Source organism: Molossus molossus, unplaced genomic scaffold (assembly GCF_014108415.1).
Source record: "Molossus molossus isolate mMolMol1 unplaced genomic scaffold, mMolMol1.p scaffold_m16_p_8, whole genome shotgun sequence".
NCBI classification, from domain to species: domain Eukaryota; kingdom Metazoa; phylum Chordata; class Mammalia; order Chiroptera; family Molossidae; genus Molossus; species Molossus molossus.
The window spans coordinates 95,538,314-95,645,667 of NW_023425402.1; the positions used below are offsets into that span (position 1 = coordinate 95,538,314).

General features: G+C 41.6%; 1 protein-coding gene across 2 annotated transcripts; it reads right to left on the minus strand.

Annotated features, from left to right (window-relative positions):
- Positions 1-20,609: 20,609 nt before the first annotated feature.
- Positions 20,610-90,932, minus strand: EPM2A (EPM2A glucan phosphatase, laforin). 2 transcript variants are annotated; one of them, XM_036249363.1, is made up of 6 exons: positions 90,624-90,932; positions 65,404-65,578; positions 34,517-34,758; positions 28,701-28,951; positions 28,282-28,479; positions 20,610-20,628 (listed from the first exon to the last, which is right to left on the minus strand). In XM_036249363.1, exons 1-6 carry the CDS (start codon positions 90,922-90,924, stop codon positions 20,620-20,622), a joined length of 1,176 nt encoding a protein of 391 aa, XP_036105256.1. In that variant the 5' UTR covers positions 90,925-90,932; the 3' UTR covers positions 20,610-20,619. The 2 variants fall into 2 exon arrangements, with proteins under 2 accessions (XP_036105256.1, XP_036105257.1); XM_036249364.1 differs by lacking the exons at positions 20,610-20,628; positions 28,282-28,479; positions 34,517-34,758 and having other exon boundaries at positions 28,697-28,951; positions 90,624-90,924.
- Positions 90,933-107,354: the final 16,422 nt, after the last annotated feature.

The window sequence follows — 107,354 nt, forward strand, 5'->3', positions numbered from 1 at the left end:
AACCTAATGCTGGCCCCAATTGAAAGGAAATTCACTTGACTCAATGCCAAGGGCTCCCTTCCCTGAGTTGATGCAGTGTTCAGGTCTGGGGAGGCCACTGCTCACCTACCTGTCCACATTAGGTATTTTGAGATATGAGTTTCTAGTTTGTATGATATTTTCAGGACCAAGCACTTTGAAGGTCCACTTAGGGCTTGACAGTTTTGGAAAAGGCTGAGTTCTGGTGCCTAGGATGCTGTCTTCTTTGGCACACCCCATGGGTCTCCCTGCGAGTTTGCCTCCAGTCCTGGCACAGTGCCTGGAACTGCTGCCCAGTCTCCATTCTCCCGCCAGCCTCACAGCTCGCTGACCTGCCCATTGCACAGGACACTCCGCACCTCCAGTTTCCTCCAGAGACTGTCCTTTCTCTCTCCTACTTCTCCAGAGCACTAATATAATCAACTCAATGGACTAACTTTTTGCAAAATGCAAGAAAAGCTGTTGACTTCAGGATTCTCTGATTTCCTCCCTTGACAAAATTCTTGAGGGTGTGAGTACTGGGAATCATGGTTAAACTTTGAAGTTATTTAGCAGGGTTCATGGAAGAAATAGTTCTAAATATGGAACTTCATGGATGCATCAGTCTTGAAGAAATAGAGAAGAGGCAGGGCTTGGCAAGTAAGTGGAATTGCAATGAGTAAGAAGATGGACAGGGACTAGTCATATCCTAGTTAGGAAGCGTGGAGACCAGTGAGTTGGGAGCTCAGAGCAGGGAGAGACGTGTTTGGAGATGCAGTGATCAGTTAGTGGAAGGCATTGAATGCCAACTTACTGCTATTTTTAATTATTTGAAGTGAACAAGAAGCATTAAAGACTTTTTTAAGTAGTAAAACATGGAAAATGTGATGAGATAGAGAATTATGGGCAACGCTATCTTAGGAAGAGTGTTAGAGGGGAACTCTCTGAGGAGGTACGTCTTGGGATTGCACCACAGAGGATGAGATCAAACCCACCACACAAAGTTAGCTTCATGTGGAGACTGATGCAGTTACACCAGCACTACGAGTGTATGGAAAGTGTATTACTCACGCAATGGAGGTTTGAAGGAGAGCGAGGCAGATAACAAGACCAGCTCACATGGCTTGAGCAAAGAGAGGAGCATGTGGCTGTTGTCCTGTGGGTAGGAGGCAGGGGTGGAATGCAGTTTCTATGCATGGGTTGGGGCAGGTGTGGTTTGAACTTCCCATCTGTCCCCGTGTCAAGGGAGTGAGTGTATCAGCTTTCTGACTGGCTTGCCCAGAGGACCAGAGCTTGAAGCTACGCATGGTTGAGCATCATAAATGGAGTCAGCTCTATTACAAGGTGATCTTTCCGCTGAGACCAGAGGATGGGAGAGCCACAGGAAGAGCTGAAGGAAGAACACCCCAAATAGAGGGAATGCATGAGAAAGCCCCAGGTTGTGAAAGGTCTTAAACATCTGAGGAACAGAAAGAGGCCAGTGGGCTTCGAACACGGTGAATAAAGGAAGATAAGGTTAGAGAGGCCAAGAGAGGCCAGGCCATGCAGACCTTACTAAGCATGGCCATGAGTTGGGAATTGACAGCAAAAGCAATGAGAAATCATTCACGGATGGTAGCAGAGAGAAATGAAATCAGCATTTACCACAAGCTTGACAAAACATATCTGGATATGATGAAATAGAAAAAAATGACAAATCAATGGAACAACTCTAACATTAAGTTATTCACTTAGATATTGTGTACCCAAATAAATCTAACCCTCTTAGACCAAGGGGTTTAGCCTAAGGTTTAGGACAGATTTTGAATTCCTGCAATAAATTCCCGGCCCTGCCTACTCTTCAAGATGCTCAGCACAATACTCTCTCGGTGCTGAATAAATAATTTAGCATGAGTACAGAAAATAATTTTTTAATGAGTGACATAGAAAAGTAACAAATTCTGAACCATTCGTTCTTCAATGTTCATGAAAAGATGTATAGCAAGTTTCAGTACTGCTTCGTCTGTGTTTCCCCCTCCGTGGTTACCTTCCTTAGCCCCCATCTATCAAGTGCCCCTTGAAGAAGAATGACCGGGAGTCAACAGGACGTTCCTGAAGCTGAAAGATTATGAGCTCGCACCTGCTAGAAGACACCATGTACCATCGCTTCTTTAATAGGAAATCCTGCAACAAAACTCACATCTCTTCGTTTTAGCCGATACAGTTAGCCTTTGGTGATCGATTTGTTTTCAAAAGCAATTGTTGTTCAAAACACTATTCCTTTAATATAATGTAATATTTTCCTGTTCATTTCATTTCCCATTTGGATAAAACATTTGTGACCAAAATGATTTCTTTTAGAACATTCAGAATGATTGCATTACATATTCCTTATTATCACAACATTGATTTTGTATGTGTGACTCTGGCAAGGTGACAGTAAGTCACTGAACATCAGCATTACGTTCACCCATTTTTACCTGGAAATGGGCAGGTCAACCTCAGGTAAAGGATAAAACCGTGATGCTGTGTGTCCCCTGGGAATCTTGTACATTTTGCACTTGAAGGCAATTAGTCTGTTTGAAAAACACACTTGTGTCTTTGACTTAAAAACTTTATTTTTTTCTGATTATGTCTCATTTTACATCTTAATTCCATCCTTCATACCATATTCTTTTAGAATTCCTGTTCTATAAAAAGAAAACCAGATCAGTGACACATTATTATCAGTTTATGCTCAACTCACTTCTGTTTTTATAACCAAGAATTTTTTTAGCTATGTTTCAAAATTGTTAATAACTAAGAAATATCTTGACAAACTGACATGTCTTAGGTGACATTTTATATTTAGACTTAACAAATGAATTTAAGACCTAAGGTGTCCCATGGTTAATACTTAGAGCAAGCAGGTAACTTGGAATGTGAGTTTGGAGGTGCCAAGATGTCTCGTCTTCCCGGCTCAGGGCCACCACCTAGCGGTCAGGGTGTGAACTGGGGTGTGGTAGAGGGCACAGGGGGGCAGGAGTGGCATGCCCCTCCTTGGACTGTGCAGCCTGGGCAGCTCATTGTCCTCCCTCTGCGCTCGGCCATGGCAGTCCACTGGGGTGACGCTCAGAAGGACAGTGAACCTGCAAATACATTCTCTGAATAGTGTGCACAGTGAGTCATTAGCAACCCCCAGATGAAACCAGTTTATTAGATGAGAACCAACCCCACCAAAAGGGTAGTTAAGAAATGGGACACTGAACAGGGGTGCTGAGGAACAGAAGGCATTTAAAGGGCTTGATGAAGCCTATGCCCTGCTCAAGGCACAGTGTGTTAGTGAGAAATCGTAGTGAACGAGGGGCAGCTCGAGGAAGGAGGAAATCAGCCTGAGAAGGACACGAGGATCCTGGAGAACTTGTGTGTGTGTGTGCGTGTGTGTATACATAACTATAACTAATGTTTTATATATATATATGTATATATATATATGTTACTACTCATATGTAGTATATAAACTAATAACTAATGTTCTAACATTACTATTTATATATAACACATAAAACGTAATGCAGATACATACATATATACACATGCACATATACACACATATGTATATACATGCATACTTACAGGGTGTGTGTGCATGTGTGTGTATTTGTGTGTGCATGTGTGTGTATTTGTGTGTGTATACTTAAGGGTTGAGGGTGGGAGGTCTTGTAGTGGACAGTGAAGTAACCAAGCCACATCAGAGCCAGGGTTTACCCTCACGTGGGAAGGTGACCCCGCTAATCAGTAGCCCTTTCAGTTTGCCTGGCGCTTATCTCGGTGTTTCTGCAGAGAGTGGGGTGATGCCACCACTGCTACTGCGACATAGCCTGGGGCAGCTTGCCTTGTCCTCTGGCAGTGGCAAGGTGACCTAAGGGAGGCTCCCCGGCGAAGACAGCATTAGAATCCCTCAGTGGGTGTTCATAGAACTCAGGCTCGGCTCCCTTCCGTGCTGGTCTGCACGGCGATTTCCCTGCTGTCCTCCAGCTTCCCGTCCGCCTCAGTCTCATCTTCCAGCTTTGGTCCTCCAGCAGGTCCGACTCATGGATCCCCCCAACCCCCATCATGGCAGCCTCGCTGGCCACCCTTCTCAGTGGAATGCCCATTTCATGGTCCCATTTTTTTTTTAGCTTACCTGCTATTTGGCTCTGCCCCCAAAGTGTCACAATCCTAACACATGGCACTAACAACTGGTGCTCATGACAACATGACTTTATGTGACACAGCAGGACCCGAGGCAGCTGTGAGCTCCTCTTGAGCTCAGATGAGGTGGCTATTTGTGAGGCATTGCAGAGGAAATGATTACATAAGGAAAACTGAACTTTAGATTGTTGGAAAACTGTGATCTTAACACACGCACCTGCTCCACCCCCCTCACAGCTCCAAGCCTCTTCCCAGCAGGGTGGCTGCCAGAGTCCAGGCAGGCAGCACAAGACTGTATCTGCTCTGTGAGCTTGACACCAGCCCAGGGACCCAGGAGAACACTGCCGCACTCCGCATCGCCCTAAAGGATGGGGGGCTGTCAATCTTGAGTGTTCCTGGGAGGTTTGTCCATCTCCCTGGCTCTGAGGAGCTCTGGAAGAGTTCACTAGGTGAGCTCAATCCGCGGCTCACGAGGCAGAGCGCAGCAGGAAGCCTCACACCAGGAAACAGAACCCAGGAAGGGACACACTGTGGGTCACTGACCCCTCAAGTGTTTTATGAGCCCCAACACTGATGTGCTTCAGAAGAAAAGGAATATCCAAATATCTTCTGTAAGTCAATGTCTGCGTCAGTGAATATATTTCCACATCAGAATGAAAACTCTTTGAGACCAAGAACAATGAATGAATGAATGAATGAATGTCATAGTAACACCATAACCTGAGGCCATTTTATTCTTAGGTGGATGAATTTTACCAAAAATTACCTGCATAATACATCTCTAAAGAACGTTATTAGTGGAATAATACAAAGGCTGTGTTTAGAAATTAGGATACGAATGTTAGTCCTAAATCTGCCATTAACTCTGCGACATTAGGCAAACCACTTCATATCTTTGTCTGCTGGTTTTCAAACTCCTGAAATTGGAGAATTCGGACCAGAAGAACTCTAAGCTTCTTCTGGCACTAACACTGCATCCTATTCCCTTCTAAAGAACTGTTTGGGTTTAAAATAAAAACACTAACCACCCCTCTGGACAGTTCCTGGATTGGTGGTGGTTGGCTGGCTGATTCGGGTATGTTTGCAGCTCCCAGCCTGATCTCTCGCCCACTCAATACCCCCAGCACCTGTTCAGGTAAGAACAGGAGTCTCAACTGCCCCTGAACATTAAACCCTTCCCTAGACATTCGCCAGTGAAGGTTATCGAGGGTGAAGGCAAAGAACACGCTAAAGGTCCAGCAGCCACCTTTCCACATGCTAGTTAATCTTTTGTTTTCCACTGGGGTCCAAAGAAACTACTGAAATTTTCCTCGTTTAAACGATGAGCTTCTCGGAGGTGTTTTAGATCAGCTGCGTTAGGCTGTTGCCTGGCAACAATCCTGAAGGCAAGAGTAGCCTCAGGCCTGAAGAAATCTTATATGAGGGATGTGCCTGGTGCCCGTGTCAGTCATTCTGGTTTAGTGGTCCTATCAAAGAACAGTGAACATGCAATAAACCGAGCCCGGGGTCTTTTCTTCTGCGGGAATCACGGAACAGCGAGTGACTTTGGCGAAGGTGAAGGCTCGGTTCACAGGCATCCTCTCAGCGAGTCTCCCAGTCCTCGGGGCGCAGGTGAGGCAGGACAGTCCTCATAACAGCACCCCTTGCACGCATGCTCTTCTTCAACACTGTGGAGGCAGACGGAGCTCACCGTCTCCTTGGAAGAGTCGATATATTTTTTTCCTGGACATTCTGTTTTTAAACGTTCTCTTAGAACACTCTTCCTTAAGAACTGGAATCATTTCTAGATCACTTTCAAACACTAGTCCTCCCTCTACCATATCTTTTACTCCGTTTTAAATGTGTCAATCAATACTAGCTACTGCAACAGCCCAGCCGCAGTTTTGGGTGACTGAAAACAACGAAGGTTTGGGTTTTGGTCGGGTGGAGGCCAGTGCCGGTTGGGGAGCCAGCTCTGTCTGGGAGCCGCACTCTCTGGAAGAAGGAAACTTGGCGGCAGCAGACTGGCTCTGACCACCCTGGTCTGTGAGAGCCACCAACAGATCTGCCCCTGGCTCAGGGCTCAGAACTGGCCACAGGGTCCTGGCCTAGCAGCAGCGGCGCTCAGGGGCTGCTCTGGGTCTGCCTCGCCCTGTTTCCGAACCAAGCACACCGCCTGGACGGATGAGGCAGGCGCCGGGATGTGCCCCATCGTACTGGTCCCGAACCCTGAAGCCAGATCATGCCAAGCGACAGCGGGTTTCTCTGATCCTGCCAAGTCTGACACCTGGCCCTCCTCTCTCTCCGCAGTGCCCAGAATAGGAGACTTTCCCCAGGACAGCGTGTTTACAGGGCCGGGGCCTGCCGACCAGCCATTCACCCTCGCTGCTGACCAGAAGCATTTCACAGGCTCAGAGACCGAGAATTTGACAGCATGAAGGAAGGATGCCACATAATGTCATTTTATGTTAATTAAGATCATGTTAATTAAATCTGTTACCATAGCTCTGTAATCAATGTACTTGTTCCGCATTTCAAATATGCCAAAGGACTGAGAGCCAGAGGGCCCTAGGGCAGGAACAGAAGACCCCTCCCATGGGCTGGCGTATCGTGTCCTCTCGCTCCCAAACGAGAAACTGAGTCACAGAGACTCGGCGACTTTTCTGTTTCCAGGACCTGTGAATGGCAAAGCCAGGATAAGAGCCCAGGACCTGGGACTCGGATCCAGTGCAGAGTGTTCCGTGAAGGGCCTGCCCAGAACTAGAGTCCAGTCTCCTCCACGCTTCCTCTTTCCAGGGTCAGCGCTCCAGCCGACTCCGCGGGTAGAGCAAGGGAGATGCCAGGCCCCCTCCGACAATGGCAAATACCAGGCAGGGGCAAACGCGTGTTTAAATCATGCAGAAGCCAGTGGTCCGACGAGGACAGTAAGAGGCCTCTGATGGAATAACGACTTCCCAGTGCGGGGTCGGAGCTGGCGCACAGACTCAGAGGAGTTTGCGCTGGGAAGGTCGCCCAGCCGGCAGTGGAATGGAAGCGGGTGGAGGCAGCCACAGGGTGGAGTCTTCACAACCAAATGCTCTCTGAGCTGCTGAGCTGCTGTTCAGGAAATGCACCCCCTTTCAAAAGCTTCACGCTTTGAGAAAGAAAGGCCGAATGGCTCAGCCACACGGTCTCTGTCCTGAGTCCTGCAAGCTTGGTGCAGTCCACATTTTTTGTAATACTTGCCAGGACAGGTAGTTCCAAAAACCTTCGTCAAGCGGCTGTGAATTTTGCAAACATGTTCTCCTTTCCACTGGCACTAGAAGCATTCCCTGAGAGCTTCTGGGAACTCTGTGACAATGTGGGATGCAGTTACACATGGAATAACTCCGGGGACCTCCTAACCCCCAGCATGCTCTGCGGCGGCAGAATCGGGCATCCGATTTCGGAAAGCACCTGATGAAGCCAGAGAATGCACACGACCTCCGTGGCAAGGGCAGACGCATGAGTGGAAACACGTGGATTGACTTGCATCTGTGACTTGCCCACGGCTCTTCAATCGAATAGAGCTGCTTGATCATTCTGGAAAGCACACTAGTCTCATTCGCCCCAATTTGCACGTATCTATTCAAATGCATCATATGAAAGCCCGAATTACTTATGTAGTCCTTGTCCTTTTATGCACAATAATAATTACTGACACTTAACTGAATTTTGCACATACACAGCCAGATGTTAATCATCTTATTTGAGCTTCCTATGGTGCTTGTCACCTAGATTGGACAGATAGTATAATCCCCATATTTTAAAAGGAGGATATGTGAGATTCAGAGAAGTTAAGTACTTTGCCCAGGGTCACACAGCTATCAGGAAGTAATACTATTGTTCTTAGCAAGGACCGACCTCCTGCTTCTTCCCCGAAGGCGATACGGCCGGTGTGGTCTCTCTGTCCCAATGTTTACCAATAGACTCATTTTTTAAAATACTTCCAGGAGCACAGATTGTGTCCAGAGCTCCTGATACCTTGAAACAGCCCAAGGGCATCTGAAAATAGGATGATTGAAGATACAGGCTCTGAGACTAGAATCCATGAGTACTTGGGGGCTGCTTCACCACACACTTACAAAACAGTGAATGTGGACTAATTTTCCTTAGGAAAGGCTTATGACTTTCAAAACTTCAAAATGTTACAAACCACTAACTCAACAGTAGTAGGAATATCCTAAAATAGTATTTCTCAATGTCTATGAGCCTTCTTCTTTCGTGAACATAAAAATCCAATGCCTTTCTTTAAAGCTATTTAAAAATCAAAAAATTAAGACTCACACAAAATATAGTAAGTGGGACAGGTTTGCTGTGTTTAACTACACACATCATCCCACCTTCCAAAGATTCTAATATACTCCTACTTTACCCCCCCCACTTACCCCCCCCCCCAACTCCTCTCCTGGAGGGCGGCCTCCCTAGGATGAGTAAAACGACTGTTCTGGACCTCAGAAGCCACGCTAGATAGGGAAGGGAAATCGTGGGTTTCTGGGGAATGCTGATAATCATGGATTTCTGGGGAATGCTAATAATCATGGATTTCTGGAGAATGCTGATAATCATGGATTTCTGGGAAATGCTGATAATCATGGATTTCTGGGGAATGCTGATAATCATGGATTTCTGGGGAATGCTGATAATCATGGATTTCTGGAGAATGCTGATAATCATGGATTTCTGGGGAATGCTACCCTCTTCTGTTCTGTGCTTCCTTCACTCTTTGTTGCCCAGTAAATGAATAACTAAGTATTAATTAATTAATTGATTGATTAGTAGGGAAGAGACTAAGGGTCAGATTTGAGGGGCAAGAAATATCCTCATCAAGACACAGCAGCAAGTTACCCTAAAATACATAATATCCAAAAGTATAAATGTGGTTGTTTAAAAGCCAATGAACAGAAATAAATAGCAATTCTTTTTATTTTTATTTATTTAGGCGGGGGGAGAGGGAGAGAGAGAACATCGATTGGCTGTCTCCTGCATGCCCCCCACCGGGGACCAGGCCCACAACCTGGCATGTGCCCTGACCAGGAATCAGACTGGCGACCTCTTAGTGCAGGGTCGATGCTCAGCCACTGAGCCACACTGGTCAGGCAGCAATTCTTTTCTAAAAACAACTTTATTGAGTTATAATTGACATCTAATAAACTGCACATATGTAAAGTGTACAATTTGATAACTTTTTAAATAAGTTTTGATATGTGTAAACTCCATAAAACCATCACAATCAAAATGGTGAATGTATCCATCATCCCCCAAAGTTTCCTCATTCCCTTTTATAATTTCTCCCTCCCACTCCTTATCTGCTTTTTATTTGAATTTTTAGAGTTTTATGTAAAAGACTCAGTCATACATTATGTGCTTTTTAAAGCTGGCTTCATTTGCTAAGCATTATTATTTTGAGTTGTTACATATGTGTATATCAATAGTTCAATTTTCCTATTGTGAGTAGTATTCCATTTTATGGATATCCCACAGTTTGTGTATTCATTTACCTGTTGATAATATTTGGATAGTTTCAGGTTTTGAGCTGCTATAAACGTAGCTGCTATGAATGTTTATATAAAAGTTTTCATATGGCTCTCCTTTCTCTTGGGTAAATACCTGGGGGTGGACTGGCTGGATCATATGCTGGGTGTGTTTTAACATTGAACCTAATAGTGTCCTTCTACTTAAAGTGCCATTCTTGAAGGTATCATATAACTGGTTCTGACCATCATTGCCTTTTAATGGGATATTTAGACCATTTACATTTATTGAGATTGGTCACATGGTTAAGTCTAGGATCTTGTTATTTGTTTGTGTGTGTGTGTGTGTTTTGGGTTGTTTTACTTGCCACGTTTGTTTCCCTTGTGTCTCTTTTCCTCTGTCTTTTGGGTTAATTGAATTGTATTTTTGATAAAACTTTATTGGTTTATTATCTATAACTCTCTGCATTGATATTTTAGTGGTTGCTTTAGGTTTATAATAGATATATTTAACTAACAACAGTATTCAAATTATATTATACTACTTTGCATGTAACATAATAACCTTTCTATACTATACTTTGATTTTTCTCTTCTTGGTCGTTAGGCTTAGTACTTTCACATAATCATAAACCCCAGAATACATTGTTATTATTTTTGTTTCAAGAGTCAACAATGTTTTTTAAATATTTCAATAAAAAGAACAAGTTCTTCTAAATTTAACCATGTAGTTATTTTCAATACTCTATTCTTTTGGCTAGATCCATATTTCCATCTGGTATCATCAGTCTTCTGTCTAAAAGACTATCTTATATACTGCATGTAGTACAAGTTAGCTCTGTGACTATGATATATGTACCTGTAAGAATTTTTCAGTTTTGTTTTGGCGTACAAATAAGTTACCTGAAAACAGTTTGATCCTTTTGGAACTTGTGTTTAAAATATATTAAGCAGGATCAAAGCAGCCTGTAGTCTAAGGCTAATTTTGCCTCACTACTGATGCAAAGCCCTTCTATGTACTTACTCAGTTTTGTATTAATTATTAGGTTTTCTAATCTGGTTGGTAGGAACAGGCAAAAATCCCACTCCATGTGAATGTTGGGAGCTTTCACATTTATTACTTTTCTTTGTCTAACTCACCTCCCCAGTACCCTTTCCTACAAACTCTAGCTGCTTCGGTCAACCCACACCCTAGTTCCAGGTCCTCGTCCAGGGAGTGCGCTGCACTTCGCTAAACTCCTTCCGGCCAGGCGGTCTGGGACCCTTCTGTGGCGGTCCCTGGGCTCAAGTGACTTATTTCTCATCATGAAGTGTTACTGTTCTTAATTGCCTGGTATATAGTGTCTTGAAACCCATTTTTTCATATATTTTGTTTTGCTTGTTTAATGTGGAATGGTAAATCTTTTTCCTGTGATACCATCTTCACAATCTTCTTTTTTAATTTTATGGTGTTTTTTTAATCACAGAAGTCTTTTTCTCTCTACTGTTTTTCAGCGCTACACTCTGGCGCTGGGAAGGGGACTTCCCTCAGGGAGGTCCGGCACAGTGAGGGAACAGCTTGCCCTCGGGAAAGGGGGCAGGTGGGTGGACTAGCAGGGTGCTGTCAAATACCAAAATATCTTTTCAGAACTGTTTATGCTTTGAAATTATATTACTAATTCTCTGTGTCACTGAGTCTAAAGCCCAGGCATCTTTTTTTTTTTTAAGTAGCCTTAATGTAAAAGAGAACAGTGAATGCTACTCTATTTGAAGGTAAAGTGATATGGTAAATTATATACAAGACACACAGTCAAAGAAGCATTCGTTTATTTAGATGTTTATATAATGTGGAGACAATCACAGCCTCCCCTTAAATGATCTTACCTATTTATTTAATAGTACTTTCTAGCCTTCCTCACAACCCTACCTGAACCTCCAAACAGAAAATTTTAGAAAGTAAGATAATAAGAATCGTTCTAGATATATCCCCAACCCAAATAAATGCTTTCTGCTTACTTTGCTTAAATAAAACCTCCAAATGAACTCTGGTGGTCCTTACTGCCAATCTCTAGAGAGAGCAATCCCTAACCAGTCCTTACCCCTGTACTGTGGCTCCAGCCTTGCTAGAACATGACCAAAACTTTTTAATTGCCAATTCCAATGAGTATTGTTGTTGTTTTTTCCATTTTCTTTGATATATGATCTCTTTCATGTATTTGAAATTTGTATCTTCCTGAAATGTTCTGAATCCAATCCCTTCTCTGCTGGTTCACTCCCATCATGTCTTACCTAGCATAGGACAACATCCATGTACCTGGAACGCAAGCATATGTCATTAGTAATAAGTTAGCAGACCACAGAAAAAGCCAAATCAGGGATGCCCCGCTTGAAAGAAGCATTCCCATAACACGTTGTTCTTACGATTAATGAGAAAAGTGAACCAACCCTACGTTTCCTTTGTATGCATTTTATTCAATAAAAAACTGCACTGCACATGGCTCGGAATACATGAATGACTAATATGCTTCAGAGTGTCATGCTCATGCGGGGAGCGAGGAGTGACGGCCTGATGTGTCCTCTCACACACACACTTTATAATTTACAACAGAGGACAGAATGTTGAGAAACAAGTTGCACAAGAGTGAAAAACATTCTCTGCCCAGACCGCTGTGTTCATTCTCCTGCTGTGATCTATTAGTAAACAGCTGTTCCTTGGCTTCTGTAGATAAGAATTCTCTCAGTGCAGCAAGTTGGGAAGAGCAGGGACTCTTTTTTTTCCAAACAGGTGAAGCCAGGGCCAGAACATAATTTATATAACCTTGCAATGTATTAGACACACTGAGCACCCAATTCATACATTCTAATCGTCATCACCAAGTATCATTCTCACTTAATCCAACTCTTACATCATTCCTACGAGGAGAAGAAAATGCACGAATTTTGGTTAAAGAAACTTTTGATGAGGTATAAAACAACAAAATATCTAAAACTTTAAAGGTTATGCCATTTTTCTTAGACAAATCCATTCTAGTTATAAAATTTAATTTTGCAAGAGATTTAAAAATAAAAATTTAATGTTGATGAAATCTCATAAATAAAACTTCAGAATTAACAAACAAAAAAAAAAAGGTTATACATGCACAGATCAGATACATTTTGTTTGGAAACCCACTTAAAGATTTAGCCATCATTTACTCTATTGCAAAAAGTATTAAAAGTATGCTTATCACCCTGTCTGGTGTGGCTATGTGGTTAGAGCATCGATCCACACATCAAAGTGTCTCGGGTTCAATTCCCGGTCAAGGGCATATACCTGGGTTGCAGGTTTATCCCCAGCCCTGGTTGGGGTTGTGTGGGAGGAAACCAGTTGATGTGTGTCTCTCTCACCTCAATGTTTTTCTCTCTCTCTCTCCTCTTCCTCTCTCCCCTCCCTCCTTCTCTTCCAGTCTCTCTAATGGAAAAATAATAATCAGTGGGAAAAATATCCTCTAAGGAGGATTTAAAAAAGAAAAAGTATGTTTATCAATTGCTGACAGTGAACACCAAAAGCCTCAGGATAAGTTTCTCTTGAACTGTAGTAAATCACACAGACAACCGAATACCTTGATAATGTGTCTCCATTGCCAAATGCAGGATTTAAGAGGCAGGCTTCGAGACTACTACTGACATGTTTGTCATCTGGGGGAAAAACTTATCTGACAGTCTAACATTCTTTAATATAGGAAAAAAAACTAATAAAAACCATGAATTCTGTAGAAAATAAATTAGTTTTACTTTATAGGCCTATTTATGCTTTACTTAACAAGAATGAACAAATCACGTATTTCATGAATTAATTCCTTAGAGAATAGAATTAAAATTCCTCATGTGGAACATGCTTAACTTGGGGAATTGAGCTATTTTTTGAGAAATGTTTTATAGTCTATAGACACACTTGCAGCCGTGGAAGGAAACAGACAGGTAAAGACTTAAGATGACGTGCATTGTGACAAATGGGTCGATTCCACCGTGACACAGAAACCACGCCATTAACTGAACAGGGAAATTGCACTCTAGGAAATTATTCATTATTAGAAGGTGGTTAAGGACTGAAGAGACGAGGAGCAGATGTAAAGTTACTGCTTCAGGCTGAGGAAGAGCAGAAATCAGGGAACTATTAACTGGGAGAGACTCTCCTCAACCATGGCCAAGATCGCAACCTCTTCAGAAAGGGAGTGTCTACGACAGGGACAAAATCTGCCAGCCACAAAGAAACCAGCCAGAGAGGAAGAGACAGCAGAGACACAGCCAGGTTTCCGATGTGGGCAGTGTGCAGCTGGCTTACAGAAGCAGCCCCCACCAGCCCACCACCGTGGGAGGGGATGCGGCAGAGCTACTTGGAAGTGGCTGTTGGCGAGGAAAGTGTGGTCCAGGGTGCAACTGCACAGAGCTTCATTGTTTCATTTTTCATTTACAAATGTGCTTACTTCCACAAAATAACAGTTGCGTTGTTTACCGAATCCAGCTTTTACTGGAGAAACCGGAAGCTGAGCACCTTTGCTGGGGAGGGTAGGTAGGGTGTCGGGGGTGGGAGAGGAGAGTATCTGAAGGGGCAACAGGACAGGGTGACTTTGTACAAAATGTGCTTAATGGGGCTTTGTCTAGGGGCATAGTGTGCCGTGTGTGACTGTCATCCTTTCCAGTGCCTCTCTAAAGCTTAAGTAGGGACTGTAAAAATAAGAAAAAGAAAACGATGATGATGAATGTTAAGTGCAGTTGGAGTTCATGTGAAACCAGTGAAGGGTCTGAGTTTCATGTACTGACTGATGTTAGTCCAACGAGAATCAGTTTGAATGAATGAGAGGACCACTACTATCTGGGTTATTTAAGCAGTTCAAAATTTCAAAGCAATTTAAAATTTAGAAGTAAGACAAGCAAAATAAAACTTAAAAAATAATAATCCCGACTTCCAGTTTCAGTCCTGACATGCAAATAGCTTGAAAATTGTCACTGCATGGCCCGGCCTGTGGCTCAGTGGATTGAGCATCATCCCATGGACTGAGGTCCGGTTGGATTCCTGGTCAGGGCACCTGCCCAGGTTGTGGGCTTGGTCTCCAGTAGGGGGTGTGCAGGAGGCAGCCGATTGATGTTTCTCTCTCACATCAATGTTTCTCTCTCTCTCTCTCCCTTCCTTTCTCTCTAAAAAAATCAATAAAAACATATTTAAAACAAGAAAGAAAATTGTCACTGCCACTCTTTAAAAAAAAGAAAGAAAAGCTGAACAAACTAAGAAATCAATGATCTCTCTCAGAGAACTGGGGTCATAGGGCAAACTGGAACGCTGAAACAGAGACAGAAGCGTACGAAATACCGCAGCCACTGTCTGCTACCCAGAGCTGACCTTGCCACACACAGCAGGAGGTGACAGTGGAATTCCGACAAACTGCTGGAGTCTCGATGTGGGCTGGAATGCAAATGAGAAAGTTCTGGGGGCCACCGTCCTGAGGTACCCCTCACACATTTGTGGGTTTAGGAGTCTCATACCATTCTCACGGTGAAGAGCACAGAAAGACCCCTCCTGGTTCTGGTGGGAGGAAGGGAGAGTAAGCATTGAAATATGCCCAGAATGTTCTCCATAACAAAGGGGAAGGCTTTCCCGGAGCCTTAGACCCTCTAGCCCTCCTGTTCCACCTGTGGAAGGAAACAAACTGTGAACACTTGTCAAGTTCACAGCCCAAGGACACAGGCCCACTGAAAGACTCAGATTTAATCACAAGATTAGAGAATATTTCTCCTTACCCACACCTAAATATCATGTCAACAGGACTCCAACACAAGAACAGTGGATCACAGTCCTGTACCACAGAATGACGTGTTAGTCAACAATGGACCACATATGCCACGTAGTCTCCTAAGGTCATAACGAAGCTGAAAGGTCCCTGCTGCCTGGTGACACAGTGGCCCTCCTAGCACTCTGTTGCGGTGCTGGTGTAAACGAACCCACCGTGCAGGCAAAGCTAGACCAGCTCTGGTGGTGGGCTTCCTGCTAGCTCTGGGGGGTTGAAACAGCTGAAGATGTGTTGTTCATTATTCACTGTGAAAGTCAGTGGTGTCTGTGAGTGCAGATGTGAGAGCTGTGAGGAATTTTTGGAAACTCTGGATAAGCTGATGGTGGAGGAAAATCAGTTGCCAGGGCAAATATTCAACACGGAGGACACTTCCCTGGTCAGGAAACGGACGCCTAAAAAGACGTTCATCCATAAGGAGGCTTGTCAATGCCAGTTGTCAAGGCTTTTAATGACAGGACTGTGTGTTGCTTGGGGACGATGTTGAAAGCTACAAATTGAACCTATATGTGATCTGGCACAGTGAGAACCCAAGCTCTTCAAGAATATCAATAAGCACACACTGCCAGTGTCCCACAGGAGCAAAAGTGCATGAACCAGACGACTAGGCTGCTGGGGCCGTATGCAGGGTGCTGGAAGGGACATGCAGGGTGCTGGAAGGGACATGCAGGGTGCTGGAAGGGACATGCCGGGTGCTGGAAGGGACATGCCGGGTGCTGGAAGGGACATGCAGGGTGCTGGAAGGGACATGCAGGGTGCTGGAAGGGACATGCCCGGGAGGGGCTGAGCCAAAGCTCCCGCCACTTCAGGACAGAGCTGCCTCTGCTCTCGCGTCTTCGTTCTTGGAAGGCAGCAGCATGAAGAAGTAGGCTCCTTCGAAAATTTAGGGCACCAGGGACATTCAGTGACATGAGTCCAGAGACAGGGTGATAGCCGTCTTCACACGGGCACCCACACCCCATGTCGGCAGGGCTCTCTGTGGTGTCTGCACTTGGCCGTGGAGACAACCACATCTCTGCAACTGAGGCGTCAATTCTGGCCGTGACCCCCCAAGCCCGTGACACTGCCACATACCCCTTAATGAATTCCTTTTCTGCACAAACAGAACTGTGTAGAAGAGAATGTTATTTATAGTTTTTTGTGTGTGTTTTTTTCAAAAAATTAACTTGACTGTCAAAGCCAGTGAGGCTGACCGCTTTGACTTGTGGGTTGTCCCAGTGGCTGGACGAGAGGAGATTCTTTCCGGAACCCCCAGTCTAGCCAGGTTCCTTTGTCATGTGCTTTTGAGACCTGCAGTCAAAGCACTTTTTTTCATTTTTCATATAACTGTTATGTGATTAATTCATTGACTTGAGTCCGTCAAAAGACTAAAAATCCTGAGATCAGGGACACTATGTCTATTTTAGTTCACCAATACTTATCACCTGATATTTAGTAGGTGCCAAATAAATGTTAGTTGATGAAAATAAAAGCACTTACCAAATGAATCAAGTCCTGCTCTTTACTTTTTTATCCTGCACTTACCTTTATTAACATATCTAACACATTCTATTTACATTTTCTATTTATACATTTGCACACTCAATTAGATTATGAGCTCCTAGAATGTCAACATTATTTCTCAGTTATTTAAAAATCCACAGAAGGTATTCAATAAATGTTTGTTGAACTGATCTGGGCCCTGAACTGGGAATTAGTATTTCTTCCATGTATGTTAGGTGGCTTACTTAGCTTCTCTGTGATCTAAATTTTTTTATCTGTGAAGAAGTTATTCTAGAAATGATCTCTTCCTGTTAAAAAGCTAAAATTTATATAATTCTAAATGCAAAATACATTGTCATATTTAAAACCACTAACAACATCTATTAAGCAATTTAAATTTAAAAAGGGGGGGGGGCCTTCAGGGTAAATTTGAGGATGTGGGAAGAAATTTTATTAAAATATATAGGATGGAAAATTTCTCAATTATTTGATTTTTACCCAAAAGAATTATAAATAATAAAATGTTTATTCACAGAAGCTAAACTGGATAACCACAGAGTTTATGCTCTTTTGGGGCCATGAAAAAAAAAAAATCCCTAAAATGTGTGTGTATTTCTTAAAACTTATCATTGTAGGATATAAAGTAGTTTGTACTTCTTGGGAACTTGAGAAATGTTATTATACCTGCTGAATACTGTATACAAAGATTTGAAAATTTCCTTTAGGAATTTACTGTCAGACCCAAAAAAGTATATTAGACATTTGGGCACATTGGACCATTTAGGATACTCCCTTTCAACAAATTTCACCCTTGGTAAAGAATAAAATACATGTATATTTGCATAATTCAGCTTTAGCTTTCACCCTGCTCTTACAGATTTAAATTTAATATTGAATCTACAAAGTGCAACTATTGGGAAATCTAACTCACACACAGAAAAATATCTGGAAATACTCTATTCAACATGAAATAATATTTTCCCCATGCAGAAAAAATTCCCTATTTAATTTTATTGCAAAGTAAATAATCCATAAACATTAATTTACTGAAAAAGTACAGTATTTAGTGTCATTTGCTCCACAGCCTGAGAATAATTTTTATAAATCAAACAGTTCATCAAGATGTCCCAAAGAAACATAATGAACAACTTACTTTCTTTTGGAAAAATAGAAGAAAGCATATTGCCTCCAACACCTTTCAACCTCTGCTTCCGACTGGCCACTGAAGACCTGCACAGAGGCATGTAAAAGGTCGCCGCAAGAGGTCAGTGTGACCAACGCCAGCGAGAACCACGGGCCTCTACAGGTCACCTAGACCATCAGTGGAGGACATGTCGCTGCTTGAGAGTCACTCTTTGAAGATCGTTGCAGTGTGTAAGCAGGTCCCTTTTTGGTGTCTAATTTGGGGGGGGAGCAGTAAATATACCAAACTTTTACTATTCGATCTTGTTGCCTCTAGAAACTTAGAATACATTGCCCACATGAAACCCAGTCGCAAGCAGGAAGGAAGATCAGATCGTTTGGGGAAAGGAGAAGAGACGCTTACTCCTGGGCGGAGCAGGCCAGGGGACCAGAGAGAGGCTCCCTTGACTTTCATGCTTGGGCCTATTGGCATCGCCGTGGTGGGGAGAGGGAAGGAAGGGATGGGGAGGGATAATCGGTGCTTAAAGGAAGAAGAAGACAGCAAAAATGAAACGAACAATTATGCCAGAGACAACTTATATGTTTTACGGATTAAAGTTGATCAAAATACAAAATAAAAAGTACCGAGGACAGGCTGTAACCTGGGGTGGGGGGAGGGAAGTGGGACAGATGTGAGGGATAAAATAAAACAAAGGGAGCTAGTTTAGCAATCAAGTGGGTGGACAGAATGAAGATGCAGACGGGGTGAAAATGACTCTAGTTTGTGGCTTTTAATGGGAGAGAGAGGACGACACAGCCGCTCTGATTGACAAGGCAGTGCAGGGCTATGCAGGGACGCATCCCACTGTTCTTGCACCGTCGGAGGATGTGGGATCTCCACCGCAACTTGTCCTACGTTTAAGGTGATATGACTCAAGAGGGTGGGCAGGTCCAAGGAAAACTACATTGCTTGCCAAAGTGCTTACTCTCATGTGGGGTCAACACTTACCATCTGAACCCTTGGCTGCTCCTTTCCTGTCCTTAACCTCTGTCCCTACGTTGCCTGGTGGTCGGGCACTCAGCCAACTGTTTTGGGGTGCGTGGGGAAGCCAGGACACAGGATTCAAAAACAGTTTTATATACACATGCACTGAAGCATGCAGCCACAGACATAAACTGTCCAAAGCGAGAAGTATCAGAATGACATGTAAGACACTGTTTCATGAACACCCTTTTCAAGTTGTTTTTTCTTTCGCAAAATGACTTCTGTTTTCTGCACGCAACTCATATGAAAAATCTCTATTACCTCTTGCATTTATTTCACAGTATCATCTCATACACAGCTCAAGATCTTGGTAAATGAAAGCAAATGTTCGTTATTACCTCTTTAGTTGGTCATCTGTCTTCTCCAGCGGTACTAAATATGAAAACAACATAATCAACCCATTTTGTTTTTAACAGCAGACTACAGAAGTGCTTCCTGGAGGACCCATTTAAGTGGGATGTCCTCATGGAGAAGCGTGCCCAGCCTGCAGAGACAGACACGAGTGCACCTCGAGAAAACGGCACTGCTCTCAGAATGAGCCTCTACTGCCAGCTCCTGTCATGAGCTAAGTAACTCCACTTCAGGGTAGACAGCAAATATCTAATTAACACCAATATCTAATTGCTTAACTGAACAGGCAGCAAATAATGCCAAAGGGAAGAAATTAAACCGCAGTGAAAATAGGCAGGAAAATACTCAGGAGATTATTTGAGAAATGTGATCATATTCCTAAGTATCCTTGTCTGTAATGTGCTTGGCTAAGACATCCTCACTTCAAAGAGTTCTTGTCCTGTGAAACAGTAAAAGGAAATTCTTCCGATGAGAGAGAGGGGGTGGTATTCATCCGGAAGACTGGGTAACTAATCGGATCCTGGTATGTCTATTATTCCTGCCTTAGGAGTGCTCTGAATCCATTAATCTGGTCTGACTCTATGCTTAGATTAAAGCTAAAATAAAATAAGGATAAATAAATGAGCAGGTCTTCACCAGTGAATGTACTTAATCAAATATGGCTCATTGAATTGTCAGCCAATAATCTAGACCTGGGTCCGGAAATGATCCAATTTAAATTTCTTCTCCTGACATCAGATTCCATTTTTGTCAGCAACGCTTTAAAGTGAAATCTTCATGGAGAATTCTGAATAAAAATCTTACGTGGAAAGTAGACGGAGAAGATAACGTCCCAATCAGGAGAGTTACATGGACACTACATGGTTTCAGAGGCTACTTCCTGCGGCCAAGACGGCCTGCTCTCTCTGGCGGGCTGTGACCTCCTTCTCCTTCGACGTCCTGCTCACTGGAGAGCAAGCCTCAGCTCACCCATTTGGCCTCAGATAAGGCGATCCAGAATTCCCCACACGATGTGAGGGCCCCTGAGAGCTACGGAGGTCTACACTTGCTGATTCAGGCTGTGCATCTCTTACCGTCTTTTCCAACGATCACTTGGAATTGGCAAGGGCCGGCTGAGCGCTCAGCTTCTCTGAGATTGGGCACCGTGACGTGTCTGTGCTTGCCTCCAGCATCCTTTGGCTATCGCGGTTAGTGCTCATTTGTACTTTCAATGTTCAAAGGAAAGAAGAAATGGAAAGTTACCATAAACCAATAATTAACAGCGTAGATTATTGGTTATGAAAACTTTGGAAGGGATCTCAAAAATCATAAGATCAAATCTTACATCCAGTTATGAATCTTCTTTAAAATATTTTTGGAGGAGTTTTTTCAATCTGTTTTAAAATCAGGTTGAAAAAAATAATAATAAAGCCCACTACCTCAGACAGAAATCTGTTTTACCATTTTCCATCTCTATTGAGAAAGGTCTTTCTTAAAGGAAGATGGATGCTCCCACCCTTTAACCCAAACCATGTGCAATTATTTATATATCAATCCTTCAAATAGTTAAAATATACCATTTCTCCCCATAGCCTTCTTTTCTTCAAGCAGATCTCCCTGCACTTTTTTCTATATATTTTATAACGACATCCACCCAACAAGGCCACTGTGAGTACTAAATCAGTTAACGTCCCATACAACATCTGGACGATAGTAAACATTTGCACAGTTGTTCAAAAGATCAAATTACTAGTACGGAAAGCTCTCTGGGTCTTATTTTCTCCATCTATACTTTGGAAAAAATTAGAAATTCTCTTTGGAAAATTGTCTAATCTATAAATGTCAATATCCTACTCAAACTTGTTGACAGAAATAAATATAGTCCTTCAATAGACTAGTGGTCAGAGAAAAGTTCTGCACTGTACTCTTTGGGGTCACTACTTGGACATTCCCTGTTTGTCCGTACATTTTTGTGTGCAGTAAATGGCCCATCATTTTGCTAGCCTTTTTCGCAGCTAGAACAAGTGGCTGGCTCCCTGGAATACCCTACATTGTTTTCACTTGAACTATTACTAAGCCCAGCTTCTCCTTTTTTCTTATTTTATATTATTTTTTTGAAGAATACCTTATTGATAACATTTCAGTTATGAGTTGTGGAAACTACTAATCAAAATGTACATTTCCTTTATCCTCTATTTCTGTCATAAAAAATTATGTATCATAGGTCAAAAAGTTCTTCTCTTTTATTCAAAAGAAAATAGACCACAGAGGGGTAAAATATATTCTGTACTAACAGCAAATATTTTTGCAAAAATGATTCTTAGAGGAATAATAGTGGCTAATGCTTCAATTTAAAGTAGGACTTTGCTTGTAGACACTTTAAAATCACTTTGCAAAAGAGAATTGTTTTATATCAATTGTTTTGCATCATGCAAACCCAGTACTATTTAAATACAAAAATAAAAAACTTTCTTTAAAGGACTCCAATTACTGTTTGCCAGTGATATATACAAGGCTCTTTTATCATTGGTTTACATAGGCAATGATCCAATATCTTTCAAAGAGTATAACCTCCATTTTCCAATCATCAGCTGAATTTATTAAAATAACTAGCTTAGAATACTAAAAATACTCAAAACTTTTATGTGTACAGAAATATGAATCTTTTAAAGTACTGAGTTAATTTATTTTTATATTTAAAGAAAACAACATACTATAAATAGAAAAAAAATATTAAAACTTGGTGTTAACTTCAAAAGGAAATACTTCTAGCCCAGTTGGTGTGTCTCAGTGGATTGAGCATCATCCCATGGACTGAGAGGTTCTGGCTGGATTCCCAGTCAGGGCACATGCCGGGGTTGCAAGCTAGATCCCCATTAGGGGTGTGTAAGAGGCAGCCGATAGATGTTTCTCTCTCTCTCTCTCCCTTTCTCTCTCTAAAAAAAATCAATAAAAACATATTTGAAATAGGGGGAATACTGCCAATGTAATAACAATACTATCAGGTCTGCAGTTTTCTCTGGAACAGAGAATTCCACTATTCACACATCTGAAATGTAACAGGTGAGTGGGTTTGCCTAATCTTTTAGTTGTGAGTTTTATTTATGACTGTCTGAGGCCTGCAGCTGTTGATATGCTCAACAAAATATATGAGAAAAAACAGGTGGTCACATCTGATTATTGATTCCATTGATTATAAATTATGAAGACTAGGCAAATTGTTGGACTGATTGGAGAAAAGAAAAACATATTCCTCCATCTGTGAAGTTTTAGATGTACAGGAAATTTATGATGGTGCTTAATCATGAGGATGCATCTATCAATCTATTCAACACAGGCATGGAGACATTCTTCTGTAGGTTTCAGACAATCCTCTTATGTTTCTATGAGGTGAATGGCGATACTATCTTTTTTTAAAAAAAAAACTTTTTTCTTTATTGATTTTAGAGAGGAAAGGAGAAGAAGAGATAGAAATATCGATGAGAGAGAACATCAATCAGCCACCTCCTGCATGCCCCTCACTGGGAATCAGGCCCACAACCTGGGCATGTGCGCTGACCGGGAATCGAACAGGCGACCTCTTGGTTCATGAGTCGATGCTCAACCACTGAGCCACACCGGCCAGGCAAAGGTGAAACTATCTTTAGTATCCAAAAGATAGACTTTTACCCCGAAATACATATGATATTTCATGACATTTCACCTTTTTGTGACATTTACACCAATAGCATTCATAATGTAAGCCTCTATACTGTGCAAAAGCTTCAACAGGGCAACTATTTTGTACTTATTTTATAACTCTCTTTCTCCAAAAGGAATTAAATATGACATTTTATGATGGATTAAGCAATATAGCAAAATTAAAATAAAATTTAAAATAACTATAAAAGATGAGGCCACAGGGTAAAAATGAGTAAAAATAAAAGGCAGACTAAGAAGTAAAGTCAGTTCAAGGAATTCGTACCACATAATTCTAATTGTTACTCAGAAGAGTAAAACAATTGTTTATAAGCTTCACAGTTAAAGTATTTTTTATTGTTCTCCAAAATAACAACGGTGCTTAATTCCTTAACCAGAAAGTAATTTCCTCCATGAGACCACTCACTGGGAGAACACTGTGCAATGTAATATAATGAACATTATTCTTAGTTCACCTAGCAATGCATTTATAAGGCTGCTCTTTTTTGAAGGCCATCGTATTAGCCTAAGACGGCAAACCAAAGGGGGGTTGAATAAATGCAATTTTCAGCAAGAGATTGGGTTGAAAATGAAATATAACATTTTATAGGACATGGCTTCCTGATGTTGGTACATGAGATCTGTTATGATTTAATATTACATGCATAAAGTCGTTGATAGTACTTTCATTAAATAAAGTACTCTGGTCATTAACGTACATGAATAAAAAGTTCTCGTGCAATGTTTTCTTCACATGTCTCTTAGATTAAAATATACATTAGATCTGACGACAAGATCCAAAGAATGATTTGGCTTGAGTAATATCCGAGAATGTGCAAGAGCCCACGTTGCTAAGTACCATCACAGTCCTGTGTAAAAATGCTGTTGTGCTGGGTGTAAAGTGCTTCAAAAGCAGCAAGGGTGGAGTCCTATGAAAATGTCTGGGGGGAGCAACCTTGAGGATGCTCAGAGATTTTCAGGGAGGGTGGTTTTGCAGACCCGAAAGATGAGTCAATGCTGGCCAGACGCAGATAGGAGGAAAGAGGATTCCAGGCAGGGGAGAGAGTACGTGCATAAAGCAGAGGGCAAAAAAAACCCAGAAACAATGATTCAAAAGAATGTATGCACCCCTATGTTCACTGCAGCGCCATTTACAATAGCCAAGATTTGGAAGCAGCCCAAGTGCCCATCGATAGATGAGTGGATAAAAAAAAGCTGTGGTAAATACCTGGTCGGTGTGGCTCAGTGGATTGAGCATCCTCCCATGGACTGAGAGGTCCCAGTTCAATTCCTGGTCAGGGCACATACCCCGTTTGCAGGCTTGATCCCCATTGGGGGACGTGCAGGAGGCAGCCGATCCATGTTTCTCTTTCATATCAATGTTTCTATCTCTCTCCTCCCTCCTTTAAAAAAATCAATAAAATCATATTTTTTTAAAAAGCTGTGGTACATATACACAATGAAATACTATTCAGCCGGGGTGGGTAGGGGGGAGGAAATCTTACCCTTTGCAGCAGTATGGATGGACCTGGAGAGCATTATGCTAAATGAAATAAGCCAGTCAGAGAAAGGAAATACCATATGATTTAACTCTTATGTGGAATCAAATGAACAAAATTGACTAACAAACAAAATAAAACCATTCTCATAGAGAACACACTGAAGGCTGCCCTAGCAAATTAATACAAGTAATGTGCCCAGAGTTTATAAGGGTGGACCATTAAGAGTTTATTCTGTCAAACAAGAAGCTAAACTTATTTGCCTTAAAATAAGTTCATGTTTCTTCTATGCCTCTCGTTTTCTTATCTGTAAACAGCCCATGGATCGTGTATGCCATCATTAGTTATTAGCTGTTCCTGGCGGTCACACATTGAACTATATGTTGGACTCTGGAGGCAGGCACTCTAAGTACGTCAGCAAACAAAATAGATACAAACTTTTACCTTCATGAAGTTTACATTGTAGTGAGAAAATGCAGACAATAGAACAAATAAGCAAACGAGGTAACATATTGGCCAGTAATAAGTTCCATGAAAAGAAATAAAGCAAAACATGAGAAATGGAAGGGCTGAGGTCGGGTATGGCAATTCTTGGTGTGTGGTCCAGAAAGGCACCGGGGAAGGAGGCATGGAGTGGGCCATGGGCACCCCTGGAAGACAGCCTGCCTCGTGCCAGTGCCCTGAAGCAGGAGCCTGCGATGCTCGGACAGCAGGAAGACCTGTGTGGCTAGAGCGGGGTGAGGCAGAGAGCAGCAGGAGATGAGGTCAGGTTGTGCAGGTCCTTGAAGGGCTCTGGCTTTGCTCTGAGTGACATGGCAGGTCACCGAAGGCTTTCAGCTCAGGACCGACAGGATCCACACATTTTTATCAGGTCACTCTGGCCGGTGTGTGAGAGTAGATTTGATGTGGGAGGGGGAGGGAGAGGACGGACAGAAACTGGGAGACCAGTTAGGAGGCGATTTCCAAAGTTCAGTCTGGAGACCACTCAGCAGGCTCTGCCCAAGGGTTGTGGGTGGAGGAGGTGAAACACGGGCTGTGCATATTTGGACAGGAGAGGTGACAGGTTTCCCAGATGGATTACACGTGAATTCTGAAAGAAGGAAAGGAGTTCAGACGACTCTGAGCTTTGCAACCTGAGCACCGGGAAGCACGTGTCCATAACCTGAATCGGGAAAGACTTTGGGAGAACTGGGTCAGGGACGGAAAGAACATTCAGTGTTATGGTTGTCCCAACTCTTCCCTTATTATCTTGCCATTGTTACTGTTTTAATGAGAAGTAATTCCTCATTCCTCGCCTCTTTGTTCTTAGTCCCACCTCCTACCAGATTTCCTGATTCCCCTAACAGGTAGAGTCACTCACAGCACACCCTCCAGTCAGTCAGTGCCCTACCTGTCCGTTTCCGACTGCGCTGAATGTTCAGCACGGCCTTCTTCCTGGGACCGTAACCTTGACTCTCTCTGCCCTCTGATACAGTCAACATTCCTTCTCGGTCCTTCCCATTGTATCTTTCTAAAAGAAAACACCTGCTTCACCTTCTTTCAGATATTTCATTTTTCTTTGCAGTTTCTCATTTCAGCCCTCTTCTTCCACTTATTTCAATTTCCATTAATCCCCCCACCAGTTCTTTTCCACTAACTACACTGTCCGCTCTCATTCCGTGAATTCTCCAATGACTCTGCAACACCAAAATACATCTCCTGACCCACCTTCCTAGCGAATCCCTTTCCTCTGACCCTCTGTTGAAATCCTTTGCTGTACAAGAGTCATTTGATGTCTCTGGGTCTTAGTTTATTCCTTTGAAAAATAAAGGAATAAACTAGATAACCAATAAGAAAACAGTTTGTTCTTCTGAATTGCAGACAAAATTAATAACATTTGTTTTTAAAAATCCTATACACAGAGATCATTTTTAATGCTTTTATTTAGCATAAAAATTGCAGGTGATTTTAAAATACGTTGGATAGCCCATTCATTGAAGGCAAGACAGGTTATCCCAAAACATCCTTTAATAGCCCTAAAATAATTTTGCCTATCAGAGCAAAACAAATCCACTCAAAAAGGCTTTTTTCTATAATGGAAATTACATCACTTGATTTCTTATACATTAAGGTAATTTACACACACACACACATATATAATTAGTTAGAAATATTTTGTTTTTAAGACTAAACTTTATACAACACATTCTGACTATAAAGGGATTACTTTAATAAAAATAGTTTTCTCTAGCTCTTTTTAGCAAGGGAGCTGGGCTTCACATTATTCAATCTTGGCTTATGAATCTAACTTTGTAAAACTGGAGGAGAAATGTGTCTTGTCTAGCCTCCTCTGCCCAAATCAAATGCCACCTCCCCTGAGTCCCACAGTTATAAGACATCTTTCCCTCCCCTGAACTCCACCGGGACTCACTTTGCATTCTTCCTAGTCCTCATACTTCCTAAATCAGACTCATATCTGTCAATAAATATTTATGAAAGGAAAGAAGGAGCGGAAAAGAAAATAAGCATTGTAGTTTAATAGGGAAAGTATGGGCTTTGAGTCAGACAAACCTAGCTTTGTATCTCATTTCATCTATTTATTCTCCGTTACCCTACACAGTTCATTTAGCCTCTCTAGGCCTTACTTTCCTTGTCTATATAGTGGAGATAACGAAACCTCTCTCACAGGGCACTGCGAAGGTTAAAAGCGATAAGAGCATAAAGTATCTAGCACAGAAGAGGCACCATGTGAGAGTCACTCCCCTGTCCCTGCTCTGGCGTGGCGTTCGTTCAATCCTGCATCAACGTCACTGAACACGGGCTGTTCCCAGGCTGTGAGCTCTGAAGGCAAAGTCTTGTTCATCTTTGTGTTTCCTGCAGAATCTAGGGTAAGGTAGTGAGTTGCACATTCTGGAGGGACAGTAACTGTGTATTGTATTCAGCTGAGTGTGAACTGGGATCCTTCCTAAACTGTGGAACAATGACCTATGGATTTGGGCTTTGGGGGCTTTTTCGGTAATACAGCGTGGGGCAAAAGTAGGTTTACAGTTGTTCATATGGAAAATAATGCCATAATGAATAAATAATAATACAAGAATAAATTGTTTTGCGTACCCACAACTGTACACCTGCCTTGCACCCTGGGCAGCTCCTCTTGTGAGCTAGCTCAGGCCATTTTGGCCTTGAGACAGCCCACCATGTTTTAAAATAGGTTGCACAAAATATAAGTGCTCTCCTAAATTCTTTGGCAACTGATCAGAATGCTGTTTTATTTCTCACGGTAGAGACTGCTGCAGAAACACTGACTTTTCTCTGAGAAAGAGAAGCAGATGTACCAAGTTTGCGGACACAACAAGTTCTATTGAAAAAGCACTAACTCTTGAACTCCAGCTCGTCCCTGGGTAGCCAAGGAACCTTGGAGAAGCATCGATGTTCAGTGAGCCTCCATCTAAACAAACAGTGAGAACACAAGTCTGCGTTGGGTGTTACACACAGCGTGGGTAGGTACGGAAGGCGACGGCTTGGCACAGGCTTCGAAGCAGAATGCAAAAGCAAGGTCTAGAAAGCCATCGATTCGGTCGCGCTGGGCTCTTCGTCACAGTCCAGGCTTTTACCCCCCTTACGTCCTTCTTTGGCAACTGACCAGCTCTCGTTGTATAATTCCGGTAGAAAATGTGTGTGTGTGTGCGTGCACACACACAGGTGATGACACCTGCGCCCACCTGTCTTCTGCGAGCCACGTCACAAGGCAGCAAGGAGCTGTAGGGTGACTTCACACACAGCGAACGCGGCGTCTGAGGGGCGAGGGCTGGTCCGCTGGCCGGGGCGGGGACTGCACCTGCTCTCGTCCTGTCTGACGGCGGAACAGCACTGCACGCCCAGCTCCCCGTGGCTTTTTCTCTCGTGTCCGGCACAGCTTCCTTTGTAAAATATTTCAGAGGCGATACAGCTCGACCAACGCGTAACAGAAGTCGGCTGCAGACTACGGGAGGTGGGTTGGGGGCCAAGCCAGCCACCTGTCTTTCCAGGTGCAACCTTTGTTTCTAGGTCATTGTTCTACCAACACTCCAGGCTTCCCAAGGAAACTGGGGGCGAGGGGAGGCAGAGGGGCCACCTACACACTGCATATGGAAGAACGCACCTTCCCAAATTTCTGGAAAAAATCTTCTTGCGCCCGGGCCAGGGCGTCTTCGTCAATGTACACGGCCGGCCTTTTGGCCACGAGGAAGTACTGCACCTTCCTCAGCTTCCAGCCCAGCACGTAGTGCAGCCAGCCGCACACGGCCGCCGTGGACCGGCCGACGCCCGCGTTGCAGTGCACGTACACGGTGTGCCCGTTCTCCAGCAGCGCGTGCAGGAGGCACACCGCCTGGGGCAGCATCTGCACCCGGCCTAGATGGAGAGAGCACAGCACAGAGCGTGAATGACGACACCCACCACCCAGCACCCAGAGGGGTGGCCACGCCACGGGGGCAGGGACCACACAGCGGGCTTCGTTCCTTTGTTGTGCTTTTAATATTTCATTGGTTTTCAGAGAGAGAGGAAGGGAGGGAGAGAGAAACATCAATGTGAGAACTGAGATGGGCTGCCTCCTCCACGCCCCCCACCAGCATCCAGCTGCAGCCCAGGCATGTGCCCTGACCGGAATCGAACCAGCCACCTTTCAGATGACACCCAACCACCCGAGCCACACCAGCCAGGGCCACGCCTTGTTTTGACGGAAAAGATGAGACAGTATCAAATCCTGCTAACATGGTAATAAAGCAGAAAGGGGCCCTCAGAGGCAGTGGGGCAGCTCTGAACTGTCACTTGATTTGGAGCTTCTGCGCCCGAGCCATCTCCCTTCAAGGAGACGTTCATCATTGCCCGTCGTCAGAAGAGTGGACTTTCACATCTACCTATTTGTACAGACGGGGCGGAGGTTTAGGGGATTTCAAGGAACCTGACAGGTCCTGTCAGCTCAGTTTCCTTTCATCCAGAAGGATCTTCCAGGTACAGGTAACACGAATTAGTCAATCCTGATTAGAGACGTCAATCTTATTCATTCAACATGTGTTAGTTTCCCTTTGTCCAATGGAATGACTAACGTTAACCGATACACGTGGGATATTCAACAAATCGTTCCTTTATTCTCTCATGTTGCAGTGTATGTTAAAACTAGTTCAGTTTTTCCATTATTGGGCAATTATAATTACAGTTATTGAGCTGGGTGACTACTTTTTCGAGTACGGGACGATTCCAGCCCCTTCTCACCGCAGCGGGAAGGGGTGTGCGGGCTCTGCTGAGCCTGCTCTCGAGAACCCCTAAACCCATCAAACCCCTGGAGCCTGGAGTTCCTTCCACTGACAGGTTCTCAGTCAAAGACCGTCAGTGGACTGGGAGAAGGGGTGGAGGATGGACAGTGCGAATTACTTCAAAAAGGGATGAAAGAGGGAAACTGCAGAGTCCTAGGTCACAACTTCCTGCCTGTAATTGGACCTTCTCCAGCTCCTCTCGGTCCTCAACCACACAGAGACATGCGGGGTGTCCTCCGAAGCCGCAGCGACCACCCCGCAGCCCACTGCAGGCCAGGGAGGCAGAAGCCCCTCCCTCAGACGTTTCACTGTAGGTTTCTCCCGGATGAGCCACTCACATAAGTTTGGACTTCTGTCTTTCACTGTGTTGTCACAATACAAGGGCCCCGAAGCAGCCAACACAGCACATGCCATCGGACGTCAGCACCTGAGAGGGACAGATGCTACCAGAGACTTCGGCGTGGCCTGAGGGCCCTCAGGTACCACTCCACCCAGGGCTCCACCTCAGCCTCGGAGCCACCTCGCTGGGAGCCAGCAGCAGGAAATCTACAGGAAACCAGGACAGTCTTCTAGTTCTGCTGCTGGTGCTCTGCTAATCCCTCTCACTACCAGGGTGCAAAAAGCAATTTCAAGGTTTTTTTTTTACCTGGGATTCCTTTAGGCAAGGCACATTTGGGGGTCCCTGGGCCCCACCTTTCTTAGTGTTGCCTGCCTGGTCCCCAAGGGCTACTGAACTGGAGACACGCCAGCTCCTACATGTTGTGTGATTGCTCAGAATCCACACTGAGCCATAACTGTGATGGATGTACACCGGGGTGCTTGGTTTCGCACGCTCTGCGGTGAGACTGGGTGGCCTGCCGCACCGTCAGTCATGTGTGGCACTCTCCCAGGGCAGGGAGCATCACTGGAGGTGTAACAAGGGGAGAACACGGCTCGTCCCAGGGCGATGCCTCCCTGTGTGTCCCCAGGAGAGTATCACGGGCAGTTGATCCACTGTTTGAGCTGGGGGCCAGGGGAAGCCACACCCCAGGTGCGTCTGAGCGACCCGCTGACAGGGTGAGGCTGGCTCAAGTTCAGGGCTTCTGTTCTGCTGGGGGTGTCAGAGTCTTACTCTGAGTTGTGCTACTGGGAAGGGGATTCCTGGTGATGGATCTGGAAGCTGGCTTCCTCCTGCTCCTCCCTGATCCACCTCTGCAGGTTCCCTGCTTACCACGGCCTCTCCAGCTGTCCTGTGCATAGCCAGGAAATGAACAGAAATATGTTTAATGTGGGTTTTTATTAAATGCCAAGTATGCAAACAATGGTCATTTGCAGGAGGAGCTGCTACAGTCAGAGTCCCAGCCCCCCCCCCCCCCGCCCCCCCCGTGCTCAGCCGCTGTAGCATCAGCTCAGGGATCACGTGACCAGTCAGGACTCCTCCCTTGACCTTCTCTCTGGCCAGAGGTTCCCGGAGGAAGGCCCTGCACCAAATGGACCAAATGATGCAATACCTCCCCTTTTCCGTTTAGTCTGCCAAAGATGCTTCAAGATGCATACAAACAGTTGAGAAGTTGAAACTGTGGACAACAGATATGTGTTTTGAAGCTGAGAACAGATATGTGTTACTTTGAGGGTCTATGATCTCAGACACATGGAGGCTCCGGAAGGCCCCCAGTTTAAACACAGGTTTCACACACCAGAGGTCTTCTCCTAAAGTCACTCGGCCATCCCACTTAAGAACTGGCAAACACATATTTAAATAACGTAATGAATGAACAAATAATGAAAAGGAGCACAGAGAAGCAGCAGGTCCAGGATGCCCACCCATTTCAGCCAGGCCTCAGCGGAGACCTTTTCTCTGATCTCCGGGGCTGCAATCACCCCTCGGGGCTGCAATCACCCCACCTGAGGCAGCTCCTCCTGCCTTCCGACCAGCCTGAGCTGTTCTGAGCTCGGAGCAGCAATAGCCCCTTACAAGCACCTCTCAGCAGTGATGGGCTTGGTAGTACTGCTATCCTGTTACATCTGAAAAACTGGGGCACAGAGGTTTTCTGAAGGTTATTCCCTTATGGCCACTTACACCCAGCCAGCCAGACGCCAAAGCCTCTGGTCTGACCCCTGTCCTACTGTCCTCCCCTCACCTGCCTGGTCAATGGTCTGCTGGCCTCCATGCGTTCAACCTGAATTCTCCATCAGTCCCTGTTCACCTGCCTGGTCATGCTCTGCCCTCGCCCCTGAGTGAGAGTCACATCTGGCCCGGGGTCAAGCACCTCCGCCACCAAGCATGTCACTCTACTTGGAAACCATTCTAGGGGGCTGAGCTAATACGTGACCCACCGAGGAATAAAAAAAGAACCAGGGCTCACCCAACAAATCCAGTGTCAACCAGAGTCCCCAATTTTTATGTTTCATGAACTTCAGCTCCATATAGAACTTAATTTGATGAAAAGTTTTTATTCTTTAAAACAATTATGCCTTGAGGCAAGACAGAAATGCAGACTTTTACATATAAAATAATCCGAATCTTAAATGTTGACAAAGTTAAAAATGTGAGCCCCTGTGCAGGTCCCACAAGATACTCCACCATCTGCAATTCTTCCTTCTGAACTTTCAATATGCCTTGGCTCTCAGGAGATGCTCATAAGGGATTCGGTAAGTACACGAATTAAAACAAAATAAAACAAAACCCAATAATACCAACTTGATCTGAGACACTATTAGACCCACAAAGGGGTCCAGGCTGGCCAGCAGGACCACCTGAGATTCATGAACAGCCCATGTGGCCAAGGGCCAGGCGATCTGTGATTCTTGAAGTCTTCTGTCCCCACCCACTTCTTAACTATTGACTCTGGGGAGACTCAGCTACCTCCCTGACAACTCATGACTTTGCCTCATTCCAGCGAAAGATGCGAAGGACAGACTGAAAGTGTGGTCGTCTGTAGGACGTGCGTGAAGAGCTCGTGTGAGCATGTACGGTGTCTGGAGCAATGTGCTGAGCCAGACTGCACTGAAATCCAGGCATGTCCCTGTTATTTACTTGATCCAGGTTACTTGAGTTTTTTTGTATATCAGTCTCCTTCTCTGCAACATGAAGACAACTACACCAGTCCAGACTCTTGTTGGGAGATATAAATGAGTTCATGTATGCATCTGCTTAGAAGAGTGACTAATAGATAATGGACTTTGTGGGGAAGAGGGCTGATGACGGAAATGTTTCCTGCCTAGGCATCCCGACCTTTCTTCTTTCCCCCAGAACAGTGTCGACAGAACGCCATAGGACTGTGCCATTGTTGCAGCCCTCTGCTGCCCCCTGCTGACATCTAGTCCATACTACTAGTGCAACTTGATTCTCTTGGCTTCAAATAGCTCCATTCCTTTTCCACAAGAACCCTGTTCTACCACCAGACTGAAATATAGATCACTCCTCTAAAATCTCACACCTCTGTGCCTTGGCCTATGCTTTCTTCCACCTGACGTGCCCTTCCTCTCTGCACAGGGACCTGTCAGGCCCACCTCCACGCCAAGACTCTCATGCCTGCCTGTCCTTCGTAGAAAGTGCTCCCCCCAACCCGTAACTCTCCTAGAGCACATCACTCAGCCTTTGTGTGCTGCAGTTAGGTTTGAACTTGTCTTATTGCCCCTTACCAATGGATCAAACTGCGCCTTATCGGTCTGTCTCTCCAGCAGTGCCCAGGCTGCATCACAGTTCTCTCTTCTCAAAGGCAGGCTCGGCCAGTACTCCCGGGTAAATGCGACCTCATTGTCACTGCCCTCCCCTGCTCTGCACCGCCTTTCTCCTCTGTCTCTCTGTAACGTTGCAGTAACCTCCTAACCGGCATCCAAACCCCTCTGAGCCCACCGCAACCATCCTCCACAGTGCTGTCGAGGTGCACTCCCAGAGGGAAGACAAGGGGATTCTTGACAGCTCCCAGCACTTTCAACTGCTTCTCGCCACTTTAGGGTAAAGTCTGAAGTCCGTATTGTGCCCAAATCCTACAGGACTCACTTCCCTGATCCTCTGGTCTGCAGCCACACAGGCCTATTTCCCGTTCCTACAACCCTCTGCGCTCTCTGCAACGGGGGTTCCCCAAAGCTGCTCCCCTGCCTGGGAGCCTCGCCCCAAACCCCACCCTCTCTTCGGATCTGAGTTCAAACTCTGCTTCCCCAGAGCACTCTCCTTGACCCCCTTCCTAGGCCTGACTGTGCGTGCTCTCGTAGCAATGTCTACGTATCTTTCTAACAACTCATCACAGTCTTTAATTTCTATTTGTAGTCATTTAATTCATGTTTGTCTTGCCTACAGGATTACAAGCTCCATGAGGACAGAAGTTGTCCTGCCTCTTTTCACTATTATATTCCCAGCCACTGGCAAAATGCCACACATATGGTAGACACCCAATAAATACATATTTCATGAATAACCAAATCAAAGGACCCATGCTAAAGAGAATTTTAGCTGAGTTGTCAAATGATACATATTAAATATATTAAATCCAAACCCTTTTCTTTATTCCATTTCTATCATTCATATTTAAATCAACCCGTTATAGACAGGAAGGTAGGTAGGCAGACAGGTAAATAGATAGATAGATGATAGATGATAGATAGATAGACAGGCAGGCAGACAAGCAAGGGCTCCTCTGAAACACATCTTACCAGGGGCTAGGATGATTCTGATGCTTACCTTCGGTGCTCATGTCTGGTGTTGGCATCCAGATGTAGACCAAGCCTTCTTCCTTGTATAGCTTAATCATAGTGTCTGGAGTCATGGGCTCCGGGTAGCGGTTACAGCCTGAGGAATTCTGTACAATATCCCATTCGGTCTGGAAATTCATGACGGCTGTCACCCCCAATTCATGCTTCAGTTTGATGGTTACGTGTTCCACCTGGCGAGGGCAGCTACCCAGCCAGATATTCGGTAGGATTCTAATGAGAACATAAGGAGTCAACTATTACTCTTACTGTTTTATGCCATTTTATTCACCGCAGCACACAGGTGTAGAATATATCCCAACCCTCCTTATTTTTACTTTTTCTGTGTGGTCTAGTCATGTAGAATGACTAAGACTGTATAAAGCATTTGTGTCTTAAATCGCATCCTAGAGGCAGATGGAAGTTTAGGTGTTTGAAGGGAGTCATGGTTAACCATTTACAGTCCACCCAGAATGGGTGGTGGGAGCTAAGAGCTCCTTTGTCCCTCTTCCAGGTTTATTGTAGATGGCTCACTGAAGACAAGTCAAGAAAATCTGCACTCTAATTTCAGAGTAAAAGAGAAGGGATCTCATGTACCACTGGGCATGAAATGACTATCTCTTTTTCTCTCCTTTTACTTGTTCTTTCTTTAAAGAATACTAAGTAATGGTGATAATAAAGGCAGCTGTTAACAATGACAACACTGGCAAATGCACAATAAATGCGAGTGGACTTTATGTCTAGTTACTGTAATTTACTTATTTTTGTCATTTATTTTGTATTGCAATGGCTATTCAGAAAATTTTTCACTGCTTCATGTACCCTTCATTTAAATGCTGCAGAGACTAGCCCGGCCAGCGTGGCTCAGTGGTTGAGTGTTGACCCATGCACCAAGAAGTCGCTGGTTCGATTCCTGGTCAGGGCACATGCCCAGGTTGTGGGCCAAATCCCCAGTTGGGGGGCATGCAGGAGGCAGCTAGTCGATGTTCTCTCTCATAAGTGTTTCTATCTTTCTTTCCCTCTCCCTTCCTCTCTCTCTAAAATCAATAAAGAAAAAAATTAAAAATAAAAAAATAAACGCTTATATTTTATATAAAATTCAGGTTTTTTCTTTCTTTCTTTTGGCTGTTGTTGTCACTGTTGATGTTAACGTAACTAGCCAACCGACTAATCCTCAGATGTAGCTATTCTCATTCCATCCTCAGTGAAATATCTTAACAACTCGGAGCATTGTCTTTCCAAAGGTGCATCCTACTTACTCCAGGAGAGAATAAACCAATTTTTGTTATTGCTTGGGTTCAAGTCTAATGGGTTACTAAGAATTTCCTTGTGGATTATTGTGAAAAATAAAGGAAATACAATTTAAAATAAAAAGTGAGAAACCCAGAAAAGACTTGGTGGTACTATGTAAAGAGGCACAGGACCCAAAGGCTTTTTCACTTTAAATCCTGACCCTAAGAATTTTCAGATAACCCACTGGGCCCAGTGGACTGAGAAAAAGACCATTAACAGGGACACTTTTACAGTGTCTCGGAGCTGTACTTGACCAGGACATTGCCCTCTGAGAATTCAGTCTTAGTGGGAATGGACACTTCATAACCCCCAGGTCATTGCCCCTTCCCTCTGGCTGTTGGGTGAGAATAGAAATCTACCTCTAGAATATACCCTAAGAAGCCTGAAACACCAATCAGAAAGAATATATGTACCCCTGTGTTTGTAGCAGCACTATTTACAATAGCTAAGATCTGGAAACAGCCTAAATGTCCATCAGTAGATGAATGGATAAAAAAGCTGTGGTACATATACACAATGGAGTACTATGCAGCTGTAAGAAAGAAAGATCTCTTATCCTTTGAGATGACATGGAGGGACCTGGAAAGTATTATCCTAAGTGAAACAAGCCAAACAGAGAAAGAGTATCATATGATCTCACTTATTTGTGGAACATAATGAACATAACAGTCTGAGGAATGGGGTAGTCCCAGAGACGTGGAAGTGGGGTACAGACTGACAATCCTCAGAAGAGGAGGTGGTGGTGGAACGATAAACCACAGAACGTATATGCCTGTGTCATGAACAACGGACATGGATAACAAAGCTGGGGACAGGGCGGGGAGGGTTGGGGAGGGGGGAATCAGTGGGGGGGAAAGGAGAAACATCTGTAACAAAAATAAATAAAATAATTAAATATTTAAAAAATAAATAAATAAAGCACAAAGCTGACCAGCTCAAAAAAAAAATTCTCTTTAAAAAGCCAAAAATAAAAAATAAAAAAAGAAGAAGAAGAAGAAAGAAATCTACCTCTATCTGTATGTTCCATCCTCCCTTCCATAATACCTTAAAAACTCCTCCATCAATAGCTTGCCGGCTGCCTGGTAGCTAGTAGTGCTGGCTGCCGTATTATACCTTGGGCTTTCACTGAGCACACTGAAGTCCCCTAGGCTGGAGGAGGATGAAGTGGATGCCTTAGTTATAGAACCAAGAAATAGAGCCTTTTGATCAACACTGGATTTTTGCTGGCAAAATCTTGAAGTAGACAGGTAAAATATTAAAACGTATATCATGACAGGCAAGCTGAATTCCAAACATTACCTGGAGTTCACTTGACTACTGTATCCTTTGAGTGGGTAGCACTTAGTATTTAGCTAGTACACAAATGCCAAAGTAAAGTGGTTAGTGTGCACAATTTGCATAAAGACCAAAGAATAATTCATACAGGTAAGCAAAGGGGAAATCGGGACATTTGAGCCTCCAAAACAAGAAATCGGATCCCAAAGCAGGGTGAGTACATAGAATCACATTGTGTTGCTAAAGAAAGGCATTGGTCTCTCCTCCCATTCAGCCATGGTCTTCAATACTATTTAACTGGGAACCTCAGACACTCAGGACGCACCGAAGATAAACAGACCCAATGTATTTCCCACGTCAATTTTCTAGTGGAAATAAGCCCTTGAAATACACAATCACAATTCTCACACACATATAAACACCACTTTCTGTATCAGATTATTTGCAACGTTTTGATAACATAATTAATTCTTCCTCGAGAAATGCCAGAAGTCAGAGTCTATATTTAAGAAATGAATATAAGACAATTCCTGATTTTTTTTGTGTGTGTGCGTGTGTGGTACGTGACCCTAGCCAGAACCGAACCCGGGACTCTCTGGTCCGTGGGCCGACACTCAACTGCTGAGCCAAACTGGCCAGGGCCAATTCCTGATTTTTTTAAAGCAAGATGTTCTGAACCTAGGAGATAGATAACTAAAGATAAATTTTGAAGACAAAACACTGTATTGAAGGATAGAGGATTAAAGCTATAAAGTAAATTTACTGAACCATTATATGGGACATGGAGGCAAAATACTGGGCTTGTTAGAAACACACCGATCAGTGGCTTCTGCTTCATCAGACAGCTCAAATGCCCTTTATAGTCATCCTATTCCAGTTTGTTGTCTCTAACAGCAGGTGATAGGTTTCTGGTCATATGATACACTAGACGTAAAAAAGATGCATGGCTTACTTTCCAAAGAGTAATTAAACTCTTACTTATCCATTCCAAAGAGAATAATCAGACACCATCAGAAATTAGTTTTTACTCGTTCCATCTTAGTGTTAATCTCCTACTGGTGCTAATGATACTTTAAACAACTTTTAAAATTAAGATTTTTTTTTTTTAAGGAAAAATGAAAATTGTTGAAATACAAAATTTAGGGAATAAAACTCTAGAAAGGCAGTTTTCACACAAGACATACCAAACTTCAAAGAGGTAAAACTGGAATAAAATATATAGCTTCTGTTGTCAATTACATTGTCAAACTTCTGGAGAATTATGAGTAACCCACTGTCGATCTTGAGCTTTGCCAGAGCTCTCCGGAGCTCTGCTGGAGATGGTTTGGGAAAATCGAAGAGAGACCGCTGTACCGAATGGGTGCTGACACAGCCAGCCCAGGACGGACGCTCCCGACCCTGCATTTGCTTCACGTCACGTTTGGTGCTTTTATAAAAACTGCCCCAGGGTTTACCCGACAGATAGATCCTCATAAAATGGCTCTGGAGTAAGGTCTAAGAATCTGTGGATTATTCTCCCTTAGAAATTAACCAGATGATGTACCTTACTAGTTCAGCAGATTCCGATAAATATGTAGGAGAGGCACAGAGTACAGATCTCAGTCTCTTACAGCAGAAGTAAAAAATATAGAAATGGTAGGACGTGGACTCGCTCAACTCTACCCCTGCACATTTACGTCCTTGCTTTCCTCCCCAAATAGTGTCAAGACTGCAAATGATCCCTAGACAGAGAGAGGAATGGGAGCTGTCTGTTAGGAAAGAGTCATTTTGAGAAAACGTGCCCCTGAGTTTCACACACAGTTTCTTCTAAACAGTCAAAATTAAACCTACTGCTGAGTCACGGGGAATATTTAATAAAGTTATGTCCACTAAGAATGTACTTTTGTAGGGATAAAAAGGTCTTTAACCCGGGTTTTGACTGTTGCCACTCTGATTCAATAAGATTGGATTTAAATAAAATCCACCCGAGCAATATTACAATGTAGCTAAAGACCAGGGAAAAGCAATGCATGGCTGACATTTCTGGAACCTTTGCCTTCTTGGACTGCAAATCAAAGTCAGTTCATTCATCTGCGTGAATCTGGATGTGTGGTTCCAGGCGATCAGCTCAGCACACGGCACCGTTTGCTCTGCCGTCAGGCTGGGCCTGGGCCGGTGCCGACGGAAGCCCGGGCATCGCAGCCAGCCTGCGGCACGGCCGCTGTCAGTCAAACAGCCTCGCTGGCAACAATGAGCACATCAGGCGCAACACACATCCGCGCTCTCTGTTGGGGAAAAACCACGATGTGGCACTGGCGGGACAGGCAGGAAAAGACAAGAGATACCAGGAAATGAGACCATTATATGGACTTCGCATCATCACTTCCATCACTAAAGGAGAAACGGCAGAATAACCTTTTCCTGAAGGTGAAGATTAGCATTATTTTTGCTCATAGGAAAAAAAGTAAGAAAACCACAAAAATTATGAGAGCGATGCCTGCACATAGGTTTTTGTTTATTTCTGGTCACACCCAGAGTCTACAGCTGTTGAACGGCGGTACCCCCTTCCTAGCCATACAAACACGGTACCCTCTCAAAGGAGGAGAAAGGGGATTCTGCAGAGGTTCTTCACAAAATCCAGCCAGGAATTCAAAAACAAAAAAAAATTAGCTCATTTGCTATAGTGGATAATTGTGCTACATTTACCTTATTTAAAATTTTATGGGAAATTGAAATGTGGTCTCGCTTTCAAATAATGGGTGAAGAACAAGAAGTCTATCAGTCTTATAATTTAGATCTCGTTAGTGAGAAAGCAAGAGGAACATTAAAAGCAACCCCAGTGAACTCCAAGCTTCATCAACATGTGCCGTTCCTCTGCGGAAAATCTGTCCTCTGGTATTGTTTTAAGTAATTAATGCCAAACTTCTACCCAAAAGGGCGCTTGTGACAGACTCCAGCTAAGGCCGAGTAACTGCCCAAAGACAAATTCCAACTTAGAGAGTGATACTAATTAACTTCTTTATTAAAAGAATAATCTTACTGGAGTTTGCTTATGGGTCTATTGCGTATATAGGACATGTTAATTTCTATAAATGCAGTTACTTTCTTAGATTTTATGTTTATAACCCCATGAAGCAAATATTTTTGGCATATGTTTTTTATTTTCTATATTATAAAATGTCACATAATTAAAATAATTATAAAGGTCTATGCTGGGTTGAATTGTGTCTTCCCAAAATTTCTATGTTGAAGTCCCAACCCCTAATACTTCAGAACAGGACTTTATTCCGAGATACGTCTCTACAGAGCTAATCGAGTTGAGACAATGCCATTAGGGTAGGCTCTCATCCTGTATGACTAGTGTCTTTATCAGAAGGGAAAGTTTGGACACGGACATGTGACGATAAAGAAAGAAAACAGCCACCTACAAAGCAAGAAGCCAGGAACAGACCCTTCCCTTGCTGCCCTCGGAATGAATCAACCCTACAGATACATTGTTCTCAGACTTTTAGCCTCCAGAACTATGAGACGATCCATTTCTGTTGTTGGGGCAACCAACCCAGTTTGCAGCGCTTCGTTCTGGCCACCCCAGAAGAGAAATACAAGGTCTAAGCATTCAGACTTAAAATATGCACATTCAACCATCCAGACGCCTCAGAGATCCACACATGAGGTGTACTTAAAGCAAAGCATTTTAAAGGACTGGTTTCACTTTTCATCCTGATGCTTGGAATTCTACAAATGCAACTACGATTTCATCGTGGTGCCCACATTGTTCTCTTATACACAACACCACCCACCGTCCTTCTTTCGATCCATCGCCTGAGTGCCTCCAACAAGGCAGAAGAGATCATCGGGTCCCTGGCTGGAATATTCGGCTTCCTTTCCGATCTGATAACTCAGTTCTAAAGTAGTGAGATGTCTGGTTTTGATAAATGCGGAAGAATCAGGGGTCTTTGCCTGGCTTTCAGAGAATGAGCCTCCAAGGAGAATCACCTGAGGTGTGTAAGAGGCTCTCGGACTCACACCTTCTAAAGACTCGTAGTCCCGGAGAGTCTGGCCCTCTCGTTTTTGTGCGTTTGTTGCCCTGAAATGCAGTTTATATGCCATGGTGACAGATTATAGTGGTAAATAAGGCAACCAGCATGCTTCACTTTCTTAAAATCAATCACAAGGTAACACAAAGATTGAGACAAATAACCAGCATAGCAGTCCCAAGTGGTTGCCTTGACACAAATTTCAACAAAACGTTCCAATAAAATACCCTCTTGGCATGGCAATTTTGTTTCCAATGCTGAGCATTGGAAAGAGTAAAATGTCATGTTTAATATTTTTTTCTACTAATAAACTTAAAAGGATTTGTTTAAATTTAATCACTTGCATAGTGAATTAGGAACCACAGAAGACCAAGAAAGGGATAAAAACAATGAAGCGTGATTTTTTTTTTTTTTGTATTTGTTTTAAACTCATTCTGTCTATTCAACAAGTATGTTGTGATGCCTGCTTTGTGCCAGGCACTGAACCATCTCTGGTGAGGGAGACAGTCAAGGTATGCCCTCATTTGAACCTACATTCTTTGAGGAAGACAGGCAATAAGCAAATAAAGATACAAACATGGATGAAATGAAATTGTAATGTGCTCTCAAGGACATGAACAGGGCGTTGAAATAGAGAACCAGGGAGCCAGACTTCAGATGAAACATCAGGAAGGTCTTCTCTGAAGGTCACAGCAAAGCTGAAAGCTGACTTAGGAAAATGAGCAAGACAGACAACGTTCTTACGGAGAGAAGAGCGAGTTACCTTTCGGACCTGAGAGAGTCCTAGAGACCTGGAGGGAGGGGACAGGGAAGGAGTGTGCACAGACAGAGTGAGACCCCACACTAGGCCTTGTTGATGTGCTAGGGAATTTGTATAACAACGTAAAAGCGATGAAAGGCCAAGGAAAGATTTTTAAGCAGAGGAGTGACCTGGACTTATTTTGGAGTTTTTAAAAGGTGCCTGGCTGTTGAGGGGAAGAGGGAAGACCTTTCGGATAGTGGTGGCTTGGCATACAGTTCCTGGTACAGAGAGAGAAGGGGGCTAACTCAGACATACTTCGGGGTAGAGCTGACACAATTACACATGAATTGGATGAAAGGTTGAGGGAAAGGATTTTAAAATGACTACAAATTTACTAATGGATTATAACCTATAATTTCTTAACCAGGTCTGCCCTCAATGAAGCTGATTTCTCTAGGTTTCGTTGCTATTTTTCCAGTTTCAGATTAACCAGCATTTTATTTACTAGCCATCATGCTAATGGCAGCCACATGCTTAGTCCTGATGATATCACACTATTCAAACTTCCTTTCCGAATTCCACTCAAATCTTTATTTGTATTACACAAATATTAATAAGGTAGGGTTTTTAAAACTGATGTAAGAAATCTGGACACAGGATATGTTGCCCATCATTTAGATTTAGCTGATATCAAGGAAATATCCATTATAGATGAAGTAGTACAATGGAACTAGTTTATTTTTTCAATCAATTCACTAAAGAGATTTTTAAAAATTTATTCTTTTCACCTCTGGGTCTTTATTTCAGCTCTAAAACAAAATGAGTTTAGAAAAAAAGACAGTTGGTAAGTTTTTTAAAATCATGATTTGTCTTCTTTTTTTACATTAATACTTCATCATTGCCAATCAATCATTTCATTTCCTGAAGTACAAGGAATTCCCAGTATGAAAGGTGATTCTGCTAAATGCTTTGAGCCACAATAGCTGTTTTCTTTATAATTTTATTGACCAAAAAATCATTTTAGGTATTCCTATGGTTGCTATTCATCTAAGCCAGTGCTTCTCAAATATGAATGTGCAGACGAATCCCCTGGGATCATGTTAAGATGTACATTTGCAGAGTGCATCTGGGTTGGAGCCCGAGACTCTGTTTTCTCACGAGCTCCCCTATAGTACCAATGCCCCTGGCCTTTGGACCACACTTTGAGTAGCAAGGAGTACTTTAATAATGATATTTAATCTAAATACTATTATTATGCTATTATATATGACCGTTCAATACAGTTCATAGTGCCCAGGTCCACTGAGAAGTAAACAAAGTAAGATCTCCTGCTAGAGCAAACAAAAGCCAAGCACGTGATCTATATTGTTGATGCTAATATTAGAGGCCATGCAGGGAGGTTTGCTATTTAAAACATTTCTACTGATTACAGAAAACTTTAAAATCCCCTTAGCCCTCTTGCTTGATTTCCTATCTGCAGGAAGCCAAAGGGCTGTGTTTCCCAAATGACCTTCTTTGGCTCTGAAATACTCCTCCTTTCTCCTTGTTTACACTGCTCCTTGGCCTCTCCACGGGAACCTGAGATCCCCTTCTGTGTTATGTTTTACAATATGCAGTTCGCGATTTTACACAGGGATGCTGAAACCTGGGGAGAATACACACAAGACTTGACTTGTATGGGACACCAGGAATTTAAGAGATTGAGAACGCTGATGCAATTAGCAGTGCTGCATTCAGGGGTGTCAGAAATGCGAGAAGGTTCCAGAGAGACAAAAAATAAACACCTCCTCTCCCCTTTGAGATGTGAGTGGTTAGGATGGTAGAGACAAAGAGAGATGCATAACTGTAAATACTGTGATATTGGGGCCTACACAATCCCAGGGAAGTTTTGCTCCCTTGTCTCAGCCTGGAGTCAGGGCACACAGAGTGCACTTTATGATGTCCAGAGAGAAGTCGTGATAGTCAACAAATACTCCTAAAGATGTGCCACAGACTACGGACCCATAAATACTGGAGAACAGGACAAGTTCAGTGAAACTTGATCTACCTATGTTATTTCTAACTAGCAAAGGCCTTTTTTATTTATTTATTTATTTATTTTATTTATTGATTTTAGAGAGAGAAAGGAGAGGGAGAGATAGATAGAAACATCGATGAGAAAGAACATCGACTGGCCGCCTCCTGCATGCCCCCAACTAAGGATCGTGCCCACAACCTGGGCCTGTGCCCTGACCAGGAATCAAACGGGTGACCTCTTGGTGCATGGGTCGATGCTCAACCACTGAGCCACACCAGCAGGGCTAACTAGCAAAGGTCTTAAATAAAAAGTTGGACATGTATTCCAATACAATTCACAAGGATAATTAAATACCAATCATGTCCAAACTATCACTGTCATGTTTAAGTAGGTGAATCTCAAACAACCCTAATCATCATGAGGTTGCATTCAGGTATATGGTGCTCTTATATGTCGTTAACTCATTCTGGTAAGACCCTCACATACAGTTTTATTTAAGATCATCCATTCCACTGAGCATACTCAGCTTCTATTCATTGAAGTGTTTGATTGGTAAAAATTAGTCTTACCTTGCCCTGGCCGGTTTGGCTCAGCGGTTAGAGCGTCGGCCTGCGGTCCTGAGAGACCCAGGTTCGGTTCCCGCTAAGGGCACGTACCTCGGCTGCAGTTTGTCCCCGGCCCTGGTCGGTTGTGCGGGTGGCAGCCACTCGATGTGTCCCTTTCACATCGATGTTTCTCTCTCTCTCTCTGTTCCTCTCTCTCCCTCCCACTCTACCTGAACAAAAAATGGAAAAATGTCCTCGGGTGAGGATAAAAAAAAAAAAAAAAAAAAAAAAAAAAAATTAGTCTTACCTTTTTTAAGCTAAAACTTGCCTCTTCCTTGTTTCATAGCCCAGGACCCTGTCATCTCCATCTTTTGTTATGCAAATGCTTAGATATTTTCAAGATTTTTCAGCAGTTATTCTGCATTCACAACTGGGCTTAAGCATTTGGGTAAATGCTTAGATGTCAAACTTTTGAAGCATATCAGATATCTAAATCATCTGTCTCTTAAATAATATCCGTAGGCGCCTACAAAGAGAATTCAGTTCAGCAGCCAAATACTCAACACCTATCAAGTCCCATCCGACACAATTTATATTTCACAGAGCTAGTTTGAGGTACACTTTCCCTGTCCCAAATGATATTACTAGGTGGTGGCATCATCCTGTTGATCATTTCTATTACCCTATATACTCCTCATTCACTCTTACTATCCTTGTTTCTTCCATAAGTTCTGTGTTTTCTACAAGCCTTTTAATGTGAGTGTTCCTCAGAGTTCCAAACGGTGGCCTCTCTTCAATTTATATGCTCTTAAATTATCTTACTAATATACATTGCCATCTATAATTCCCTTCTGCATGCTGGTCCGTTACAAATCTCCTGCCTCCAGCTCAGACGTTCGTGCTATATTGGAATTCTCCACTAGCTGTGCTGTAAGTATCAGCGGAACTCCTCTTCACTGTCTTCCACTCTGCTCCCTACCCACAAACCTAATTCTCCTTTATGGTTCTTGACCCCATAAAGTGCCCTACAAGCCACCCAGCCTCCTAAGCCAGGAAACTTTTCTTAGTTCTTTCCTCCTCTCTTTCCCTACAGTCATTAATCTAGTCTCATAAGTCAATCTCCTAAATAGCAGTAGAATCTGCCCTCTTCCCCCCATTATCATTGCTTTCCCTCAGATTCTCAACATTTAAGAAGTGAATTACACCAAGGGACCTCACAGTCTCTCTCCCTTCCACCATGTAGCTAGAGTGATCTTTCCAAAACACAAATCTGATCATGTGACTCCACTACCTAAAACACGGAGGTGACTCCCCATCACTTTCATATGAAGACTCAAATTTCTGGCTTGACCCTTGGGAATCTGACCCCTACATATGCCTCCAACCCAGCATCCCCATATGAACCCCACCCTCCGACTTAACGAAGGTATTTTCCAGTCTCCTGGAGTGCCACGCACTCTCCCTTCCTGGTCTCTGATCCTGCAGCTCTTCCTCTTGGGATTCATTTTCACTGCTCAGCTATCTGGTCAGGACGACTCAATCTGCCCTGATCTCCCATGGTTCCAATAACACGCACAAATGATCGAACCCCTCTGAGGCACTCTGGCCTCTCTCACTCTGAAATGTTGATTTTCCTGATCATGTCCTCCTCTCGACTGTGAGCTCCATGAGAAGAAGAACGATGTCTTATGAGTCACCATATTCCCAGAACTCACCATCATATCCAGCATATAATTAGCACCTAAGAGCAAATAGGTAATTAAACGAATAAATGAATGAGTGAGTGAATGAACAACTATAGACTATCACTTTTGTGAAACTGTGGTGAAGATATTTTCAACTGTGTTATCCCAAGGATATATGTGTTAACTTACTGCTTGAAATTTGTTCAAAATACCAATTTTCTCTGAGACAAATGTGAAAGCTGTTTTCAGCCATAATATAAATTATGTGTTTCCTTTTTTGCCAGAAGACTTAAAGACAAACTTGGTGTTCAACAGTAGTAATTAGACCATCTCAAGTCCCTGGTAATTTCTATCCCATTCACTCTCATAGATGGTCTATTTCTATGCTGAATTCTTCTACTAGACAAAATTTTTTTCTAAATTCTTCTATTATAAATTACTATAATATTTGTAAGTAGGTGGAAGATGATGCCAAAACCTAATCCTCCAAAATACTTGTTTCTTCCACTGTAGGTCCCAGGCACTAACCAGGCACAAGGACAGAGGAGTCTGGCCCTGTCTGAGCCGCAGAGACTTGCAACAACCTATCAGAATCCCTAAGTTGCTTGTCAGTCCAGTTCTGCAGCTATGCGCGTCAATCCGATGTTCCCACTCACATGAAAGTGATTGAATATTATAGCCACCGGTACAATTCATCTGCAACAATAAAGTTCCACTCATGCTTGAAATGTGGTCATATTTTAATTAATTATAACCCGTGAACCATAGCCATAAGTTGCATTTCATGACATGCAGTATTTTCTATGTTAGCTGTTGCTGCAAGTGGACAAATTCAGCAGAAAATAACCAATGTGATTCTAGAGTAGTGCTTCACAATCTTGGCTACATACTAGAATCTCTTGAAGGGATCTTTAGAAATACTCACACCAAATCCTCAATGAAAACAGAATTCTGAGGCAGTGGGGTGGGGCCCACCACCATCTTTTAATATACACTGAAGCCAGGGGATCACTGATGTAGGGCGACAGAGAGGTCAGAGTTGGAGATAAATATTTGTTATCTTTCCCTTGATAGGGGATTGCCTAATAATATTTTCTCATAATAAAGTGAAAATGATTCTACCTTTTAAAAATCAAACTGTATATTTACTCCCATTAAAAAAAACTGGTTATAAAACCTGAATTAAAAACGGGGAGTTAGAAGTGATTGCTCATTTTTAAAAGGATGTTCTGTCTTTATAAAGGATTAATTGAAGCATTTCTTCAAGTACCAGGTAGTGATTTGATCGATTTGTAGACTTATCTCAGTTACTAATTACACTTGTGACCTTTGCAAAGTCACCGGAATCTCTCTCAACTTCACTTCTAAGGCGTAAACGGAGAGAACTGGATGAAAGCAGCTCTCTCTACACTCCGTGTCACAGGCCTGCCTAGAAATGATGACAAGGTGGAGGGGTGGGTGGCTGAGGGCGCACACCCTGGAGCAGGCTGCCACAATCGAATCTCCAACCCACTACCCTGGGCAGACCAAATAACCTGACTATAAAGTGCATTAACAATACCAGATACCACAGGGTTGTGAGATTAAGTGAAATAATATATGAAGAAGTATTTAGAACATTCTCAGGCATACAGTAAGAACTATTAGAGCATTAGTTATTATTCCTATTATTGATATTATATCCTCGAAAAGATGTCGGCGCCTGGAGTATGCTAATGTGTGGCTGGGCCTCTACGATGGGGACACATCACATAGCACTTCAAAAATATATCTGACCAGCCCTGGCCAGTTTGGCTCAGCGATTAGAGTGTCGGCCCGTGGACCAATGAGACCTGGGTTGGATTCCGGCCAAGGGCTCGTACCTCCGTTGTGGTTCGTCCCCAGCTCTGGTCGGAGTCAGGTGGGAGGCAGCCAGTCGGTGTGTCTCTCTCACATCACTGTTTCTCCCTCTCTCTCTGTCTCTCTCCCTCTCCCTCTCTCCTAATCTGTCTAAAGATAAATGGAAAAATATCCTCTGGTGAGGATAAAACAATATATCCATATCTGACCAGTTGGCCCTTGGTCGCAGGAGAGAGCACGCCAGGGGAAACTGGGCTCCATGGCTGTTACGACCCTTTAAACTCTACTATGGTGCAATCATGTCTCAGACTCAGAACACAATGTCCCGTGGGCCCCAGCCAGCTCGCCACCTGTGTTTGTAAATACAGTCCACGAAACACGGCCATGCCGGTGCGTTTACCTGTGGTCTGCACCTCCTTGCACGTGACAACAAGTGCACTGAAGAGCTGCAGCAGAAGCAGGTGGCCCACACAGGTGGCTAACAGATCCTGCCCGAGCCTCTGCAGAGAGTTTGCCCATCCCTGCTTCGGGTGTGGGAGGCACTGGAAGCCTGCAGCCCCTCCCCACAGGAGCTCGATCCTCGAGGCACTTTTATTGTATGAGTGGGCATTGCTCTTCCACCAGGCCAGCTGGCTGGGGGAGAAAGGAAACAGTCATCAAGAGGGATGCGAAGTGAGAGCGGCTGGCATGGGGGAAGGTTCTCAATGACGGGCAGGAAAGAATAAACGGAGGATCGCAGAGGAAGGGCTGCTGATAGAGTGGGGGGGGGGGACAAAAGGTTGTCTGAAGGCCTGGACCCTCATTAATGGCACTGGCGTAGGATGGGCACTCTCTCCAATCACCTCCTTTGATGTCTACACACCCTCCCCAAAATATGGCATTTCCATTATAATTACTACTATTAATCAAACACAAGCTAGGAACATTGTTCTGTTTTACGATTTGATTCTTACAGGATAGGTATTATTGTCCTAATTTTATAGATGAATTAAGCAAGGCATGCAGAGTTGAAGCAACTTCCCACATCCGAGCAATGGTTGAGCTTGCGGTCCAACCTCGCTTTAGCCATCTCGGACTTTCCATGATGCCATTACCGCAGTCCTCCAGTTCTAGACCTTCTCTTAAATGCAGAGAAATGCGACATGAAATTCTGACCAGGACTTCTTAGGCACTGTGCAAGGTAACTGTTTATCACTGGGCAAAACCTTCCTCTTTCTACCATCCTAATAACCTAAAGCTGTCTACAAGTTTCACTCCTGGGTGAGGGGGAGAGGGAGGAGGACGAACAGGCAAGGTGATGGAGGGAATCTGCCTGCATCCTGCACAGACAGCCACGCTGATAGAACGTATCTTACCAAGGAAGATAAAGGAGGGGATTCATTCGATATGAATAGGAACACAGGAAGCTGTTGAAGAATAGACAAAAATGCACTGTTTGAAATAGCAGCTGCAGACCTTATCTCTTATATTCTATTGCTACAAAGACTAGTCTAGTCAGCTTTTCTTTGCCAAATGTGAATTGGAAGAAATATAATTTAATGTTTAGAAAATATGCTTAATTTGCCACCAAAGCTATACAATTTGTCTTGAAGTAAGGAATTCTACATCAGCTTTTTAAAACGATGGTGATTAAATAGATTACAATATACATCCAGTATTCTTTTCATTATTTGTGGCACCCTGATGAGAAGTAATTATGCTTTGGTGAATTTTCCTCTTAGATGTAATCTGGGCCACTTATCTGGGCTCCTGGGAAGGGAGCTGACTTGACAACAAGAGAACACCTGTTTCTGTCAATGTAAAGGCAGCTTCCCTTTGCCTCCGCTGAGCGAGGCACAGATTATTTCCGTAACCAGAAGTATTGAGGGAGGTGTTCATGGATTGCCTTCTCCAGCCAGCCAACAGAATTAGGAATGTTTTTATATTTCCACAAGGAAAGAAGAATGGTCATGAATGTAAAATAACCACAAGAGAGGAGGGAGCGTGGCAGCAAGCCCTGAGCTACAGTTATGTCCACCCTATTGCCCAGCATTCCTGCAAAGAGGGTGTCCCTCCGCTGCTCAGGAGCTTTTTAAAAAAATGTGTCATAATTTGGGATTCTGTTATGGTCTGACATAGGTCAAAGGGGACCTACAGAAAGTGTCGCGTATGTTTTATTGTCGCCCACACACACTGAGCGCGTGAACATTCTGTCCATCTGCTTCTCACTGATATCAAAAGTGGGCGGCTGGTGTGACACACAGGAGGGTGGTCCCGTGGCTCTCCTGAAACACTGCGTAGTTCCATTTTCTGACTTTAGGACCCACAAAGCTTCACACCTTCCTGTCAGAGGCTTTATTTGTTCCTTTTCTACTGTTCTTCGGCTTGTCCATCATGTTTTTACAAACATCAAACAGTACTTTCACAAATACAACCATTTGGACGCATTGCATTCTCGAGATGAACATCAACAAGGAAAATAAGTATAGTACCAGAGATCTAAAATGCAGTTTAGGTGGACCTATTGAAAAGCAGTTAATGGACTTCAAAGAGGTTTGCGTTCTGAGTTTTTGTCTACACTTTACCATCCTTTTTTGTTCCTTGTTACTGAGTTTCTGGTGGACTCTACTTCAGGGCAATGCTGTAACAAGTTATTTTGTTGCTTATCTTTGTAACACATTATAATTTTTGTGCCCTACCAATTTTTAAGTGTTTGCAAGACACAAACTTTTAAAATCTTTCTACGGAAATGTTCTATACATTAAAAACACATATAAATGTACTGCTCAATAAATATTTTACAAAGTGAATGTATCCATATAGCCAGCACCCAAAACCTAAAACAGAATTTCTTCCCTCCTCCTTTCTAATCATTATAAAAAGAACCACCATCTGGACTGTTAACACGCAGATTCCTTTTGCCTGTTTGGTGGGGTCAAGAACTTCTGTTATCCTGCTTAACCTACAAGCAGAAACAGAGGCATGGAGACAGGGAGCAGTATGTATAACGTCCTGCAACTCTTAAAGAAAAAAATCTAGACATTACATCTGATATGCTTTCCAAAGCATTGCCTGTTATCTCTGAAGCCTCCCTAATAAGCAGTGAAAAGAGAAATCCATATGATAAGCCTACAATTTTTGCATATTAATTTCTGATAGCTTTGAGCATAGGAATTCAAGGATGCTCCCCCTGAAAGTCTTTATCCAAACTAGGCCTTTGATGTTTTTTTGTTTTTGTTTTAATCCTCACCTGAGGACACTTTTGCATTTATTTTCAAATAGAGCAGGAGGGAGGGAGGGGGGAAGAGAGAGGGAGAAACATCAATGTGAGAGAGATACATAGAGTGGTCGCCACCCAACCGGGGCCGGGGACAAACTGCAACCGAGGTACGTGCCCTTAGCGGCAACCAAACACGGGTCTCTCTGGACTGTAAGCCGACGCTCTAACCGCTGAGCCAAACCGGCCAGGGCTAGGCCTTTGCTATTGTCTCCACTGATCTCTAGGAGCTACTCATCTAGGAAGGCAGGTTAAATGCAGGAAAAGGAAGTAAGAGACCACAGTAACCTTTCTACTGATTTTTTCCACTGAAGCTTAGCACTCAACTGTTATCGACATCATATTAGTCAGCATTCTCCAGAAAAACAGAACAGGTAGAATGTAACGACTAGTAGTAAACAAAAACAGATTTATTTTAGGAAATTGGCTCATGCAATTACGGAGTCGTCTGGTAAATCCAAAATCTGCAGGGTAGGCCAACAGGCCAGAGATCTGGGGAAGAGCCAATATTGCAAAATGTTCTTTTCTTCCAGGGAGTTCACTCTTTCCTGTTAAGGCCTCCACTGATTGGAGGAGGCCCATCCACATCATGGGGGTAATGTCCTTTACTCAAAGACTACTGATTTAAATATAAATTTCATCTAAAAAAATGCCTTCACAGAATCTAGAATAATGATTGACCACACACCTGGGTATTGTGGCCCAGTTAAGCTGACACATAAGATTAATAATCACAGATATCACGCTGCCTCTAGGGGCCCTTCTACTCTTGTCTTGTTTAATGTATATATTGCTAATAAAATGCTCAGGTATTAATGCCATATCATCCCAAAAGGACAGTAAGCTTCAGGAGTCAGGGAGGGTTTCCTGAACTTCTTTAGTACTCCACTGTCTTCATCTCAGAACTAACAGTATATTTGTTGATCAAGTGATGCATTTTTGACAAACCTCAGAGGAGGGGGGCGGGGAGGAAGGAAGGGATAAACCAAATAACTTATATGCATATATGCAAAACCAATGGACATAAACAACAATGCGGGGGGGGGGGATTGGGAGGAGAGTGTCAATGGGGAGGAAAGGATAAACAACTGTAACAAAAATGAATTAATTAATAAAAAATAAATAAAGTGGCACCCTGGCCAGTTTGGCTCAGTGGTTAGAGCGTCGGCCTGTGGTCCAGAGAGAACCGGGTTTGGTTCCCACTAAGGGCACGTACCTCAGTTGCAGTTTGTCCCCGGCCCTGGTTGGGTCTTGCGGGTGGCAACCACTCGATGTGTCCCTTTCACATCGATATTTCTCTCTCTCTCTCTCCCTCCCACTTTATCTGAACAAAAAATGGAAAAATGTCTTCTGGTGAGGATAAAAGTAAATGGAAGGAAGGAAGGAAGGAAGGAAGGGAGGGAAGGAAGGGAGGGAGGGAGGGAGGGGGGGAGGGAGGGAGGGAGGGGGGGAGGGAGGGAGGGAGGGAGGGAGGGAGGGAGGGAGGGGCAATTTTACCATTTTCTGCACAGGCTATGCAATTCTAATACTGTATAAAAGCATAGATAGCATAACATTATTGCAGGACAAGAAAGGAGAAACCAAAAAATAATACTTTAACATTTTGTGCTACTGAAAATGTTCTTGACTGTATGAAATACAAAAAAGGTTTTGATCTGCCATACTCGGAGTTCAACAGAAATTCAAAGATGCCTTCAGAGCTTTACAAAGTCTGTCAAGGTTATTATAACCTGGCCTAGATTCTAACTCACTTCCTTGTTTCCCCAGCAACAGAAGGTATGAGAAATCTGTTAACTGAGATCACTTCCTGGTTACTTAAAGTTTAACAATAAAATAAGTAAAATATGTGGCTTACAGTTCAATAACTCACTACTGAGTTGCTGATATTAAAACCAATCTGCCCTGCCCGGGTCGCTTTGATGGTTGCAGTGTCCTTTGTACACCAAAAAAAGGTGCAGGTTCAATCCTTGGGGCACACACGGGAGGCAACTGATCAATGTCTCTCTCTCACACATCAAGATTTCTCTCTCTCTCTCCCCCTTCCAATCTCTGTTAAAAAAAATCAACAAAAACATATACTCAGGTGAGGATAAAAAAAAAATAGTTGAATGAAGGAATAAATCAACGAATGGAATGAACACAGACCAAACTCACCTGATTTTCATATTAAGAACAGAAAGTACAAAATATTTTAAATACTTGTTTAGATACGGACTTCAGTCTCATTTTGTGGCAGTTAATAAAGTATCAAGCAGAAAATGAAGAGAGCAGAGACCAAGAGCGGGAAAAGGGACAGGAAAAGCCAGAGGGAGAATAAGAGCTAGACAGGAAAACACAGGCACAATAGAAAACTGTAGACCAGTGGTTCTGAACCCTCCTGATGCCGCGACCCTTTAATATAGCTCCTCAAAAATAAAATTATTTTTGTTGCTACTTCATAACTGTAATTTTGCTACTGTTATGTCTTAGGCGACCCCTGTGAAAGGGTCATTGGACGCCCAAAGGGGTAGCAACCCACAGGTTGAGAACCGCTGCTGGAGAACAAAGTGGGTGGGGGGGCCCATGGAGAGAAGTAGCCTGGAAATACAGCAAAGGGTAGAAAAATAGAAAAGGTGGCCAAGAAATAGAGGAAAACCTGACAGATAAAGGTGCATTTGTAGGTCAAGTTTTATACATGCCATTGCACAGTCTGTAGTTCATGAATTTCAGGGTTTAAACTTCTCATTACTCATCTTTGAAATGTGTATTAGCCGATTAATTACTGTTCACAGTTCTGGGGTTTAGTTTGTTTTTTTCCTATTTTTAATGATAGGGAGGAGCATGTAATAGAAAGAGAATCACAGTTGTTTAATAGCTACTCACTATAAAGAGGAGATTTTCCTACAGACCCTGGGAAACTGAAGGATGTTACAGGAAGAACAGGCCCCGGAGCTAAGGCAGCCCGGAGCCCAGGTGAAGGACGGAACCTATCTGAAGGGAGACAGCATTCCAGGTTAATATTTTGGGGGGGCTAATCTTTGCAAGGACAATGATAGGAGCTAGGCCCTGGGAACTCACTAACTTCTAGATTTTCTTCCACCTCCTGACCGTCTATAAGAACTTGTTGAAATGAAATGTCCGAGCAGTCTTTTCAGGGAGTTACACCTGCCCCTCTCTCAGGATGCTGGCGGCCCGACTAATAAACACACACACAGATTCAACCTCGTCCCGACTTACTTGACTCTGCTAGTGGCAGACAGTTCAGACCCTCTCCTGTCTGGTTTCATTAATTTTTCCTTGTCAGAGTGGCAGTGGCCAGGACAGAAAGGTTCCCCAGGTATCATGAGTTCAGGCAGGGGCCGGATCTTACTCTTCAGCTCGATCCTGAGAATATCTGCTCCTCTGACCCCTTTCACAAAGTGAAGAACACTTTGGTGATATAAATTAAGACCATATAATTTCATTATTGCTTAAGTTGAGAAATTTTAACATTACCTAGCACAGTACTGGGCACATGATATATTGCCGAGTTGATACAAACTTCAAAATTCTGTTTTTTAGTTTGTTAGGGAAGAGTATGAAACAATCTTATGAAAAGGGTATTTTGAAACTTGGTGTGTGAATGCTCAAATCTCTTTCTATGTTCAATTAGTTACACGTATTTCCAGCTTCTGTGACACCATTGTTATTGTCCGTTTACTCTGCCTTGATTAAAGTAACCATATCTGATTTAAATATCCTTACTAGCTCTCGAGACCCCATCAACTCTCAGTGGCTTTTACTCTGGCTGAGGACCACGGACGGGTGCATTGCTGACCTCTCTGAGGACGGTTCTTTCCTTTCCCTGCATCTCTGGGCCCAAGCGGGGGACATGGGAGACACCTGTAATACTGTCAACAATAAAAAATTTTTAAAAACTCATCAGGAATAAGCAATGTGATACACAACAGGCCCTATTTCTATACCTCTGGCAATGTCAGAAACAAGAGGTTGTTCGGAGGGAAATTTCAAGGGACAGAGCATGCTTCAGAAGGAAAAAAGGTTTAAAAAATCATCCACATTACCAGCTGCAGAACAGCCGAACAGAAGCTGGCCCAGTCCAGAAAAGAAGTCTATGTTCCTCCTTCTTCCCACTTTCTTCTGTCTTTCCTCCTTTCCCTTCCTTTCCAGCCTTTCTAGGTTATGACTAAGAACCACTTGTAAACATACAAGTGGCTTTATAGATATAAATCTATTTCACTGTGAACAACAAAATGGCTCCAGGTAATTTATACAATCCTATTATTTTTGTAACAAATTGTTCATGCTTCTCATCAAGTTATCTCTTTGAAATACTTCATTTTCAATCTTGACTGATCATTACTTTTAGCTTCCAGTTTCTCTTCCCTCCTAAAACTAGACCAAAAAATGTTTAAAAGTCTGAAATAAACTCTTAAATCCTTGGAGAAGTCATCATTTAAACAAATTCTCCGGAGACTTCCAACTTCATGGAAATATGTCTCTTTAAGATTTAGGACTTGATATATTAAGGTTCCCCAGAACTCAGCAGGAGGCACACCTGCTACAATTAAGCTGAAGCATCAGTAAAAACAATGTAATATGTTTTATACTGAAAGATCTTCTCATAAAATGCCTTCCTCTAACACCAATACACCAATTCATAATGACAAATGCAATAAACATGTCTCAGGAGAGGGCACAGCAATGGAAATGTCAGCAACTAAATTAAGAAGATTAATAATAATTGCCCCAGAAAAGCAAAAACAGCCAAACAGGGGAGTCTTTTGGAAGAAAGGGGTGTTTGGACTGGATCTGCACTCTAGGGAAGGGGGAATGAAATGAGCAACCCATGTAATCATTCAAGATTACACGGCAGGAACAATAACCAGGCAAGCTCAATTCTAGGCAAAAGACAAAATAAATATCACTTTTCAAAAAATGGCACAAAAATGCTGGAGAGAAAAAAAGATTTCCAGTTCTTCTTATAATTAACTCAACTCATCTAGACCTATATAAACTATACAAACTTGAAACTTTGGTGAAAATAAGTAGAATTCTTTTGGTCATTCATTTGTGTCCAGATGTGTGTTTTGATCAAAATTTGATGGTAGAACTCTCTGGTATGAGAAAATGGAGTCCTGTCTTATGAGGAAAAATAGAGGCACATGGAGAATTGGGGGGTGGCCACTCTTGTCAGCAGTTATGACCTCAAGCAGTATCTTGGTAGCTTCGCTCCCTGTTTTGCCCATCTATAACATGAGGAAACTCTGTGTAAGATTCCTCTCCTCTCCTAGTCAGAAGTAGCTGAGGGTTATAAAGCAATATTATGGCTTTACTGCCCAACATAATCATTGTACAACTTCTAAAATCCACTCCCAGCTTTCATTAGCCCAGATCCTAGAGTCCTAGCCCATCACTCTGTCAAACACATCATGTGGCCTTGGGGTGAAAAATAATCATTTGATTTAAAATGGAGGGGCTGCCCTGGCCAGTTTGGCTCAGCGGTTAGAGCGTCGGCCTGCGGTCCGGAGAGACCCGGGTTCGGTTCCCGCTGAGGGCACATACTTCGGTTGCAGTTTGTCCCCGGCCCTGGTTGGTCGTGCGGGTGGCAGCCACTTGATGTGTCCCTTCACGTCGATGTTTCTCTCTCTCTCTCCCTTCCTCTCTCTCCCTCCCACTCTATCTGTACAAAAAATGGAAAAATATCCTCGGGTGAGGATAAAAAAAATAATAAAAAAAATAAATAAAAAATAAAATGGAGGGGCTGTATGAGCAGATGTTACGTGTGTGTGTGTTTGTGTGTGTGTTTCTGTGTGTATTGATATACCCAGTATTTTTTTAGGGTAATACTTATACAAGCTAATCAATTAAGTTAATATTTTCACATCTACTGGTTCGTTTATTAGTAACAAAAGTCTACATGACATTCAAGGAGAAAAATTAAAAGACATGGAGGAAAAAATGGGAAAGGCATTTTACAACTTATCAAAGCATGAAAATAAAGATCTCACTTTTCTAAAACAATTCTGTGAACAAAAAAGTCATAATAGGGCCCTTATGATATAGAAATAGCCTACAGTAAAATTAATTCTCATATAGAGCAAGCAACATGTGTCTTTACTAGTTTCTTAATTGATCCATCCCACGTGGGTTTCATAATGCTTCCTGTTTGTTCAGCCAAAGATGAGACTATAAGCTAAGAAATTAGTCCTTTTAAGCCAACTTCAATAGTCACAATCAATAATTGACAAAGTGATATAAACATACCAACCCTCTGAAAACAAGATAGAAGCATTCCCCGCTGAATTCACTGACTCTACTACACTAAGTAGGCCCCCTGGTCTTCCTGAAGTGGGCCTTCCACCATTGTGGCTAGAAAAACATGGCTTATAATTTCTCACCTACCAAGACTCCATTCTAATGTGTTACTTAATGATCTGGCTGAAGTGACACAGAAAACTGCAGAAAATGACTATCTCAGCTTGTCGAAAATATCTGTTTTCATTTAATATGCAAGAATAACTCTTCCTTGGTTGCCATGGCCAATGAACTATTGGAATTGGAAGACTCTTGTAAAAATTAAAATTCATGAGTCAGTATATTTATGTTCCATGAGTTACCCAAACCATACGTTCCATTCAGACCTTGAACTCCTCTCTGTTCTTATGACTTTGCTTCCTATTTCATTGAGAAAGAAATAAAAATTTGAACTCCCACATGCTCTCACTACTACACTGACCCAGCTGTACCCGTGCCCAAACACGCTGCCTTCCTCCACAACAGTGGTGAGCTGTTCCTTCTGGATTCAGTTCACTCTCACTTGTACAAAGGCTTGGCTCCTACAATTCTCCCCTTTCTCTTGTTAATCATTCATTTTCTCAACTGAATAGGATAATTTTTCATTAACATCAAAACATTCTAGGATAGCGCCCATCTTATAAATTACCTACCCCTACCTGTACTTCCTCATCTGTCTGCTCTCTTTTGTAGTAAAAATACCTATTTTTACAGTAAAATTGCCATGTTTTACCCACTTAATGATTTAGAAATCCAATTTGCTTAATTTATGTGATAAAATATTTTCTTTCTTACTACCATTCTTTTTTTTACAGTCTTAATTTTTTTTAGTTTTTTTCTTCAATTTTTCTTAATTTATTTTTGTTACATATCTCACTTACTTGTGGAATATAATGAACAAAATAGACCCAGAGACATAGAAAGGAGTATGGTTCAGACTGACAAACCTCAGAGGAGGGGTGTGGGGGCGCGGGGGGTGGATGAGACAAACCAAAGAACTTACATGCATGTGTGCATAACCAGTGGACATAGACAACAATGCTGGGGGGGGGGGTGGAGGCGCAGGATGGGGAGGAGGGGGCCTGGGGGTTGGGGAGGAGAAACATCAGTAACAAAAATAAATTAATAAAAATTCTTACTACCATTCTTATAGACAAAACCTGAGATCTGACAATCAAGCTCTCTCTTCAATCAAACTTCTCTCATTCAGCAGTGAACAAGATATTTTCGTCATAATTTAAATACCAATACTTTTGATAATATACAAGGCAGCACTGAATCCAGCTACTTCCTTTATACCTGTACTGATTCCTCAACAGCACTATGAGCTAAGTCTGTTTTCTCCATGAGCTATAAGCAGCTATATTTTAAATGACTCCTAAGAAATAAGAATTAAAGGGCATGTTTTCATTAGCCCATATTACTGTTAAGATACTAATATCTATCACTAATATTTTTATATGATGTTGAAAATAAATCATCTCAATATAATTACATATAATATGAAATATGTATATATATTATTCAATATATTGAAATACGTTTCAACCTTGGCCGGTTTGGCTCAGTGGTTGGAGCGTTGGCCTGTGGTCCAGAGAGAACCGGGTTCGGTTCCCTCTAAGGGCATGTACCTCGGTTGCAGTTTGTCTCCGGCCCTGGTTGGGTTGTGTGGGTGGCAGCCACTCGATGTGTCCCTTTCACGTCGATGTTTCTCTCTCTCTCTCTTCCTCTCTCTCCCTCCTACTCTACCTGAACAAAAAAAAAATAGAAAAATGACCTCAAGTAAGGATTAAAAAAAAAAGAAAAGAAATGTTTTCTATAATAATATGTATTTTAATCATAAGAAAAACAAGCTATCCATCAATTAACTTGATCTCATAAAATATGAACAGCATCACTTATATGCAGAAAGAAACTTCAAGGAATCTCACATACTCAATTAATATTCAATAAAAATCATTGGCCAATCTAAACTCATAAAGGAGAAGGACTATGCTATTTTCCTTTCCTGCACGAGCATGAACAATTATAGTCTTGGTTTTAATGTTTAGAAAAATCTCAAATCATTCAATCAGATATAATTGCCATTCAAAGTAGATTCTTCCTCTGGCTGATAACCTCTTGACTGCGGTCCACAGAGAGGAAAGGAAATGAGGTGTGCTGCCCACAGAATTTTATGGCTATTCGCTACTTACTCCAAAAGAGAGTTCTTGTCGAAACTTGATTATAAATATAAGCAATATAAAAATAGCATTATATAAGAAGCACACACATACTTGTTACAGATTATTTGTATACTGGCTATAATATATATATTTCCAAATATAGTGTCTGTGAAGCTGAACTGAATGTACATCCTGGGCTACAAAACCCGAGGGAGGGAAAGAGTCTTCTAGAAACAGTACTAGATTGCAGGCATTTGGTCCCAAGGTCTGAAGCCCGAGAAGCTGGTATGAAGTACAGTTGCTGTTTGGCCAATATATAACATATTGCAAAATATCATATAAGCCTTGGGTTTTTTAATGAGTTTTAATCCTTGATTATTTCTGAAATTGCCTTTAGTAGTCATTTAGTTCAACCAGCTCACTTTGCAAATCAAGAAAGTGAAATCTAGAACTATTACAGGTGCGTCCCAAGGTTACCAAGCATTAATGAGAGAGCTGAGCTGCCACCCGAGGTCCTCATTCACTCTCCAAAATGACCGATTTCATTCATTTTGGAAAATGTGATAAATAAAACTGCATATTTAAAACGCTTTCGAGTGTTGAAAATACTTTTGAGTGTTGAAAAGTACAAGCATGCTTTTATAATACATTTTCTAAACTGTCACATTTCTTAAACAATATAAAATGTGATGTTTATAAAGTCTAATTTGTGTCTTGAAATGAGTTTAATAGGCAATAAGTCTTTTGAAGATACAGAAATTACAGTCCCTTTCACTAAATTCTCATCAAATTAATTATCTGTGTCTTTAAGGCAAACATTCATTCTTTATGCCATAAAGAAAAGTTTATTGAAAAGGAAGATGTAGTTTGGTACCATGCACAAACTTTCCCTCCCCAGCCTGAATATGGAAGCACACTTTGCTTTTTAAGATCTCAGGCTAGTTTGGTGGAATCTTACCTGTCTCAGAGGAACAGAATAGAAGCTAACTAAGAGAAATAAAGAATGGACTTAAATTTACTGAGCTACCGTGATCAAGTTTTATGTTAGGCATGTTAATACTTTATTTCACTTTTATTGTAGACAAATTGATTTACACGTCTATTGACTTCACTAAATCCCTTTGAAACAAGAATAGAGTGATGTAAAAAAAAAATTATACACATAAAACCACAACAAAGAACAGGAAGAAAGAAAACAGCAGCAAAGTCGTGGAAGCTGGAAAGCAATTGGTTGATTGCTGAATAATTTAGCAGACTGAAAAAAACTAAATCCTAAGGCCAGTAGTAAATAGCGCTAAGAACGGTGTTAAATAGCATTTACCTTGGAATATGAATAAACATGTGAAATACTATCTTCTCAAAATTGTGGCATAAATAAATTAGGAGGATTAAACAAAAAAGGAGCTAAATCTTTATATTTCTTTGTGTGAAGTGAACAGATAATACCTAATACAATTAAAACCAAGAAGTACCAATATAGTCATACCTTTTGTGCAGTCTAATTATTAAAAATACCTCTTTTCACTCTCAAAACTATCCTCATTGGGAAAACCTGTCTGGTCACCTTCATACTGCTCTTGCTCTTCTCATCTTGACTTCCCTCTCCCAAATGTCCACCTGCAGCAAAGAATCCTTCACAATTCTCTTCCAGGGCTAGTCATAAAGATGTTCTTCAACGAAAGACGTTTGCTCCTGTCCCTCATAACGCTCTGCAGACGACTTCATTGTAGCAGCTGTTCATGTGCTGTCTTCCACAAGAACCTAAGTTCCTGAGTGCAGATCACTGTCTCTGCACTTTTGATCATGAACGCAGGGGCTACACCAAGTAATCCACACACTAAGACCTTTAAAACATCCCAGGCAAACTCCATCCCCACGTTCTAACTAAAGGGTGATAGTTTTGCATTGTAAACCTACCGGGTGAGTCTGAATATCTATCATTACATGTACATATTATCTATCATTACATAATACCTATCATTACATGTACACATGTATCAAACATATATGTGCAAACAAACATGTACATATATAACCTATCACTTGCATCTATTTCGGCAGCTAAGAAAATTTCACAAATTATTTTAGCTTTACGCGTAGTCAGATGAAAATGCCAAGCAGATAGCAATGAGATGTTTCCAATTTAATAATCACATATATGAATGTTGTTTCGGCTCTTTTAAACTGAATTCACATTGTTATCTTGTCCAGTTTCAAGTGAGGAGGAATTGCGGCTGGAATATTTAAGAGGAGTCAGACAAATAACTAAAAGTACTCAAAATTCTTCCCCTTTTTTATTCTAAATTGCTGTATTTATTGGGCTAATCACAGTCGTTCTCACACTTTTAAGCCCATAAGAATCACATGAGCAGTTCGGAAAATAAAGATTCCCAGGACTTGGTAAGGCCCATAAATCTATATCTTTTTAAAAATCACAACACTCAACTAATTTTTATTTTTAAAAATTACACCACCCCACTGCTCTTTAGTTTGGGGACTTTGAGACTGAACCGTGAGAAACACCGGAGTTCGATGGGACTCTCTAGAAGCAGAGCTATGACACCAGGTCCACCATAAAACACTGTTATTTATTACAAAGAGCCCAGTTATCTCTGCTGCAGAAATGAATAGAGAAACAAATAGTATTGTTAACCCCAAAACTGTAATGAGTCTGAGATTTTGTCCTATTTATATATGTAGCTAGGTATGTGTCTGTGTGTATTCTATATTACATATATATTTATGATATAGATTTATATTACACATGTCTATTTTATTATACAGTATATACTATATTATAAATGGCATGTTACATATTATATATTATGTATATTTATACTTGGTATATATTATATATGTAATATATAATACACACAGACATGCATACCTAGTTATCATATTTATTATATATTAAATATATATATTTACACTTGAGGAGGATGATAACAGGTTGAATTATCTGATATTTCAGTAGGATAAAGACTTAGATATAAAACTAAGTTGCTTTAAAGAAAATAAAGAAACGTAACCTTTTTTGCATAGCTGAGCACATGAACTATGAGTCATACCTCCCATACAGCTATGGTAATGATTGTGAAGCTGAAGCGACACCTTCTATAAAACATCTGCTTAGGGAGCTAAGGCTGCCAGAGTGAGAAGTGTGCCCCACACAGGTCCTCCTCTTTTCATCTAGTTGGGGTGACGGGGTGCCCAGGCTGACTGTCTGCTTCTGGTCCACACAGGGAGCCATGCCCTGCCCAGGGGCACCCAGCACACACCAACTCTCTCATAGGTACAACAGCTAGTAATGGCAACGCCAGCCACATGTAATAATCAACCTACACGTTCATGAACATGAACGACTAAGAGCAACCAGTTATTTGAAAGACTAACACCACAAGAGAGGAAGATCAAATGAATAGAAAACAACTGCTCCAGCGAAAATGAGGTAGATCCAGTAAGAGATCAGAATTTTTAAACACTCCGTAGTATTCGAAGGCAGATGAAAGAATGTATCCACTATAAGCTTAAACAAACTAATGTGCAAAAAGGGAATAACAAAATAAGTCAGAGTCCATGGACATCAAGAATTACCAAAATTAAGAAAAGAAAATTAGTTGAGTTGGGAAAAAAATAAAATGACTCCAAAATGGAAAGCAATAAAACCAGAAGGTAAAAAATATTTTTTTAAAGTCTAGAATAGGAAATAAATCCATAAAATCCAACATCCATCTCAGGAGTGTCTTTACTGATAGAATAAAGACAGTAAAGGGGAAAAATAATCAAACAGAAGGAAATCCCTAGAGCCTAAATGATCCCTTTCCAGATAGGAAGGTTCAGCAAATATGGTTCAGGATAAATGAAAAATAACGCATAAACCCATCCTCATTGAATCTGAACATCTCGATGGGTGCTCCTTCTCATTCTTTTCTCTAAATCCATTCTTCTCCTCGCTCTCTAAATTGTGTGGACCCAAGGGCCTATTTTCGCTTCTTCTCCTCCACAGTGCACTCAATTGCTAATTGAGTGCATCTAGTCGCATCACTTTGAGTGTCATCTATTGTACCTCTCCATTCCCAACCTCTCCCCAAAGCTTCACACATCAAATTGATTCTGTTTTTGCAATCTAACGTACATTTCAAAATGTATGTCCAAAATAGAATGTTTACCTCCACCCCGATTCCAGATTGCTCATCTCCTAGTGTTCCCCATCTCAGTAAGAGCAACACCATGAATCCACTTGCTCAGGCTATAAAACCATGAGTCATGCTTTGCCTCCCGTCCATCTGCAAGAACAGGATCTAGCGTGACTTAGTGAGGAAGGCGTATCCAAGATCACTGATTCCCTGGCTCCATGATGAAGGTGCATGCTCTCTCTCCGACTCCTCACCACCCTGTCAGTATTCGTTCTCTCTCTCGTTCAAAGCAGTACGATTTTTAAGGACATGAGAATGCATCTCTTTGTCTATGGTACAAACGCTGCATGTCCTACAGTAAATAATGTATACATAGCATTTTATATGTTGGATATTGGTTTGAAGCTTGAAATCATCACAGTATGAAATACTTATGTGTATTTACTAAATTAAATGTAAATTCTGTAAACCTTGAAAATGTAATAGTAATGGAAAACAGAAGCGAGTAGGTGAAAGTAGCTGTGGAGGGGCAAATACCTCTGATCTTACACAGTAGGAAACTAAGACGCTCTGTCAGAACCGTACGGGTCAAGAAATAGACTTTTTATGAACTAAACAAAAGAATTTATTTAAGTGAGACTGATAGGGATTGGGAATAGGGAGAGAGAACGAATATATGTGAGCGAAATCTGTCTCAAGTCATTGAGGGAGTCAATAGTAATTTTTAAATTGATACATTAACAAATAAAGTGTATGCACATTATTTAAGATTAGATTTAAACCTCCAGAAAAACTAACCATAAATGGTTACATACAGTTATTTCTGATGAGTGGGAATCAAGAAAAAGGTAGTAAACCTTACTTTTAAAAATATATATATGTGTGTATTTTATTGATTTGATGGAGAAGGACAGAGAGATAGAAACATCATTGAAAGAGAAACATGGATCAGTTGCCTCCGGCACACCTCCTACTGGGGACTGAGCCCACAACCCAGGCATGTGTCCTGGCTGGAATCAACAAGTGACCTATTGGTACATGGGACAACGTTCAGCCCACTGAGCCACACCGGCCGAGCATAAACCTTATTTTTCACTGAGCATCCTCTTGTGTTTAACTTTTTAATAAGGCATATATTGGGGGTATAATAACTAAATAAACAAATATATAAAAGTGAATATATTAATAAATAATAGAGCAAATGATCACATCCACTCTAGTTTTATGTCTAAATCCTGAGCCCTGTTTATTTGAATAAGATTTATAAGGAGACACCCATTTTTGTTCTCCTGTTGTTTTTCAGCATAAAAGATACAAACACTGGTCTAGGATATTTTCATCCAGTTTTTATTTTTAATCCACTACCTAAGTACAAAGATTGTTTAACTACTGTCTGGTCAAAATATGTTGATGCCAGGGGATGTATTTAATGAAAGGATTCTATAAAAGGACCCTTCTCATCTAGAACCAGACGCTCACACAATGACTCACTGTAATTTATCCCCTCAAAGAATCTTAGACCCATGTACCCCTCTGGAGGGAGATACTGCAGTTTCGAACGAAGTAAATATTTCTATTGTCCTAAAGCTACCTCTTGCCCTATTTTCATGCTTATAAACATGGCACTGTTTTACCTTGAATAATGCATGGCTTGGTGGCCTGCGATGTTAAAGTAGAAGTCTGTTGTGTGCTTCATCTCATCGGTGTGCCCAGTGGCCTCGATCCAGTGTCCTATCGGGAGGGAATAAACGCCATCCACCAAGTTGTCTTCACTGTACGTGCAGCAACGGTCGTGGTGCGGCCCGTTGCCTGGAACAGGAAGTGACAAAACCGAGCAATTACATCCAAGTCCTCCTTAAACAGCCACCAAGTGGCTAACACGGAATCATAGTAAGATGGAAATAAATACAAAGATACATAGTCTACGCATTTCGATCTTAAAAACAGACTAGAGTGCGAGGGAAAACAGGAGAAATTTGCAGGAAGTTAGTTTTGAGTGTCAGAGGCCTGCGTTCCCTTGAGCACGTCGGCGCTCTCAGGACGTCGTGGTGGTCTGGGTGCTCCAGGAGCCTCGGGGAGTCTGCAGCCTGAGAAGCTGCTGAAACGGGTGCTTAAAGCGATTAGTGTCCCTGTTACATACAGTACTTCCAACCTCTGGCATGCGGATTCAGGATTAAAATCAGTAATAAAGCGTTTTAGTGTCAGCTCAAAAAATACACTTTATTGTGTGTTTTTTTTTAAATATTTTTTCTTTATGGATTTTAGAGAGAGAAGAAGGTAGAGGGAGAGAGAGATAGAAATATCAATGAGCGAGAATGTCAATTGGCCACCTGCTTCACTGGGAATCGGGCCCACAACCTGGGCATGTGCCCTGACAGGGAATCAAACCTGCGACCTCTCGGTGCATGGGTCAATGCTCAACCACTGAGCCACACCAGCTGGGCAAAAAATTAAAGCATTTTAAAAATAAATACATTAATAAATAATAAAACAATAAATCACACCCAATCTAGCTGGCATGTAAACTGGTGGTTAGTATCATTTTCAGAGGGGAAACTAAGGATCACAGAGATTAACTCCAAGGTCACAAAACTAGTAAGTGCAGAGCTAATAGTAACCTGATGTCCCTGGTCCCCACCTCATAGGCACCTGATACCTTCATGCTGCTTTCTGCCTACCTAGCGCGCACCACACACACCACCCTCCCTCCAGGGAGTGGAGCAAAAGAGGCAGAGACTGAAGCTATGTGTCTGAAACAGGACCTGCCCAGCATCAACTGCACTAGTAAACAGATCCTCGCTTCGATGAAAGTTGTAAATCATACATTATTTTTCTTAGTGCTTCTGGTCACCACCCCATTTCAAGTTATTCTTTTCCTTAAATTACAAATTTCCATAATTTGTCATTAATTAAGAAAAACATATAAGCAAAATAAAAAAATAAGAATAAGCCACATTTGTTATGAATATAAAATTTTGACTCCTTCCGTTCCTTGCTCTGTTTTACAAAGTACTTGTTCTAATGTTATTGGCCATAAAATCTCAAAAGTCATTGGGCAAGTCTTTAAGGATATTATTCCCTTCCATCAGATAGACGGTGAAGACGGCTTCCTTAATAAACCATCACTGAGCTCCCTGGATCAGACGCCTCTATTTCTCTTGATAGCTGAGGGCACAACACCAACTGCCCTATTAACCTTGATATTTAATAGATGAAACCCAAACTATACTAGCAATCCCACTTCTAGAAATATATCTAAAAGAAATATTAACAAGAGTCATGAAAGATACATACAGAGATATAGGTATGTGGCAATACTATTTTAATAGCAAATACTGTAACCTATATAAGTTCACTAACACATTCGTCCACAAATTTTGAGTGCCAACTATATGGCAGGCCCTGTGCTAAGTCATGTTAAGGGTTTGGGTATTTACCATGAAAGCAATTAAACAATTGAAATATTTGAAGCAGCCAGGTGACGTGACCAAATTTGTACTTTGAAAAGAGCTCTCTGGTTACAGGGTGAAATACTGATTCAAGCACAACGAGACTGGAAGCAGAAAACCCACGGTAGGAGATGAGGGAAGCCTGGAGGTAGAAATGGAGAAGGAATGGGCAGGTTCCGGAGGAAAAAGCCACACAACATGGTGATTCATTAAATATGGGAGGTGAGGGAGAATGAGAATGAATATACTTATGGCAAATATAACTCAATATATATGGATATAACTCCATCTAGCAGCTCCATCCACTGAGATGTGACCCCGGAGCAGGTTGGAAGCGCAGCTCTGCTCGGCTTGGGGTGCTGTTTGCGTATCTCAAAGGGGATGTCAAGTAAAGAGCTGGAGTCACTGAGAGGACACTCAGATCACAGATCTGAAACAGGAAATGAATTTACGACTCATCTGCAAATGACAACTGAAACACGGATATGGATGAGTCACAAAGAAACACAATACGGATTGAGAAGAAAAGCATTCTCAACCAAGTCTAGAGGCACCCCAACATGTGACAACTGGATAGAGAAGGGTGAGCTTACAGAGGATGTACATACAGACAGAGACGCTGGCCGGCAAATCGAGGGGTAAGTGAGGTTGAGGAGCACAACCGAAGGTGTAAACACAGACAGAAAGCCAGAGGGCTGCACATCTGACGGCTAACAGTAGTCACGTGTGGAGAATCAAATCCGGATGGGGTACAGTTGCTCTAAGCTATTGTGAAGTCCTTGGATTTGTTACAAAAAGCAGGTATTACTTTTTTGTTTAATAGAAGAACATTAATCTATGGCTCCCATGGTTCAGTATAATAGACTTATAGCCATTTAAATGATGCAACTTAAATAAATGTAATTATTGAGTTCAAATATATGTAAATCGTAATGTGCAAGGACAATTATTTATGTAACATTAGCTTCCTAGGAATTCTTCATTCCTAGAATTGGTTTCTTTAGTCATTCATTTAGGTAACTTTAAAGGAGTCTTTCATATATAGTAATCAGGGATAAGCAAATATTTTTCTAGTAAGTGTTTTTAGAGAGTTGGCCATTGTCTTTTGAATTTAGTTTTTAAAAAAATAGCAAAAATGCACAATAAAATAAGCCTTGTTTTTGAGGACTTTTCTATCAGTGACTATGGAGTAAATGTAACTTTCCCTGTTCTTCCTCCTAAGTACAGTTAAAAAACACTGGACATTATACAGAGTGGGGCAAAAGATGATTTACAGTTGTGAGTACCCAGAACACAGAGTTTATCCTTATATTTCTATTTATCAATGATTATACTGTATTATTTTGTTTATGAGCAACTGTACACCTTCTTTTGCCCCACCCTGTATAGAGATACAAATATAAGAAGACTCAGGCAAGGAGAAGAAGGCAGACCAGGGACACTGGGAATGAGCAGCTGCCCAGCCGTGAGCTCTCCGAGTCGTCTGTCTGTGTGTCTTGCCTTACATCTCCCAGCCCTGGATCTGCAGAAGCCAGCAACCAAGTGACACCAATGAGAACAGACAAAAGGTAACCAACAGTCACCTCGTTCTGGACAAAAGGAAAGAGTCAACATAGCAAGGTGAAAAACTTTTAAACAACAACTACTCTACCCCAGCCAAACGCCACTTAAAAAAATGGTGCCCCCCGCCCCAAGCAAAGGCCAGTGGGGAACCGAGACCTCCACCCCCACAGGCCGTAATAAACACCTACTCACTAGGGTGGTGTCCAAACACAAGGCCTTAGCACCCACCCCCGCCGTGCCAGAGAGGCCAGGCGGGCAGAGGGAATTCTACCTTCACAAAGAAATAAGAAACAGGGTGCCCCCCCTTCCCACAGATGTGGCATCACAGGAGACCCGGTCGAGCCAGGACACTCACTCCCTTCCCCCCGCCCTCAGCGGAACCACGTGGAGAAGTGACAGGGCACGCGGACCTCTCAGCCAGGGAGGCGTCCGCGGAGGCCTAGAGACCGGGACTCCCGCCATCAGTAGCACTAAGGCGTCGACCCCTGCAGCTGGCAGAGGAGCCTGGGCAGGAGCCTGGGTAATAAGGGGGCACCCCCACTTTCCTACTGGTGCAAGATCAGAGGAATCCAGTTAAACAGGAGGATGCATAAGCTCCAGATCTCATTATAAAATGCACACATTGTCCAGGTGTCAACAGAAAGGCACTCATTATATCAAGAACCGCAAAGATCTCACAGTGAATGAAAAAATGCAAGTTAGGTGCGTTAAAATAAAGCGAGTAAATAGGAAGGAATAAAAGGCCCACTTTCTGGAACTCCAATTAAAGCCAGAAAAGTAAAAAACCTCAAAATGTTAAAAATCAAAACTAATACATTATTTTAAATAGTTTTATAAGTTTGAAAGTTAAGGTTAAAATGAGTTTTGTTGTTTGTTTGTTTTATTCTCACCCGAAGACATTTTTGCATTTATCTTCAGATAGAGCAGGAGAGAAAGAGGGAGACAGAGAAAAACACGGACACATCGAGTGGTTGCCACCCACACAACCCCAACTGGGGCCAGGGACAAACTGCAACTGAGGTACATGCCCTTACTGGGAACCAAACCCGAGTCGCTCTGGTCTGCAGGCCAATGCTCTAACCGCTGAGCCAAACCGTCCAGGGCAAAAATGAGTTTTTTTTTTAAGTCAAAAGTTGTGAAGTTATATTGGGCAAGTAATATCTATTGTATAGTCTAATCTACTTAAAATTAAAATTCAAATTATCATTCAAATGTTATTTTAATCTATCCTCTTTGTAGTTTAATTACTGTATAGATTTTATTTCCAGCACATGAACATAAATTCTGAACATAACACTTGAATCTCTAATTTTAGCTAGTAATTCACCAAATTGGATCTCTCATGCCCCATCTGTTACTACCTCAGAAGCAATTAGCGCATACATTTATACGAACATGGTACAATTATTGGAAAGTCTTTGGCACTTTTATATTCTGTTCTGATGGCCAAAACAGAACAAAACACACAAACTCTTTCGGTTCAACCCACTGCCTCTCTGGGAGGGGCAGCCCCACTCAGGCTGAGCACGCCGATGCACTGCCATGTGCCACGCTGGAGGGGCTGAGTTTGGGGCTAGTCCTGTGGCCAGCTGCAATATCCGGTGTCATAGCAGAGAGGACATGGGTGCAATCAAGGAGGACGGGATGAGGAAGAGTGCGAAACTGAAGAGAAGGGAAGGTGAGATGAAGAAAGAGGAGAGAGAAGGGAAGATTCAGCTGGCCAACTACTGAGGTGAAGTAGATCATCAAAATGCCTGGGTCACGGGACCAGCAAAGCGCAGGAAAAAGCAAGGAGTCTAATATTTTAATATTTCATGTGTTTGCCTTTCTCGTTCACCTCCCGAGCCTCTGACGTAACCTGGTGCACTCACACACCAATTTCCTGCGTGGAGAGAGAGAAGCTGAGCCACTAGTGACACTGCTTAGAAGTCGGAATGCCTTTCCCATGTTGACTTGATGCAGAAAGGGCAAATATGCAGAGCAGAGGCAGGAGAACAAAGCCAAGGATGACCACGGAGATATAAAGCTTCCCTGCTACAGAGGCATCTTAGAGAGCGTTCTAACCTCTCCAACCTGCAGGACCGGGGACTGAAAAAATAAGAAAGTGATAAATAATACAAGACTCTCATAGCATATTTTAATTAATAAGATTTTTAAATCATTTGATTAGAGGAATGCACAAATCTGAAATGAAAAATGTAAGTAGACAACGCTTTATGCTAATGGCAAGAAGAATAAAACTTTGGCTAACAAAAGTTAGGAGATCAATGACCTACCTAGGAGTATGACAAAAATTCTATATTAATTCAGGCAGGTAGATAGACAAAAGCTCTGTTTCTGTGTAATAACACTGCTTTGAAATAATAGGAGGTTTATCAGTTAAGGGTGCTATGCCCAGAGTTACAGCTGAAATAACTCCTAGGAGAAATCCAATATAGAACAACTCAACAAATTGAGGAAAGAGTTACAAAGGTTTTTATTAAGAATAATGACTACAAAGGCAAATAAGTAGCTACTTAGCAATGATGTAAACAAGAATTAGATTTAGAGATAATAAGATTTTTCTACAATAGATATGATAATAGTATTTGGTAAGGTGGCAGGAGTTTGGAGGGCCAGAACAGAAAATATCAAACATGACAGGGTAATTATGGTAAGGGATCAAACATCTGGCTCAGTTGTGTGTGTGTCCCCATGCAGATGTGTGCATGCATGTGTGTGCATGCACATGTGTGATTGTTTTTCAAGGTATGAAACCGATTATTATTGGTGTTTGCTATTTTTATGATAAATAGTTAAGTGGAAACATGGGATACATAAGCATCATCCTTTCTGCATATCTGTACCAAACATGTAAACTTACCTTACCCTTTTAGTCAAAAATGAGCCACTGAGCCTAAGACAATTACTTGATACCTCTGTACTCATACCTCTGTACACAATGAGGCTGACCTCATTCATTCTCATTAATAATCAGACTTAAGACCATTCACATATGCTTCAAATTCTATAAAATAATCAACAAAAGTCCTTTGGACAGATGTTTAGTAGCCAGGTGTGATGTGTTGGTGCTCTCAAGGGTGAGCATACGGTGTGCAGCAGTGATTAATAAAGCCTAGCCTGGGATTCACGCTGTGCCAGGCCTCTAGAGGGAATCCGTTCAGTAAAACTCCCAGAAGAGCCTTGATCAGTTAAGGCTAAGAAGTTTAAGGAGACTTAATTAACACCTGCCAAACTATACAGAGCAGGAAATACTCGAAGGAAACACTTTCATAATTGGAGAAATATATGAGAGAAATGAGGCTTAGAACAAACTGTGTTGAAGAAATAGGGAACAGTTGTGGGGAGAGTAAGATTCAATAGCTCTTTTCTTATAAGTCCTACTAATTAGTATCTAGGTGTCATAAACTAAATCGTTTCCCCCAAAATGTATATGTTGAAGCTCTAATTCCCATTGTAACTGTATTTGGAAATAGGGCCTTCAGGTAATTAGGTAATTAAGGTTAACTGAAATCACAATGGTGGGGCCCATACAGTAGTGGTGTCCTGATAAGAATGGGAAGGCACACCAGAGATCTCTCTCTCCGTGCAGGTCTAGGGGAAAGGGAGAACACAGCCATCAGCAAAGCCAGAAAAAAGTCCTCACCAGAAACCAAATCTTCTGGCAACTCTGACCTGGGACTTCTAGGTCAAGAACTGTGAGAAAATAAATTTGTCATTTAAGCCATCCAGTCTATGGTATTCCACTATAGCAGCTCAAGCAGACTAATACCCTCACACAGGTGAAATGCTCTAGAGTTAATCCAGTTAATAGCCAGGTATTTTGGAGAGCTTGTTACATATCCAGTCCTGTGGTGAACTGAGATGGACAATTAAATGTCAAACCTGATTCCAACAATGAATGGATCATTGTTGATTAGACAAAGGTCACACAAAGCAATTAGTGAATGAAACGAAATGAAACTAAATGATGAGAACAATTTTAAAACTCTGATAAAATTGTTTTACACTAACAGATTATTCAAAGATTGCATATAGGCCTCATCTTCAATGCCATTTTAAGGTACAATGTTACATTGAGATGTTTAAACGGATCGACTTGTGCTGTGTACACAATCATGGAAGATGAAGTGGAGATGTCTATAGCTGTGTGAGGTAGAATCACTGAGAAAGGTTTCGTGATTGGTGGGATGGGTCACAACTGTGACTGACAGCAGGGTATGTTTTAGATATATAACAAAGAGCACCACAGTGCATGAATGTGATTCAAAACAGGAAATTTACAAGAATAAATATGTTTATTTCGGTGGGTAGAGTGACAACATAATATGGACTCATAGGAGATCTATATAACTTACCAAATCCTAGAGCAAGCACTGTAAAATAACTGGATTTCATAAACTGGAACAGCAGAGAAGAGAATTATCCCTTCTCTAACCATGACTTAATACACAGATTTTTTAAATAGAGGATTTACATTAATTAGTGATTCGTGGGAAGCATCTCAAAGATTGAAGATTCTCTTTTTAAAAACATCCCAAATAATGGCATTGCCAGGCAATTACGCTTCCATTTAAAGCTGAATACAATAAAAGAGCACTCCTTCTTATGTAATTTTTAAAGACAATCTGTAACTTAGATTGCTCTTAATAGGCTTGACTCAAAAGCGCCAAGATTGAATCATAAATAATTCATTCAATGTGATAATCTAGAGTGAGGCCAAAGATTTGACCACCTGATTTGAAATGATCAAATCCTTTGGTAGATAATTATGCCATGACTCAAGGGATTAAACAAGAAGATCAGCATATTAAAATGCTCCATCTCTGCATAATTGGACATATTTGCTGGATACGACATTTACTTTCTGTGTCCCATGAGAGATGTTTATTCATGTGTTTTATAAATTGTATTAAATTGTTCTAATAATTTTAATGTTAATTCTCCTACTCTCACTTAAACAATCGTTATAGTAATATCTAGACTTTTGTTACTGCTAAATTGCCAGGTCATTTTTTCTCTCCACAGCACTCCCAGAATGGAGTAGAGATTTCATTGTGTTTTATTGTCTGAACATAAATCCAAGTCATACTATAAAAACATAAAGTAATTATATTAGTATTAGACTCACTGAATCAAGCACATTCCTCTAACCAGATTTCACTACTTCATTGACATACCTTGAATCCCAAGACAAAAGTTCCCATGTCACCTTGGTGTACTTCAAGTCTAATAATGCTGGGGTAGAAGGCCATCCCTTCCCTGGTAACTATATCTCAAGAGTGTCCAACATTTAGATGCCAAGAACACAGAATAATCATACTCATCCCAGAAACTCTGAAGAATATTGAGGATTAGCATACATTTAACTCCATCCTATCCCAATTGGCCCAACAGATATGCCTTTTAGCAGTTTCATAGTAAGTAAATGTTTTGGCATGAAATCTCTCTTCTATGAAGATTTTTTAGAATGTGGACTAAATGGTTTAATGAACTACTCCTTTGAGCTGTTCTGGTTGAGATGTGAAATCCACCTCTGATGGCTTTATGCTTTGGTTTCTTCCATGACAAAAATATTTCATTGACATTAGAGAAACACAGATGATATGCATATAGGCATTGCTCTGGCTACTAGGAAGAAACTAGAAATGTCCAGATGATTGAAAGCAAGGATAGAGGGGTCAGATGTTATTTTTAAAGACTAAAATTTTTTAGAAGTTGATAAGACAGATTGTTTTAAACCTTTTCAATGAGACATTATAGGCTGCAAAATTAAAAGAGGGTCAGTTAGGGAGATTATCTTAAAATTTACCATTGCCATGAACTATACATGTATAAGAGCTGAAGAAGGCTTGTGCTTCTTACAGGACAGTGGTGGCAAGCAACAGAAAACCTAACAGGGACTTAACAAGCACAGCTCTCTCTCTCACAGAACAAGAGGTGCAAAGCCAGGTAGCACACTGATGACATGCCAAGTGCTTTCTAAATGTCTGCTTTGCCATCCTTCATCCATTGACTTTGTTTCATGCCTATCACCTCACATTCAGATGGTGACTTCTAGGCGTCATGTCTGAAGTCCTAGCCACGGAGAAGGGTGAAGAGCCTCTGTTCCTTTTCATGAGAAAAGTGAAACTTTTCCTGGGAGCCTCACCAAAAAGACTTCTTGCCTCATTAGCCAGAACTAAGTGACGCAGACATCTCAGACCAACTGCCCGCCAAGGAGTTAGCTTGCCCTCCTAGTTAGAGCAGTAATGCTTCTTCCCACCTCTACCAAAACAAATCAGGATTCCGTGCGCCCAGCAAGCAGGGGAGGAACAAATGCCGATGAGGCCACTGATGGCAACTGTGCTGGGTCTGAGCACATCATCTTTCTCCAGCAAACCGTTTGGGAGGATACACCCCATTTCTTTACATATAACATGTCTCTACCTGATTTATTTCCAAAGTACCCAATGTACTAAATTTTTCATTATAAATTATTTTTTAAATCAAGAGTAAAACTAAAAGCATTTCAATGTACTTTTAAAAAGTTAAAACTTGCTAGAGAGAGAGGTATTTTGTCTAGCACTGGATTGTGTTTGGCTTGTACAACTTCTTTGCTGCAACACAGCATCTCTTCTAGTCCTCGCCTTAAACCCTCTTCCAGTTCCCCTGTAGTCTCTGCCCCACCATCACGTCTGACCACCTGATCTTCCGCTAAGTGACCCTGTCCTCACTGAACAACCTCACTTCCCTCTTCATTCTTCGATACACTTCAATTTGGCATCTGCCTTCGACACTCTACTGGAAAAAGCTTTAAATGAACTAATCTCTCAACTGTCAGGTTTGGTTTTTCATTCTTTCTTTATCTGCCTGCAGCATTTAATGATAGTGACCACTCTGTTGAAACTCTCCTCTGCTGGTTCCATATGCTCTTCTCCTGGAAGGCAGTATATTATAGCAGTTAAGTGCATGGGCTCAACATTCAGCCTCGAACTCCATTCCAAGCGATACTATTTAGAAGTAAATAGTGAGAAAGTCACTTAAGGAACCGGCGCCTTTGTGTCTACATTTGTGAAAAAGGGGTCATAGTACTGCTATCTACCTCACAGAGTTGTTAGTGAATTCAGTCAGGTAATCCATTTAAAGGATTAAACACAGGACCTACTATGGTTGGTGTTCAGTAACAATAACAACTCTTAGCTACTGTTTTTCTCTTACATTTCTTGCAGTCTTTCTAGTGCACTGACCTGCAAAGCAAGTAAGCCGCTAAGAGGTCAAATTATTTCTAACAACAGCTTTATTCAGACCTATACGTTTCAAGACACGACAGTTACTTCACATGGGCTCATTTGTTCCACAGATTAGACCACTGATATTTCCAGTAACTCTCCTGGTCTATAAATTCTGACCAATCTCTTCCCAAACTCAGCTAACTTCTCCCTAAAACCAAAACTAATTGGAATGCCAAAATCTTTTCCCTCTGAATGGTTCTCAAGGCAATTTTTTCTAGTTGTCTATTTTTATAAAATAACTTGTTCGTGCAAATATAAGACTTAACTTTTATTAATTTCTTCTTGTCAGTTTATTCCTAGATTTGGGACTTCATATTTTGCATACTGCTGCTCTCGAACAAAATTACAGCTATCTCTCCCAGTTTTCTCTTAACAGCAGATTTGATAAGCAAGCTTCCTAAATAGCAGGAAGGCACCTCAACCAGCGACTTGGCCGACCACTTGCATTGACCCTCATGTTCCTCCTTGTTATTCATCAGAGCACTTAAGCCTCAGTTGTTCAACTTGCAGTGACCCCATCTAACCAATCTATTAGCCAGCCAGTAGCTTTTTAATGTATGCACAAAGAAATTGGGAGCTTTTTCTAAAATCTTGTACTGAAAGAAAGGTACACTATTCCTCCATGCTTCCTCTTGTACAAATGAATGTTGATGTTTGATGAGGTTAAATTTCTAAAGCAATTTTTAAACCCAATTCAAAATATGTGATGATGATAAAATATCTGGAGATTTTTATTTTACTTTGTGTGAGTCACAAGTCCCTTTGGGAATCAGTTAGAAGTTATAAATCATCTTTACCTTCCAAAAATATGTTTAATGCTCACACACAGTGCATCCATTTTGTCATTATTCCATATATAGGAGAGAGGAAGTGTGGTTCATAATTACCACCATAAGAAAGATACAAAATTTTCATTTAACATACCAACTGAAGTTTAGACATCCATATATATATATATTTTTTTTTACAACTTTTTTCTCCCTGAAAACAGCAAAGATGTATTTGGCACAAAACAATGATGCCCTGGTCCATTTGGATGTGCGGTTAGAGTGTCAGCTTGCAGGATGTAAGGTCGCTGGTTCAATTCCTAGTTAAGGGCACATACCTGGGTTGCAGGTTCTATCCCCGGCCCCAGGAGGCAACCAATCCATGTCTCTCTCCCACATTGATGTTTCTCTCTCTCCCTCCCTCCCTCCACTCCACTCTATCTGAAAATCAATGGAAATATATCCTCGATTGAGGATTAACAACAGCAAAAATTAAAATTTTCTATCAAGCATCAACCATTTAAAAATAAGGATTTCTCTATGTACATCAAGTTTTACCAACAACTTTCAACAGGCTAATTTTTCAAAGCAGCTACAGTCTCTTGTATAGAATAGTGACTATGGTAGTTTAAAGAGTGCATCAGTGCTTCTCTTACAAGTGAAACCGATAATCCATTATGCTGCTAAAGATCTTTAACTTTTTTCCATGCTACAAGACAAGACTACTCTAATAGACCTAGGCTATCACTTATATTGAAACCTCAATATCAAGAGAAGTTAGCAATGGATCACTTATAAAGATTTACAAGTATGCTTTTTTCATTCCTCAATTTGTGAAATTTATCCCTAAGAAATCCAACACAAAGTCAACCGATATGGAACCTTGGTAAAATACATGTCAAACTTGTCATATACGTCAGAGGATTCAGCCTCACAAACTTAACATCTTTAAGATAAAACAAGCATCACTAGTATTATCAGTCAAAAAACTCTACATGAATGTATTGGGGGAAAAAAATTGTTAAGGCACTAACAAAAAAGTCAACGGTAAGATTTTTGTAGGTAATTTTTACTGATTCTAATAACCTACATCAAAGTAATTTGCTCACATCTGAGCAAAATTAAGCTATCTAACACTTCTTTTCAAATGAAGCAAAAATTCTGGAAAAATTGCTAAGACTGCCCGGCCAGTGTGGCTCAGTGGTTGAGCATTGACTCATGCACCAAGAGGTCGCCAGTTCGATTCCTGGTCAGGGCACATGGGCAGGTTGTGGGCCTGATCCCCGCTGGGGGGCGTGCAGGAGGCGGCCGGTTGAGGTTCTCTCTCATCAATGTTTCTATCTCTCTCTCCTTCGCCCTGCTTCTCTCTCTAAAATCAATAAAAGAAAAAATACTTTTTAAAAAATTGCTAAGACTTGGGGAGACTGTTCCTAAGAGTCATTTAGAAAGAGTCGTTAACTCCTTTTCAAATGAATGGTAACTCTCAAAATTGTTTTCAGAGATAGAAGGAGCAGGGGATGGGAAAGGAGAAAGATAAGACAGGGAGAGAATGAGATGTTGATTAAATTATTTCCCACGGAATTACATGCAAACTGTAAAGCTATAGTGGAGCACAATGAAATACTGCCACCCAGTGGAATTACAATATAAATAAAATCTTCCAATTTGAAAAGTTTGCAAGAATTCTGTATCATTTTTCAATTGGAGTAACAGAACCTAATAATTTAAAAAAAATAGTATTCCTTAAAAACACAATCCATGGAGACAGATCGCAGAAGTGTGAGTATATCTTTTCCTGAATCTAAGGTTCTCATAGAAAAAATGACTTGACAGGGTTGGGTTCTATGTTTACTCAGCAGCAAAGCACGTGCTGGAGCCGGAGGCTGCTGGCTCCCGCTGCCCTGCTGCCCGCACCACGGACCCTCCTACAGAGCCTTGACACCTGCTCTTATCTAACACTGCATCTCATGGAGCAAAAACCAGATCGGGCGTTATCAAGGCTTCTCAAATGTTTCCAAGGGGTCTTGGGAGTGTAGCCTGAAGCAATAATAATCTATTGTCATGAAAATTTTTAAGACGTGTATTTTTCTTTCAAAAATGTGTGCAAGATTTGTGTTCTCTTCCATATCATATGCATGTCTATTTGAATTACAAAATGTGTCTTTACCCCTCAAATGTATTTTAGAAAAATTGTTGCTTTAAGACAATGTTGCATCTCTATCCCGTACTAAAAATTCACTAGCCCAGGACCACACAGAGGAGGGGAAGATGGAGAGTATGAGTACTGCAGTTTGAGGCACCTGGACAGTTCATTGCTCAAGCTCGTTCATTTATTAAATATGTAATAAACACCTGCCAAATGCCAGGCGTTGTCATAAGTCTTGGGACATCCTGAAAACAAACAACCCCACATTCTCGGTTGCATAGGAAAACAAAACAAAGGTTTACTTCCCGCCCTTGCTAGAGTTTACTGTGGATGGACTAAGGCCTCTTTTTCACATCATCATCATCTTCATTTTGGGACCCTCAGACAAAACAATCACTGCTTGGAATATGAATAATAGTTTGTTGGCAGAGAGAAGAGTGAGGCAAAGCAACAAGAAGTGACATATGTCATTTTCCAGCATGTTGTATTGACCAAAGCCGGCCACATGACAAAATCATACTTTTTCAACAAAGAACAGTCCTCGCACGAAGAGAGGACGTGGATATTGGTTTTCAACAGAGTCAAGCTCTCTATACAAACCAGTTCATGCATTTCAGAGCAAAAGCTTCGATGTTCAGTCCAATTAGGTGTGTCAGCTGCCTACCCCACGCTTCCTCTTGCTCATACAAGGCTTATCTGTATCCATGTCACCTGCCCCAGATATTTAGAAAACATGGACTCTTAAACTCAACAACTGAGAAGCAAATAAGCCAATTAAAAATGCGCAAAGGAGCCCTGGCTGGTTTGACTCAGCGGCTGGAGCGTCAGCCAGCGGACCGGGGAGTCGTGGGTTCTATACCGGCCAAGGGCATGTGACTCGGTTTCAATTTGTCCCCATCCCTGATTGGGGTCATGCGGGAGGTGGCCATTTGATGTGTCCCTTCACATCAATGTTTCTCTCTCTTTCTCTCTCTCCTTCCCACTCTACCTGAACAAAAATGGAACAAGTGTCCTCGGGTTAGGAGGAAAAAAAAAGGGCAAAGGATTCGAATAAACATTTCTCCAAGAAGATGCACACACATATGTGTCTTCTGACTAATATGACCAATAAACACACGAAGAAAACAGTCAGCACATCAGTCCTGCAGGAACCACAAATCCAAACAGAACACCACTTCCCACCCGCTGAGGCGGCTAATTTTTAAGAAATACAGACAATAACAAGTGTTATTAAGGATGTGGAGCCTGCTGGGGGCGGTTTTGCTAAGTGGTTAGAGCGACAGCCCGCGAACCAGAGAGACCCAGGTTCGGTTCCCGCGAAGGGCATGTACCTCGCTCGGTTGCAGTTTGTCCCCGGCACTGGCTGGGGTCGTGTGGGTGACGACCAGTCGATGTCTCTCTTTCATGTCGCTGTTTCTCTCTTCCCCTCTCTCTCCTTCTCCCTCCATCTGAAGACAAATGCAAAAATGTCCTCGGGTGAGGATAAAAAAAAAGAATGTGGAAACACTGAAGCTCTCATACGCTGTTGGTGAGACTGGAAAATGGTACAGTCACTTTGTAAAAAACTTTCTCAGAGGGTAAACCATGTAGTTACCCACTGTCACAGTTGTAATTAGCTGGTTATTAATATTAATACCAGGAAAGAAAGCAAAGGGAGACTCAGACGTTGTTGAGCATATTCAGCTGCGAAGCAGAGGCCTGTTCGCTCTGCCTGGAAGCTACAGCTTCGGGGAATCAGCACTGTCCCTCCAAGGGGATCAACACCCCCCGTGCCTCCTGCGCTGGGTTGTTGGGGAGCAGGCGGAGAGGACGGCACAGAAGGAGGGGAGCAGTGGGTTGGCGAGGGGATGGACGCCATCAGAGGGGAGTGAGGTCCTGGAAGGGTAAAACCCCCAGACGGATACTTCCCTCCCCCTAGCTCTCGTCCTCTCCCCTGCTCCCTGACCTGCACTTGCCGTGTGCTCCCCTCTGCCCTTCGCAGCCCTGTGGCCTGCAGCAGCTGCCTGGACCGAACTTGAGTATGGAGAACAAGCTCTAGGCAATGGCTTTTAGCTCTGCTGAAGACCACGTGGGACTTTATTCATGGCGGGATGGAGGGAGATGGGACCTTGGAAGGGAACTCCAAATGTGACCTCGTCAATAAAGCTTTCCATGATACCCCGTCTTCCCATGGGGGCCTCAGGAAATTCCTGTTCCCTCAGCACCCCACACACTCCACTTCTACCAGTAGCAGGTGGGAACATGAAGAAGACCCCACCGATAGCAATATGTCCACACAAAACTTGTGCAGAGGTGTGCATAGCAGCACTATCAGAAAGGGAAAACAACCCATATATATGTCCATCAGCTGATGAGTGCACAAACAAAATGCAGTATATCTATACAGTGAACTATAACCCAACAGTAACAGTGAACGAAGTACTGACACAGGTTACAGTATGTATGAACCTTGAAATGATGCTACGTGAAGAAAGTCCGTTACAGAGGGCCACATGTTGTATGGTTCCATGTATAGGAAATATCCAGAATAGGCGAATTCAGAGATACACACTGCATTAGTATTTGTCAGGGAAGAGGGGAGGGAGATAGTAATGAGTACAGGGTTTCTTTTTAGAATGGTAAAAATGGTGGTGGTTACACAATTTGTGAATATAATAAAAACCACTGACCTGCATGCTTTAAAGGGGTAAATGTTATGGTATGTGAACTATATCTCAATAAAACTGTTTTAAAAAACCACATGGATTTCCAGCCTCTATCCTTGGAGATTCTGTTGGTCTGGGATTGACCCAAGAATCCATACATTTAAAAATTTCCCTGACTTACTTCACTTAGCATAATACCCTCTAGGTCCATCCACGTTGTTACAAATAGTATTTTTATGGAATACACCTTCATTATAAATAAAACGTGAGATGTTACAAAAAATAATAAACATAAAAAAATCCAATGAGAAAATCTTTAGTCGACATTATTAATATAAAATATGTATTATTCCCATTTACAAAGAATGTTTATATATATATGTATCAATTCAATTCCTCCTCACAATTATTCTGAAGTAATAAGTGTTAAAGTTACACTTTGAACCAATGTCTTTTTACACAACTTTTGGAATTTACACAACCTCAGAATTCAACACCTGATATTTAGAACAATTCTTAATCTAATATCATGGAAATAACAGTGCAACCCCCCAAAAATATAGTTTTCTGTGTAAGGGAGTCCAAATTGCTCCAATTCCAGAATCAGTCTGCGTAACAATTGCCACACTCATCAAATAGGTAGGTTTTTAGTGACTTCAGTCAGTGAAGATGGTAATATATGGGGAATTTATGCCAAAAGATATGAATGCAAATGTTACCTTAATTTTTTCCAAAGGTACAAATAGTTCATAAGATCTACAAATATAACATCCAGAGATGATGGCAATAAGAGATGAAGTAACGATAAAAATTCTCTTTGCTCATGGAAACAGTTTATATCCGTCTGCAACTACACTGAAAAAGGAAATGATTTTATAGTAGCCATTCCTCTGATTCCCTAAGATTTAATCAGCAGAAATTCAGGATAAAGCTCTGTGTTAATGTGACGTGATGTGGCGTGGGACTGAAAGTGTTAAGTGTCTCACTCTAGTGGGTGTGAGCTGGTCCACAGACCCGAGCTCACTGGTCATGGTCAGGATCCCACCAAGAGAGCAGAAAGCTGAGAACATTTTCCAGGTAACAAAATTGTGATGGTGTTGGAATAACAGATCATTTTAATGAGCTTGCTGTACCAGAAGCCCTGGCTAGTCAAACTTGACCTGCCAGAGAAACTCGTCTCTTTCCCAGAAAGCTGGACTCTCCTCAGACTTCCCTCATCTCATTAAGCTCTTCACTCTCTGGCTTTCTACAAATCCAATTTATAAATCATTTTCTCATTCACTCTCCAATCTCACACACTCATGAGCATTACTGTTACACAAAGAAACATACTTAATGAAGTATAAAATCTCTACCATATGGGTTTATATTTCCCTAAACACCATAAAATACGTTAGACTGGTTATGCTAATGCCCTATCCAGCTTATTATTTTGTCCCCATGGAGGCATCAAGGCATATTTTTAAGATTGTCCTTGCTCTATACCTTTTGGGAAAAAAATAAAAAGAGTATCATAACTTCTCTCCCTCCCCACCTTACAATCACACAACGATGTTTTAATTTTCCCTAAAATTAGAACCTCATTCTGCTTCTAGCGGACATGAACAAGTCATCTAAAGGCAGCCAAATTTTGATTTCGGCTCACATGAACTTCCTGGTAAAAGACTGGGTCAGGTTCTGGGAAGATGGAATGAGAAACTGAAATAACAACAACTCCTCGATGATTTTAGTCCAGCACAGCTTGTTTGGATATGTGGTGGACTGTGGTTTGATCCAAGAGTGGGAAAGTAATGCTTTTGGTTTTCATTTGAATGTCCGTCTTAATGATGTTCTCAAAACTTTGTGCCATTTTGACTGAAACAACACTTTAAATGAATGTTGCAAAGAAAACAGTGGGGAAGGGGATTAAGAGAATGTCCAAGGAGAGGACCAGCTGGGGCAGTGTCTCAGCTCACCTTTTCAATAATTCCTATGATGTGGTTCCTTTGAGTATAGTAAGCACAGCTATGCTTTTGAAACACTCTTACTTCACAATGAATAAAACAAAAGACCAACGTCATATTCTTCTACTCAGTTTATCTAATTAAAATTGAGTGCACTGTATTCACATACTTTGGCTGCAATGTGGATGATATCCCTTGTGCAGTAGGTGTCCATCTAGCCTGTAACTCAGTCTTCACCAGGATATAGTACAAAGTAGAATCACAAGTGGAAATGGGTAATGAAAACAGTTATCTGGAGGCTGTGGCATGACCTAGAATATATGGGTTATCTCGCTACGGTTTGGCACAATGTACGCAGTAATCCAATTTCACCAAACTGCTGCCTCCGTGAACATATGCCATCTTTAAGATCAACCAGTCCATCTTAGTAAAAATAGAAAGGCAGAGATGATTCTCCTACTAAAAACTGTTGTCTATCTTAAAATTATAACTACTACTTTACTTTAGACACTTTATAAACTAGGCCACACAACTAGTGTGGTGTTCATCGTTCCTTTTTAGAAAGGACTGAGCAAACTCACTGGGTTAAGTCATTTCTGTAAGGTTATACAAGCGTGTGGCGGAATTTGGTCTAATGAGGCTTTATCCTATTCCAAACATTTGTCCTTTCCACTGTACTGTGGTGTCTCTTCATATTGCCCACAGAATACGTCTTAGATCTAGACCACAGGTAACAGTGTTGTCACAGGGCAAGTTTTTCTGCTCAGACAACAGATAGCTTCTTCTAGTAACTCAGAATGTTAAGAGCAATTTAATTAATTTAGAATTTTTAAAAAAGATTTATTACATATTGTGTCTTTCTCCCTCAAAATTTATATGTTAAACACTTGTCCCCCAATTCTTCAGAATGTTACCTTATTTGGAAAGAGGGCCTTTACAGCAGTGATCAAGTTAGAATGAAGTCATTGGGTTGAACCCTAATCCAATATGACTGGTGTCCTTATAAAGAGAAAAAATTGGGACAGAGATGCATGTAGAGGGAAGAGGATAAAAGACCTGTGGAGAAGACAGGCATCTATAAGCCGCGGAGAGAAGACTAGAACAGATCCTTCCCTTGTGGACCTCAGAAGAAACTGCTTAGATTTTGGACTTTTGAGCCATCAGAACTGTGAGACAATACATTTCAGTTGTTTTATCCATTTTGTAGTATTTTGTTATGGCAGCCTTTGCAAACTATACATTATCTTAAAGATATAAAGTTGTATGTTGATTTGTTTAATCTTCTTAAGTAGTAATAATAGAATATTCAGGAATTCACATTTTTCCTGTCAATTTTACTCTAATACAATCATTGTTGTACAAAAGGGAATATAAAATGAAAATAAATTAAACTTTGTGCAAAAGAAATAAAAGAGTGGAGTAGAGAATAGTTATAATTGGGACTTCCGGCCAAGATGGCAGCGTTGGTAAATGCAGTATGGCCTCCTCCCACAACCACATCAAAATTACAATTAAACTACAGAACAACCATCATTCAGAACCGCCTGAAATCGAGCTGAATGGAAGCCCTACAACTACGAGATTAAAGCAGCAGCCACACTGAGACGGGTAGGAGGGGCCGAGGAGAACCACGTGTGGTGGATAAAAATCAGGAGGGAAACCTGGGCTGGGAAGGTCCTCCCTGAGGACTGAGGGGTCCCCTTTCCACACCAGGCTCCCAGCTCAGGGTCCCAGTGCCAGGAAGAGAAGTCCCCACAACTTCTGGCTGGAAAACCAGTGGGAACCGAGGCTCAGGGAGGCTGCGGCTTCTGGAGCCCCAGGCAGATCCTCTTAAAGGGCCGGTGCACGGACTTACTCGGACTTGCTCCCTCTGAGCTCGGAGGGGAGTCAGCTCGAGGGGCACCAGAGACATACAGGGAAGAATTGAGCTGTTTGGCCTCGAGACGAGGGCTGGAGAGGCAGCTTTCTCCTGGACAGAGGGGCTGGCGGAGGCTGATGTTCCTTTGGTGAGCCCTTCCCTGGGGCAGCAGGTAACCACCATATCTGGGACTCCAGGAACGTGGCTCACACTTTTGGCCCTGCCCTGGTGACTCCCTGAGGCCCTGCCCCACCCAACTTTTGGGCCCACCCAAGCTGTTTCCAAACACTTTATCATAGGATTGGCCTGTCTTGGATCCTGCTTCAGAGTTTCCTAAAATCTTTCAAACAAGCAGCATCTGGTCTCAGCGAGCCCCAGACCTCTCATTAAGTGGCCCCAGGCCTGGCACTTGCCTTGGTTCACAACTTGGCTTCCTGGACACCTCCAAGCCCAGCACAAGAAGCAGCCATTTGTAGATCACTTGGTAGCTTATGCCAGAGACAGCACACCCAGTGGACAGCTTCATACCACATTGAAACACCACCACCCAACCACCTCCACAAGTGACACACTCAATGAGTGAACTCAGTGGGTACCAGAGCCCTGATGAAGTAAGTCTTACTCTGTATGGTAGGCTCCTACACAGCTGATCCTCCCAGATAGTCACAGACCAGTGGTCAGTGAGCACAGCCAGTCCTTGCAGCTGATCAGCCTGAGTAAATCCCTCCCATTGATGTGCCAACAGCAATCAAGACTCAATTACAACAAAAGGGTGTACAGTCCACACCAAGGGTGCACCTCAAGGGCCCAGCTGGGGTGATCAGGGAGGCTGTGCCACTGGATCCTACAGGACACCTACAACAATAGGCTACCCTATGAAGCCTAGGAGACATAGCAACTCTACCTAATACACAGAAACAATCACAGGGAAGCAGACAAAATGAGGAGACAAAGAAACATATCCCAAATGAAAGAAAAGAATAAAACTCCAGGAAAAGAACTAAACAAAATGGAGATAAGCAATCAGATGCAGAGTTCAAAACACAGGTTATAAGGTTGCTCGAGGAACAAGGTGAGACATCCAAGGGGTTTAGTAAGACCTTCAAGGAACTTAAGGAAACCTCAAGGAACTTAATGAAAACAACAACATAAAAAAGGACCAGGCAGAAATGAAGGATGCACTAACTGAAATAAAAAATAATTTACAGGGAATCAATAGTAGAGTAGATAAAGGTAAGAAGGAAACCATTGATTTAGAATATAAAGATGCAGAAAACACCCAATCAGAACAGCAAAAAAAAAAAAAAAAGAATCCAAAAAAATGAGAATATTGTAAGTAGTCTCTGGGACAACTTCAAGTGTGCCAACATTTGCATGATAAGGATGCCAGAAGGAGAAGAGAGAAAGAGCAAAAAATTGAAAACCTATTTGAAAAAATGATGACAGATAACTTCCCTAACTTGGTGAAGGAAACAGACATACAAGTCCAAGAAGCACAGAGAGTTCCAAACAAGTTGAACCCAAAGAGGTCCACACCAAGACACATCATCATCAAAATGCCAAAGGTTAAATACAAACAGAGACTCTTAAGAGCAACAAAAGAAAAGCAGTCTGTTACCTACAAAGGAGCTCCTATAAGACTGTCAGCGGATTTCTCAAAAGAAACTTTGCAGGCCAGAAAGGAATGGTAAGAGATATTCAAGGTGATGAAAAGCAATGGCCTACAACCAAGATTACTCTATCATGCAAAGCTATCATTTAGAATCGATGAACATATCAAGAATTTCCCAGACAAGAAAAAGCTAAAGGAGTTTATCACCACCAAACCAGTATTATATGAAATGGTGAAGGGTCTTTTTGAAGGAGAAGAACAAAAATATGCACAATAAAATGTCAGTTAATACATATCTATCAACAATTGAATCTGCAAACAAAATGAGCAAGCAGACCAGAAACAGACTCATAGATACAGAGAACTTTCTGTTTCTTGCCAGATGGGTGGAGGCTAGGAGAATGGGTGAAAAAGATGAAGGAATTAAGAAGTACAAATTGGTTGTTAGACTGATGAACTTCAAAGGGAAGGGGGGAGGGAGGGCCGAATGAGATAAACCAAAGAACTTCTATGCATATACGTGTAGCCAGTGGACACTGAGAATAGTGTGGGGAAGGCAGGAGGGGGGCAGGATTGGGGAGGAGGGGGTCAATGGGGAAAAAAGGGAGGAACATCTGTAATACATTCAACAATAAAGATGAGTTTAAAAAAAAAAATTATAACGTAAACATTGAAGTTATGGCCAGTAAAATCTAAGACTACAAAGCCTGATCCTGTTGCTAGGGGACAAAATTTAGTGGCAGACTATAATTAAAGAGTTAATAATCTTCAGAATGAAAGATACTCTCACAGAATATAATTTATAATTTCTTTATAAGTATATAAATATATATATATAATTATTGACAATATCCCCAACCTTTAAGGAAAACAATGTTTTCAAAAAGTATGCAGTTTGTATTCATTTAATAGTGTAATCAAGCTAGGAAATTTTGGAGATCAGTGTGCTTTTCCTGTTTAAAAAAATATATAGAATTTTCAAAACAAGTTGTAGAAGAACATTACCATCCAATTTTAATTAAAACAAATTCTGGTTTCATCTCAGGTAAAATTTGAGCATTATTTATAGTGTTTTAAAAAAAGATTTTTTTTTTGTTCTGGTGACATAGCTTCTGTGTCACAGAATTATATTTCCTTTTCTATGAGTCTATTTGAACCACTTGGTTCTGCAGTATTTCCTAATCATAATAGTAAAAATAACAACTAACATTTAATAGACATCCTATTCTAAGTCTTTTATTTTTTGTTGTTGTTGTTGTTGTTAATCCTCCCTGGAGGATATTTTTCTATTGATTTTTAGGTAGAGTGGGAGGGAAAGAGAAACATTGATGGGAGAGAGACACATCCATTGGTTGTCTCCCACATGACCCCAACTGGGCCAGGGACCAAAACTGTAACCTAGGTACATGTCCTTGACTGAAACTGAACCCAAGACCATTCTGTTGGCAGGCCAACACTCTAACTGTTGAGCCAAACCAGCCAGAGTACTATTCTAATTCCTTTAAATTTATTAGACAGTTTAGTCCTTTCAACAACAGCACAGTGAAGATAAGTGACTTGTCCAAGGTCACACTGGTTAGTGAACCCCAGCACTCTGGCTCTAGAGTAGTTGCTCCTAAACACTGGCTACACCTTCTCATTAGTTAGCGTACAGTTCTTAGAATCAACCTATGAATCTAAAATAGAAAGGCATAGTAACAACTATAAAACACTTTATATAACTTATATAAAACTTAAAAATATATGTTATATATAATATAATAAATATGTGTAAAATGTATATATAATTTAAAATAATATAAAAATTAGCAGGGGGAGAGAGATCATGAACAGCTAAATTCTTCATATTTCATAGAAAGTATCATGATTTTATAGGTATACAGCAGCTATTACAAGATATTATCTAATTTTAATAAAATATATATAATTTATATGATAACTTGGAAAAAATCTAAAAGCCGAAAAGTTCAACCTGCTACTTTAAGAAATAACAATATAAGCACATTATTCAAAACTTGGAGGAATGTCAGAAAAGCTAAAAACAGAAAAGGAGGGGGACTGGAAAGACCTTTGTTTTTAACCATTTTAATTTGTATTAAAGTGTCATATTTTATTATAAAAAATAAGTATATACTACTATTAATAATAATACCACACTGTAAAGAAGGACAAAAAACTGAAGAGGGTGACTGTCACTTCTGGCATGAAAATACAAAAGGACAATAAGTGCTACTGGACCATGTAACCCAGTGGGGTACAAAGAGAGGCACAAGGACAACACATGCCATATTACAGAATTCTCATCTTTGCTGGTTCTTTGTTTCCACATCATTATGGTCTAAATGGCCTATCTGTTTTTTATAAACTTCTAAAGAGACCTTCATTTCACTGGCTTTGGACAACCATTTCGGATTACACACTCCAATCCTTCACCTCACACACCTCATGTGAAAAAAGGGCCGTCTAAATTCACATCACCAGCAGGAGTCTAGGATGGTGTAACCTTGTCAGGGTATAATCTGGCAGTCCTCGTTGAAATGTAAAATAGGGCCATACTTTGACCTAATTATTTCATTTCCCAGAATCTACCCTCCAGAAACACTTCCAAATGCTCAACAGTAACTCTGTATACAGGTTTACAACTAGGCTCTTACTGTTTATAACAGAGGAAAACAAAAACCACTTAAATGCACATTGACACATGCAAAATATTTTGGTGACATTAAAAAAAAAAACGAGCTCGCCCTGGCCGGTTTGGCTCAGCGGTTGGAGCATCAGCCTGCGGACCAGAGAGTCCCGGGTTTGGTTCCTGCTAGGGGCACGTACCGGGAAAAAAAAAAAAAAAAGAGCTCTACCTATATAGAATGACCCTAAAAGCTTACGTAGACATATAGACATACGTATATTGGGCAGTGAGTGGGCTTAAGATGTGGGGAGGAAACAGTTTTTTTACCTTGTTGATTTATTATAATTTTTTTTACAACCAGTATTATTATTTTTATATTTTAAAAAATCAGAGCATGCCTCAACTGTCATATACTTGGGATAAAAGTAATCCCAAAAGAGTAGAACTCAAATGTGGGGCGGGGGTGGGTCATACTGTAACTGGCACGTAGCAGTCTAGGATTAGCAAATGGCCTGCTTCACTGGCTGGGTCACGTTTTTAGGGAACCAGGCAAGAAAACGAGGTCACAAGAACCAGGCAGAGCTGAGGAGTGAGCCAGGAGCAGTGGGCCCAGGCAGTCCAGGGACGGGCACAGGGGAGGACGAGGCGGGCCCTGGGTGTCTGGGACGGGGCAGCGGCCTGCGTTGCCGGCAGACCTGGGGAATGAACTGGACATGAGCTGGGCACTGGGTATGCGGGACAGAGGCTCAAGGACCAAGAGCGGAAGCTGACGAGGGCACAGCAAACATGTAGGGGCTCGGAGCCGGCGTCGAGGCTGGCGGTGGTTTGGCCAGCAGACAGGGGTGCGGCTTTCGAAAAGTCAGGAGCTGGGCACAGCGCCCGGAAGGATCGCTGCAGGGACCGGGGGCCGCCGGCGGCCGGGCCGGGCCGGGGTCCCCGCTGTGCGCTCGGGCGGGCGCCCGTCCCCGTACCTTCCCAGCAGAGTTCCCCTCCGGGATGCCTCTTCAGGAACTTGTACCAGAACGTGTCCACGCGGTCCGGCTCCGCCCCGTCCTGCGCCGCCTCCTCCGGCGCCAGCTCCACCTCCCCGAGCCACAGGCCGGGCTCCTGCAGCGCCGGCGCCCCCGCGCCCGCCGCCGTGCCCGCGGGCCTCATGCGCACCGCCCCGCGCGGCTCCCAGCGCCCCAGCTCCGGCCGCGAGCCCGCGATCAGCAGCTCCTGCCCGGCCCCGGCCGCCGCGGGCGGCACCACCACCCCGAACCGGAATCGCATGGCGGCGGGTGGCGCGGCTCCCGGTGCCCGGCGTCCCGGGGCGGCAGACGCGGCCCGAGCACGAGGCGGCCGCGGCGATTGGACAGCGGCGCTCAAGGCCTGGACGCCAGAGGCCCGGGCGCCGGCGGGGACACGTGCCAGGCGGCACCTTTTTGGGCTGCATCACGCGGCCCAGGAGCCTGGGCCTCGGCCAGGCCAGGATCGGAGGCCGCGGAAGGGGGTCAGCGGGAGCCACCACCCGCCTGTCCCGTAGAAGCAGCTGACCCCTGCCCGGCTCCGCGGGGTGCTGTCCACGCAAAGTAAGAAAAGGAAAAGAAAACGGAGTTGGAAAGGGAGGAAAATCTCTCATAAGCCCTGCGTTTCTGCAGTCATCTTTCAAAAAAACTGTAAATTATTTTTATGAGACCCTAAAGAAAACGGGAATTGCATGTAGAAAGCAGGGAAGATCCTAGACCGGGTATCTGGAGAGCCTTGGACCTTACGCAAGTCACTTCCTCTCGCCAGGCCTCAGGCTCTTTATCTGTACAATGAGGGTATAAAATAATCTCAAAGACCCTGCCAACCCAAAGGCTCTCCTTGGCAGAAGAGACAGTTACTCAGAACCCCGAGCTGATGCAAAAACACAGCGTTTTTTCCTTGCCAGGTCCACTTCGAGGCCTGAATGAAACAAAACTATTTTTTAATTAGATTAGTGCGTGTAAAATGGATTTGTTTTACCTTTCCAAGATAAAACAAAACAAAAACTCATTCTGTGATTATAAATGTATGACATTCATAATTTTTAAATGGCATAAAAATAGAACCTGTTGAAAATTGTCTTTCAGTAAAAGTCGGCACTATTTTTGCAACTTAAAACATTTGTATGTCAATAAACAGGTTTATAGCTATTTGGTCAAAAGAAAACTATTTGCATGGGAGGTGGAGCTGTGTGTCACTGCCATAGGAAACCAAATGTTCTGTTTACATATTTGTTCATATTTGATTCTTTAATAAAATTGCTCTCATGTTCTTACATTTGTATGTTCACAAACACTTAACATAACAATCTCTTATGTGAACTAAAGACACATTTTACCGGTATTTGAAAACTTGTGAATAGCAAAAGAAAGCCAAAATGTCAGGCATTCAGAATATAAGTACAACAGAAAGTACAAAAATGTAAACCATACAAACTCAGTCTCTCTCTAGAACAATTAGTAAATTCATAATAGTTTTACTCTTACACGTTGCTTTCTACTCAATGTTTGGTTGGTTGCTAAGCTTAAGGATAAACACAGAAAAATGTGAAGACAGCAAGGCTGGCCAAACGTGGCTGATTCATTAGCAAAGCAGACATTAAATCATGTGAGTCTGTTTATTCAATTTGTTCTTATAGAGTATTCTTAGACTAATTTTAGGAAATTAAGAGTCATTTGGCCATGCAAGAACACCAGGAACTGACAGTTTAGGACTTTTTTGTTGAAGGAAGCTTGCTGCCTCTATTGTGTACTTTCCAGATGGCATTATTCCCACCAACCCTTCCAAAGTTGAGTACTGTTCATTGTCAATCTAAATAAAGAGGTAAACTGAGGCAAGCTCAAAATTATCAAAAGTATGAGTTTATTCAGGAATAGCAGAGAATTTCAATTCAGGAAATGCAAACTGTAGCAAGCTATAGGCAGTCTGTTCAAGGTTTGGGGTAGGCTGTATTTATGGGCAGGGAATATAAAGAGGGGAGAGTTCAGTTAGATAGAGCCTGTTAAAATAAAAAGCAAGCAAAGACCAGCTTTGAAATTTTCCTGAGCAAACAAATACAGTCCAGGCATACCAACAACACTCAATTCAGCTTATTTTGCAATATCAACCCGATCTGGGTCATTTCTTGTTCATGTCTCCGGAAACCATAAGCAAAATTTCCCAAGGTTAATATGAGGTAACCTCTGGCCAACTCCCTATCGTTTAAGTAAAGGCCAGTATTATCAATTTTCTGTAAGTCAGGAATTTACAGGAAATCGGTCCTTATGTTTTGTGTCCCTGAGGGCACATAATTGGGATTTTCCATTTTCCATTCTCTAGTTCCGTTTTAGATTAAAATTCTTTTATTCTAAAAATAATACAATAACAAAAAAAAGATAAAATAATACATTTGTTCAACAGACATTATTCCTCCTCTCTCATTATAAAGAGGTTGAATAATTTTAACATTTACCCCTTTAAGCCCCTAACAAAATATGTAACAGCTTATTTTATGACATAGATCTAAATATAGTATAAATATGCTGGCTACATTGTACATCAAATAAAATACAACTAGAAAGAAGAGGGAGATCAAAATGTGGATTAAAGGCAATGTTTCAATCATACTTTATCAGTCATGTGAATTTGTTAGCCATGAAAATTGTAACAGCCATGGATCCTTATTATGTGTGAAGCATGTGGTTTTGATACTCATATTATTTTATATACTTCTCTCACCAATTCTAGGAGGAAATTACTATTGTTATTCCCATTTTATAAGGATAAGGCCATAGAAAAGTCCAGTAAATAGACCACAACAAGGAAGGGACAGAGCCAGTGCTAAATGTCATTCATTCGGCTTATAGTTAAAAAAACATATATATAAATATATATATAATACATATAATTAAAATATATGTAATATACATAATTTGATTTCTGATAAGGAAAATCATTACAATGTATTTAAATCCCAGCATGTTTAAATGAGTTATTCCTCATTAGCTCATTATAAACAATAAACTACCTGTAATTATTTCCTGTAACTAACTTCATCCTTGAGAATGATGGAATGGATGAATCCTAAGTAGCAATTTAAACTGATCAGTGAGTCTATAAAGACACAGACGTCTTGATATTTAGAGTGGATTTGACGTCAGGTCCTAGGAAATGGTCACTTCATGCCTATCTTGTTGGAAGCGGAAACAGAGTGAAGAAGGCAAGGTGAAGAATTTTTCTAGTTGTTAAGCTGTGTCCTGCTCAGTTCTTTTTCCTAGTTGAGTTCTCCATATGAGATTTCTTTTTACATTTCAAAGAATCATGACATTTAGTAAAAACGATTCTTTTTTAAATTGATCTGAGGTCAGATTCTTGATGCTATGAGGACAAGCTGAGTTTAAAGCAAAAATCAGCTCAGCAGAGTCACAGAAGCCTGTGATACTTCTAACCGCCAAACCCATTTCTTTCTTTGAATTTCATTTCGATAGTGCTGTCTTACAAATACCTGCAATATTTGTTGAAGAATGGGTGATAAATTCAAATTTAGAGTTTCAGGACCCAAATCAATGTTAATTCCTTGAAAAACCCCTCAGGGAAACCTATTACTCTTGACTCTCTTGTGATTTATGTTCCCTGAACCAATCTTTCACCACTCAGTGTGTTGTCATAAATTTTTCCTTATAATATTGTGTACGTATACGCATACTCACTGATTCAAACCACATTTCATCCAAATGGTTCGGGGGCCATTATAACTATTAGTTTATTACTTGTCAGAATGTATCTGAGAGTGTAATGTGTCACATATACTATTTCCAATTTTGTAGTTTAAAAAAAAGCAAACAAAACCTTCCAGAGAGAATTTGACTACAGCTTAGAAATTTTGCACATTGCAACGGACTTTTCTGGGTTGGAAAATTGTAGGTTAGGCTACTTGAAATCCCAGTTTGAATCTGGAGCAGTAGATGGATTTGAACTGTACCAAGGCTTTATTCAGAAATGCCACAACATTTCTCAGCTATGTAAACAATTCATGTCCTTCTGGATACAGACAGAAATCTCCTATCCCCAGGAGATTCCAGTGATTCCGCTTCCCCCCGCATCCCGGCATAGACTAGTGCTGCATTTTCAGCATCTGACAGCCAGTCATGCTTCTTTCTCTGTAATTTCTACACTAAAGACTTAATTTAAGAAATTATTCCCAGTATAAAATTACTCTGAGGTTTATGCCTTTTCAAAAGCACTGACCTGCTCCCTTCCCCTCACATCTCACCCCAATGTCAGCATGGTAAAATGCACACGCACCTCCTCCCACAATTCTCAGTTGAAAACCTCCATTCAACCTCCATGGAGCCTGGGTTCTGTTAGGCAGTGACCTCAGCTGACTTTTCCCGGGGAGAGCAGAGGCCAAGCCAGGTGGCTGGACCGCAAGGTTAGAGACACCAGATTAGAGCTTCCTTCAGATGTAAAAAGATCCTCCTAGGTTTGGGGCCACTGAATGGTTGGCTAGTTAACACCTTTCTCAAAATGGGTAGAGGGCTTGATAACGCAACCCCTAGGAATAAAAGAGCGGTGCTGGAAGGGGTGATTTGAAACTCCCAAAGGAAATTTCACGAGTTTGATAACAGAAGGAGGTTAGCTGAGAGCAGAGCTGGCCCATTTACGCTTGAATGCAGAACGAAGACTGAGGTGGGGGAGGGGGGGCAAACCTGACAGGTGGTTTTCAAGGATTTGAACACTGTCATTTGCCCTTTGCTTGTTTTTTTCTAACCATTGAATATGTTTTTATTAAAAGTATTTCAACATTGTTTGGGGTGCTCATTGCTGAGCTGGGGAGAGGAAAGCAGGCAGAAGGTTGGATGGTAAACATGCTTTGACTTCATCATTTGAATGAAGAGGAAGCTCCCAGGGAGGAAGGTGAGGTTAGTGGTGACTGGGAAGGAGAACCTCCGCGAGACCCTGTTGACCTCCAACAGAAAAGAAAGGATAAATCAGAAGCTGAGTCAAGACCCTGGGCTTTCCCCAAATATAAGTTCTTCCTAGGAACTCAGGGGTTCTCTGCAAATGCAGAACTAGTTTAGGAGAAAGAGGTGTACTCATATTTTTATGAGGGGAACCAGCCACTGATTCAGAGATGTGTACTTGTCCAAGCACACACTACGGATGTTGTCCAGGCATAATTTTCCTAAATGGCTCTCATGTAACTTAATGAGAGAACCAGCGGATGGTAAAGATGGGTCCAAAATAATTCCCGATATAATGTATATAGACACCGAAAGAATAGTAGATTACTAAGTTAGATACAAAATTGACTAACTTCCTACTGGACCATGAAAATGTCACCTGTGGGTTTATCTCTATTGCCAGACAGAAATACTTGATGTCTAACAGATCGGCATCTACCAGATTTAATATGCAACGACAGAACCCCAATTAACAGTAAAGTTGTGAGATAAGCCAAGGTATGAACAATCTTGTAGATGCCGAAATAATTCTCGAGTGGGCCTGCTAGACCCTGTGCCAGCCTGCAGGACACACAGTCTTACTCTTTTCTAAGGTTTGGATACTTTTCCTTAACAATGTGAAATAGCAATAAAAACTTCCCATTTGTTCAGCTCCTGTCTACCACGGTCTCGTCACTGTACTGGTTGCCTTACATAGCTTAGTTAATCCTCTCCCTATTTCCATTGCACAGTTATGATCTCCATTGCACAGAAGACGGACTTGAGTTTTTGGAACATTAACTGATTTGCCTAAGGTCATACAGCTAAGCTAATAAGTGACAGAGGCAGGATTTGCACCCAGGAGTGTCTGGCCCAATAGCCTCTCCAGCCAGGCACTCAGCACGTGGCCGTGCAGCTCAGCACTGCGCAGAAGCACTGGGCTGAAGGGAGCTCAGCTCCACTTGCAAAGCCTTGTACATTACGTTCTCCTTGGTAAGCCGAGTGCCACCCGGAAAATCTATATAAAGCTGCGGGGGTGGAGAGTGCCCAGGGGTGACATATTCCATTATTCTAAGTCCCACAAAGCATTATACTATAAACTAAAGCCCTAACTCCAGATATATTTACAATTTTTTAAATAACTGTTTAGACACAGTTTGGCAAATTTCAATATTTTTACTTGGGACAGATCCTTAAAATGACCGCTATTGGCTGATTATATAGCAAAAGTAGGTTTAAAGTTATTTGTATGGAAACAAATACAATAATTAATAAATAGTAATACAAGAATAAACTCTGTGTTTTGCATACTCAAAACTGTCAACCTACATTTGCCCCACCCTGCAGATCAACCTGGACAAACACAAATGCATCTCACTGGATTTAGTAGCCTAGACTTTCTGTATCCATCTGCTACGGTGCCAGTGACTACCTTTGAGGGTCTGCCATGGGGAGGACTCACACTCCCTGCTAAGACCCAGTTCTGCAGGAACTTTACCGGAAACACCACAGCCCTGTGTAGCTCAGGGAACTCGGCATGATGAGTGAAACAGGAAACAGAAATTCTAATTCTTCCTGCCTTGAAAGGAGGCCAGAGAAGGTTATGATGAGGGAAACAGCTTTCTTAAACTGACTTAACACATTTCACTTCAATTTCAGCTAGAAATGAGACCAAGTGGACTGAGGTGCTGTTCTCTCTATGCCGCCACACACACACACACACACACACACACACACACACAGCTTACAGCAGTTACGACGTCACCCCGTGGAGAACAGAAGGATGAGGCAAGGGAGGAGTTGTGTTGAATGGAGGCATTGGAACAACGGCGACTGCCATTCCCTCCGAGGGCAGTAACCACTGTGATTTAATAGCATTGGTCTGTGATCTTAGAAACCACTGGTATTCTCTGTAGCCGAGGGCACAAAACAGCAGGCCACACCTGACAGGCACACAGGGACTTTTATTTATATAGTTGCTGAAATACCAAAATTGGATAATTTTACACAAATATACCAATTTTGTCCTCTCTTGAAAAACCAGATTTGCCAAGAGGGGCTACAACCTTCAAAGGCACAGGAGGCTGAAGCTGGCAGGTGCCTCCTCTTCATGGGCTTGAATTCCTGCATTTCGTCCCCACCACGCCCAAACTGTCTCCCTGGAATTGAGGCCAAGTTGCTGTTTATTTTGACATTCAAGAGTTTTTGTTTGTCTGTTAGTTTTTCAATATAGCATTAAAACAAAAGTAGCAGGGATGTCAAGATACTGAAATGCTCACTTATTGTTGGTGAGAATGTGAAGTAGTGCAACCACTTTGGAAAACAATTTGATAATTTAATCTCATGAAGATTAAAAATACGTTACTATTTGACCCGGCAAGCCCACTCCTCTGCGAGAGAGAACATATGTCTTATGTTCTTGAACTTGAACATTCAAAACAATATTATTTATAATAGCAAAAGCTTGTAGTTGAACATTCAAAGTAATATTATTTATAATAGAAAAACTGGAAACAACCCAAATGGCCATCTAACTGATGATTGGATCAATAAAATGTGGTATATCCATGCAGTGGAATATTATTGAGCCGTAAAAAGGAGTGAAGTACTGACTCATGCTATAACATGCTGAACCTTGAAAAAATTATGCTAAGTGAAATAAGACAGTCATAAAAGACCATATATTGTATGATTCCATACAGTATTGCATGAAATGTCCAGAACAGGCAAATCTATGAAGACCAAAGAAAACTAGTGTTTGCCTCAGGTTGAAGGCAGAGAGAAATGGGGGGGGGGGGAATGGGGAGTGAGTGATCAATAAAAGGCATGGGATTTGTGGGGGGGGGAGTTTTGAAAATGATCCAAAAGTGACTTGTGGCGATGGTTACTAACTTTTAATTGATGACTTGTATTGTATATAAGTTACATATCAATAAAGTTGTTTCAAAACAAAGCAAATGAACTATTACACCAGTTTGTATGACCCCTTTAGGTCCTTTGAGTTTTGAGCCCCTGCATTTCAAAGGAAAATGCACATAAAACCTGATACCTAAGGATCTAGAAGAGAATTTGCTCCCTTTAGATACACCAGGATACTGATTCTCACTTGGCAGTGGTGGATGGATGGGAAGAATAACATTTTCATTTTTTTCAAAGCTTTCAAAAAAAAAAAAAACAACTAACTCACATCTGACAATTAATATATGTATTCTTTTGAAGTATACAGTATTGGTTTAGGTGACTTGGAACTCAAGATCATGTGATCCCTGCCCACAGAGTCTAGAGTGTAGTTGCTGGAGACATATACATGTGAAAGGTTGAGTTACAGCACACGCACAAAAAGAATGTTAAACTTATATTTAACAGTACTAAATCACTTGGCACGGAGCAGTGACTGACCACTAAAGACGGGCACCCTAAAAGTCAGAAGAAGACTGAGCACAAGACCTGGACAGACTGGGCCTAATATCAGGTCACGAAAGCCTTGCAATCAGAACTTGGAACAGACGAAAACAACAAAATGGAGGTGGGGGCACTGGTAGCTCGCGCTGGGGAACTGCAGAGACAGAAGCAGATGCAGAAAATCTCCGAACACAGTTAGGGCAAAGTAATTTTAGAGTAACACAGGATAAGGATGCCAGAATTGGTTTACATATAACATAATTACACTACAAACGTGTTTTTCCTTACTTAATTACATTTCATACTATGCACATTAGCTCAGTTTCACACCTCACAGTTTGAGGTAGTTCTATAAAAAAGAAATGGAAAAGAAAAAGATGTCTTGGGTCTTTCATTAACTTGTTAGAATCAAGTCTAAAACCAAGAGGTGAACTATTTCATGCACCCAGTTCAATGTGGAGACATGAGCTCTGTCATACTATTTCACAACACAGAAATTAGCACATTATAAATTGTTATCATCAATTCAGCAGTGAGCATAGGAGAGCACCACCCACCAGCTTGCCAGGCAGACAATATTCATCATAGCAAGGCTAATACACATTTAATGGTATCACCTGGTTATTTGACTTCCTGAAGTATAGGTGAAGTATATGAGATTGCTTTTTAAAGTAAATGTCTTTGAGATGACAAACAGTCTTCCTAGAAAATGTAATTTATTATCACTTGGAGATTCTGTTTTTCCAGAATTTTTAATTTTCGGTAAGTGTCCAGCTCTGACAGTCACTTCAGGGCCACTAAGTTCACAAAATATTATATGTCTCAGGTGGAGTAGAAATTGATTCTATGCTTCAATTTAGAAATCCCTGCTTAGAAAAAATGAAAACATAATTTATCTCACCAGATTAATACCTTTAATATTCAGTCAGTTTAATATAGTTTATCATGTTTCCCCAAGTTAGAAAATTCAAAGAACTATTTTATTTGGAACTGCAGGTTTATTTAAGAGCCAGGAGGATCTCTGTGTTCCAGCCTCTTTGTTTGTTATACAAGGAAACCGACGCTTTTATAAAACCATTTTTTATGTTTCTCATCTATTGGTTTTCATCTATAAATCTAGGTTCTATATCATGAAGAATTATCAAAAACATACTTCCCTTGTTTCTGTGGGCATCCTCAACCGTTTTCTTGAAAGACCATGTGGGAACCTCAAGTGTCAATAATATACCCACTGGAATACACATAATTCGTGACCAGTAAAAGTGATTTGCTTCAAAAAATTAAATGTCAGTGATATTTGGTTTTTGGTGAAAAATATACTATAGAGTTTTTTCAGAATATCTTTTAGTATTTAAAGGTAACGGTTCCATACATTATCAGCATTTTTAACCTCACTCTCCTCCCTTGGAATTTTTCAAGAAGTTGTATGGTTTGGAATATGTTCAAGAACAATCTTAACCTCATTATATATGATTTTTCCTTCCAGGTAGACAGCCTCCTCCCCCACATCCCAAGAGAGGCCCACTGACCCTGACGCTATTCTTCACCTCTCCCGCCAGAGGACAGCGAGCACAGACGTGTCTCTGGACTCGAGAGGAATCCCTCCTCCCGACGCTCAGCCCATCAAACACTCCCGGGTATTCTCTTTGCCTACGTTCCCTCCAAGCAGCCCTTCGGGACAGGCTGGCACACTAGGTGTATCAGTGAGGGTGAGGTTATGCTTTGGTAACAGATGTCCCCAAAATATCCACGACTTGCAACCCCCAGAGTTTCCGTCTCACTCATCACATGTCCACATGGTGTTGGCTGCATCTCTGCTCCACATCGTGTTCACTGAATGACCCAGGTGAGCAGAAGCCTTTACATGGAATTTTGTGGGAGAAAGAAAAAATAGTTTTTTCAGATTTTACTTCGAAGAGATACAAAGACAATTCAACTCATATTTCACTGGCCAAATCAAGCCTCATGGCCAAGATGACCATTCAGTGGTCCAGAAAAATGAAGCTCTCTCAGGAAAGGGCCGCAAATATCTGTGAATGGTGACACGGTCCTCCCCATCAGGGCACCATGGCAGCGGCGACAGTTGAGGTTCACTAGGAAGCATAATGAAAGGACGAAGTGGGGGAAAGGCCTGAACATATGTTTAAGTGACCAAACATATAATGGCAAGCTGTGAACATATATACTAATTTAAGGATAAGTATCAAACTCTGTATGTTATTTTAGATTCAAATTTTTATTTAATTCTTAACTGAAAAGTCAGGCATTATGCTCTTAGGTTTTTGGGTTTTTTTAATCCTCACTCGAGTAGATTTTTTCCATTTATCTTTAGATAGAGTGAGAAGGAGGGAAGGAGGGAGAGAGAGAGAGAGAAAGAGAAACTGATTGATGTGAGAGAAAGACATCAGTTGGTTTCCTCCCACACAACCCTGACCAGGGCCGGGAACCGAATCACAACCGAGGTACGTGCCCTTGACTGGAATCGAACCTGCAACTCTTTGGTCCGCAGGCTAATGCTCTAACTGTTGAGCCAAACAGGCCAGGGTTTACGTTTGTATTTTTAAAAGAGAAGTTTTGATATAAAAGTTATGTTTTCATTATCCATTTGAGTTGAACATGTAAATGTAGACACTTTTCTATCATTTCTTTCATTTCTCTAGAATTTACTTAGCTGCAAATTCACAAAGGTTTTTATAATATTACTATTTCTTTTCCAAAGTTTATCTTTCACCTTTGGATCTTTTTTTAAAATTTTATCCTGAGTGATTTTATTTACTTGCTTGATTTGACATGGGTATAGACTCCATTACATTTTCAGAAATGCAAATTAATTTATTTCAATCTTTTGCCAATTTTATCCTTTTAAAACTCTAGCTGACTTCTCACCTTTGGGAGAACATAGATTAGATTGTTGTAAACATGTTTGTGAAATATGCATAAAATTATTGGTTGGAACCATTATAATTAAGTTTCACACATATATACACAATCTAGAGCTTATAAATAAAGTCAGGAAATTTTCAGGATGCAAGATTAATCTACAAAATCAACTGTATTTCTATATACTAATTTAACCAAAGTAATGCAAGACTTATACACTGAAAACTATAAAACGTTGTTGAAAGAAATTAAACTACATAAATGAAAGACATCCTATGTTCAAGCATTGGAAGATTTAATATTGTTAAGATGGACATAGTCTCCAAAGTGATTGACAGATTTAACCCAAAAATAACAAAGTTGGAGGATACACACCTTCCAATTTCTAAACTTAATACAAAGCTACAATAAGACAGTGTGGTACTGGCGTAAGGACAGACATCTAGCCCAATGGAGTAGAAAGGAAAGTCCAGAAATCAACCCATTAACCCATACATCTGTCGTCAACTCATTGTTGCGCCTTTAGTTGTATTGCTTGGGATGTGATAAACAAGCCCTTTCCACGTATGTTAGAAACAAAATAACTCTGTTTCATCTACCTGGCAATCTTCGTCAGGTCGTGTAGGGCACTTGGATAAAGCTCTGCAAGAAACCTATGTTATTTGCCGATGTTACTTCTTTTTTTTTTTTTTAAAGAAAAATATGTGAAACTGTGGTCTTTCCATCAAAGATAAACACTTGATTCAACAGAATACAATTTACACTTTGTTGATTCCTTGCTTTTCTTGTACACAAGAAGTTTTCAAACTTGAGACTGCATCATGCTGTGGTCACTTTGAAGATATCCTGGTTGGCAAACTCAACACATGGAGAAAAACCAAGTCCATGTTTCAAATGAAGCAGCAACAGTATGATATTCCCATTATATCTCCATTTAATTCACTAGTCCAGCCCTTGCAAAAACCATATGAATCGTGACAGATTGATGGCAGACAACATCACAGTCTTCCCAGGGCTATGGTAACTCTCCTGCTCTTGAGCACAGTATAGTCCATAGGAACCTCAAGCACCTGGATACGTCTCAGAACATCACACCAAGCCATTATATTTCATAGCATAATAATTGAAACTGAGCATGAAGAAGTTGCAATACTTTGGATGCCTTCATAAGGCAAATGCATGCCAGAGACTTGGAAATAATCCCGTCAATGATTCAGGGGCTGGGAACACCAACAGAGATTCAGTGGTCAAGGGGTTGCCACCATATGTCCTTGGGAGTCAAGGACAACTTCGTGCACCTTGCAATTCCTAAAACTAAGAAAGAGGCACACACATTAGCCAGCCTTTTGGGATTTTGGAGAACATATACTAACTATACTTGGGAATATTACTGCAAACCCCTTCATTGGGTAACTTGGAAGACTACCAGTTGGGATTGGGTTCAGAACAAGCAAGGGCTTGTATGTAGCATTTACAGCCTGTGGAACAAGTGACAATGCTTTTGGGAACATACATCCTAGCTGATTCCATCAGGCTAGAGATGTTTGAGGTAGGTAGTGATGCTGTGTAGGGTCTCTGAAAACCCTAGCACATCTCTCCAACAAAAATTGACAGGAGCCCTGGCCGGTTTGGCTCAGCGGTTGGAGCGTTGGCCTGCGGTACAGAGAGACCCGGGTTCGGTTCCTGCTAAGGGCACGTACCTCGGTTGCAGTTTGTCCCCAGCCCTGGTTGGTCGTGCGGGTGGCAGCCACTCAATGTGTCCCTTCACATTGATGTTTCTCTGTCTCTCTCTCTCTTCCTCTCTCTCCCTCCTGCTCTATCTGAACAACAACAACAACAACAAAAAAAGGAAAAATGTCCTCGGGTGAGGATTAAAAAAAAAAAAATTGACAGAAAATGGTGCATAAACATCACAATTTCTTTGCCCTACATAAGTTAATTCTGGTGCATGTGTTTTACTGGGTCCCTTGAGTCTCCCAAATGGGATTAAGCTCTAGTCATCTACAGTGATACTGGCTTGAAAATGCACCTACATTGTCTGCTTCCATTCCTTATCTATTTCCCCCATGTCTACTGCTATTTTTTTTCCTCTCTCAAATAAACCACTTGAATGAACCATATTTCTGATTTTTGGGTAGGTAAAAAATAAATGAATATCAGTAGTTTCAGGTTTTAGTATGATATTTGAACTTGAATCCTTGATTTAGGAACCCCTTTTGGGGCACTCATGCTAAGAACATGTTTTACCTATTTTTTTGAATTTTGTATAGATGAAATCTTACTGCATACACTCTTTTGTAACATGTCTTTCACTCAACATTATGTTTTTGAAACACATATGTATGGAGGCATGTAACTATATGGCTCAATTATTTTTGTTTACAGCATGCATCATTGTTTGAATATTCCATGCATTTTACTGTTAATAGACACTTGATTTGTTTCTCTATGGTTCTATTACAAACAATGAAGCTATTAACAGCCTGGTTAATAAATGCACTTATTAATGTACATTTGCACAAGTTTTCTTTAAAAAAAATTTTTTTTTTCCTTTATTGATTATTAGAGAGAGAGGAAGTGAGAGAGAGAGAGAGAGAAATCGATGTGAGAGAACATCGATTGGCCGCCTCCTGCATGCCCCCCACTGGGGATTGGGCCCACAACCTGGGCATGTGCCCTGACTGGGAATCAAATCAGTGACCTCTTGGTGCATGGGTTGACGCTCAACCAGTGAGCCACACTGGCCGGGCCATTTGCACAAGTTTTCTAAGGTATATCTGGAAGTAGAATTGCTGAACCTACAATATGTTCAGTTCCATTTATTCTTTAAAGAATATTTAAATAGAAAATGATTCCAAGGGAGCAAGTGTGTACATCCGCCTAATCTCTACTTCCTCCACGGCACAGCTGCACTGTGGGAACATGAGCCCTGGGGAGGAACGAAGTCAGAGACACTTTTTTCTTCTTAGAGTATCTCCTATACTTAAGTAGTGCAATCTCCCTAAGTATTCTCTTCTCTGCAACAAATAAATAAACCCAATTGCTTTAGTCATTTCTTCAGTCTATTTCCTAGGCTTCTAGTTTTCTTGGATCTCCTCTGAACTGTCTCCAAATTTTTCAAATCCAGGGTGAGCATGTAATTTATTGTTCAAAGCAGGTCAGTTTTGAGAATGAAAAGAGGTGTAAAAAAATCATTAAGTTTTAATTGGTTTACAATCGATGTAAGCGATGTCCATCCCAGGAAACCAGAATGCACTATTACCTAATTCGTGTCACACGTGACGTGCGTCCTGAAAGCATGAGGGATGCTCTGGAGGACTGGCTCATAGTAAGTATTACAGAAAGGGTTGGCTACATGGCACATTCCACGTACAGTCCTAGTCTCAGAGACTTTATTATAAATTCACTATGTATAACTAAACAGCATGTAATGATATTCCTAAACAGCAAGAGCAAAGCATTGGTTTCTTAGCAGCAATGAGGTAATATTAAGTAGACTTGCACTGTGTTCTTTAGGGAAATTGTGACTGCTATTTGATCTCCAATTCGGTTACAGACACACATCTCAATGGTAATTTTGTATTCAAAGGAGATAGAGCTGGTTGCTAAGTAACCATGGGAAAGAAGGGAACATTCTACTAACTTCCCTTGTATTTACTGACTTCAGAAAACAGTTCTTTTCCGTAGGACATGTTTGACACTTTGTACTTGGAAAACTCAAAGTGTGAAATTTTTCTACAAGCAGAAATATGCAGAACAAACTATTTTAGACACAAAGAAATTTCACAGGGTTAGTATTTGTTTATATAGAGAGGTCTATTACGCATCTTGTTGTTTGGATAAGCAAAATATCTGAAAAAAAAAGCAAAAACGTTGGGGGGAAAGCTGAACTGCCTCAGACACGGTCCGATTTTCTCAGATAGTTTGGTAGTGATGACAGAAGAGACCATTTGATGAGAGCTACCTTGTGGTGGTCACCGACCTTCAAACGTTGGTTACATTATCTAATAGCCCCCTAAATTTTGTTAACTAGTAATTATGATTTCATTGTACTAGTTAAGTGGTTTAGTAAATTCTTTCTATGTTCCAAAGTAGTAAGCGGTTGAGCCAATATCTGAACTCAAGGCTATTTGATTTCAAAACCTTATATTCAGAGAAAAAAAGCTCATGGACCTGGACAACAGTGTGGTGATCGCCAAGTGGGAGGGGGCCGGGGAGGAGGGTAACGGGGATAAGTGTTGATGAAAGGAGACTTGACTTGGGGTGGTGAACACACAATACAGGGTACAGATGATGCATGGTAGAACTCTGCACCTGAAACCTGCATAATTTTGTCAACCAGTGTCACCCCAATAAATTCAATAAAAGGGAAAGAAAAAAAGAGGCTTCGATTTTATTTGCTAACTCATAACTACAGTTCGAATAACATTAAATTAATCAAGACAGCAAACACGGCGCTGGGACTTGGGGATATTAGTTAATTGAAACAATTCAAAATGTTGTAAGTAGAGATTTGGGGGCCCACTTTAAAAAAAAACAGAAGCTATATTTTTCTTGAAAATGTATTACTAAACAAAAAAAATTTTTTTTTAATATTACTATTTAATTAAGCACCCAAGAAGTTGACTTAGGAAATTGAAAAAAAAAAAATACTATCTGAAAATAAAGAAGTTGACATAGGAAATTGAAAAAAAAATACTATCTGAAAATAAATATTGATTTTCACATTCTTGGGAAATCAATTTAAACAATATTAATTTAGCCCTGGCTGATGTGGCCCAGTGGTTGGAGCATCAGCCCACACAGCGAAGGGTCGCGGGGTCAGTTCCCAGTCAAGGACACGTACCTGGATTGCACGTTGGCTCACCAGCCTTGGTCGGGGTGTGTGGAGGAGGCAACCAATTGATGTGTCTCTCTCACATCGGTGTTTCTTTCTCTCTTTCTCTTCCTCCCTTTCTTCCACCCTCAGGTAAGGATTAACAATAATCAAAAAACAATAGTAATTTAGGAAAAATATGTGTCAATTGGTATGTAGATGATCAAGTAGCAGGAATCTAACTCCCAAATCCACAGAGGTAAGATGCTTTTTCCTGGTTGCCTCTCCAGTCCCTCCAATTGTTGCTATAACAAAAATTCACTTTGGTGGATCAATTTTTATCTCATCCGTGTGAGTCTGATATTATTCTGAAGCAGGAAACTTGAAATTATTGGCATAATGATCCTGTGTAACATTTTCAAGATGCAGTGGAAGTAGAAGTTTTAAAAAGTATTTTTTTCATTGTTCTTCTGATTGTCCATCATGCATAGGAATGTTTTTCTTTTCTATTTTTTCTTTCTGTTTAATATTTGTAAGTTACTGGCCATTTTCTCTCCTCTTCATACATTCTGGCCGACCTTTTTTTTTTTTAATTTGTTTTCTTATTGATTTCAGAGAGAGGAAGGGAGAGGAGAGAGAGATAGAAACATCGACGAGAGAGAACATCAACTGGA

What these genes read in the sequence shown, in the direction of transcription:
- EPM2A (XM_036249363.1), bottom strand. Translation starts at nt 90,924, where the DNA reads ATGCGATTCCGGTTCGGGGTGGTGGTGCCGCCCGCGGCGGCCGGGGCC. An exon ending in AGGGGAACTCTGCTGGGAAG is followed by an intron (nt 65,579 to 90,623) that starts GTACGGGGACGG and finishes TTCCTGTTCCAG; the next exon opens with GCAACGGGCCGCACCACGAC. An exon ending in TTTTCCAGAAATTTGGGAAG is followed by an intron (nt 28,480 to 28,700) that starts GTGCGTTCTTCC and finishes TATTTTACAAAG; the next exon opens with GAAGCTGTGCCGGACACGAG.